This window comes from Sturnira hondurensis, unplaced genomic scaffold, assembly GCF_014824575.4.
Source record: "Sturnira hondurensis isolate 20B ecotype Veracruz unplaced genomic scaffold, ASM1482457v3 Scaffold0008640, whole genome shotgun sequence".
In the NCBI taxonomy this organism is placed as follows: Eukaryota; Metazoa; Chordata; class Mammalia; order Chiroptera; family Phyllostomidae; genus Sturnira; species Sturnira hondurensis.
Genome location: NW_028081271.1, coordinates 12,545,442 through 12,658,639, shown reverse-complemented (window position 1 = coordinate 12,658,639; position 113,198 = coordinate 12,545,442). Strand labels below are relative to the sequence as shown.

At 46.3% G+C, this 113,198-nt stretch overlaps 1 protein-coding gene across 2 annotated transcripts; it reads left to right on the top strand.

Moving 5' to 3' along the window:
* Positions 1 to 44,578: 44,578 nt before the first annotated feature.
* On the top strand, positions 44,579 to 111,785 carry MFHAS1 (multifunctional ROCO family signaling regulator 1). Of its 2 annotated transcripts, XR_005067777.1 has the most exons (4): positions 44,579 to 47,604; positions 98,004 to 98,130; positions 104,158 to 104,268; positions 109,087 to 111,785. XR_005067777.1 is itself a non-coding variant. In XM_037055288.1 (3 exons), the coding sequence occupies exons 1-3, from the start codon at positions 44,604 to 44,606 to the stop codon at positions 109,118 to 109,120; spliced, it is 3,162 nt and encodes a 1,053-aa protein (XP_036911183.1). In that variant the 5' UTR covers positions 44,579 to 44,603; the 3' UTR covers positions 109,121 to 111,785. The 2 variants fall into 2 exon arrangements, 1 of the variants encoding a protein (XP_036911183.1); XM_037055288.1 differs by lacking the exon at positions 104,158 to 104,268.
* Positions 111,786 to 113,198: the final 1,413 nt, after the last annotated feature.

The window sequence follows — 113,198 nt, the reverse complement described above, 5'->3', positions numbered from 1 at the left end:
TGACTGTTCCGCGGGACGGAACATCCACCAACAGGGGAAATACTCAGGCTTTGCAATGAGGGCTTAGGTAATTTAATTACCCAGGCTACCTCACTCGTGATTCAAGTCCTGTTGATAGAGAAAAGCTCCCTTTCCGCTAGCCTACGAATGCCCCGTAGGAGAGTCTAACTTCTGCATTCCATTTCTGTAACCTGCTTCTGCCGCGCAGCCAAAGAGAGCCACAACATCTCAGATATCCCCAAATAAGGAAATAGACTAACTTCCGCATTCCGCTTCTGTAACTCGCTTTGCCATGTAGACAGGAAGGTCCTGCCGGCTATATAAACCCCAAGAACCCTTTGTTCAGGGCTCAGAATTTGGAGATCACCCTCCTCTGGGCCCGTGCACGTAAATAAAGATCGTGCTCCTGAACCCTCGGTGTCTGGTCGCTTCATTTTTCTGTAACACTGTCAGTTATGTTTTGGTAAACCATTTCCAGTCCTAAAGGACTGAGGTCAATAGCAGATGCATGAAGCACCATGACTCTGGCAGTGGATTTCTTTATAACATCGATAGCTTTTTGCACTTAACCCATTGGAATGGACTTGGGGAAGGGCTTCACAGTAATGCATTATCGAGGTTGGCACTCTCTATTTTTTCATTAAAAATGTTTACTCCATATTTTTCATAATCATCATTAGCTGTGATAGCACCGACCCAGCCCCAACCAAAGTGTTGGATACACTTCACCATGGCCTCTGACTGGACCTTCCCACTGGCTACTGTGTGAAGATAAGGCAGAAACCCAGTATTTGTCATTAAAAATTGAGCAGGTAGAGGCATAGGCCACCTACAATTGAAAATATCCATGCAGTTATTAGAAATCAACAGTGCAATCACAAATTACACAATCTCTGAATATTTTATTGGTGAGAGGAGGAACTTAACAGTGCCTCTCCCTTTATTGTCACGTCCTTCCCTAGACAAAAGAACACTTGCTCCTCTCCCTGTTCAGGAGGCAGGGACTGATGAGGGAACACCTTGGGCCTCCTAATCCACCCTTTTCCCACCCTACCCCAAGGGCGTTGGAGGAGCTAATTAATGATGATTAATAATGACTAACAATGATGACATTCAATGCACCATTTTCACAGTGGGTCTCAGCATTGAAAAGGAGTTTGTCTGCCCTTCCGCCTACGTTCTTTTGAGACCAGGTGTGCGCGTCAAGCCATCCAGATTTCTCAGATCTCACTTCTTACCTGCACAGACAGTGGAATGAATGGACTTGGCAGGACTGGTTCCCTCCCCTCCCCTCCCTTGGTAGTGGGAAAGAACTGCAGTGATTAGGAATCTGGCTCTCCCAGTGTGTGTGTGTGTGTGTGTGTGTGTGTGTGTGTGTGTGTTTTAATGTATTTTTCTTTTTATTTTCAATATCATTTTCTCAACTTGTCTTTTCAACCTCAATAGCACAGCTCATCTTACCCCTCACGCCAACCCTGTGGACTGTGCATTATGGATGAAGGTCCTAGTGCATCCTGCAGAGCCCTTAGGGGCAGGAACGTGCTGGCTACACAAGTCTGCATTTAGTATCCATGGAGCACGCAGGGAAAGAAATTATAGACATGAGATATCCTGAAAGAAAATAAATACAGCCTAATATGGGATTTGTGGAGGATTAACAGGATAGATGTTTAAGGATGAGAATGACAAAAAGAGAATGGAAACAAATTTACAACTGAATATTGAAAATCCATTAATTTGCTCCCCCCATCCATTAGAATGTGTACTTCTTTATGGAGGCAAATTTGCTATGAATCTTAAATCCAATTTTTTATTCCCCTTAATATGATGATGAAGATGAAACAGCAGTTATTTGGTGAGCACTTTCTATCAAGCACACAGTAAGTGATTTACAATATTATCTCATTTAAACCTCATACCTGCACTATGCAAGTGCTATAACTAACCTCATTCAACAGATGGCATTGGGTCTTGAAGAGATAAATTAACCAGCCCAAGCTAATTAATATTTCAGGATGAACACAGCATAGTGTAGTCAAACCTCCTTTGTGGAAGTGTCTGTATGTGTGTAAGTTCTTTGTGAAAGCTCTGGACTGGCAAAAGAGACAAATGCTCACTCTTTTTTATCCAGTTGCCCGATTGGTGTTCTCTGTTCTCACTGCAGGTTAGAATAATTCAATGAGTTTGTAAAATTGAGGCTCAGGCCTTCCTGCCAGCCAGTGTAGTCAGAATGCCATGAGCTGATATCAAAATAGAACAAGTTAAGCTATTAAGTTCAGCAATGGATTAAAATGGAAAAGGGGTAGGGGACTATCATTGCACTGAAAATGTCAAGGTAAATTCATGGCTAGGGGAATGTGAATTAGAGAAGGGGGTAGGACTGCAGTCAGCTCTTAGCTTCAATGAGTGGGAGGTTAAGTGGAGGGGGTAATGGAGAATGAAACAAACGTTGAGTCACTGGTTTTCTGTTTCCAAAGAAGATGTGATATAAAATCCTGAGCCCTGAATTCAGGAGAAAAATACTGAGATGCACAGAAAATTCTCAAATATAATCCCACTGGGGACAGACAGTATACAAAAATAAGAATATAAAATGAATAAAATTAGCTAACACATACTGGGGGCAGAAAAGAATACCATAAGGATGGACCCTGACGTCAATATTTTTTAAAGGCTTCCCAGGAGATCCCAATGTATGTACAGTGTTGAGATTTATGGCCTTCCCTCTTCCCTCTTGATCCAGTCTCACATCCCTGCACATCACCACTTCACTACCTGGCATGCGGCATGTAGGATCTCTTGTGATTCATACTGTTTCCCGAGGAGCAAATGACACTTAGCCCCGCTGAAGGGATGCTGTGATTAAGCCAGCCTGACATCGTTTCTGCAGAAGGCAGCTGTTTGGAGATGCAGACGCTAAGAATACTGCCTCTAATCCCTGCCTTTCATTTAGTTCAACTTGGTCATGTCTTTGCTGCACTGTTATTCCCCACGGCTGAACTCCCAGGGTGTCACCTGGCCTTGGGGCCAGAGGCACTAAAAAATACTCAGAAAAGCTTTTGGAGACTTAGCTCTTTTTGCTCGTACATAAACTAGTCATCTCAGTCCCCTCCTGAAAGTGGCAAACACTAGAAATAGATGCCTTTCATTGTGATCAACTCATCACCCTTTGATTCCAAGACAGTTTGGTTTTCAGCAACTTTGCATTTTGCTCTTTGCTTCAGGTCTCAAGTCAATGACTAAAATACGTTAACACCATGTTCCTGTCAGAGCCAGAGTCTTATCTTTCCACAAGAGTGGTTTCAAAGGTAGGCTTTTTGGGAATTGCCCCCAGGGAATATTTTGGAAATCTCTGTAGGAAAGAGAATTAGCTGTCACCATATTTGGCTGCATGAAATATTTGGTACCATTGGCATGAAACTTTTGACTATCCCATCAAATATTTGTGTAAGAAAATTAAATAAATCAAACACCCTATTTATGATTACCTGAGTCTAGAGCCAACTCCATTTTACACATAAACACAAAATATCTTTTGTGCAGTTTTAACGTATATGGAAGTCTATGAATGCAACTACAAAGTAAAAAGTGAAGATAATTTGTTTCACTTGTTTGCCATTTCATAAAATCTCATCACTGATTTGGGACATTTTATTTACCAATATGAAATACCTGTATTAGCCTTTATTTGTAGTTCTCATTTCATATGTGATGCTACAAATAAGGGCAAGCATATGTCCACTTCATTATTTTTTTCTATCATGCCCCTGTACTGTAGTAGTACCCTTACTTCTCCTTTATATTTTATGAGAGCATTGTATTGATTTTTAATGAAGTACATTATAGGGGAATAATGTTACCTATGAAATGCATTTTAGAATAGTTAAGGAGGTACTAAAAATATTTGTTATGAAAAGTAAATACTGGGGCCTAGTAGGATTGAAAATTTTTCCTTTAGAAGAAAACAAAGCCTTACTTTCTAGGCCAGATCCAGAGGAATGTTGAAGCTCAACTCCCTATTTATATAAGAACAAAAGATAAACTTCAAAGGTATAAAGTGTGCAACGGTTTTCCAAATAGTATCAGATTGGAAGTACAAAGATTCAAAGTAAATGGACTGTTATATAATTATATCATATGTAACATATTATATATAATTACATATGCACTATGTATTATATGCAGTCAGAATATCAGATGAATATCAAACGAAGACCAGCCTTGAAAATTCCCAGAGCAGACAAAACCAGTTCAGTCACACAAAACAGCTTATTTTAGCTTATTTTGCAATGCTAGCTTGATCTGGGTCATTTCTTGCTTATGCCTCTGAAAATCACATGCAAAACCGGAACTGTTTTGCAGGGTTGATATGAAGTAACCACTGAAAATTCTAGTTCCACAACCAGTCACTATGAAGAATAAACTGCTTTTTCACTATGGAAAAGCTGCTTTATAACAATGTAGCCCTGTGTTTCATTCCATGGTTTTGCACTCTTTTTGGTGTGATATGTAATATATAATTTGTAATATATATGTAATATATATAACATGTAATAATGTTTTTTGAGTATATGTAATACATACCAATAACAGCAAGAATAATGTTTGCAGTTATATGAATATGAACTAAGATGGAATACTTTCCCTTCATGTGACTGTTTGAAACATGCATTAACACGGAATTTCTGTAATTCCTTTTAACACAAAATATAGGACATGCTTTCGAAAAATTTCGGCTGAGTTAGCACAATGCAGAATTTATCACGAAATCATCGTCGTCATACTGGCTTTTCTGCAAGGCCTGCTAATCGGGTTCTCCCTCCACAACCAGGACCTGAAAGGGAGGTGCACGCCCCTCCCTGGCTGTGGCGCTAGACTTTCTTGGGAGGTTTCCTTTCCCACCCTGGTGGGAGCTGGATCTTGTTTTGTTGCAGTTGCCATAGGAGCAGCCCTCGTTGCAGGGTTGAGTCCATCGCTAAAACAAATACAAGCGAAGAGCAGAGAAGCAGATTTCAGCCTTCAATACTTGAGACACCGAGGAATGAAAACAATCTGTGCAATTCAAATAGAATAAATCCCAATGCCCCCAAAGGGAAGTGGGGGGGCGGGTATTTTTAGGCTGTGAGCACCACTGCTCAGGCTACGAGTGACAGACTGAATGCTCACAGCGTTGTGTACGTGCGTCTGTTGCACTGCGGGTTTAGGCCCTGAAGCCGGGCCTGGGCAGCCGGAAAAGCAAACCAGCCCCGCCTCGCGCCGCCCAGAGCGCTCTCCGTGACCCCGGCCGCGGGCTCCTGCACCCAGTAGGCAGAGTCACCATTCGCTGCTGAGAATGGCTCATAGCCGACCACGTCCCTCAGTGCCTTTGCCAGCCTCGTGACCCATCGTAGGGCACGGGGTGCTGGTGATACGTGGGGTTGGGTCGGAATGTGCAGCCGGAGCTGTGCCGTGAGCGGGTGGGGCGGGGTGTCCCCGGAGAAAACCTGGTACGAGAGGCGCGCTCTGGGACGCTGGAAGTGCCGGCGGCGCCCAGCATCCTAGTGGGAACCAGAGGGATCCCGCCGGTCGGTGGAGGGCGCGCTAGGAGAGCGCTCGCCAGCTGCGCGCCAGCTCCGCCCCAGGGAGGACCTGAAAGGGGTCCCTGACAGCTGTTCACACCAGATAACGAAGAAGAGCATTCTCGCGCCTTACCTAGTGAAAACATGGCCTGGAGCGTCATAGTCCAAATTTGGTTTTGAAATGCTAGTTTGTAATAGCATCATGTTATTACTGGCCTTTTATTACATATAAATATTTTAAAGGCATTTAAATGCCTTAAAAGGCATTAAGCTATTTCAAAAATTCATAGACTTTCAGGGGCAGAAAAAATTCCCGTGTACCTCCTTCTCCCCTCTCCGCAGTTTCTCAATGAACATTTGCTTTGGTGTGGTTCACTTGTTACAATTGACCAGTCAACCCAGATACATTATTTTTAACTGAGCCCACGGTTTTTCTTAGGGTTTACTCTTTGTACTGTACTGTTCTATGGGTTTTGACAAATGCATATCATGCATTAATCAGTAAAGTATCATACAGAATCCCACCACTTCGCTAAAAATGCCCTGTGCTCCACGAATTCTTCCCTCGCTCCTCACTCCTTCCCCAACCCCGGCAACCGCTGACCTTTCCACTGTCGGCGGTTTTGCCTTTTCCAGAGCGTCACACAGTTGGAATCACACACTGCATAGCCTTTTCACATTGGCTCTTTCACTTACACATTTAAGGTTCCTCCGTGTCTTTTCATAGCTTGGTAGGTCCTATTTTTTTTTAAATCACCAAATAATATCCCACTGTACAGATGTTCTATCATAGGTTTATCCATTCACTTTACTGAAGGGTATCTTGCTTGCTTCCAATCTTTGACAATTAGTTACTGGCTCTTTCGCTGAATCTGTAATTAAGAGATTACGCATCAGAAGTAAATTTGATACCAGCATTTATGAACCAGACATGGTTATTAACGACGTACTGCGGGCAGACGCATTTGGGCTCTCTGCTGCCGCCCCACATTGCCTCCACATTTCTTCTGCATTCTCTCCTTATGCCAAGTGGGCGCAGAGAATAATATGCTTTAAATTTAATTACTCTAAAAATGTGGGACACAAGTAGATTCTCAGTTATAAGTATGTAAAACACAGTTTATTCTTGTATTATTATTTATTAATTATTGTATTATTTTCCAGATGAACAACTGTAAACCTACTTTTGCCCCACCTTGTATATATTTTGGAATATGCGTGTAAATGATTTATTTTCAAAAAGGTGTTCTGCTTTGGCTTATAAAAAATGATTTTGGAAATAAAGTCAAATGGAACACTTATTTAAATCCTTCCTTTGGCATCTTCAATGAGAGAGTCTTTTGGTTACTTTTCTCCCAAATGATACCCAGTTCCATGGTCCCTAGAACACACTAATGTCACTCCGGAGCAGGAGAGCATTTGGAAGCTGGCTTAACTAATTTCACCTCCAAGTGCAAATTTTTACATCAGCCCCTTTGTATACTCTCATTTTCACTGCGTTCTTGGTGATGTCATCTCTTACCCAGGAAGCAACCTTTCTCTTCCCTGGTAGCCAAAGTTACCAGATTCCTGTCCTGCCAAGCACATCTGCAGGTTTTCTGAAAATGGGAATAGGGAATAATATAAGTTCTAAACTCCGTTAGGGGAAATCATAGCAATAGTAGGGGTTCTAGAAGACCCAGCTGCAAAAAGCACGCCTTCGTGCAAACCATTGCTTCTGCGGTGACCGTTCACAATTGAAAGTCTGTTTATAGAATGAAATACTGGTGTTTTTACATTGGTTCTTTGGACCTCTAGGAGAATTTTTTCTTTTAAAAGCCATCTTGAGCCCTGGCTAGTGTAGCTCAGTGGATTGAGCGCAGGCTTGGGAACCAAAGCATGGCCGGTTTGATTCCCAGTCAGGGCACGTGCCTGGGTTGCAGGCCATATCCCCAGTGTGGGGTGTGCTAGAGGCAACCATACATTGATGTTTCACTCCCTCTCTTTCTCCCTCCCTTCCCCATCTCTCTAAAATGAATAAATACAATCTTTTTTAAAAAAGGCATCTTGATGACTCAAGTTTGAACATCACTGTATTATTAGACCATTTTGGGAGGACATCTAACCCCTTGGATTCTATCTTCAAATTCGTCCACAGAGGGCACACCATAGCCAACAACGAGAGTGCCCTGGACCACTGCCCACACCATTCAAGGTTTTGTAGGACTCCCTGCCTACTGGAGGGCAGTCACAGCATCATGTGCCCTCACTCACCAAAGAACCTGAAATTCAAGATCTGCCCCTTGGTCTCCACCTCGGACGTTGTGCTCCATAGAGCGTTGCTGCTGAACTGACAAGTCACAGCACCATGTGACTGCTAGCAACTTCAAAACCAAGTTCTACCCTCTAGGTTTCAGCTTCAGCTGACTTCCCAATCCACAGAGGATAGACACTGGCCAACCACAAGGGTACCTTGGGCCCCTGTCTACCACCATAGGAGCTCTTGGTGGACTCCCTGCTGACTGGAAGGCAACCTCAGAATAGTAGCCACAGCATCGTGTGTCCTCATTCACCTACTAACCTTAAAACCAAGGTCTGCCCCTTGGACTCCACCTTGAACTTCCTGCTTCATAGAGGGCAGCCACTGATCAACAGGAAGAATGCCTTGGACCCCTGCCCACTTCCATGCATGCTGCCACGCCCTCCCTGCTGACTTGAGGGCAATTACATGATAACAGTCATAGTACTGTGTGACCTGGTTCACCTAGGAAACCTAAGACCAATATCAGCCCGTGGGTCTCTACCTTGGACTTTGGGCTCCACAGAGGGCAGCTGCTGAGGAACAGTGAGAGTGCCTGGCTCCCTGGCCATCGCCATTCGAGATCTCAATGGACTCTCTACTGACCGGAGGGCAACCTCAGAACAGCAGTCCCAGCATCATGCTCCTAGTTTACCTATGAACCTTAATACTAAGATCTGCCCCTTGGACTCCACTGTGGACTTCCTGTTCCATGGAGGGCAGTCGATGACCAACAAGAGCACTCTTGTCTCCCGCCCACCTCCATACAAGTTCTAAATGGACTTACTTCCTAACCTAGGGCAACCCCAAACAGTGTGCGCTGCTTCACTTAGGAACCTTTAGACCAAGATCTTCGCCTTGGACTTCCCCCTCCACCAAGGACAGTTGGTGTCTCCCTCTCCCTGACTTCCAGGACCCCACTCACATGCACACCCAAACCGAGCCCCAAGGTGTCCCTCGATGTACCCCAAGTGATCATCTGCGTGTGGCTGTCAGGTGAGCTGCATTTGAGATAGTGGTACCTGTTCGAGGAAAAGTTCCTGACACCAACCCTCATTCATCCAATCACTGAAGTGTTCATCAAAATTACAAGCCCAGAAGTTGCAAGCAGTGAGAAGAGCACCCTTAAAAACGTCTGATGGCCACCTATCCCTTGGTCCCAGTCATGTGCTTGGCCCCCAGGAGGTGCTCTAGCCTGAAGACCTTTGGCCTGGGACCAACTTCAGCCTGATGTCCTGGTGGCATAGCACCTGGAGGGCCCTTTTCATCTGGGGGGGGGTTCTGTGGTTTAGTGAGGCCTTTGATAAGGACCAAGCCTCCTTGAACATGCCACCAGTTTGAGGCTGGGGACTGAGTCCAAGATCCGGAGGAGGACCACACCCTGAGAGCAGAGGCATCCCTGTCTCCTCCAGGCTGGAGACAGGTGCTGCACCCGTCGCGGGAGGTGGAGGCATTACAACAGCAGGCTCCCCCGTGGTGCAGGAGGCAGGCCGAGGTCATGCTCTGGAGAGTTTTTGTGTGCAGGTGCAGGGGCTCCTAGAAGCTTTTGCTTTCCACGAAATAAGCTAAAAATGGGCAGGTGTGATGTCCCCACACAAGCCCACCCCAGGATGGCACAGAAGGGGAGCTGGGCTGGAATGTGGGTGACCTCCTGGGGCAAAGGTAGTGTGAACCAGCTAGGTGTGGTCTTCACTCCATCTCTTGCCCATATTTAAATCTCATGATTTTGATTATTTCTACGATGGGAAATTATTACACCATAAATTAAATTCTCATTTGACTTTTTGCAGATACGTTATTATGGGTTGAGCTACATTTTCTGTTATATATACAGAATCGGAAGTGTTTTAATGTAGAATATCTGTATTTGCACAATAAAAAAATCTATAAAATAATCTGATAATTTCCATTTCAATTTGGCTGATAAAAACCCGGGAAGGGATTAGATATTTACAGAAACTACTACAAATAATTGGGAACAATTGGTGCATTCACATTTTCACACTTTCCCTTAGCAGAAAGGGTAATAAAACCCTAAGTAATTACAGCCAAATGGCCTTCCAGCTGTGTTATTCCACACATATAAATCACACGCTGTCAATATTTCATCAGTCATACGGGCTGAATAGCAATAATATATTTATACAGTGTGTATAACTGTTGATACAATAGCAGCAAGTAAATCTGAAAGGGCTCTCCCTAGAACAGGATGTATTTTTAGAAAAGGCAGAACGAATTCCAACAAAGGTCAAAGAGTTCATTTCTTGCCATCCACCCTGTTGCAGTCAGCAGAAAGGAGAGGTTCACCTGTGTTCTTCACACTGGGCAGTGTGACCCCCCAGAAGCTCCTGGGAACCATATTTCTTTATGGTTTGGAGCCTGGTAGATTCAGACCTGTGTCTACTCATTGGGGAACAGGCAAGACCAGGGACATAGCACTCACTACTGAATTAGGTGGTTTTAGGCAAGCTGGGTTTCATTTTCTCAGCTGTAGAGATTTATTTTCGAAATGAGCATGTACCTTTTCTCACTAAAAACACCAAAACTCTATTCACAATTCTGGGATGACAGGTATTGAAACTTTTTCTTTTTTTGCTGGTCCTTTCAGTCTGCTTACTATTTCTAGAGAATGTCTCTAATGACAAATGAATTGTTATGCCTTGTGGTCCAGCTTAAGTGGATATATTCACCGCTCTTTTTATTACATGAGAATATGGAAATAAGTTTATTTCTAGAGTCCCACACTCCTTGATCTTGGGCAATTTTTGTTCATTTCTAATGTTCTTTGTTTTTTAGGTTCACAACAGCTACATATACTCAAGACCCTCCGATTGCCAGTATTTTGCAAGTTTTAATGTTGGGGCTTGGCTATCATTGATCAGGGGAAAGAATGTTCAGGATACTTTCCCTCTAAAGCCAAAAGTGCGTTGACATCTAGAGCATACACCTGAAATCCCGTCTTCTGTTGTGGCCAAACCCGTTTGGTGAGGTTTCCTTCCTCTCACTAAGATCCAGGCTGGGGGAGGATGTGGGGGAGGAGGATGGAGGTCAAGGGGAAGGGTGGGCTCCCAGGAGCAACGGAGTGTGGTGTTTTTCTCTTTCTTAGCGCTCTAGCCAGGGGCAGCTTCGAAGTACAGATCATCATCTTTCAAATTCGTCAAAGCTGAAGACTCTACAACTCAGAACACTAGACCCAATCTTATGCCTGTTTATTTAGGACTTAATCATATTCCAGGTACTATTGTTAAGTAAAGCATCCTCCAGTGAGAAAGTCAAAATGTGGAAATAAGACTTAAGTATCCTTCAACGAGGGTATAATGAATACTGGGACAACCACAGAATTATTTTAAAAGGTGAGCTAGAATCATCTGTATCGACAGGGGAGGGTACCCAAGATGTGTATTTGGGCAGAAGAGTCTACATAAGAGTTTGTGTACTACGATCCCTGTTCTGATTGTTTTTTAACGTGTAAATAAGGACCAGCGTTGGATCTGCGGTGGCACCAAAGAGCCAGCAACTCTCACTTGCATGGCTCTCTTTCAAGACCCTGAACTTAATTTCGTGTGTTTCGTGACGAGTCTCTCCAAAACAGCATACGGGTGAGAAGCCACACCTGAATCATTCCCTGCTGGTCATAAATATGACCGAACACGGTGACCAACACTGGTTACACAGGCCAGTTGGAATGTGCGGATTTTATACTTTTCTGTCATCCAAAATCACTGCCTCCTGCCATTCCTTCATTGTCTTCCGTTCCCTTGCCCCTAAGCCCCGACAGCCCTCCCTGTGTTTCTGTACCTTGTCTCTGAGCGAGTTAATGAACTGGCTTTGTAGACAGAAATCCATTACTCAGACGCGGTCGGGAGCCATTCCGAGAAATGCATCATCAGGCGGTCTCACTGGGTGCAGACGGCACAGAGGGCATTTGCACAGACCCAGGAGGTACAGCCTACTGCTGTGACTGTATGTGCTCCGCTTTCACACAACTGGCCACACAGTAGGTTTGTTTACACCACATCACCACAAAGGCAGGAGCAATGCACTGAACTAGGACGTTATGATGGCTATGATGGCACTAGGCAACAGGAATTTTCAGCTTCATTTTAATCTTATGAGACCACACTTGCACATCCGGCTTGTCATTGACTGAAACGTCGGTTTGTGGTGAGCGACTGAGGTAGATGGCATCACTACCCTGTCTCCCAGCCAGCACATGGGACACCTTCCGTCATCATCTTCCTCCAAGTCCTGCTTTTCCCAGTTTTCCTACTGACTAGAATTCTGATCTTCCACTTTATGGCCTCTCCCTCAGTCTCCAGCCTGTCTCTGTTTCTCTCCCACTCTGCTTATTTTTTTAAAAATTACATATATGTGTTTTTAGAAGAAAGACTTTCCTTTTTGCTATATTGTAGCACAATAAATGTGCTAAAATCTACTTAAAACTTTTAAAAAAGTAGCTAGTAAAATCTACAGAACCAATGGCAAAATGCTTCTACATTAACTAGATTACGGTGTTTCTTTGTATGTTTTCCTTAAGGGGAAATCTTTGGTGTCCAGAGAAGCTTAGGGCTATTTATTGCTGTCTAAAATTAGCCTTTTGGATCAGCTACACTTTCCGAACTATCCTAACATTTTTTATTTTGCATTATAAATCAAAATGTTTCATTCAGTCAGCAGTTTGGTACAATTAACAGACTACAAACTATTTTATAATCATGGAATCAACACATTCATTTTCTGTGATTAAACCTCATTTGTATAAATTTTATAAGAAAGAAACATGATTTAACTATACCCTGTATCAGTCCAGGTCAGCTGCATGTAACAGTTGGCCAATTTCTCTTGCAGAGGGAGTTTATAAGCAGGCAATCTGGGATTGGTGTGGCCAGGTGCCCAAGATCCATTAGGGACTCAATCTCCCTCTGGTTGTAACTCTGGGATCTCCAAAGGTATGACCTTTGTGCTCATCCCCTAACCAGGTAACTAACTGGTGCTCCTGCCCTCTCAGCCATGGTTCAGGCAGTCACAGAAGAGGAAGAGGGAACACAATGCTTTCTTCGCGAGGACACACACTACGGAAGTACTACACGATGCTCTCACTCACCAGCACCGAGTCCTCTGACCAAGTCCACTGCAAAGGATCCTGGGTGATGTCCTCTGCTAACTGGACCACAATGCGCCAACCAAAACTTGGGGATCTGTTACTAAAGAAGCCGGGGAGATGAGACAGGCGAAGAGATGTGGATGTCCTGCCTGTGTATTGACATGAAGAATATCATGAGAATTTAAAGACATTATATCTCTTTTCTTAATACTTTGAATTCTGTGAAAAGGGAAAGCACATACAAATATGATTCAATCAGTATAGTATATGATCAGAATATAAATAGGTCCATGGTGCCAGCAATGCATGGATGGACTGCGTTTGAACAGAGGTTGCTTGGAGGAATGCTCTCAGGGAGCATCACTGCCCCCCCGCCCCCCCCATCTGAATGATTGCCTTTATCGGCAGGATGTGGGTTTGATTGCCTTGCAGGTCTTGCGATACCACATCCGTCAGCAGATCAAACCTCAGGCTTCCACAGCGTGCCACATTCTCCAGCCTCCTGTCCTGCGACCAAACCACACCCCGCCCCACCCCATCTCCAGCTGGGGGCACAATAACCCACTAGCCCAAACCCCCTCCTGTGAGGTGTAGGGGCCCCAGAGTCATGCAAAAATATGACAGTTCCCACTTACCTGCACCTGATGCATGACACAACCTCAGTCTATCATCTCATTTACTCCTTTCAACAACCCATGAGGCGTTGGCTGTTACGACCACAATTGTACAAAGTGGGGAGGCAGAGGACCTACCCACTTAGGTAACTTACCCCGAGTCACAGAGCTGGTAGGTGACAGAGGCAGGGTTTGAAACGAGCTTTTTCTGGCAAGGGTGCCCGGGCTTTTTCTGGACACTGGTTTTTCAGGGGCCGGGGGTTTGGGCTCAACATGGATTGCGGCTCAGGAGCACCAACGAGTAGCAGAGCTGGACCCTCCGTCCAGGGCTCACTGTCCCAAGTGTGGATCTGTCCTGCTTCTCTCATAAACCCCAGTTTCTCATGATCTCCTAGGAGGATTTCTATTTAAAGTAACTCCCACCAATGGGTCAGTATGGCCTTCCTAGCAAATAAGAAAGATGTTAAAAGAGTAACTTGTTAAGCTAAATGAGCCCATAGTTGATAGAAAATATACCAGAAATTCACGGTGGAAATTTTTGGGGGCATGTTGAAGGACTTTTCTCTTAGGTAAGACCTTTGAAACTAAAAGGGACTCCAGGTCATCTGGTCCCATCTTTCAGCTTTGAAGATGAGTTTCTATACAGTCAATTGAAATATAAACATGGTTTAATATATATTCCCTCATGTCAGTTTACAGGGTTTTTTTTTTTCCATTTAAATCCCTTCACCTTGTTCTAAACAGGAACTGAAGATGACATTATTAGAATGTAGGTCTAATTCAGTACCCAGCATTTATTGAGCACTTAATATTTGTCAGAATCTGTGCTAGAAATACAAACATCAGAGTAAAATGCATGGCCCCAAGAAACTCATAGCGTCCTGAGTGTATCATTGTCTTGGGGCTGAGACAGCTCGGAAGAGGGAGTCACAGGATGCCTGGAAGAGACATCTGAGCTAAGCCTTGAAGGTTGGCAGGTGTATGAGTTTACTCAGCCAACAAACAGTTTAGAAGAGTTAACTAGAGCCTTCCCAGGCAGAGAGTCAGGGAAGGGCACTTGAAAGCCCACAGCAAATGATCTTCCACAGAGCTAAGGGTGTGTGAAGGCGTAACCACGGGTGGAGCTGGACAAGTGGGCAGGCCAGAGAGGTTTTAGGGATGCAAGAAAGAGGTGTTAGCAAAGGTGTGCAGACCGCGGAAGCCAGGGGCCTGGGACTGCGAGGGTCCCAACGGGAAGGTGGCCCTCGGGTGGAAGGGTGAACTCGGGAGACGCAAGGAATCGCTTCCCCTCCGCTCTCCTATAACAGTACTTCGAAGCCACTCTTCCTCCCACGTGGGACCTCAGGTCGACAGCAGTGCTAGAAAAATACCGAAGGAAGATATAAATAAACAGCTACCAGAATTTGAATCTGAAAGGAATATTAGTAGTATTACAGTTTAATATAGTTTTAAAGATTTTATTTATTTACTTTTTTTAGAGAGGGGAAGGGAAAGAAACATCAATGTGTGGTTGCCTCTCGTTCGCCCCCTACTGGGGACCTGGCCCACAACCCAGGCATGTGCCCTGACTGGAACCCAATTGAGTGAGACCTTTTGGTTCCCAGGCTGGCGCTCAATCACAGAGGCACACTAGCCAGGGCGACAGTTTATTTTTTAAAAGGTTAATGCACCTGAAGTGAAGTTTGAATAAGTTGAAGTTATTTTCCCCCTCCCCAGATGACTCTACTGGCTATTTCTGAAAGTGCTAATAACGGCAGTAAGGCAGGTGTTAATTCAACACTTTGCACCTGCCTCACCCTGGCCAAGCGCCGTGTTCACCCATTTACAGACATTAACTCTGCGCAGCCCCTTCCGACCTCCTCTCGGCTCTGAGGAGGTCGGCTCTGGCCAAACGCGCCATTTCTCTGGGTCGTATGGACTCCGCAGGCTTCCTTGATTTCTGTTAGCCCAAATGGGGGGTGCAGTGCTTTTTTCAACCGTTTTTTTTTAAAGATTTTATTTATCTTTAGAGGGGAAGGGAAGGAGAGAGGGAGAGAAACATCAATGTATGGTTGCCTTTCGGGTGTCCCCTGCTGGGAGTTGGCCTGCAGGGAACTGGCCTGCAACCCAGGCATGTGCCCTGACTGAGAATCGAACCGCAATCGTCTGAGTCGCAGGCCTGCGCTCAATCCACTGAGCTACACCAGCCAGGGCTTCAACCGGTTTTTAAACTGCTTGTATGTAGAGAGTTGAAATTTCTCCTCCCACTCACCCCTCCACCAACACACACACACACACACACACACACACACACACACACACACACAATGCAACAGCAACAACACAACATTCCGAAAAGACTTTTCTAAGTTGTTTGGCTCTTAGAGGATTACTATTTCATGGGGAATGGCCTTTGCTCCATACAGAACCACAAAGTATTTTTATCTGGAACCGATCTTAGACTCAGGATATTTTTCTTCCCACATGGTGTATGTAAAAATACAATGGAATATTATTAAGCAATAAAAAAGAATGAAGTATTGCTGTTTTCAACAACATGAATGGACCTAGGAGGTATCATGCTAAATGAAATAAGTCAGGCAAAGAATAACAAATACCATATGATTTCACTTATATGTGGGGTCTAAAAACAAAACAAAACAAACAAGCAAAACAGAAACTCACGCATAAAGAGAATAAGCAAAATGAAACAGAAACAGACGCACCGATACAGAGAACAAACTGACGATTGTCGGAGGGGACAAGGCTGAGAAGACGGGTGGAAAAGGCGAGGAGGAAAGGCGAGAGGTACAAACTTCCAGTTATAAAATAAAGAAGTCACGGGGACATAGTCAATACATCACAATAACTTCAAACAGCGACAAATGGTTAACAGACTTATGGTGATCATATGGTAAGGTCTATATATGTTGAATGACTGTTTTATAACTGAAACTCATATAATATTGTATGTCAACTATAATGTTGAAGAAACTGAAGCCCAAACAGGTTATGTCACGTGGGTCTGGTCATATAGCTAGTTAGAGGCAATGCTGGAATCATAAATCAAATCTCTTAGCCAGTGCTTTCCCTTTATACCCCTTCTTAACTCCCCCTCAAGCCATTAAAAAAAAGTACCTAGAGAAATGAAACAAGCCAAGCAGAGCTTACCATTTAATAGTATAAGTAAAATTCCCCTGAAACATCTGACAGGGAAAGTTTCCACATAACTGCCACGGCTTGGTCAGCTGTTTCTTCTTTGATTCCTGTAGCCGACCCTGGAGAAATGGCCCAGAGGAATGCAAAATGCCAACCCAATGGGGAATCTTTTGGGCAGAGAGAACTCTTGCCAATCTGAGCATTTAAATCTCCAGAAAACGATATCAGACAACAGATGTGAAAAACATTGAACAGTTCAGGAGTCTAAGAATCTGCATATGCTTGGTACATATCACAATAATATTTTCAGAAAATTGGAACCAAATTGTGACAAATACATTTTTGTATTTTTATGCACACAACACGGAATTCACTTTCCTGAATTTAACCTAAAATCTGTGTAACAAGCTGTCCTTTACCAAAACTATTTTGCTCTAAATCTATACCAGTTGAAAAAAAAAAAGATGCCTTGGAGCCTCAAATAGGAAGAAATTCACCCTCTGGAAAGCCGGTCTCCGGTAAATAGAAGATGCTATACCAAAGGAAAAGAGGGCCGCTGAGTCAGGGCTTTGTATTTCTTTACTCTCTGTGGCCCCATTCAAAAAAGAGGATTTTTAACCATTAAGAGACATGTTCAGCATCAGAGAAAATTGAATCTACTTGCCTTTCAACAATTCTGACCATACAGTTTTATATGTGTTGACTTGCTACCACCACCAGAATTAGATGTAGTTTTTTTAATCCATCTGAACTATGATGCACCATAATCAAAGTTTTTGCTTTAGGGGGAGAAGGTTGGACTAAGAAGATGTACTGCATCTAAAGAAGGATGTCTGTCTGTCTCAGCTACTATTTGGACCCAGTTCCAGGAATTAATCCTAAGGAGATATTTCACCAGGGGGAAATGCCAATCACAGAGATAATTATAATCATCTTTGTAATAGCAAAAAGGCAAGAATGAGTAACAATTAGAGGTTAGGTAAACTATGATAGCAATTCAGTTAGAACAATATGTAACCATTAAAAATGACCCACAGAAAAGTATATAAGAAGCAATCACGTGTATTACACCTCCTAATTATACACTTTAGAGTTCACAAATTATTTTTATATTACATTATTTCACTGCTCTCCATAACCACCCTGTGAAACAGAAGTTGTTCTCTCCGTTGGCTGATAAGCAAACCGACAAGTACAGCCAGAGTGGATTGTCTCGGGTCACTCATGAAATATTCAGCTCATTGACCACAACGATTTAAAAACCTTAGGTACATAGATCTAGATTGGAAAGACCTTAACAGGTTGCAGATAGTTGTTCTGTTAAAACAAAGTGTTTTTCTCTAGGGTTACATGCTTGTGTGTGTGTGTGTGTGTGTGTGTGTTTGTAAAACTCTTTTAAACACTGGAGATTTTTTAAGATTATGCATGTATCCTAGTGATTGAAGCTATGTTCTTCAGCTTCCTTAACAGACATCAAATCTTGAGATTACCTGTAATGTAGGTCTCCTTTGCTTTTCGCAGATACACACAAATCATATGTATGGTCTGCATTCCTATTCTGATAGGAAGGTTCTCTGGGGTGACCAAATAGGTGGCTTTCACAGCTGGCTACTGTGTCCCCATTTTCCAACACCAGCAAGGGAGCCCAGCCCCCTTGAGGCCCACACTTATATACCCACGAAAGTGATTTGTCTCTGAAAAGTGCATCCCTGAGTAGTTCGTGGTTGGAAGTCTCCAGACCCGCTTTCAGGAAAGGTGCCCTGGAGCAGCCAAGGCGATCGAACAGCTGGAAGAGCTTCAGCTTTCGTCCTGTGCTCCTGTTTAACTGGACCAAGCTCTTGTCCTGTAGTTTGTTCCCCCCGTTTCCCTGTGCTCTCTCTCTGAGTCTCATTGTCTTTTCTAGGACATAGGCAGTGTCTGCTGGGAATGTCTCATCAAATTCAAACACCTCTAAAGTGGGGGCAGCAGAGCGTAAGGCAAGGTCCAGATTTTCCTTGTCAAAGAAACAGGCCCTCACGCTCTTGGAGACCATCCCTTCTCTGGTACAGCATGAGCAAGTTATGCTCAAAACCCAACTTTAAAAGCCTGGCGGTAACTTGATTGCAAACACAAATATAACTGAAGAAACTGAAATCCCAAAACAGTGTTCAGTTATAAGTGGGCATTCCATGGATATGGGGTGTGTGTGTGTGTGTGTGTGTGTGTGTTAAAATTCGCAGGCTTTATGGACCAAGAATACTTTTAAAGGTCCCAGTTTGAAAAGCATTGCTCTCACCCCATAGCCTTTTAGCTGCAGCCCTCTTACTCTCTTCTCTTTCAGAATCAAGTTTCTTGAAAGAATGGTCCACACACATGACCTCCACTTCCCCCTCTGAGACATCCTCGCTTTAACTCCTGCCACTCCACTGAGACTGGGCGTCCAGCAACTCCTTTGGAGGAACCGATGGGTACAGTTCAGCATCGTCACGCAGCTTTTTGATGCTTGATCTCTCCCTGCTCTTCTCTTGTCCTCACGACCCAATAGGCAGTGTCCTCCTGTTACTGAACAAGGGTCTGAGGGGAGGGGGCAATACTTGGCTCACCGAGGGATGCCAAAAACTGCTTCAGAAAACAGAGGCCCCTCCCAAGGATGATACACTAATATCTATAGGGCTCTTCTGTCCGCCGCCAATTGGAAAGACATCTCTCAATGCCAGAGATTTGTGAAAAGGAAACAAAATGTTTATTTAATGCTATTCAGACCTAATGCCTTCCTTAAAATATTAAAGTCTTTAAGGGTATACACCTACACACACACACACACAGCGCTCCCTTCTCCCACTGTCCCAACTCCGGGTACCGTAAATCAGGAAAAGAGCACACGTCCGTTTTTCAGGTTGCTGGCACTGTGGGCTGTGTTGCCTGTCCAGGCAAGATATCCAATTAATCCAAGGTCATGTGGCACCTTTCACTGGCAAGAGTTCTTTGTACCAAGTTCCAGTCAAAGTCTGTCCTGCTTTCCAGGCCACTCAGCCGAAGGGAGCACCCCAAAGCTGGGTGGGCCTCTTCTACCAAAGCTGCAGGGGTCCGCACTCCACCAAAAGCATGTGTCTTTCTTCTTCACCTGGCCACAGGGATCTGCATTCTGGCAAAGCTGCGTGGTTTTCCCTTTCACCTGGCCAAGAGGAGGTCTTAACTCTGTTAAAGCCATGTGGCTCTCTCTCCTAATGGCTACAGGGGTCTACATCTTTCCAAAACAGCGTGGCTCTCCCCATCACCTGGCCAAGAGGGGTCCTCACTCTGCTAAAGCCACATGGCCCTCTCACAGGCAATGTCCCAGAGCATCAGTCCCCAGTTACAACCTGGGTACCAGCCACTCACTTCTCTGGCCCAAAACTTGGCCACAGCCATTTAACATATCTATGAAACCAGTTAAAGGTTATAGATATGTTAAATGACCATTCCAGAGGTTAGCTGCAAAACTGTTGTATGCAAAACAACACTCAATGACCCTGCTCCATTCGTCCCTGCCCCCAACTGATACCTGGGCAGGGGGGAGGACATCTTAATATTTCCTCCAATATTCCTATACACTTTGAGTTTTGGACACCATTCCAAATCTTTTCTGCCCCTCCCCCCCCTTGGCTGCACCCTGTATCACTCCCAGAGCCCCTCTGTCAACAACAGCTAAATATCCCAAATCCCAGGCAGCTCTGTTAGGGTGGGTGGGGATAGGAGGAAGCTCTGGCTGGACTTTGCCAAGACGGACATCCTCACAGTAACCTGAGTTGGAGGAAGAGACCACCAATGATGTATTGCTGCTTTGTTCAGAGGGCACCAATACTCCCATGGGGAGTCAATGAAAATAAAACCCCACGACATTCCCTGCTTGGGTGGGACTTCCCCCGGCCTCAGTCTGCAGACCGGGGAACCTCGCCCAGGCACGCAAACCCCAATAAAGCTCCTTATTGCCTGATTTTATGGCTGATTGGCATTTCTTTCTTGGCGGAGCCTGAGAAAAACCTTTCCAGCTCTAAACTGCAGATTCTTTACTGTTTCCAAGATCTCCCTCAAGAGGTTAAGCATCAGTTGCTCATAAGGGTGATTTGCACAATAATACTCCCTTTTATTTGTTGTCTTCTCTTCGCTGTTTCACTTCCACATTTTCCCTTCCACTGTGCTTGGGATCACCTCCCAAATAAACTATTGCTATTCAAATTTCTGTTTCAAGATCTGCTTCTGGAGGAACCCCACCTAAGGTAACTGTATTTCTTCCGGGAAGTAGCTACTTCTTTGGGATGCTGGAGATCGGGGCTTCTAGTCCTTCTATTGGCTGAACCCAATGAACAAAAAGACAGGAGACCTGCCTAATACACTGTATGAGGCTTGGCCTCTGAGAGGATAGATCTGCACAGTGAAGGTTGGGGGGCTGCCGTTGGAGGAAATGGGGTGCAGAACATGGAACGTAATCAGCACAGCACTGTTAGAGGCAGCATGCCAGCCTCCTAGGCTTCTTTGATGGAATTCTGCATGGCCATTGTGCTAGGTGGGCCCCTAGGGTTTGTTATGTCTACCCATATTTCCTGACTTCTCTATAACAGATACACTTTACTTTGCAACAAGGAAACAAAGGAAATGCATATCAAAATGTAAAAATCATGCTTTTAAGTGAACTGAGTCACCTTTATCGAAACTATGCATTCTGAGTCTGTGACGCAGGACAGCCTAACATTTTGGTCTTCCTTTGGATTCGATTGTGATTAACCCATGGCACTAAAATTAAAATGGCAGGGTCTGTATGTGACAGTTCCTACAGCGTCCCAGTTTAGGGCCCGGATGAGAAAACTAGCAAATTAAGCATTGTAATTATACACTGAACAGGAATTATAAAAGTCGTGTATAATTTATGAAAGTTTTGCTTAAGGGAGGCAATAGCAAAGTCTCATTTCAAGCCTCGCTCACTTTTAAATAAAGTGTATTTAATCCTTTGGACTAGATAAATTTGAGAAATGCCTGGCCATTGAGGGAAAAAAGAGAATGAAAACCAACGCAGTGAATATTTGTTAGAGTACATTCTGACAGCCTCTTGTCCCTTCAAAAGAGTCAATCTTTCACTTTTTTTAAACTTTTGGTTTAACAGATGTCAGAATTTCTAGCAAGAATCAGGCAGGATCTGTTGCTCCCATAACGCAGTCATCCTTCAGGGCGTGGGTGCGCATCCCAGCAATGCTCGCGGCAGCTCTTTCTCTCCACATGAGCCTCTCCCATGAGGACACCGGGGCACCATTAACATTGGGTCTGGAACAAATACATGCATCTAATTTTTTTATTGTGGTAAAATATATCCCACAGAAGTGGACCATTTTAACCCTGCTTAGGGAAACAGTTGGTGGGTGTTAATTACGTGTGCAATGTTGTACAATCATCACCAGAAATACTGTCCATTTCCAGAAATTTTCATCTTCTGCTGCTGAAACTGTGCCCATTGAACAAGAACTCCCCATTCCCCACCTGCCAGCCCGGGGAATGGCCGATCTAATTTCTGCCTTTGGCAATTTCACTGTTCTCAATACTCCATACAAGCAAAACCATACAACATTTGTCCTTGTGTGCCTGTCTTATTTCACTTGGCACCAAGTCCTCGAGATTCATCCATGTTGGAGCATATGTTATAATGTCATTGTTTTTCAGGGCTGACTGCTATTCTATCTTACGTATATGGCCCACTTTCTGTATCCATTCACCTGTTGACGGACACTTGGGTCGTTCCCCCTTTTGGTTATTGTGGATAACGCTTCTATGAACATTGGCATACAAACATCAATGCTACTATGAACACCAGTGTGCAAATATCTGAGTCCCCGCCAATTTGATTTTTAATAGAAATCGCATGTCTTAACCCATACAGCACGTGGGATGTGTATTTAAACCTTCTTGAGAGATTTGCCTTTCAGCAGGTTCAATCTCCAAAGGCTCTACAAAGAAACCATACATATAAAATATTTTTACGATTTTGAAATACAGATAGGAAATAGGTTGAAACAAGCAGAGAGACTTAACACAAAGGAAATAAGGGCGCAGTGGCTTGAGGACAGGATATAGACACCAAAGGAATACAACTCCTGTAATACATGCTGCAATTCTTCTTTGATAGATATTTCTCTTAGCTTCCAGGAACTGAATATAAACAGATAAAACCTTGGGAGGCTGAGTTAGTTATAGTGCTCTGAGAATGCCACGTAACTTGAGTGAAAACTATTTTATTTAATACTGATCTAAAGTCTTCAAATTTATTCTGTGGGTTTAAATAAACTCTTACTTTTCTTACTTGCAAGTGGACTTGGCGTCTTTAAATCTATTTATAAATTCACATAGCTGCCAACCCTGGCATCTAGGAACTTTTAGAAAGAGCTTATTTTGTCTTCAAGTACTATCAGATGTTTTCCCCCACATCCTAAGTGGTTTTCTATCAACACAGAGAGCACCGTCCCTCTGAACCTGAGACAAGACAGGTAACAGATGGTCACTTGAGCATCCGCCCTCATGACACCAAAAAGTGATTCTAATTTTGAAAACCATGCAGTGAGATAGTTAGTGGAGCAAGCATGTAGCTCAAGCAAGCTTTTCAACTGTTAACTCCTGCCACTACTCCTGGTAGCTATGGGCTGGAACTGTTGCTAGGTAACCATTTTGAAATGGACACCTAGCAACTATTAACTCCCATCTTCCTCTCCTGTTCCATCATTCCATGAAGGGGCTTGTAATTTCTAAACCTAGTGTAACATCAAATGTCCCTCCGGGTGTGGGGGCACAGTGAGGAGAGAGAGAAAAGAGGGAGAGAGAGAGATTAGACTATTACTGCTTGTTTATGAAAATACTTGAAAGAAAAACAACATGCCTTCTAACATAACACTCATAACTATTTTCTTAATAGTTCCATTGTTGTAGGTCAGTGGCACTTCCCACTTCCCAAAACAACATGCTAGTGTTTTTATTTTATGTTGCTTTACATTTTTAAAGTGTATACTTCCTGGCATTTCTCCCCAAATTCAGTAAGTGTATACTTTTGCTATAAAGGAAATTAAAGCTAAATTTACATGGTTTAGTTCATTTAAATAATGCTTTTGTGAGAATACTAATTATGCTATTGAATAATTACTATTATCCCATGCAAAGGCATAATCTTTTTGTGAGCAAAGGTCCACTTTTTTGCACAACTGTCATTACTTAGAATTAGGTACTTAAGAAAGTTATGTAACCTCATTTCTTGAGGGATTGAAGAATTGGTGGAGGAAAATATTCAAGTAAAATCTATATTAGTTGGTATTAGAGTCACTTGTGACAGGAAAGTCCAAATAAGAGTGGATTAAGCCAGGCAGTGGTTTCTTTTTCTTTTCATGTAAATTCAGCCAGTAGGTGGCTTCACAATCCTAAGACAGGCTACTACCTTCCTGCTCTGTCACCCTCGATCGTTGTCTTTCACCCTGTGTCCAAGACGGGTGCTCCTCCCAGGCGGCAACCCAGGAGGAAGGAGGAGAAGTGAGAAGGTCCCACCCCTCCTCTAAGGACACTTACTGAGAGTTTCGCCTCTCACTTCCGACTAGAGCTCAGTGCTGCTGTGTGGTTCCTTTTGCCTGTAGTCTTCCAGGTTAGAAGGACACTTTCCCCGGTGATGTTTTTTCATACACTTGGGATACAGTTTTGTCGCCATCTGCATTCCGTCCTGGGGTCCCTCTAACCCCTAAAGGATTTGTCCATTTGTACGCATTAGGGCTCACTCTTTGGGCAACGGAATTTCATGGGTTTTGTCATGTATTTTAAACATGAATAAACTGTATCATTTTGATATTGTTTTAATACATTATATTTTATAATTCAGTAATTCAATCTCTAATGTAAAGAACAGCGAATCAGTTGCTTAGGTTTGTAAGCCGTTCAGCTGCAGAGCTGGACACCAAACCCAGATGAATGGGACTCCAAAGCCCCCTTCCATCTGCCTCGTCCTTTCCTTTTTTCAAGAATCTTAAACTCTGCATCTTCTCATTTGATAGGGAAAACTTTAGATTTCCTGGGAAGGGTTACTTGCTCTTTCCCATGTATTGGCACAGCACTTCCTAGATAGCAGGTCAAGTTCAGAGAGCAAGTATGAAAGGGTTTGCTTTTAGAATTGCCAACTGCCACTGGCTGAAAATAGCCCACTGACGCAGCTGTGCTGTTTGATAATAGATCAGTGAAAGGCACACAGGCCAGTCAAAGTGGCACATGGGGTGTCACTGATGGTCCATGGGAAAAGCCCATCCCACCAGCCACATTTCTTTCCCTTTGTTTTATTAAATAATATCTTGGATCAGTCGGCACCTATTTGCAATTTCTGCTACTTTAAGTTGCCCCACAACTGCCTGATCCTTCCACGCATCCCTCCCTCGCCACCTCATTAGCCTGCCCTCTCGCCCCGCAGTGTATGATGTACTCAGCGAGGTTTCTCCCCTACCTCTGTCGGTGATGGCTGCTGGCTGTGGGGGCTGAAGGAAGACAGAACTCATGCTGTGGCAAAGGAAGGAAATGAACTTTGCATCAAAAGGTTGATGTCTGAAGAAGAAAATAACTGACTTGTCATAGAAACTCAGCTAAAATTCAAGGTAACATCAATGTGTTTTTCCCTTCCCTGACCTGCCACTCCAACACTTTCTGTAGCAGAGACCGTTAATTGTCTTCCCTTATTGATTCTTCCCCTCTCCCTCGGTAACAGGATTGTTGGATGATGCGAAGCTCATGAGGATCCGGAATAACATCTCTCAGACTCTCTGGAAAACTACTCCAGTTGATAAAGTTGCCTCCTACTGGAGCACTGGTTAACAAGTCAGACACTGCTACGCATGTATACTGGGACTGAACAATTAAATAAATGAGTGGTGGACGGTAGGAGCCAGGTTTCTCATGGTCGGAGCAAGGGAAGGGGGCTAGAATGATCGATGTGATAATGGACTAGAGTTGGGGGCATCTGTATTAACTCATGATTTGCTTAATATAGATACCAATGGATACATATGAAAATGTTTGTTTATATGTAAATACATGGGTTAGTATATACACATGTAGTTCCTTTCTCTTTCAACTGAGAAGCAAAAACACCAAAGTAACTAGGCGCATATCTATCATCCTGATCTTGATTTCTAGTACCATTCTCCAGTGAAAGGAACAGGGCTTCTGAGAGAGATTACTGACTGTAGGTCTAGGGCAGGAAATATGCACAATAAGCCTAGAGGGTTTTATAAAGCCAGAAATTAAGGAAGTGCTAAAAAAAATTCACAATGAAGGAGTATGTCAAAGGGACAAGGAGCCAACAAAGAGAGTTTCCAGCGACCAGAGCTGGAAAAATTTGAGCAAGAAAATAAACAAAGAAGGGCTGATGGGATTATAAATCAAAGTATTTTTTCTAAATCCTTAAACTTGTACTAATTACTCTCCCCTCAAGAAGGCGGACCGTAATTCCCTACTCCTTCAGCGTGAGCAGTACAGAGTGATTCCTTCTGAAGAGCGCAGGTGGAAAGGGGAAAAGAGGCAAAGCCACTGTAAAATTACAGTAGAGAAATCTGACAGGTGTCACCTCGGCCATGTGACTAAGGCTGATGTCAACACTGATAAGTCACACTGACATAGATGCACACACCCTTTGAGACGATGTGATGGAAATGGCATTCTGCCTCTGTGGTCTTCCTCTCAAGAACACTCAACCCCCCAGTCTAATGAAAACCAACCAACCAAACAAAAAAAACCATTAGTCAAATCCCAGTTAAGGGACATTCTACAAAATACCTGACCAGTGCTCCTCAAAACTGTCAAGTTCATTGAGAAGAAAGTCTGGGCACCTGTCCTAGTCCAGTGGAGCCTAAGAAGACATGACAACTAAAAGTAATGTATCTAGGATGGGATGTTGGGACAGGAAAAGGACATTAGATAGAAACTAAGGAAACATGAATAATATAGATGTTGGTTAATGATAATGCATCAGCGCCAATACATTAGTGTATCATTATGTTATTGTAACAAATGTGCCTATTGTACTAATGTAAGATGCTAATAATAGTGGAGATGGAGTGTGGGATATAGGGGAACTCTGTTATCTTTGTAATTTTTCTGTAAATCCAGAACTGCTCTAAAGCAAAGTTTAGTTTTAAAGTGACACTATATGAAAAGTACTTGGCAGATTGTAAACACTCAGTAGGCATGTGTTGACCTGAACTAGTTGTATAATTAACACAATTTCCCAAACTGAGGGAACTCACATTCTGTATAGAAACTCACATCATGGGAATTTCTCCGAATTCGGGTGGAGTTACTTTCACTCTTGAGAGGGAGTACAGAACATGTCTTCAGAAAGAAAACAAACAGCCTTTTTTAAAATAGAAAACATCCAGAGTCTGGACAAAGAGACTTGAACATCAGAGAGGAGGGAGGGACACAGAAGCACGGGCTCCAGTTGAAAGTGACTCACTTCGCAGAAGATAACAGACGTGTGGGGAGCTGACTGATTAGTCACACCACCTGATCTAATTGTGGTTACAAAGCCAAACTGTTTTTAATGGGCAACACCCAGTGAGCCAGACTCAACAGGAGGAATTAAGGGAGTTTTTAATAGGAGTGCTAAATGATGACATTAGCCTCTTGCTTCAGAGAACCCACACCAAAAGCAAGCCCAACAGCCTGGAGCGGAGTCGGGAAAATAAGTCTCTTCAAGAGATTAAATCATCAAGCGACTGTACACCCGAGCCAGTGGTGGGAGGGAGGGGCTCTGGAAGGGCCCGGTGCTGGAAGCAACCAACAAGATAGATGCCAAGGATGAGACATGGAAAGGCATAGGGTTTCTAGTCCTTGCTTTCAGAGAGCTGAATTTCTGCATTTTTTCCCTTGCTGATTTTTAGAAAAGCATTTCTTTTTCAGGATTTCTTTCCTCACTTGTATCTATGCTTCTATGTTGCCTTTGTTACCATTCACAATTAAGCAAGCAAGCCAGCCAAAGCAGTACCAAGTGTGAGACCTTGACAGAAAATGAATGAAAACCGTATGTGGGTATAAATCTCATAATGGCTTTGTTGAGGAGGGATCTGAATTGTTCAATGTAATAGCTAGTGTGATACACAGCAAGGCTGTTTTACTTTCAGCTGTAGGTCTGAGAATGGGTAGAACTTTCAGGCACAAAAGACTAAATTCATTCCCCGGCAAGTGAGTAGCTGATGATGAAAAACATGCGTCCAAAATGAAAGGTGACACATTTTAAGTGAACTGTGTTTATTACTAAGAATCCTTTTGGAGGCAGTTCATGTCACACAAATGGCCACTTTGGTCCTGTATGGTTCTTGTGGCAAATGTGGAAATTTTGATTCATGTGATTGTAGCTCACATTTTTATGGATTGCTAGATTGTAAGGAGTGATCCATGCACTTATTCCCAGTTCTTGTCTCATTGCACCCTTTCCCCTCAGCTCAATTTAACTTAAATCTTAGACATGTAAAACTACATCCTTTTAAGAAATGACCCCAGGATGAAAAAAACCATACAATATTAACAATATTGAGATAGTTGAAAATGGCTGGAATTAAAGAGAAATCTAGAAACCATTATATCCATGGTCCTCTGGCTTGGCCTCCTTCCTGGATTCTGTCCTCAGGTCATGTTGGAAGGGATTCTTCCATCTTGGCTGTGCTTTAGAATCCTCCTTTAGGTCCCAGGGGGTGGAATCCAGCTATCAGTATTTGTAAAGCTTCCCGGTATTTTCAACAGGCAGACAAATTTGAGAATTACTGTCCCTACACATAAGAGTTTTTGATAAAAAATGGGGTTGTGTGATCCTCCTGGCATCCTAAGTTTTGGGATCATACCATTTCTAGTAACATTTGAAAATCAACAGTAAAACTGGACTTTGAGCCCTGACCGGTGTGGCTCAGTTGGTTGAGCATTGTCCCACAAACCAAAAGGTCATTGGTTCAATTCTCTGTCAGGGCACATACCTAAGTTGTAGGCTCAGTCCTTGTCTGGGGCATGTGCAAGAGGCGACTGAGCGATGTTTCTCTCACACCTCAATGTTTCTCTCCTTCTCATTCTTCCCCACCCTCTAAAAATAAACAAATAAAATCTTTCTAAAAAATTAGACTTCGAGAAAATATTTTATAGACACTACATAAAAGGTTTCCCCCACATTTGCAATAAATCTGGGGTGGCTTAATCCATCTTAAAATTAACTAAGGGACAACATTAATGAAAGTAATTAGTAAATTATTTACAGACCATGTATGTCTGCTAAGACAGGAACCTACTTTGTGAATCACTGGATACAGATTGAGGAACAAGTTCCTGACAGAACATTTACAGTCACGGAATTCCAACAATCTGATATCTTAACTGAGAGACTTTCAAATTCAGGAATGGTAAATGCTCGTAATGAGTACAAGATACAGATAAACAACTCTGGGGAGTCAGTTGCGCAAAACAAAATATTTAAAGTTCTTCTCTAAATCTCTCTCTGGTATCGACTCACTCTTTGTTCTTTAAGGATTTAGGTTTTTGGTGTGCTAGTTTTGCCATCTGGATAACGGACTATTAGCATCTGTTTCATGGAGGTATTAAGCGATTATTTATAATGCGCTTTGAAGATGAAAAATACATGTAATTGAATTTCATGCAGATTCTCGTGGTGCTTGCTGGCAATATGACTGAGTTCATTGTTCTAGCTAGAAGTTTGACTCTCTTTAGCCATATGTTCATTTTCAAGTCTTTGTCTGTTCATTGATTCAACAAACACTCAGTTGCAATCTGCCATGTGCCAGGGCCTAGCCTGTGCAGTGGTGAAAGAAATTCCCTGTCTTTATGAAGTATAATCTTGTGTGGGAAACACAACATGCAAACAAACAAATAAACATTTACCAGGTAGTGACGAGGGCTTGGGGAGGAGGTAGATGGGTGGGCAAAGGAATAGAGAGTTAAACAGGGTGGGAGTGGGAGTCCAGTTTAGTTGGGGTGGTTAGAGAGGGTCTCTAGGGGAGATTGCGGAAATAGTGGGGGAAAGAGGTTCCTGAGGTTCCTTCAAACATCTTAGGAGAGAGATTCCCAAACAAAGAGCCAAACGTGAAGTGTGCTCTTGAGCTTCAAGAATAATACCAAGGCTAGCCCTGGCCAGTGTGGCTCAGTGGATTGGGTGCTGGCCTGCGAACCAAGGGGTCGCCAGGTCCATTCCCAGTCAGGGCACATGCCTGGGTTGTGGGCCACAAGTCCCCATTGGGGTGTGTGTGAGGGGCAACCAACCACACAGTGACGTTTCTCTCCCTCTCTTTCTCCCTCCTTTCCCCTCTAAGATAAATAAGTAAAATCTTTAACAAAATAATAATACAAAGGCTTCTACAACTAAGACCAAGTGAGTTTTATTTTAAATTAATATCATTCCGTGCATATGAGTTAAAGTAACGTACCTAGACTCATTTTCCAAGTATATGACATTGGTTTACAGGTCAGCAAAGGAATTCCAAAAATGCAGCCCTGAATATTCTTTCCTCAGTCAAGTATTTTTTGGTACTCATTATTTTCTAGATTGAAAAATACACCACACACAGGTTCACTCTGAGCTTGGATGAGGAAAGTAAATACAGTTAGTATTAACTTTGTGTTGCTGTTTAGGCAGACTCTATGGTGATGCTACACAGCATTTTTTAATCTAGCAAGGTTGCAAAGTAAGAGATGTGACTCCTAAAAAATGACAACATTGCAATGACAGTTAAATGGGAATAATTCCTATTTTCTCTCTGATCTCAAACGAGTAACTAGATTAATTCAGCTGAGAGATCCTTCAAAAGAATGCAGTGAATTCTTTCTAGAAGTTTGCATGTTACAGACTAGTATACTGAACAAAGAAAGCATTAAATGTTTGTCATCAAAATAATAAGAAAAAGTTGTTAAAAATATTGAATACTTCAGATGAACATAAAAGAATAAATATGAATATAATGGATAATACATTTTGATTTTAAAAATCTACAATCTACAATTTGGTTTCATTTAACAGGTTAACGGCAATACATGTTTACAGCTTTGTTCTTTTATTCTTTCTCTTTCTAAATTTAATCAGCTCACAGCCAGAATTGTTCCCTCTATACCAGAATGACAAATACATCATTTTATCTGTAAATATTTCATGTCTCTCTAAAAAGATACTGTCTTTGAAAAAAAGAACAATACTTTCTTTATCTAGTCAGTGTTCAAATTTCTCTGTTGTCTCATAATTTTTACTTTCAAAAATTGTGGTAAAATATACATAACATAAAATGTACCATTTTAATCATTTTCAAGCATCCAGTTTAGTGGCATTAATATATTCACGTTGTTGTACAACCATCGCCATCATTTGTCTTGAGAAGTTTTTCATCTTCCCAAACTGAAGCTCCGTACCTGTTAACTCTCGATTCGTCCCCGCTTCCGCCCTGAGTAAGTATGACGACCACCATCTGAGTGTCAGCATGTCTGGATGTGGCTGCTCCAGGGACCTCGTGGAAGCTGACTCACGTAGTGTCTGTCCTTTTGGATGTCTGTCCCATCCCTGGGATGGGCTGGCTTTGCACAGCACGATGTCTTCAAGGTTTATCCACGTTGTAGTATCTATCTGCACTCTGTTTCTTTTCAAGGCCAAACAATATTTTGTTTATGTATACACCACGTTTTCTTTATCCAGTTGTTTTACAATTCTTTTTAACTTTTTTATTTCAGCCTTGATTCAAAAATCCACTTAATTGTTTGGAGGCAAAGCTGCACCTAAAACACGTGGTATTTTTCAAAACTGAAATAGTGGTATTTTTCAAAACCCAAAGAGATGAGAAATGTTAGAATCAAATGACAGGATTTAAACCCTTTTTGTAAGACCTTTATAGGAGCTCTAACAATTCAAAGTTAACCACTTTAAAAATAAAAAGAAACCGCTCTTCACAGTTACAGGGCCAGGCTGTGGTTTTGTTAGTAGAGCTGGTGTCTGTCAGAGGGAAGGACATCCTTGCCCAGGGCCTAGAACCAGTGAGGCTGGCTCCGGGTGCCCAGATTGATGGGTCAGGAGGAGGACAGCGCCCTGGCATGCTGATTCAGTGCCTCTGGCAAAGACGCTGCCGGGGCTGGTTCCCAGACAGAATTCCCCAAAGCACCTGAAGTCAGATTGCAGGCGAACAAGAGGCTGTGTGTCATTACCCAGTCACTTCAGTGCAGTCTCTGGAAAGAGTGAGCAAATTTCAGAAGGACTGATGTGAACAGACAATTTGATGATTGAGGTCAAGCAGGAAATGAAAATCTGAAGAATTGGAATTTATTATAGTTATTGTATCTTGTTTATTGATGGGGTTGGGGTCTTGGAATTATGGTTCTATGACTTTCCCCAACTTCTGTTCTACCTACTCTTTAAAAACATAAAGTCAGAATCAGGATCATATAATGGTAATACTGTGTACAGACATTCTTAACATACATTAACTTTTAAATATTTTAGTTAGATCAACTAAACTAGTACATCGTATCTAATTTCACATAATGTCATGATTTCCATCACTGCTGTGAAATATACCAGATGGTTGACTATTTTACTGTTTCCTGCATTTTGTGTGTGTATACATGTACAACCCTCTGCAAAGCTCCTTGTAAATGAGAAAGGAAATAATAATATTCATTGCCCTGGCCTTACCAATGGGAGTCTGGTTTTACCAATTTGAAGTCTGAGTAAACCTAACCTTACAAAGTCCTTTAATAAGGTAAAAACACTGTCCAAGATATACATAAATCAGAATATTAATGTTGAATGATATTTAAAGATTGTGCATTTCAGGAGGCCATAATTTCTGTGGATTCATGATTTAAGAACCTGATGTAAACTATGATCTTCCTTCCAGAAAAAACAATGCATATAAGTAATTTTGCCTATAATTTCATATGTTCATGGACTTTCTGAAGCCTGTTGTAGATTTCAAATTCAACATCACATGTAATTCAATTCCTTCCTTTTCTGGTTGATGGAATTGAGAATCATGAAGGCTATGTAACATGCCCATAGCCACAGAGTGTGGTATGGGAGAAAGTTCACTCTAGTTGCAAAATGATTTTTGTTATCCCTTTATGAAACTTCTAAAGAGGAGCTCACCTAAGTGAGATAATTAATGGGAGAGGCCCTATTGTCCTAAATGCATTTCCCTACCCAGCATCTCACAGTGCCTTAGATTCTCACAGGTGAGGTCTTCTGGTAGCGTATCTGTGTTAATGGGAACAGATCACTGTTCCATGCAAATGCCAGGTAAAGGCAAACTGGAGTATGATATAGGTCACTAGACCCAATTCTTTCTTCAGGAATTCTCCTTTGGGGCTCTTGGCCTCCTTACCTGCTGTTGACCTTGATGGCTTTATGCATTTGCCTACTTTTTTGAGAGGAACTCAGCAGAACAGTGAGGAGGGGGTAGAGAAATCTGGTGTTAAAAAAGGGGGATGGGGCAGAAAGCTCTCTCTAGCAAGATTAAAATTCAGCAGGGGCAGCATTTTCAGAAGTTCATCTGGTTCAGATACTATTGCAGCCTGAAGTGAGAGCTCTCGAAATGTTCTATATTGTAATGCTGGGCAACTATAACCTCAGCATTGTGGGAGTGTATTTAAAAGTCCTCAATCGTATGAGTCCCGCTCAGTTACCTTGGAGAAACTTGCATGTGCTGGATAAGGGTTGTGTTGAGGCCCAGAAGGAAGTTCGGACTGATATTCCAGAAAAGACAGGGATTTTCTTATGGGCATATTTACTCCCAAACAAATCAACAATTACAATACAGAAATATAGCATTAAATATAGCAAGTGCCTTTGTGATTGTTTGAACAAAATATATGTAATTTTATACATGAATTTCTTTTGAATTATAATGTATTATAATGATAAAGATAAAACTTATCATAGAAAATCTGGAAAACGGGGAAAATTGTAATTCCAGCAGAGAAAGGTGACAACCACTGACAATTTGAGGCATATATTTTTGTTTTTTTTATGAATATACATTTAAACACACGCACATATATACACACCCTTATGTATGTATCTATAATAAAAGAAGGTCGGGAATTAAATGAAAAAACTGTATCTTGATGTTTTCAACAAATGTTACTACATAGGTGTTTTTTACAGTTATTAGATTTTCTTGGCAAACAATTTCTAACAGTTACAGATTCTATAATATGTGCACTCCAACAGTTACTGACCATCACTCTGTTCTTGGGAATCCAGGGCGTTTTCAGTTGTCTGCCCTAAATACCCTCCTGTGTGGGTCTCTATTTCTCTATTATTAGAGCTGCGCCCCCCCCCCCCCCCCCCGGCCCAGAGGAGTAGCACATTTCTTTAGGATTTTGCTGCTTATCATTAAATGCCCTACACAGAGGCGTGCCAAGACATCCCTGCTTAATACCTGGGAGCACCCTCCCCCTTCTCCTGTTGACACTGTACATTGAAAATTTTTTTCCTTTTTCTTTTTATTGTAACTATGTTAGGTTACAGATGCTAACTAAACTTTTTGCAGTCATTCACAATATATGTAAGCCAAACCATTACGCTGGTCACCTTAAACTTAAATAGAGATATATGTCAGTTGTACCTGAATATAAATGGAAAAAATAAAATTTGGCAGTTATATAAAAATATCTATGCTGGTGTGATGCGCTAACGTAGTATCCTGTTTTAATGTGCATTGCTTTGATTCCTCTTGAGATTAGACTATTTTTATATATTTGTTGTCTATCTGTATTTCTTCTATTGTAAATTGTTTTCCTTGCTGTTTTTTTAAAATCGTGGTACTTATCATTTGCACACTGATTTGTAGGGATTCCTTGTATAACTTAAGTACACACCCTATGTTGTGTGCATTGAAAATATTTCCCCTGTCATTTTCTTTCACTTCTGATGGCACTTTCCCCCCTAATGTATCATGAAATGTCGCTTGTGCCATTTGCGCTGAATTGCTTCACAGTGGGGCGGGCCTCAGCACCCTCATCTGGTGGGATCGGCGGAGGGTTCTGGGTGTTACAGCTGAAGTTCTGGAGCTGAACACCTATGGCTTCAGCACCTCCGGTGTCTCCCAGATGGTCCCATTCTAATCGCTCAGACTGTACACACCAATGTGAGTTTCTACATGGTTATAATACAGATTCTGGTTGCTTTTGTTTGTGTCTTTTTAGATGCCTTTTAGACTGACTTTGAGCATTCTTAGGTGGCTGGCTACGATCAGAAAGGCCTCTGGTACACGATTGCATTCTAGCTGTGCTTCTCTATCTGCTTTTGGCTAGGCAGCCTTGGCCCGAAGCCTTTCTTCCTTGATCTCATTGCACTTCCGTGAAAGGCTGTAAAAACTGAACACACTTTAACACATTCTCCTTTGTTTCCAGGACCACCCACTTCTCACCCCATCTGCCTTGACATACCCAGTTTCTTTGAAGGTCCTTGTGAACTCACTTCCAGATAAAATTTCTATGCTAAGATTTTTTTTTTTTAATTTCAAAGAAGAGAAACCAACTCAAGAGTGCTCTAGCCAAGCAGAGGATTTATTATAAATCTTTGGGGCAGGGAACGTAGCTAAGACTCAAGAACACCAGGCAAGAAACCAAAATGTTCTTGGAAACCCAAGAAGCATGTTACCACTCTCATATCTGCTATCATTTCATATCTGCCCTCCCCCACCCCCCTCGGTGAACTGGGTTTTCTCTGCTCCCAAGTTCCTGTGGTAATCTGGAGATGGCTGCTCACGGTTTTGAATTTAACATATGAAGCCTGTAGAAAGACTGACGTTCTTAGTCTCGGTCCTAAAGGGTAACAGAATATGCCTCTCTGGCATAAGGATTATTTTGAGCCTAAGGGCAACTAAGAGGAAGCAGATATAAGAAAAACACACTACTTTCCCCTTATTTGCCTAAAAGCAAGACACAAATTTTTAAAGGTGTCTCTACTCTGTTCTCTACCAGAAAAGACAAAATTTAATCCCTGGAGAGATTTTCAGACCCTTGTCAATGAATGGAGAAGGTAGTAACTTAAATGTGCATAACGTGCCCCTCCAATACTGCATGACTGACCTCCCGTACACATTTCTTAGGTTGTCAGCTGAAATTGCTATGTAAGTCAGAGTTCTAATCATTCATTTTCCCCTGGTTATCTCCCATGTATACTTGAGGTGTGTGTATTAATAAACCTCTCTTCGTTTTTCTCTTGTGGATCTATCTTTTCTTTACAGGAATCTTAGCCAAGAGCTGAGAAGGTTAGAGGGCAATTTTTCTTTCCCTACCATCCCAAATCTAAAATTCGAAGATAGGAACTTTGGCCCAGTTTCATTAAGTGCCTGCGTTGGGTCTAATGAACTGAGAGTAAGAGTGTGGGGTTGCATTGTGCAAATGGCTGTCGGGAGCCCACTGCGGCGGCAGAGGCCAGGAGGCAGTTAAAGAGGCTGTTGTGAATTTGCATGGATACAAACAAATCAGGCATCGTAGTCACTGTATTTTTAAGAATCATGCCCTATAACTTCTATCACAGATTTAGTATTATAGATCAGGAAATTTAAAAATAAACTAAAAGTATAAATTTGAAGGATATCGTCTGCAAGAAAGGAAATACTGAAATTTAAGGACCCCCCGCCCCCACTGAGGGTTTAGGCCTAGTTAAATTCAGATGGTTTGCAGAGGCAAAGCCTTTGACATAATGATGACAAGCAGTAGGGGTAGATGATTGTGTCAGACTCAGCACGGGACCTGATAGCAGCAGAATGCTACCCACGGCATGACCGTAGGAGTTCAAGACCAGCCTCTTCAAAATATGCTGCTTTGGCATATTGATTGCTTTGAACTACAGGCATTTAAAAAACAGCAAATGTGGGGAGAGACTTTTCTCAGCTCTCCTTATCTGCCTGAAGATTCTGCAAAAGAAACACAATTGCCATAGGTCCCCTCCCCAGGAGTGTCATCAACCAGGGAGGACTGACTCATGTCAGGAGAAGGACTAGAAATTGATGCCACACCCAGACACACATTGTCACAAACTGTCACTGTCCCGCTGCCCAGGTATTCTTATCAGGGCCCATTCATCTCCTCAAAGATCATTCACTCTCCCAGAAGAGGCCCTCATGCTCTCTCCCCCTGCCGCTAGAGAGAGGGTATTTAACCTGGCTTCTAAGTCACCTTGGGGAACTAGTCAGTTTCCCTGGGTTATGTACATTAATAAACTTGTATTCGTTTTTCTCTTGCTGGTCTGTCTTTCATTAGAGAGGTCTTAGCCAAGAATTCAGAAGGGTAGAGGGACAATCATTTTTCCTCTCCTACAAACCTAAATTCCAAGTTGGAAGACTCATAATTTTTCCAGTTTACTTTGGGACATATTTTCATTTAATTTGTACATCATGTTGAACTTGTTTTTTTAAAATGTATTTAAAGAGCCAAAGGAATTGAGCATGGGCCTGCGAACCAGACGATTGCGGTTCGATTCCCGGTCAGGGCACATGCCTGGGTTGCAGGCCAGTTCCCGGCAGGGGAGAGTTCCCAGCAGGGGATGCATGAGAAGCAACCGTACATTGATGTTTCTCTTCCTGTCTCCTTCCCTTCCCCTCTAAAGATAAATAAATAAAATATTTTTTAAAAAATCACTAAAAAAAAAAAAGAGCCAAAGGAAAGGAAAAGAATAATAAATCTAATATCCTGTGCCAGAACAACACCCAAACTCCTAATATACAAACATGGCATTGTTCGTTTTAAACATGTAAATTAAGTGCTAAGGTAATTGAATGAAAGAACAACCACACCCATGGAACAGTGGTACCTTACAGAGGAAGGGAAGGGAAGGGCTTCCTCAAATTGTTTTGAACACCTGAGGAGCCGCTGTAGTTGGGGAACAAAGGAGCAAGCCCAGGAGCCTGCTGGCTACTTTATCTTGACATCTATTAAGTCCACCCTGAGAATTTCTTTTTTCATGTGTCAGAATTTTTTTTAAAGATTTTATTTATTTATTTACCTTTAGAGGGGAAGGAGAGAGGGAGAGAAATATCAATGTATGGTTGCCTCTCGTGAGTCCCCTGCAGGGAACTGACCTGCAACCCAGGCGTGTGCCCTGACTAGGAATCGAACTGCGATCGTGGTTCGCAGGCCTGTGCTCAATCCACGGAGCTACACCAGCCAGGGCCATGTGTCAGAATTTTGAAATAGAATTTTTCTAACTTACGAGAGGATCATAGCTTTTGAATACTGTCCTCATTAATATCAGACTACTGCCTTTTTTTTTTTTTTTTACATAAAGCCCTGATGATTAAAACAGAGTCAGAAGCTTTCTCAAGTAGTCTCGTCATCAGGCACCGAGCACAGGGCCTTTTGTAAACATTAGATGAATTTATCATGAAGTCAGGACCAACCGTGGCCCTTAAATAAGAGCACACCATAGCCCCTGACCATCTCAAGCTGTCTCACTATTTCACAGGATGGAGCAAGGTAGGTAGGGAGTCAGGTTTTATCGTTCCATTCTACAGAAAACTTAACAGAAACTTTTCTTTTTTGGCACAAGAGTAGTAAATACCAGGAAGAACATAAATGGTCACTTGGGCTTTCCTGTCTTTTAATAAATACATGGCTTTATTATAAGACCAATAATCAAAGTTATAGTTTCTTGGGAGGACTTCGCATTTTTTGATGCTATGCTGTGCTTTGTGATAAGTGTTATATGATGTCACTAAAGACTTTTTTTTATTTTAGAAATTATTCAAGATTTTGTTTTTAGGTTAGAAAAGATACAGTAACCCTGGATCACTTATTTAAAAGCTCATGGTTACCACTTTTTGACCCAGTGATCCCACTTCTGGGAATTTATCAAAAAAACACAAAAAACAGTAATCTGAAAGAAAATAAGCACCCTATGTTTATTGCAGTTTTGTTTACAATTGCCAAGATATGGAAGCAGCCCAAGTGTCTGTCAGTAGATGAGTGGATAAAACAACTATGGGAGATGTACACACTAGAATACTACTCAGTTGTGAGAAAGAAGAAAATTTTACCCATTGTGTGAGCATGGATAGACCTGGAGAGTATTATGCTAAGTGAAATAAGCCAGTCAGAGAAAGACAAATACCATATGATTTCACTCAAACGTGGTATCTAATGAACACACTGAACTAACAAGCACAACAGAGACAGACTCAGAGAGCAAGCTGACCCTTATGGGGGAGTGTTTACGGGGTGGAGGGATCTAGCAAAAAGGAAAAAGGACTCATGGACATGGACAACGGTATGGTGGTTGCTGGGGGTTAAATGGTAATGGAAAAATACAATAAAAATTAAAAACTTTTCCAAAAAGCTCACGGTTCCCTAAATTTGTTTTTTAAACAATGGGATATAATTTTCAAAACTGTGCAGACATAAGGAAGGTCTTAAACCATTTATCTGACCACCCCCAAATCTCATGAGCAAACACAACATTTCAGACGAGAGACGGAAACTCCACGGCCAGCATAGCGCAGTTTATACCGCACACGCCACCCTCAGAGGGCGCGACCTCCTGAACCACAGCACTGCGGTGCAGAGCGGCCTGGTCTGCTGGCTCAGTGCCTGCTCTGTCTTGCACAGAGACACACCACGGGGGTGGCGGCTCCCTGTCCATGGCTTATCTCCAGCATTAGGCGCAAAGTGGGAGGGGGGGGACCCTCTCTGGTCCATCCTCTCTAGTCCCTCCTGAACTTGCGTCATCTCAGAATGCCCAGTGTGCTATAGTTAGCTCCGTTTGTCATAACTATTTCCCAGATGTTTCTCATTTCTCTTTCACTGGAATGATTTTCCTTCTTTTTCTCAGGGGAAAAAAACATTTTTGCACCAGGATTAGGGTGGTGATTGGTCAGGGGTAAGGTGTATATGTGTGTGGGGGGCGGGGGGCAAGTTCTGGAATTCTAGGTGACATTGCAGCCAATCAGAGAAATAGGCTGGATCCTGTGTAGCTTCAGCTGAAAGTCCTTCTAACAGATGCTAAAAATACATTGCAGTTTATTTTCCTCAGTGGGGAGCATGTGCGTTCCCTCTTGACCTGGAAACACAAAGAGATCCAATGTTAAATTTCAACGCTGCCTATTCCAAGATAAATTTGCTTTCCGTGCAGCGAGAGAAAGAAAAAAAAAACAACAACAGACATATTGGTACAATTTTGCCTCTGCTCTCGGGGGAGGGGGTCAGCATCTCGAACACATTTTTTATACTCCCTGTTGTTAGTTAAGTGACCACTCTCAGGCTTCATAGCCAACGCTGATAGGAGCTGGCTCTCATTCAGATCAGACTGTGAATTCACGGCAGATTTATTCAACTTCAGGGAGGAAGGATGAAGAAAGCTTTCCCTCCCCGCCCCCTACACAAAAGATGTATTATTTGTACCTAATCTTAGCTGGATATTTTAGTCTTTTATCTACTCTTTTTAAAAATGTTCTTGTCAAAAGACAGGATCTGCAATGCCCTCTAATGGAAATACAGATTTTTATGGACACTTGTATTTAATCTTTTCTCTTTAAAAAAAGCACACGAAGAAACAAATCAAGCACAATTTATCTACAGACGGCAGAGAAATGCTGCTCCCTGCTGTAACATTTAGTAACAGATGTTAAACTCAGTTCTTGCAGTTTGGGGATACTATTTATTTAGAGCTTTGGGTTGTCCGATAAGACATTCTTCAACGCCTTTTGCAAGAGCAAAGTTCACTTGCTGCTGAAGGCACGCCATCATCCAGGCTCTCCAGCTGGTCCCACCTCTCTCGGGCTTCACATACACAATCAGCTGACCGTGAACTTAGACCCATTCCCCTCCACCCCCACCCACCCCCAACAAATAGCATGGTGATTAAAACCTGAGCTTTGGACTCTGCCTTGTTTTGAGTCTGGATTCTGCCACTCAGTAGCTCTGTCTTCACTTTTCTCCATCTGTGAAACCAGGACAATAATGGAAAGTGCTATTCAAGGCTGTCGTGGAGATGAAAAGCATATAGTACAATGCCTGAGTGCATAGGACACTTTTAGTAGATGTTAGCCATTATTACTGGTGATTATTCTTAGACACCTCAGCCGTTCCTAATGTCAAGAGTTTAGATGACATGACCTTGAAGATCCCCTGCCACCAAACTATGTCAACTCGGGTTTTATTTCTAACCCTTTTCTTTGGAACAAGCCTGAAACCTTTTAAAAAGCTGCACCTTCCTTCCCCTTGATTTCCTCCACTTTTATTTTCAACAAAGTCAAGCCAAAAAAGGGTGTGGCCTGCTTAGAATCATGGAGATGAGAAAGTTTCCAAGGGAAGTTGCTTAACATTTTCAATGATGGGAGGCCAAGGAAGGAAAAAGGGTGAGTGGACCCCCTTTTAGAGAGCAGTGTGCTGCCATGGTGGGGATGGAAACCGGATCACTGGGCCCAAGGAGGGAACCAGTGGAGACAAACCAGACTGGCCCCAGACCACTTATGTAAGATATTTGGCAGAGAAAGGAAGTAAGGCAATAAGATAGTAGCTAAAGAGTTAGCAAGGTCAAGAAAAAACATCCATCAGGATGGAGGAGAGTAGAGCAAAAGAAATCTGGGATGAAAGCTTCCTTGGAGCTTGTTGCTAGTCTACCAAGGGGTGAGAGCAGAGTAGCTCTGCCGCCTGACCCGTCTGGGCTGTTACCGACAGATGTTTAAATGGAAGGCTCCCACCCAGAATGCCCAGGAGCCTCCCCTCTAGCTTTCGACATCTTTAAAGACCTAGCTCAAGACCCAACCTCTTCACACGTGTTCTCCCGCCCCCCCTAGATGACTTGTGCCCTAGCAGAGGGTCTACACTTTGGGAGAGAGCCAGTGTGTGTGGAATATTACTAAAACGAAAATGGTCTCAGAGTCAGAAAAGCAGGATAAATGGAAAGATTTGGGAAAGAGTATAGATTAGGTCCATAGCACTGAATAAATATCCAAGGCAAGAAAATGTCAAATAATCAGAGTCCCTCTTCTCTAAACTGAGATGATTTGTGTGTGTGTGTGTGTGCGTGCGTGCACATGTGTGTATGCTTTTACAGAAACCCTGACGGGCGCAGGGCCACCCCTACATTTGCAGGGCCAGGGCCAGGCTACAAACGAAGGCCCATACACTGTATGCTTAAATGTTTAAATGTGCTACATTAGGCTAATGAATGTGGTTCACCCAGGCCCCTCTCGACCTAACCTGGGCTCCATCCAGCAAAGTAAGGTACCTGTGGGCACAGAGGGACAGTCAAACTCCATCCACACCCCAGAGGCCTGGAATGCTCACTTCACTCCTGAATGGCTATGAAAGACTGCCCCACCTTCCACAAGCAGGCTTGAAGCTGTTTGTACAGGGATTCCAGTGTCCTTAATATCAAGCATGTTCAACAAGGCTGAGGGGACTGGTCCATTGTGCCCTGGCCCATCAGAAACCTTAACACAAGGGGTGGGGTGAGGCAAGAGGAGGCCCAGGTTAAGTGCCCAGGGCAGGATCCTTCTTGTCTGGGTTGAAGAGCCATGCTGGACACATTTTTTTCTCCAGGAGGTTTATTTGTTATTTTGTGATTGCATTCTCCTGATCTGACTTTCAAAGGGCTTCGTACAACACTGTTACAACAAGGCTTCCCACAATGTTGGCTGCAACAGCACACAGCAAGCCAAGGGGCTTAAAAAGTGTTTCTGCTGAGCAAACTCATTCACACCAGGCTTTGGTGCTTCAGAGAGGGTTTTGTGTGGTCCTAGCCAGCTCTCCTCATCAGATAAAGCAAATTACCCACTATCTCCTGGCAAAGGAAGAGAGCAATTTCCAGACATTTCAAATGGAAGTGTAATTTTCTGATGGCTTCCAAAGGGAAACAGTTTAGTCCAGGTTATTTAGATCTAATCCAAACCACTTTGGGACTTCAATTCAGCCATTTAAGGTAGGAAGCTTATGCCTTCTCCAGTCTCCTTCCACAGGCTAGGTTCAGATTTGAGTTAGAAGGAGCTGAAGGGTGGAGACTCGGGGTCTGACGATAAAGGTGATGCGTTCAGGGGAATAACTCCACCTGAGGAATTGGCATACCTGACTCTACTCTTTACCTGGCCAGGAAGTTGCTTAATGTATTGTATTGGGCCTGTTTCCTCCTCTGAAACAAAAAGGGCCAGCATAGGTGACTTAGGATTTTTCTTGTGATGGAAGGCCAGGGGGCCCTAGGGCAATTTGATCTCCCACTAAGTCGTTTGGGTGAACACAGCTCAGCTTTCCTTGGGGTCACACCCACCTTTTGTCTCTAGGACCCACCTGTGGGAGGGAGCATGCTCTGGCTAAAGTAGGTAGAGCGGGACTTGATAACCATCATCACCGGGGTAGATTTCCAGCCAACACGTTCAGTTGCTCTCTTTGAAGAGACAAACTATTACTATAAAATACCTGCAGGATACGGGTTCTGTGTGGGGGCTAGCCATAATGTGTTAAGGGGTGGATTTAAGCAATTAGATACAGTTTTGTATCTCTGGAAAGTATCTGCTTCACTATTAAGTAATCTGGAGGCAGCGATGGAGGTGATACCTGGAGATTACATATGTTTTAAGGCTCTGGTAAATTCTGAAGAAATTATTTACTGAGCGTAGATGTGACCTCAAGGAGGAAAATAGCAACCTTGTAAGTGAGCGCTGGACTGTGAATTCTGCCTCAAACAGCTGCCATTTTCTTGAGCCTACAGCATAACAAATCCTGCAGTTTGGGGAGACGGTATTTGTTTCACAGAGTTGCAGTGAGGACAGAACAATGTCCCCACCCTGCGCCCCCATCCCTGTTCCACCCCCAATTAGGCCTGCTCAGAGCCTTCCCCGGGGGCGCTGAGACCGTGTCTCAGCTGGTGTGGCACAGAATAGGGCCCCAGTAAATATTTATCAAATGAATGAATGGTTGCCTGCATTTCTCCTTTTGTGTAGTTATTAGCTCCTACAATGAAACCCAGGCCCCCGAATTCTGTCAGCTTCACTGCGGCGTGGACGTAGGGTGAGTGGAAGGGGAAGGGGATACAGAAGATTAAGGGAAGACAGCGAAGCTGGCACCCCAGGAAAGAAAAGAAATCCCTAGAGGCGTAGGGTCAACAAAGAGGAGCCCAACCCAGAGGGCCCGGGGGCCTCCGGCCCACTCCCCGCGCGCCTCCCGCCGATCGCCGTCTACCTCCCGGGCCCGCACCCGGCCAGTCGCCCCAAGCCCGGCACCCGGCGTCCGCCCCCGGGGCGGCGCCCGCAACACGCGGGGCCTCCGCCGGTCACGTGGGGGCCGTTCCGCCGGGCGGCGCTGCAGCTTCCAGATCGCGACCTGCCAGAGCCGGGGACGCGGCGCTCGCGCTCCCTCCCGGGCCCCGGGACCCAGAGACAAGGAGGCGCCGCCGCCCCCTCCTCCCGACTGCACCCCGGCCCTGCGCTCGCAACATGCCCGCCGCCGCGCCGAGCGCCGCCGTCCTCCGGGAGCTGGCGGAGGCGACGCCGCCGCGGGCCGCGGAGCCGCGGCTGCAAGGGTAGCGGGCCGGAGTCGGCACGGAGGCGCCGCGAGGCGGGCGGAGCGGGAGGAGGAGCAGCGGGCACCCTCCGCGGCTCGGCGGGCGGCTGCCCTGCAGTCCCGGCGCGCCCATGGCCCGGGAGGAAGGAGAATGCGATCGGCACCCCGCGCCGGCCGCCGCCGCCACCCCCCGCGCCGCGGACTCGGCGCCCCCCGGAGCTGCTCACGTCGCCGCCGGTCCCCAGCTGCGGGCGCCGGGCCGCCGGCTGCGCTAGGACCCACAGCCGCCGGTCGCCGAGGCGTGCCGGAGAGGGAGGAGCGAGAGGGACTGGGAGACCGGCCCGCGCCCGGGCGCAGCTCGGCATGTAGCTGTGGGCTCCCGCGCCCGCGCGAGGGTGTCGGCCCGGGGCCCCGCCATGGCTGGGAAGGACGGTGGGAACCTGAAGACGGTGAGGCTTTGGCGGGACGCCGCCCTGCGTGCCAGGAAGCTGCGGGGCAACCTGCGCCAGCTCACCCTCAGCGCGGCCGGGAGCTGCCCTGGGGATGCGGCCGACCAGATCGACTCCCCCGATGCCCCCCAGCTCGTGCTGCCGGCTAACATTGGAGACATCGAGGTGCTGAATCTGGGGAACAACGGCCTGGAGGAGGTGCCCGACGGGTTGGGGTCGGCGCTGGGCAGCCTGCGCGTCCTGGTCCTGCGCAGGAACCGCTTTGCCCGGCTGCCCCCGGCGGTGGCCGAGTTGGGCCACCACCTCACGGAGCTGGACTTGAGCCACAACCGGCTGACCCTCCTGGGCGCCGAGGTGGTGAGCAGCCTGCGCGAGCTACGCAAACTCAACCTCAGCCACAACCAGCTGCCCGCCCTGCCCGACCAACTGGGCGCTCTGGCCCACCTGGAGGAGCTGGATGTCAGCTTTAACCGGCTGGCGCACCTGCCCGACTCTCTCTCCTGCCTCTGTCGCCTGCGCACGCTCGACGTGGACCACAACCAGCTCACTGCTTTTCCTCACCAGCTGCTGCAGTTGGCGGCGCTGGAGGAACTGGACGTGTCCAGCAACCGGCTGCGGGGCCTACCTGAGGATATCAGTGCCCTGCGTGCCCTGAAGATCCTCTGGCTGAGTGGGGCCGAGCTTGGCACCCTGCCCGACGGCTTCTGTGAGCTGGCCAGCCTGGAGAGCCTCATGCTGGACAACAACGGGCTGCAGGCTCTGCCCCCCCAGTTCAGCCGTCTGCAGCGGCTCAAAATGCTCAACCTCTCCTCCAACCTCTTTGAGGAGTTCCCTGCCGCTCTGTTGCCCCTGGCTGGTCTGGAAGAGCTCTACCTGAGTCGCAACCAGCTCACCGCAGTGCCCTCCCTGATCTCGGGCCTGGGACGGCTGCTCACCCTGTGGCTGGATAACAACCGGATCCGATACCTGCCGGACTCCATTGTAGAGCTGAGTGGCTTGGAGGAGCTCGTGCTGCAGGGGAACCAGATCGCTGTGCTGCCCGACAACTTTGGCCAGCTCTCCCGGGTGGGCCTGTGGAAGATCAAGGACAATCCACTGATCCAGCCCCCCTACGAGGTCTGTATGAAGGGGATCCCCTATATCGCAGCCTACCAGAAGGAGCTGGCCCATTCCCAGCCCGCGGTGCAGCCCCGCCTCAAGCTGCTCCTGATGGGCCACAAAGCTGCAGGGAAGACCTTGCTCCGGCACTGCCTCACCGAGGACAGAGTGGAGGCAGGTGAAGGAGGGGACCAGGACAAGAGCTACCCACCTTCACCTCCTCCTGTGAGCAAGGGCATAGAGGTGACCAGCTGGACAGCCGACGCTGCCCGGGGCCTGCGGTTCATCGTGTATGACTTAGCTGGAGATGAAAGTTACGAGGTGATCCAGCCCTTCTTCCTCTCTCCAGGGGCCCTTTATGTGTTGGTGGTGAACTTGGCCACCTATGAGCCCCTGCGATTTCCTACCACAGTGGGCTCCTTCTTGCACCGGGTCGGGGCCCGGGTGCCTCACGCTGTGGTGTGCATTGTGGGCACGCATGCAGACCTGTGTGGCGAGCGTGAGCTGGAGGAGAAGTGTCTGGACATCCACCGCCAGATCGCCCTGCAGGAGAAGCACGATGCTGAGGGGCTGAGCCGTCTGGCCCAGGTGGTGGACGAGGCGCTGGCCCGGGACTTCGAGCTGCGCGCGGCCAGCCCCCACGCAGCCTACTATGGTGTTTCAGACAAGAACCTTCGGCGGCGCAAGGCCCACTTCCAGTACCTGCTCAACCACAGGCTGCAGATCCTCTCCCCCGTGTTGCCTGTGAGCTGCCGGGACCCTCGCCAGTTACGCCGCCTGCGGGATAAGCTGCTGTCGGTGGCTGAGCACCGGGACATCTTCCCCAACTTGCACAGAGTACTGCCTCGCTCCTGGCAGGTGCTGGAGGAGCTGCATTTCCAGCCCCCTCAGGCGCAACGGCTGTGGCTGAGCTGGTGGGACTCGGCTCGCCTGGGCCTGCAGGCAGGGCTGACGGAGGACCGGCTGCAGAGCGCCCTGTCCTACCTGCACGAGAGCGGCAAGCTGCTCTACTTTGAGGACAGCCCGGCCCTCAAGGAACACGTCTTCCACAACCTCACCCGCCTCATCGACATCCTCAATGTCTTTTTCCAGAGGGATCCTTCCTTGTTGCTGCATAAGCTGCTCCTAGGGACCAACGGAGAGGGCGAGGGCGAGGGCGAGGGTGAAAACTCCCTCGTGATGGCGCTGCCCACGCCCAGCCGGGACCTGCTCCCTGCCACTCAGCTCCATCATTACGTGGAGGGCTTTCTGCTTCATGGGCTCTTGCCGGCCCACGTCATTCGGTTGCTGCTTAAGCCTCACGTCCAGGCCCAGCAGGATTTGCAGCTGTTGCTGGAGCTGCTGGAGAAGATGGGACTCTGCTACTGCCTCAATAAACCCAAGGGCAAGCCTTTGAACGGGTCCACGGCCTGGTACAAGTTCCCGTGCTATGTGCAGAACGAGGTGCCCCACGCAGAGGCCTGGATTAACGGGACCAACCTGGCGGGGCAGTCTTTTGTGGCTGAGCAATTGCAGATCGAGTACAGTTTTCCCTTCACCTTTCCACCTGGGCTGTTCGCACGCTACAGCGTCCAGATCAACAGCCATGTGGTGCACAGGTCAGACGGGAAACTTCAGATCTTTGCCTACAGAGGGAAGGTCCCTGTGGTGGTGAGTTACAGACCTGCCAAGGGGGTCCTGCAGCCAGACACGCTGTCCATCGCCAGCCACGCGTCATTACCAAATATATGGACGGCATGGCAAGCCATCACCCCCTTGGTGGAGGAACTGAATGTCCTCCTTCAGGAATGGCCTGGACTGCACTACACTGTGCACATCCTCTGTTCTAAGTGCCTTAAGAGAGGGTCCCCCAACCCGCATGCTTTCCCAGGTGAGTGCAGAGCAGGAAGCAGCTCTTCCGTGCTGTGATTTAAGAGGCATCTGTTTAAAAAAAAAGATTTTTGTTTCTCATTTGTAAGATCATTTGCTGAACCTCACAGGCTTCCCAGGAAGGCCTCTCCAGGTAAAAATACAGGGGATGTTTGGGGACTAGCAAAAGGCAGTAACCACGCAAGCAGTAGGAAATACAGGCCCCTGCCTCGTACTCTCCTGCAAGGAAGATTCAGACTTCCAGAGTGAGTTCTAGCCAAAAAAACATTTGGATCTCCTCCCCCCCCACCCCACCCAATTTTGCCCATCTTTCGTGGGAGGAAACTTCAGATGGTCGAACAGAAGATGGTGTGTGATGTTAGTCTCTTGCTGAGCTTGGGCTATGATGCTTATTAGACCCATCGCGAAGGGTTTGAGATGCTTTGAGTTTGACATGCCTATTGTAGTCTTTTTGTTTGTTTAAATTCAGAGTATGGTCATAAAGTAAAACTTCTTGCTCACTTTTCTTAAGAAACTTCAGAGAAGAATGTTTCATCACCGGGTTTGGATTAGTGAAGACAGTGCAGCTGGTGTTAGTAATGGATTAGTAAAGACAGAACTTTCAAGTCTCACTCATGACTAAGCTCTGGGGTCACTGTTTTACTCACCACACTTGTGGGCACGAAGGACGGGCAAGATCTCTGAGGGGACTTTCCTCGGGTATTTCCAGGCAATTTGGTGCCTCACAGATGCCTTAAGGTTTGCTTTCTTGGTGCTAGCGAGCTCCAGCACTCATTGTCTGGGACTTTTGAGCCTGGTTCACTGGAATCCTGAGTCCCTGTTCTGTGTCCGCGTCCCATGTGGAAAGGCATTCATTGGAGCAATTCTTTCCACAAGTCCGATATTTGTGGAGTTGGCTCAGGGAACAGCATTCCGAGTGTCCTGAGGACAAGCCTCATGATGCTATCGTTGCCAGTGTCTCCCCTCAGTCCCCCACCCACAGGTGGGAGTAAAGAAACGGAAGACGGGGCGCCACGGCGATCTTTGTCCCCGTCTGAATGCAGCTCGTCCCAGTATCAGCGAGGAATCAGACACCCATATTTCCGAAGGTAACATCTTCCCGTTGCCCTCGATCTAGGCCGAGTTTAATTCTTCAGCTTGAAAAAGGCCACCGTATTCAGTTACCAGCCAACTGGGCTGCCCATTCTGTACCACGATCTGGTGGTGCCTTGTCACAGTCTGAGACTTGGTAGGCGCTTCTGTTCGTGTTGTATTTGCCACTGTATTTTCTTCACGAAAGCAGACACGTTTTTATCGTGTTACTGCATTGAATAAAAGGGTTGAGAGTTGCATATTCAGAGTGGCTGGTTGAAGGAGCTACCTAAAGGCGATTCTTAATCCAGATGGAACATTGATGAAGCTGATATTATTAACAACAAAGAGGAAAACGTAGGTTATTAAGCAAGTAAAGATCTGTGCAGAGAAATGCCAAGAACTTTGAAGAATAAACAGTGAGGTTGGAATTATTTTTCCCTGACCTCAACTGTTTATTTTTTTTTAAGAGTCGTACATTCCACAAACAAGTCCATTCTTTTGTTCTCGTTGGACCTATTTGCCTGTCAGAGGAGGCGCACCTAGTTTGCAGTCTAGGCTCTGTCCAGGGAAGAGGTGACTTATTTTCAATGTAACAAATGCATACATGGTTGACAATGGTAAAATTATCTTATATATTGAGTTGGAATAAAGCATCAGGTGTTTTGATAACAGACGCTGTACAGTTCTGTTTTATTTGTGGTCGGAGAAAGAAGGTATCTTTTTGCTTTGTTTAGGATTTTCTTCTAAAAGTAGCAGCGAGTGCAAAAGCTATACAAAAAGATATGTGAATAGTTCCTTCTTCACACTGATACAAGGGGAAAAAACTGCATTTTTCTCGTTCATATTTTTCAGTGATAGCCCTCATTTGCTATTATTTGCACATTTCTGAAAGACTTGGGAACAGCTAAAATAATTTAAAAATTAGAAAGTGATGTAGGAATGTTGGGTGTTTAGTTAGTTAGGGCATACATTTTAAATATGTTCATCTAGTCCCTATATTATTAAAATACAGAGTCTGGCACAAATAATGCCCCATTTTTATTACAAAATCTTTTATTAAATCCTAAGCATGTAATTCTGTAATGTAACAATATCACACTCAAGCACACCATGTGACATTTTAGGTGACATGTTCAAATTGAAAGTATAAATTATGACACCCATATTATTACCCTACCAACCACACTTAAGCAGGTGTTACTTCTGCTGGACCCTGGATATTTTAAGTTGGCAGAAACCTTTGATCTGTCGGTAACTTTTTAAGAAGTTACAAAGACAAGTTACTTTTTAGAAACATCAAAAAATTGGATACTTAGTTCTACGTTTTATTAAAGTGTCAAGTTCCCCTGTTAGCTAACAATTTTGATACAATATGAAAAACTGGAATTTAACTTCTCTTTCACTTTTGAGACACGGAGAGTAAAAAGCAAATTACTGGCTCTCTTGATTTTGTGCAGAAGAAATGCAAAGTTGAACTCATACCTTTAAACCCTATTTGGTGGGAAGTCCATGGCGGCCCTGTCGCTGCCAACAGGACCTTGAGCCTAACCTGGGCCAAGGGAAGTGTAGTGCTAGAATGTTCCTTTTGGATTTTGATTAATGGAAGAAATGCCATGTTTTAGAAAATCCTCAGCTGATGACCACTTGGTTTTTAAAGTTCTTGTAAAAAAAAAGATCTGATTATATTGTCAGAGAGATTGTCGATTTGTTTCATCTCAGACAAATGGGTTGAGTGACGGGAGATGCGTTTGGAAATTCGGACAAGGCCTGTAATGAGCCTAAAGGTCAGGTGTGTGAGTCTTCTCCTGCTTTCTGCCCGAACTGACCATACTGCCGGCACCCAACAGCCAGGCTTCCCTCCACCGGCCTTGTTTGGGTGTTCTGGAGTAAGTCTTCTTGTGCGATATTTATTTATGCTTCTGTTCGTTTCCACCAGATTAGCATCAAAACCAGAAAGGCCAAAAGCTCCTGAGGTTGGATATGTGGGTTATTGAGTAAGCTGTGGCGGCTAGGCCAGAGGCCTGCAGTGAGGTTTTAGTACTTTGCTTGTCCACTGGAGCATTTGAATGAATGCTGTGTGCTTTTAAATTGGGGGAGTGCGTCTTAGAGAGTTGAACTTGGGTTCTGCCTAGTTTTTCCACTGATTATCCTACTGTCCAAATTATTAAATATTATTTGTTGTTGTTTTTATTGATTTTTTTGAGAGAGAGAGAGAAAGAGAGGAAGGTTGAGGGAGAGAGAGGAAACATCAACCTGAGAGAGAAACATTGATTGGTTGCCTCTCATGTGCTTTGACTCAGGATCAAACTTGCAACACAACCTAAGTATGTATCCTGACCGGGAATCAACCTTTTGGTGTACGGGATGATGCTCCAACCAACTGAGCCACCCAGCCAGGGCTGTTAAAAGTTCTTTTTAAGAATAACTAGGAAGCAACCCAAAGCATTAGACACAGAATTGGTGTGTGGTTTGTAGATGGTTTCTTCCATTCACTAATTAACTTGACATCTTTTGCCCAAGGTCAGGGTCTTGCACATTGTGCTCCGCTCTGAGGCACTGGGCACATTGTGCCTTATTCTGCTGGTGTCAGTGTTTGGCTGGTTTGTCTTTGATTAGGTCGTTCCCTTGCTTCCTCTGAGCGAGAGACACGCCTGAGGCTCTGTGGCTTCTCCAAGGTGTTCAGATGTTGGCTGAAGGACTGGGCTTCTGTGAGAAAGGTCTTTCTTCTCTTTTATTCACGTGTTCAGTCAAATTCTCAGGTGCCGCTGTAGCGATGGCCTTGCTTTGTCCTGTGTCCCAAATTCCCTCTCCCCTTCCCCCAAATGCCCAAGTGTTCCCATTGTCACTGCATTACTGCTCTTTCCCTGGAATAGGCCCTTTGGGGGAAGGGGAGAAGGAAGCAAAGCAAAATTCCTGCCTTATCGTAGCTCAGTCCTAGAGTTACTGAGCATGGTCTTGTTGTTTGGATGGAATTGGTCCTTGTTTTTAATTTCACAGAAATTATTAAATAATCTTTTTAGGTTAGTTTTATTAATATTGATGCCTCTTGGCATTTAGTTTTGTGAACAGTCCTCTCTGAACTCTCCTGGGTTTTGTTTCCTATAAAAATCAAAACCTTAATCATGTAGTAGGGGAAAGAAGTACTGTGTGCGATAGAATTCAAAGCTGAGAAAGGCCTTCGGAGGCTAAATTATGTTAAGTAGTACGTGCCCGTTGTTTAAACTGCAGAGCAGAATCACAGGTGCATCCCTGGGCAGGTAGCCGGGGCTGCCTGGAGGAGGCAGCTTTTGGTAACAGAGGTTTTATACCCTACTTGGCCGCTGGCTCTTCTTACTCCCCAGTCAACCTCACCCCACTCTTTTAGTTCTTACTCACTGACTTCATTTTAACACCTAAAACACTTACAGTGTGTGCTTCACAGGGTTGTTTCAGGGATGAGGTGAGAGGCTGTGTTGAGAAAAAACGGTTGCTCCCCATGGGTTTGTAAGGAAGGGAGGGCCGTCTGCTCCATCGTGTGGGGGGTGGGGAGTGGAGGTTGGTGTTGGAGCGACCATTTCTGGTTGCTGTCTCCATCCACCCATTGGCTTCCTTCTCTGTGGGGACCTGTTAGGATTAAGGACCTGAGCATTTCTTCATTAGTGTGCTTTATTTTTGAAAATCTATTTTTTATTTCACTACCAGGAGGCAGGTGCCATGCTCATTTCTTGCCCTCTGGTGTCTCTGGAGTCCTTGGTCCTCCCATGCCTGTGGTGGAGAGGAGAGTCACTCCGTGCGTGTTTCTAGGCTCTGTGGAAAGCACCCCCGGTGGGGTGTGCGTGGGGCAGGCCCAGCCAGGGCTCCATTCTCCCTCGTTCGGCTGCCAGGTGGTGGTCAGGATCGCTTTCCTTTGGGGGCCACCTTCCTCCACTTCATCCAGGAGTGAGGGACGAGGAGGCCCCATTTTGGTCTGCGCACTCCAGTCCTGTTCCTCCTCTGGTCTGTGACCTCAGAGTGGTTGACAGGCATCCCAGGCAGCCACAGAGCATGCATGATGACATGCACAGGAGGGGAGAAGCCCCCTCCCGTGTGAGGTGTGGTGCTGCCACTTTGCAGGTGCGTGCTGTCTTGTCTGAGTCTGTGCTGGATGGGCTGGCAGGACTCACGCCCCCCGGACAGGGCCTGGTACAGGGCACAACGGGTAGGAAGGAGCTCAAAGTAGAGTGGTTATTTTTTTTTTTTAAAGAACTCAAGACATTCTGGTGTTTTTTAATTGATTCCTTGGCAAAGTGCCATTTGCATTGCTTATGATTTTTGTCTTAAAGTGTGTACTTTAAGGTAGGCATATATAATTTTCCCACGTGATTTTTCTGCTACTTATAGTCCTGCCTTTGGTATCCAATTCTTAACCCTTCCAGAAATTGGGCGGTGGGTGCACGAGTGGGCGGGGACAACTCTCAAGGGGGACAAAGGGAAATGAGGAAATGTTTTCCAGCCTTCAGTGCCCCCAATGCAGAGAGCCTTCGCGCTCCCCTCCCCAAAGCCTGCTGCTCCGTAGCTCATTCTTCCTGACCCCACTCCATCCTTGACATTGGCCTCTCAAAGAGGGAAACTGTAGATGGTGGAGAGGATGAAGGTATGATGGTGCTGGTGCAGGAAAGATGTTTTCCATGGTCTGTGCCAGCTGTTTTCCCTTCTCCCACATGCCATTGCCTTCTAGAAACTCTTTACTGAGTGGAGGCTGCTGGGTTGACCTCATGGAAGCCCCGGGAAGAGTTGCCACCAGGACTGAACTGGGGATGGTTCCACGTGGGCTGTACTCTGTGGAGGACAACTCCCAGACACGGGACAGCTCATTTGTGGAGAGGGCAAGGGGAAAACTTTTTGTTACTTTTTATTTTTGGCACCAAATGCTTGAAAACTGCTCCTCATTTTCCTCCCTCAACATAATCTCTTAGCTTTGTTTCTTAAAGAGTAAGTTAGTAAAAACAAAAACAACCCCCCCCCCCCCCCCCCCCCCGCCATGCCACACGCAAATGCCATCACCGGTGTTTTTTTTTTCTTTAGCTGTTGATTTACAGAAGGCAAGGGCTACAAAAGCAGAAAGGAAGTTGGAGTGAGCAATTGGAGTAGGTCAGAGGCCCGGGGTGTGGTGGGAGTGGGGTGGGCTCCCAGGGCACAGGGAGCCTGGAGGCTCTGCCTCCGGAAGGAACAGTCAGCCCCAGACACTCAGGCTGTTCCATCTGCTTCCTTTGCTTTTGCAAACCTGTGCCCAAGAGCACTGGAAGGAAGGGCAAGAAGGAAGGGAACACTGGGCTTGTTGGGTCAAGACTGCTGTCTGGTCTGTGTGTGCCTTTCTGCTCCTGGGCAGGCGGCTTGCCGAGGAAGGGCTACTGCTCCTGCTGCTTCTTCCTCCTTTTATAGAGACTCACATACCGTCAGCTCACCCTTTTTGAAAGGAAACAGTTCCGCGGCTTTTGGTGCATTCACGGGGCTGTACAAGGGCACCTGTAAGTCAAGCCCCTGTGTGGCTAGGAACCAACGAGGTGGGTGGCTTCCTGCCTGGGGCAAATTGACTGGGAATTCTTCTGCAAAGGTTTTGTGACAACTTTCTAAGCAGGGGTGTCCAAGCTTTTGGTGTCTCTGGACCACACTGGAAGAAGCAGAGTTGCCTTGGGCCAGGCATTAATTGCACTAACACTAACGAAAGAAGGTTTTAAGTAAATTTCCAATTTTGTGTTGGGCACAGCCAACATATCCACATGCGGCCCCACGGGATGCAGGTTGGATAGCTCTGCTGGGCAAGGCTTAAGGAGAGGAGGGCTTTTTAGCCTAGGCCTTGAGATGCCACATCATTGACCATCTTTTTACCTGGCTGCAAGGGAAGTCCTCTTCCTTAGTGCTGGTGAGAGGGCAGAAGGTAGGACGTGGAGCCTCTGGTCTGTTCTGTGGCCTGTGTGGTTTTAATGGGGGTCTGACACCTACAGAGCCCACGGGAGAGAAGCACCCCCGAGGACTGTGCCTTCCCTGTCACCTGCAGGGTGCTTTTCTGCACCTAAGTGTTGAGTGCAGCTGTCGAGTGATTGGTGAGGCCATAGGCAGACATGAGAGATGAGGGGGTTGGAGGTTGCACTGACTCAGAACCAGGTCAGTACCAAATTAGACCACAGTGCACCATACATTTGTTAGCTGGATTCTGTCCTCACTCCCTGCTGAACACCTGCTGTGTGCAGAGGTCTGTTCTGAGCTGGGGGTTTAGAAAAATGAAACAAAACACCCAGCCTTGGCCACGGGGAGCTGAGTAGGGACTTCGGTTGATGTGACGGCTGATTCTTGTATATATGAAATCTGACCATGTACAGAGAAATTCATTTGCATGTTAGAGTAATTTCTGGGGGGGGGGGGAAGCTTTGAATCTCTCGGAAAAAACAAAACAAAACAAAACAACCCACGATCACACTGAGACAAACCGGCCACAGCTTTGAATTTGCTTGGCGTAGGTGAGTTAGGTGGAAAGTCATGCCCCGGTCATGCTTTTCAATCGATTTGCAGTTTGGATTGTTTGTTTGCTGGAAATCTCAGGCAGATCTTTAAAAGGCAGGATGCTGAAATAGAAAAATGCATCGCCTCTCCGGAGTCTATAAACTTCCAAAACGAATCAGCATGTTGATGGAAAAGATGCCTCCTCTTTCAGGGGGCTTTGCATTTACTTCTCAGAATTGTTTATGGATTTGCGTTTGTTTGGAGAGGGGTTTAGGTCATCGGTGACTCCCGAACCCCAGGACTGAGGGAGTGTTGACTCTGAAGACCATACAAATTAAATTGGACACTGTCATCGTGAAACTGTATGACTGCTACTTAGAGACTTCTTTGATGACCGATGCGTCGCCAAGGTGGTTTTCCCTTCTTAGAGTATTACATGCTGAGGGAATCAAAGGGTTAATTTACTCAGATCCTCCCCACTGCTAAAATGAAGCCCATAAATTAACATTGCATTAGTACATTGTTACTGTGCTAGTGAATTTGGGGGTAGAAGAACAAAGCTCCCTCCCTCCCTTTCTTTTGTTAAAGAGAGGGAGTTACAAAGGGAAGGAATGGAGGAGGGAGAGATAAGATCAGAAAAAGGCCATTCCTCCTAGGTCCTGTGGTTTGACTTATCAACTTCATTATTGTTTTAGTAAGACTCCCATTTTTCATGCCAGAAGGGCTATTAGTGCATTAATCATCACACCAGTCTTGCCGAGAGTCGACGGTTGGGGAAAAATATGAGCGTCGGTGCGAGCGTCGGTAACTGCTGAGTTCTCATCATGTACTAGAGACAGAGCTAAGTGCTTCTCATGGGTGACCTCACTTAGTCCTCCCGACCTCACTTAGTCCTCCCAAGAAACCTAGGTGCTAGGGATTAGCGTTGTCCTCATTTTTGGGTGGAGAAGTTGAGGTTTAGAAAGTGAATTCCCCAGAATTAGAGCCTCTTGGCATCTTGGGACCAGAGCCCAGACCCTCTGCTCCTACCCACTGTGCTGCCCTGCTTACTTCTTTCCAATGTACGCACCCCCCCCCCCCCCATTTTCCTAGATGTATCACTAAGGAAATTATCACCGTTCTGTATCACTAAGTGCTGGGCATTGTGGCCCCTGCTGGGCATGCTGGGTCTGGTAATGCATGGGAACTGCCCATGTGAAGGTCAGTGAAGGTCATGGTCAGGTGCAGGGGAGAGGTGGAGTCTCAGAGGGGTTTCTGAAAGGACCACCCAGCAGATGAGTGTCAAAGGGTGATCTCTAGGTAACTGCGTGGAGAAGAGGGGAAAGGCCATTCTAATTTCTAAATTAGAATGGCATTTTAAAAGGTAGGGAAAACAGGGTTACAGGTAGTTCAGCACACTCTGTCTGGGAGTGGGCATGTGTGCATAAAAGCATTTTCGCATTTAGCAATTGTAATAAGGAAGAGGCTTCTTTCTTTAAGTTACATGTATGGACTGTAAAAGTTTGCCAGCGGCCCCTGCCGGCTCCTACACCAGAGTTTTGGAAGCAGTGTCCTAGCCTGGTGCTGTCCCGTCAGGCAGGGCTCTGTTAGGACCATTGGAAGAGAATTACGGCTGGAAGAACGTAAGGATAGTGTCAGGTGGGCTGCTCAGACTCACACTCAAGTTATTGGTGGGCTGAGGGCCCACCTGCCTTGGAGCTCCATGTCCGCATGTGCCGCTGGAAACTGCCTCCGCTCCCGAGTCCGGGGAGAAGAGGAGGGTTGGTTATTCTAACAGCCAGGTGGCTGCAGGCCTCTGTAATCCCTGGGAATGTTTCCAAGAACCTTGATTTTCCTTCCTTTACGCTTTAACCATAACTGATCCTGCAATTAAGGCAAATTTGGCTACAAGACAATTAGCATTTAATTGTAGACTGAGTTTCCCTGTCTTTACCCCGTGCTTTTTTTTGTGATACCACAGACTGACTAAAATTACTGTTTTTTTGAATTAATTTTGCACTAGTGGAACACCATCTTTTATGTACTTCATTAGCATGGACCCTGCTCACCGCAGTACGAGAGTGTTTTCTTTTATCCCTTGCCTCAAGTTTATCAGAGTATACTTAGTTACAATGTAGTTGCAATTCCAGGAAGTGTAAGATACTTTACATTTTTACTTTATATTTTGTTTATATTTACCGTATATGATTACTTGAAACTTTTGGACTTTTGTGTTGCATTTTGAAATGGAAACATTATCATACAGTGGTTAGTTGCAAAAGCTCTTGAGGGAGACCTCTGGGTTCAAGTCCATGTCCCGCCACGTGTTAGCTGCGTGGCTTTGGGCATCCCAAGAGTTTCTAGCTCACGTGGGGTCCTGAAGACTGCGTTAACGCACGCGAATGGCTCAGAACAATGCTTGACACGTGGCAGGGGCCCAAGAGATGTTAGCTGCTGCTGTTCCTACAATTATGCCAGAAAGCTCAGGTTTAAACGTATACAAGGTGGGGCATAAGTAGGTTTACAGTCGTAAGTATGCGAAACACAGGGTTGATTCTTGTTATTTATTAATTACTGTATTATTTTCCAAACAACAGTAAACCTACTTTTGTCCCTCTCTGTATTTGGAAATCTGGTAAACTTATGGATAAAAATCTTGTTTTTTTCATAGCAGAATAGTACAGTGTGATTCCTATTTATAAATATCATTAAAATGCTTTTTTTCCTTGATCATTAAAACAAATACAAATTTTGAGGGTAAAGGTAAAAGAAGAAGGAAAAAAACACTTGTACCTGGTGTCTAACATAATTATATGTGTAGCTTTATTTCTTTTCAGTTTTTTACCCTTAAGATTAGGTTTAGTAAAATATATAATTAGCATGATATTGTTTAAATAATTTAAACATTGTTTTTTAAACCTAAGCTTCATGAACATGGTTTCTTGTTATTAGTAGCTACACAGTAATTATACATGCTTAAAAAATAGTACATCAAGGGATTTTTACCTTTGCTTATTCAACCACTGGACCCTTAGGTCATTGCAAGTTTTTATTGCTGTGAGTGATGCTGTGATGACTGTATTTCTCCATAAAAGTTCTTTCCTATTTGGGCAGGAGTCCCCGGAGTGGAGTCACTGAGTCAAAGGCAAAGCATGTGTAAGGTCCAGTCCACAGGGACATTGCCTTTCATGACAAGCCCACCTGTGAGGCACGCAGGATTGATTTCACTGCATTCCTCAGCACTGGGTACCAACTTAAAAAGTGCACTAACAGCCCTGGCTGATGTGGCTCAGTGGATTGAGCACAGGCCTATGAACCAGAGGGTCACCAGTTTGATTCCCAGTGAGGGCACATGCCTGGGTTGTGGGCAAGATCCCTACTGGGGGTCACACGAGAGGCAACCACATACTGATGTTTCTCTTCCTCTCCTTCTCCCTCCTTTCCGCTCTCTAAAAATAAATAAATAGAATTTTAAAAAATGCACTCACAGTGAATGGAAAACAGTATCTCACAGGTGGCTCAGATTTTAATTAGTCAGTGTGAATGTTTTCCTCTGTGAATGTCACCTCACTGTGTTGCTTCTTTTGTAAGCTGTGTGACCACGTCTTTTGACACGATCATCTTAGTGGCACTTTTTAAAATCACAGTGATTTCCTATAATCACAGAGTTCAGTTTATGTTAACATTTTATACATTAAAGATGATAACCTTTTGTCTATCACATTTAAGATGTTTTCCAGCTTATTTGCCTTTTTGATGTTTAAAAACATGTTTTAAAGTTTTAGATGTCATCAGTACAATTTATTAATAGCTTCCTTTGTGAGTGAATAAAATATTATTATTATCTTTCTAAATCCAAAGATGTAGCAAAAGGAATTGCACAGTGTACCATAATCTCTCTACCCATGTAAACTGGACTGGCAATAAAAAAATAATATTTATTGAGAAGCAAAAGGCCATCTTTCATTGTCCCCTCCCCAGGTTGTCTTCTCTGTGAAGTATTTCTTGTGAATTTCTTTTAAGAAAAAGAAAATATATTTGCATATATTTTAGCCAGGAAGAGATCATGCATGGTCATTGTTCTGTCTTGCTGTTGGTCACTTAAGATGCATTTTGAAGATGCTTCTGCGTGAACAGTTACAAACCTGTATGTGATTATACATCTACACACACACACACACACACACACACATTATAGCATTTTACCAATGGATGGACTGCTTTGTTAGTTCTATATTAACAGGCTTTTGATTCTTTCTAGATTCTTTTGCAGACATCACACCAAGTTCTCCACCTCATAGAATTTGGAGAAATACTCAGTCTTCTTTTCTTTGGGTTTGGCAATCCCTCTCTGTGCTCAGAACACTGATGAGACGCAATTAGAAAAAAGACACATGTCTGAGTCAGAATGGTGGGGCTTAAACAGGGGCTTGGGAATTATAAAGGCTTAACTTCGTGATTTAAAATAAGAGTAATCGTTTGTAATTGGCTCTTGTGATGCGTATTGAATACCATCCTTTTGAGCATAATTATGCACTTCACAGCTTAATTCATCCATTATAATGTGATGTAATGTTTAGACATAGCGATAATTACAAATCTTACATGTGTACCAATAAATTCACCGCTGGTTAAAATAAGACGGGAGCATAGAATAATGAATGCTGCGTCAATGTGAGAAATTAAGGAAAAAACAAGCATAATGAGCTGTGTTTCACTGACTCAAAACCTTACCTCTGCCTTTCTACCCCAGCTCTCTGGTAAGGGAAAACCCGCCTGGGCCCATGGGGTGGTTTTTATTTCTGCCCCATGACCGGTCTTCAGAGCCCCACCCCGCAGCTTGGTGAGCTGGGCTCAGGAAATGTGCCTTGGACGAATCCTGGTACCAGTCGGGGCTCAAAGTTTAAGAGATTATCTGCACCGTTTGCTCTTCTGTGAGTGTAATGAGTAAAGAGTGGGCACTAAAATGTGTTTGGCCTGTTAAAAGTAAACAATTAAATCCTGTTAGAGTAGCTTTTGTGTTTCAAAGATACTTAATGGCCTATGTTGTTTAAAGTGAACAATTTCACCCAAGAGGTTCTCAGAGAAAGAGATGTATCCCAGGGCTCGTGGAAGTGTTTGCCTTCAGAAGCTTCCGTCTCACACAACATGTCCAAATGTAGACAGGTGGTAGGGAGGAAAGAGCAAGCCGCGCTTCCAAACATGTTATTAAAAACAAGTATTTGCTGGGCTTCCCTTGGTTCGCCTTGGCCACACTTCTGCATGGGGAAGCTGCCGTGCCTTGGATCCAGGGGGCTTGTAGCTCATGACTTGCATGGGGAAGAGTGAGAGGGAAATGGGAGTTTTCCAGGAGAACACCGTGATGTCCAAAACAGCGCAGTGGTCTGCTGAGAGCGGAGCCATTCTGTGCCCAAAGTACAGTAACAAAACCTGGGATGCGAAGCCCCTGCAGGAGGCATCTGTCCGCTGGCCGATACTGCTCACCCCCAGGTGGGGGGCCCTCTAAGTTGGGACACGTGTTTCCTTTTGATTTTTTCTCTTGTGTTAAGCTTCTGTGACTGTATGCCTTTCCCTGTCCCCGAGAAATACACCCCTGCACACCCTCGGGTCCCTCTGATGCAGTGTGCGTCCTTTCTGGTTGCCGCAGTATTTCCATCTTCTTTTCTCTGCGTGGGCAGAGGGGCATTCACTTGTTTCTGTGTGGTCCTCTCAGGAATTTGCATTGGAGGCCCTTGGGCCAGGCTTCACTGCAGCCAGCCAGAGCTTCTTAGGGCTGTATGAACCGCTCCACCACTTCTTGAGAACGGTTTCTGCCTCCCTCTGAGCCTTCTGTGTGTGACAGGGGGCGGCAGGAAAAGCTTACCCGAGTAGCAGGGGGGAATGCATCTGGTTTCTTACCAGGGCTGTTAAAATTCTGTCGCTGAGCCAAAAAAACAGGTACTGCTTCCAGAAAGTGAGCTAGGGCTGCGCAGGTGGCCCCAGGTGTTCCCAGGAAGGTAGGAATACGCCTGCTGTCCCTTTTTACAGTTCATAAATCTCCTGATTTATTGTGCCATTTGTGACTCAGGGCACACCAGCTCTAACTCGTGGGGAGATTGCCATTAAAGTCGAAGCCCCCCGTAAAACCAGGGGGGAGAATTGGGAATGAAAACAGCGTGCATTGTTCTTTGTTAGGAAAGAATCCTGTGTCTTTAGTTGTAGACCAGTACTTGCCTTCGAAGAATCTGGCTTCCGGTTGGTGGCTTTGTTCAGGGCCGTGCACAGATGTACAGCCTGGCCATCTGAGGATACGAGTGCACAAATTACAGGAATTACACATATTAGTTGATAGTGCTTGGAATCTGGGTGTGTGCGCTACTTACCATATGAGTAGCTTCCTACTTCCTCCTCCTCCTCAAACACAGCTCATTTCTCTGATGGGACAGATCTGCACCCCAAGGAGTGTACATAGTTTTCTGTGGGGGTGGGAGGGGGACAGAGGACAGTTGTCCTCTAGATAGCTACAGATGAATACTGCCATGCAGCTTTCTTGCATGATGCTCAGTGATCCTCAGAGAAAGAGGTCTTGCATCTTTGATCTCTTAAATGCAATGGAATAGGGAGCGGAGAAGCCTGGGTCTCGGTTTCTTCATCTGTAAACAGAAGAGAAGGACTCCTGGCAGTTCCTGAGCACGTGCTCCTGCTGCCACAGCCTCCTCTGATGTTGTGAGGGTTCAATGAGGGAATGGATGGCGCATGTCCAGAGCGGTTCTTCCCGTACGCTTGATAAATGGGAGCTCTGAACACCACGATGCCGTCCACAGGGGAGGAGCACTGGGGCGCACAGGAGGGCTGAGTGACTCGACCCGGGGCCCACAGGGCCTGCACTCTGTGTATAATGCCTCTCAGGAAGACGAGATAGCATTCCACCCGTCAGAATTGGGTGGTCGGTTGAATAAAAAACAGAATAGTCTGTGAAAGGCATGTGTTTAACTCTGGGTAGACATTAACTGGAAATGAGGAGGCACAGAGCAGGTCACAGAGAGTCGGGGTGAATAGGGCCTGGCCCCGGGGGAAGCTGCAGTCTGGGGCAGGGAGCAAGCAGCAGCCTGCACTTGCTGGGCTGGGTGATAAACGCTGAGATAAAAAGATCTTCGGGGGCCAGGCAAGGCCTGAGGAAAGAGCCTTCTGGAGTGGATGAGGTAGGAGGGGTTGGATGGAGAGGAGCAGGCCTCCAGCAAAGCAGAGCGGATGCTAGCGGGCTTTCTGCAAACCACCAGGGTCACCGAACTGCAATGGAGGAGGGGTCGGGGGAAGAGGGTTGGACGAATTACTGGGAATCAGCCATTTTCCTCATAAGTGTACATTCCGTGTAAACATTTTTTAGCCTATCCACTCTGTCAGCTAACATTTTCCCTCCCACCAGAACAAAACTCTCGGCAGCTCTATATAAAGCTAAAATATTTTTATTTGCTTTTTTTTTTTCCTTGAGTGAGAAGGAACTATTGAAGAATTCAGTGGGGGAAAGTCCAGGTTCCATGTTGTAAGGTCAGTGAGGGCGGCAGTGTGGAAGGTGGGCTGAGAGGGGGTGTGAGTGTCATCAGGGCCCCTCTGAGATAACCCAGGCCCGGGATGGGTCCCGGGGGCGGAGGAGGCACTGCCTGATGCCGAGGAGGGGCACTCCCGGCCCCTGTGCGGGGCTGCGAGGTCGAGGACATGCCAAGGAACCTCTCCGGGCCTCAGAGTCCTCCTGCCTGTGCAAGGATGGGGTGGGGTGGATTTTAACCACAGTGGGAAGAAATCCGGGGCTTTTGTTTTTTGAAACAGAAAGCAGAAGTGATTGGATAAGACTCATCTCAACGGGGCTGACCTGTATGCTGCCTGCTGACTTAATTGGTTTGACGGGGTTGCTTAGCTGCCCTGCAGTAATGGGCTCCAAGTGCATTCCAGCAGATTTGTAGCCTCCCCTTTGCAAGTCATGTCATTTGCAGAATGATAAAGTCCCCCCATTCTTAAATTCGGAAGGGCCGCGTAGAAGAAATAAGAGACTGTACAAAATATCTGGTAACCTTTCACCACTTTAAAATATTGAGAGGTGCACGACGCTGATGGCGGCTTGCTCTGCCTCCTCAATTATTCACGCCCTGCGCCCTGGAGTTCTTTATGGCTGGGCTTATCGAGTCTTCTTTTGTTCTAGCTTATTTTCCGCGGAGGTCAAAGCAAATCCATTAAAGAAATCTGTTTGGTGTAGGAGGGTCCTTCTCTGCCATCCTATTCTGTTCCTTGCTTTTGTTTGCGCTTTGTTTGTTCATTCTCAGATTGGTCTGCCTCAGGGCAGGATGGGGGGCAGTGGGCGGAGCAGCCTCTAGGCTGGGCTAATGACCTGGCATGCAGCGGGCACACCTCCTCCTGGCCCCCAGCAGCTCTGAAGCAGTTCTCCTCTTGCCCCCTTCCACCTCCCCACTGCACCCAAGGAGGTATTTACACCATCTGTGTAGTAACAGTTGAAGCCTTAGCTACTTTTTAACCTAATCATGATAAAACAAAATAGATTGGAATGAGCGATTAAAAACAGGCTCACGGTGTTTGCTCCCACGAATTTTCTCTGGACTCTCGCAGCCGTTAGAGAGATTAAAAAACATGGGATGCAGTGGAAAATCAGTGTGTCCTTTCTGTCCCCTTTCCCCCTCCCCCGATGACTCCTTTAGGGTCTGCGTATGAGATCAAAGGTACTGTTTAAATTTCATATGTGACGTGATGATGTGGAATAAGCGACTCTCTGTGGAAGCCACTGGTGACATTGCTTTATTTTAGTCATTTATAACATTGCTCATTTCTGTAGGGACCACGACTACCTCCTTCAGGAGGGACGCGCCTCCCAGGCAGATGCCATGCCTGACCCATCTGGATTAATCAGGAAGGGCTTCCCACGGATCGCGCTGTGGGCTGGCAAGCTGTTTCATCTTCCCTAAGAGGATCATTTGGGAGATGATCAGTCGTCAGGATCCCAGCAGTTGGGACTGAGGGGCATCCAAGGCCTGGGCTCCCTCTGTTTGGAAGTCCAAGTCTGCCGAGAACTGCTTCTCCCATCAGAGTTCCCGTCTACAGTCAGCTGGGAAATGTTGGGGTGCTCTTTCTCAGGGGTTCATATGGTTTTAGCTCATACTAGCTGGACAGAAAGAATCTTTGCCAGAAAACCTGTTTAACTTAGTTTGTCCATATTATTAACTAAAAGACACCACGCAGTGTTCAAGCAATGTAGAGAGATGAGATAACGTTTAGAGTCAATGCACGGGAAGGCATGAGGGTGTTTATTTGCTGAGTCCTATCTTCGTTTGGCAGGAATTTACTGATATCTTCCAGCCAGATGTGGGTGCCACGGGAGGTTCAGCAGGAATCTCCCTCAGAGCCTGTCCTCAAGGTCCTTGGTCCAGAAAGCGTGGTGGGGCTCGTGTGCAGCCTCCATGTGTTGTCGGTGAATCTAGACACGGTGCCACAGGAGTTCAGAAGAGAGAGACCCCTTCCAACTGACTGGGTATCCGATAATCTAGAGTTGCATTTATCAGTGGTGAGAAAGGCCTGCCGTGAGTGCAGGAAGTTACAAACGGCCTTTTTCTTCTAGGGCCAACATCACAGCCCTGGGCTTTTAACCTGTTAGCTAAAAAAGTATAGTAATTGATAATTTTTAAATTACCGTTAACCTATTGGGTACCATAAGAGATGAACAACAACTAATAATAAAATGAAAGAATTACAATAGATATTGAAATAAAACTTACGTGAGTGCGATCTCCCTCTCTTAAAAATATCTTATTTTACATACTATACTCACTCTTTCATTTCAGCAGGTGTGTCCAACCCCGGCCCCTGGGCCACATGTGGCCCTGGACGGCTATGCCTTCCGCTCAACACAAAATCATAAATTTAGTTCACTTTGTTTTATTACTCAGATATGTACATCTTCTATGTTAGTGACCACATACTTGGGACCTGCTTGATCATTTTAAAAGATTATCAAAAGGGCTGCTGCCTAAGTAGGGCTATTATGGGAGGACTTTTTGCTTGCCTGTGGTGGTGGAGATCATGAACATTACGCACGGACCTGTTTTTGCTCATCAGTTTTCATCAGTGTTGGTGTGTTTGATGTGTGGCCCAAGACAGCTCTTCTTCTTCCAGTGTGGCCCTGATGTGCCAAAAGGTGGGGTACCCCTGACTCAGAGGAAGCCCTTTGCAGATTCCCTGTGGCATGTCCGAGTTGTCGGCATCACCACTGTTGCGCTTTGGGGCCAGTCCTAAGTAAAGTGGGGGCACCTGGGACACAAGATCTGTAATACCGAGACCACGGTTGAGTAGTGACCGGGTGGGGAGTGTACACTGTGGGGATACTTGGGACAAAGGGCTGATTCCTGTCCCACGTGGGGTACCGTGGGGTGCCCTGCAATTTCATCATGCCCCTCAGAAGGGTGTGCAATTTAAAACTGACAAATTACTCATTTCTAGAATTTTCCATGTAGTATCTTTGGACCACGATTGACTGTAGGTGACTGAAACTATGGAAAGCGAAACTGCAGGTGGGGGCGGGGGGCTACTGTACACACATGTATGTTTTTATGTGTACATTACTCGTGTATGCTCTTCAACGTGGTTGATATGGCCAGAGCATTTGTGGCTGGAAAGGAGGAGGAGGAAAGTTCACCTATTTATTTCAAGGCACAAATTGCTGGCATATTTTGGCTTGGAAGATCTCACTGTAAAGTCAGAGACGTGATAGAGATACTGAACTGGAAGTAAACCTGCCCTGTATTGGATTGACTGTTTCATAGTTAAACAGTGGGGCTGTGTCTGGAAGTTACTTGTTAATCTTTTATGAACTTTCTATCCAAACCTTTATTGCCTTGAATTGAAACAGGTTTTTTGTGTGTGTGTCTGTGTGTTTGTTAATGCTTTGTTTAATGAAGTAAATTTTTAGTTTTGGGCCTTTTACAATTTTTTAAAAAGAGTTTGGCAGGGCTTTCAAAATATTTTCTTATGTGCTGTTCTCAGAACAAAATTATAACCAGGTTAACCTTTTTGTTGTTGTTGATATAGTGTGGAAGTGTTTTTACTCTTCTGACTTGTCAAGGTGTCTTGTTTTAAGTAAGTTTTAATGTTGGGCTGTGAAAGATGAGAATTTGAGTATGCTTATTTCTTTGTATCCCCTGGACAGTCACCTGGGCTCTTAGGAAAATGTGTAAACAAAACCACACGGCTGCAAAGTTTCCCGTGTGCAGTAGGGAACCAATGAGTGCCCATGGTAGGAAATGAGGCTCATAGGATGGAAAGTTCATGGATACCATGCACTAACCTGTCAGTTGGCCAGACATCACGGGGGTGCCCTGATGGTGCTCAGTGCGGAGGGTGCAGACTTAAATAGGAGAGGAATGGAAGGCCAATTTTATTTTTGAAAGTGTTAGTATTTTCTGTTTAAAGATTTTATTTATTTATTTTTAGAGAGAGGGGAAGGGAGAGAAACATCAGTGTGTGGTTGTCTTTTGTGTGCCCCCAGTTGGGGACCTGGCCTGCATGTGCTCTGACTGGGAATCCAACCAGTGACCCTTTGGTTCTCAGGCCAGTGCTCACATCAGTGAGCCACACCAGCCAGACCCTGAAAGTGTTAGTGTTTTTAATACGGACACATTGAGACCTTGGAAGTAAAGTAATATTCAGTTAATTATCCAATTTTAAGTTTTTGAATTATTGTCTTTGATATGAACCGTGTCCTAGGTTTCTCACCACGGGCCCCAAAGCCTTACTGAATGCACTTGGCAGTGGTCATGCCCTCTTTTCTGTGGTCTCTGGCAATCCTAGCAGAGAACGAATGGGTCCATACCACCTATTCCTTAGCTTCCTTGCTTCCTTTTTTCCCTGCCTCCCTTTTGCTTTCTCTCCCGGGATCTTGAAATCATGGGAAAATGAGGCCGCTCTTCACGAGATGGTTTGGGTGCTTTTCAGGTGAGAGCTGTTCCTGTGCCAGCCCCGCACATCACGCCTCGCCGAGCCCCATGAAGGGAGCATAATGTGAGCCCGGGGCAGGTCGCTTGGGCCCTGTCCTTGCTGGACCTCACCTGACCAGTCAACTGTGTGCCTTGCCAGGCTCTCCCTTAGCTGCTGGCTCAAAAACAAGAACTCCAGATATAAAAGGAAAGTTAGTTTTCCAAATATGGGCCCAACAATCTTACTTTCAGAACTGTGCACATGAGTAGTATGTGGGGAATCCGTCATTGCAGCAGAAATGGTGAGGACTTCCTCTACATTGGATTCTGAACAGTCCAGCCCTGCAGCCACGTGGGCTCTCAAAGCGCGCCAGTGAGGAGGACCACAGGGCAGGGTACACAACTCTGTGTATTTTCTGACCTGTCTTTGCAGACCTGCCCTGTGGCTGGTGTTCTCTGACTCCTTTCAGATGACTGTGCAGTCAGCTGATTGAGATGGGCATAATGACAGAAAGCATGATGAATGGTCTTCACAGTTGTCCCGGTTACACGTGAAGATGCACAGTGTTAGTACAGTTCAGTTTTCTTACCCAGGTGACCCTTCCCCATTGCATGCAAACCCCATGGCTCTGTGCTGTCATGTGGGGTCACCAACACAGCTGTCGGGTAGGGAGAGAGCCCCCCAAGTTTCGGGAAATGCTTTTGCAGTGAGTATCACTCCCAAAGGGGGTGACGTCCTGCCAGGGAAGAGCATGTAGAACACTTTGTAAGTGCATGAATCGGGATTATAGAATCTGTAGGATATAGAGAGTTCTCGAATAAGAAATTCTGTAACGTTCATTTTCTGAGAATAGGGACTTCGGTGCTGAATTTGGATTTGATGGCTCCCTTGCCCGTGTCCCCAAAAGCACTTGGTAAGCACCTCTAATCCTCCGTCGGAACCCATGCTGTTCTTGTTCGGGTCTGGATCCCACCAGACAGAGGAGTCAGACAGCGCGTCTTTCTCAGTTTGTGCTGCAGTGGTGGGGGTGCAAGGTAAAATAGACGGAGCTCAGTTAAATCTGAACTTCAGGTAAACGTCAACTAAGGTTTATTCTAAATTTGTCCTGTATATACATATGTTCTTGAATTTGAATTTTACAAAAGATAAGCAGCTAGTAACTTTTTAATATAAATATATACATATCTCATGCAACATTCAGGTCTAATTGGTCATTCTGTAGCTTTGCAATACTTGCTAAATCGGGTATCCCTATATAAAGTCCACTACTTAGAAACTTTTGGGGGGAACTGTATGGTGTAATTGTATAACTTGATCACAACTAAAGCAAACCAAGGTGTTCCCCGGGCTTGGTTTCTTCCATGGAATGGAGAATGGGAATCGTAAATAAGAGTAATTACCTCCTTCCCCAATAGTATCAGTGAAGACGGACCGTTCCATCCACAATGACTGGGTAGCCTGGACAATAGAAATGTGCAGCGAGGACCCCTTCCGTGGGTTTGCTAGTGCGTCTGCCCTCCTCGGACCCGGGTGCTCCTCATCCGGCAGTGACCAGCCATCTTGGAATGCCGTGCATATGACCTGATAACAGGGTCATATGGGGTTATGGAACTCTGGTTTCTTATTCTCTGTGTACAGCCTTCCGGTGCTCCCTGTCCTTCCTAAAAGGTGAGCAGGGGCAAGCAGGACAGGGGTCTGTCATCTGCTGAGTTAGAGGGAGAGCCCTTCAGAGCAAGCTAGGGCAGCATGGGGTATTTTAAGTCTCTGGTTTTTTGTGGGGTGTGTGGGTGTGTATGCACAGGTCAGCACTTATATATAACATAACGGAATAAGCACGAGTGGGTGGTACTACCCCCATATTGACAGCGGGAGAAAGTGGAGCAGTAGGGGTGAGGTCAGGGGCTTGAGGCGGGTCCGAAGGCTGAGGCAGGCAGTCGCTGCTGCTGAGAGTGGTCTCTGGACCTCCCCTCCTGTGGGGTGCAGGGCGTTTTTAGGTCATCTTCCCATCCACAAAGTAAGTTTTGGGAAATGAGGACCTGTGCCCTTTTCCAGGATGTAATTTGTCTCATTAGGACTAAAAACAACAAGGGCCCAGTGTAAGAAACCAGTGAATAGATTTTGTTCTGATGTCAGTCACATTGGAGCTTTGCACGGCGGGTTGGGCGCTCTGTGGCCTGTTTCCTATTAGAGTAAACAGAAATAGAAAGTGTGTTCTCTAGACTCCAGGACCAAATCGATGTGTGGTGATTAAGAGCATTGGTGGCAAGTGGCCATGGAGGTTGGAATCCCAGCCTTAGTGGAGGGAGGACACGGGACTTAGAAGAAACAAAATGTTTCCATTGTTTTTGAAGCCTTTGAAACCAGCAGATGCCAGATACAAAACCTTGTGTGGTATGTTTTAAGGGGCCATGCTCATGGCAGGTGTAACGTGCCAGGTGGCCCTGAACCTCAGCTCCCGGGAGGAGAGGGCGACCAGTGGGGGGTGGTTCGCATAATGCGGGCACTGGTGCTGGCTGTCCTCAAGAGAAAGCTGAGGTTCGTCCCCCCTCCCCCCCGCCGCTCCCGGCGCCTCTGAAACTGGGCCCCGCAGGGGTTTTGGAGGAGCTTCCAGTGCTTTGTAGGGATTCTCTTGGTGACCTGGAATTTACACGTACATTTCAACTGTGCCCAGAGAAACTAACTGTATGCTGCCGAGTGGGCCCCCAGCCCTCATTCCTCTTACTAAGTGGCCCCAGGCCCAGCGCTAGCAGCAGCCAGCCTAGATTCCCAGCTTGGCTTCACCTGCACTTGACTCCAAGTTCGGCACAAGTAGCAACCATCTCAGGTTGCTTTATAGCCCAGGCAGGGTGGCCCTGGGCAAAACACAGGTGGGGGCTGACCTTGGCCTGCACCACTCGGGAAACCCCAAAGCCTGTGCACTCAGTGGACAGCTAGAGACCTTGTCAGAGCACCACCACCCTGCCCCTGCACAGCTGGTCCTCCACAGAGGGTGGAGGTTGGTGGTCGGTGGTCACAGCCAGTCTTTGCAGCTGACTGGCCTGGGTAAATCCCTCCCGCTGACCTGCCAACAGTGATCAAGGCTCAACTACAAGGGGAGGGTGACCTCAGTCCACACAAATGATTGTGCCACTGGACCCATTAGGACACCTGCTACATTAGGCCATGCTACCAAGGCAAGGAGTCATAGCAGCTCTACTTAATACATAGAAACAAACACAGAGAGGCGGCCAAAATGAGGAGACAAAGAAACATGGCCCAAATGAAAGAACAGATGAAAACTCTAGAAAAAGAACTGAACAAAATGGAGATAAGCTACCAATCAGATGAAGAGTTCAAAAGAAGGAAGTTAGTGAGGACCTCAAGAGCATATAAAAAAGATCCAGTCAGAAACAAAGGATTCACTAATTGCAATAAAGAACAATTTATAGGGAAACAACAGTAGAATGGATGAAGCCAAAAATCAAGTCAATGATTTGGAACATAAGGAAGTAAAAAACAACCAATCAGAACAAAAAGAAGAAAAAAAGAATCACCCCAAATGAGGATAGTTTAAGCAGCTTCTGGGACAACGTTAAGCATTCCAACATTTGTATCATGGGGTACCAGAAGGAGAAGAGAAAGGGCAAGAAATTAAAAGTCTATTTTAAAAAATAATGAAAGAAAACTTTCCTAATTTGGTGAAGGAAATAGACATTCAAGTCCGGGAAGCCCAAAAAGTCCCAAATAAGATGGATGCCAAGAGGCCCACTCCAATATACATCATAATTAAAATGCCAAAGTTTAAAGGTGAAGAGAGAATCTTAAAAGCAGCAAGAGAAAAGAAATTAGCTACTTGTAGGGGAGTTCCCAGAAGACTGTCAGCTGATTTCTCAAAAGAAACTTTGCAGGCTAGAAGGGGTTGGGAAGAAATATTCAAAGTCATTAAAAGCAGGGACCCACAGCCAAGATTGTTCTACCCAGCAAAGTAATCACTTAGAATTGAAAGGCAGATAAAGAGCTTCCCAGATGAGAAAAAACTAAAGGAGTACATCATCACCAAACTGTTATTATATGAAATGTTAAAGGGAGTTATTTAGGAAAAATATCAAAAATATGAATAATAAAATGCCAAACAATATATCAGCAATTGAATCTAAAGAACTAAGTGAAAAAGAAGAACAAAGACAGAATCATGGATACAGAGAGTGTTTTGATGGTTGCCAGATGGGACTGGGGACTAAGGGGAACAGGTGAAGAAATGAGGGGATTAAGAAGCACAAACAGGTAGTCATAGAACAGCCCTGGGGATGTGAAGTACAGCATAGGAATCGAAGTAGCCAAAGAACTTATACACGTGACCCACAGACATAGACAAAGGTGTGGGGATTGCCTGAGGGAGTGAGGGGGGCTGGGTGGAGGGGGGCACAGGGGAAAAATTGGGAGAATTGTAATAGCATAATTAATAAAATATAATTTTAAAAATGCATATAAAAATAAACAAATGAAACAACATAAAAAAAAAACTATTTGCCATCACTGAGGACTTACTGAGAAAGGGGGTCATGTAGAGTCCTGACGTCTCAGGCCAGAAAGCCTTTGTTGTATGGAAGGCATCAAAACTTCCTATTTTCCATTTACGTTAATTTAATATCCCTGCTCGGGTTTCTTCAGATTAATTTCCTGTATTTGTTTTTATTGAAGTGCACACTTTGGTTAAAGTGTTCCTTCGTGAGTGGAAAGGGAAAAATAGGGCAAGGGGAAGGGGCATAATATTAAAGAACAGTTTTGTTTCCATCTGTTTTGCAACAGTAGACAAGTCCTGTAAACTTTCTGTTTTCTGGGCCTTTAAGAGCACAGTAAAACCCCATTCTGTAGTACCACGTGACGCGATGGATTTGGCTACACTGCCGAGCAGATCAGGTGTCTCGTTTCTGTGGCAAAGCCCAGATGCGCAGTTTGCAGAGGCTGTTCCGTAGCCTCCAGACCTCACTCTCAGGAGGTTTCTCCGGCACCTGTTCACGTGCCCATGGAGCAGCTGTTGGCTGACGTCACGAGTCCCCACGAGACTCGGTGTCCTCCTCACTTGCCAGTGTCCTGCTCATTTAAGTGGCAGAAACTGTGCTGATATGAAGCACTGGAAGAATACTAAATACCAGCACGTGGGATGAGACGACACGTCTAGTTCCCGTTAATCAGACACTCAGGTCTAAATCCTAGCACAGGTGAAAGGGGTGGACTCCTTTTGGAAGAGTTTTATCTTGAAAACAGCCCAAGCGTCATAAAAGTAGGACAGTAGACTTTGTACTTTTCTTTTTCAGGAATGCATCTAGCTCTGGGATTTTCTTCTAATCCCTGGAGGGAAACATATATACATAATTTAAGGAAGACTTCTGCATTATGAAGAAGGGGCAGTTCACTTTAAGGCCGAGCTGATCAGCTGTAGGTGATTGGTTCCAAGGGTGGTGCCAGCCTTGATGGGGCTGTTGGGATGCGTACAGAACGCTCTGGAAGAGGGCATGGCAAGTTGGAGATGGACGAGAGAGAAAGAGTTCTGTTGCAATCGCCTGAGTAGTACAGGGTTGAGTAGATGGGTGTGGAATGCGATGGCCTCAAACTCCACGGTCTTTTGATATTTCTGCTAGTAAACTCTCTGGCCCTGTCTCCAGATCTTTAAAGTGAGGGGTTGGATTGAGTGATCTGTAGAGTGTCTTTCAATTCAACACCTCGGCTGCCATCTGGACGTACAGTAGGAAAGCGTCAGCACCGCAGCCTACCTCCCTAACGTGGGAAGCATTTCCAGGGTAGAGTTACTGTTGCTGTGAGCCCTTTATTAAAAAGTGGGAAATTATTAGTGGGTATTGTCACACCTATATTAAACTGTTTGCATTTCAGTAAATGAAAGAGAACTTTAAGTGACTGTGAACCTTTACCAATAGGTGTAACCAAGAGTTAACAGTTTATAAGTGCTAACGAGTTTAATAGCTGGTAGTTGCCACTAGATTTAAGAGTTTATGGCTGATTTTTAGTTTTTGTTGCCTGAAAGCTACTCAGGCATAGATGGTTCATATAAAACTATCTTCATTAGGGCAGGCATAGTTTTTTCGATATCAGGGTTTCTCAAGGTGAAGATTTCAAACTCTGTTGTTAGTAGGCTAATGACCTAATTTGCTTTGTTTTTCTAAACGTTTCTGCCATCCTGAGAAAGTCCACTGGCTCCTTCAGAGATCTGCTGCTTTGTGCCTCAGAGTGTTTAAGGGAAGTACTTTTTCCCAAAAGGCAATTCTCCTTGGGTGGGTCACTGCAGGCAGCGGGGACTTTGAGCTGCACAGGGCTTTGGTTCCCTTTGGGGGAAAGAGCAGGGATAACACCTGCTCTTGCTAGAATGTGAAGCTTCTCCATGCCTACCTGTTTGCAGTTTATGGAAAGGAAAAGTCTATAAAAAAGCACAGCTTCCCTAACCACAGTAAAACCGCCCCTTGCGGTGCGTCCGGGAGACGCGTTTGCAGCTCCTGGGAGCCCCTTCCAGTGCCAGACGTGGGCTGAATTCTGAGGGCACCGGGAAACTATACATGTGGGACTGGATATGCGTCTTTATAGTAAACCCACATTCTTCTTCTGACATAGAAAAAATGTATAATGTTACTATTTAGCAATCAGTACTACCAAATCTATTACTATATGTTGGTTTGCTGTATATCACTATGCCATCGTAGTCATCAATAGTACTGAGAGAATGTACACGCGCATTCACATGTGGGCCGGTGGAGAGAGAACTGCCACATGCCAGCGCAGTGCTGACTTTCAGAGTCGTTCCAGCATGCCTGTAGCTCTGAACCTTCACTGTGGCGTTGGGGGGAAGTGGTGAAATCAGTCAGCACTTAAAGAGGAAAGTCAGTATGACGGTGGTTTGAAATCAGAAGTAAATCTCCCTCCACCACTCACACGCATAAAGAAAATGATGGTTTGATTTAAGCACTTTTTCCCCAAAACTCCTTTTCTGGGTGGAAGCTGACATTGGGATGTATTTGATAAAAGTAGCGCTGTGGGTGTTTGTTTCTAAGTTAATACTGAATGTAGCCTGTGGGCTGGTGGCTTGCTGCCTTGGTCTGTGTTTTTCATTTGTCTACTTAAAAAAAAAAAAAATCCTGGTCTAAGGACAAAAAAGCTTCCTCAGTTCTCTGTTAAATATTTCACTATTGTTTCAAAATGATTATCCAGCTCTGTTACTAGTCAGAGGGCTTTTTCATCTCATGAATATTTTAATATTTCAATCTCACAGATTTAATGAGGACATTTTGAGTTCCATTTGCTGTTATATTTGTGTCTCTTTACATTAATGGCTTTCCCTTTTATTCCTTTGCTTGAGATGGCAAAGGGAAGGAGATTGGATGACTTCTCTTTCATTTTCAAGCCTGACTGGCTCTTTGTGAAATGAAAAGTATAGTCACTACCTCAATATGGCTAACGGGTTTGGCTGTGTGTAAATTGGGGTCATAATCCTTTCTTTGAAGCAGAGGAGGGGTGCTGTTATGATAAACCTGCTGGAAATTATTAAAGATAAGAGTTCAGCAGGACACGAGTGGCCATTTCAAGCCTTTTGGTGTCGTGTGGGACACCCTCTGCATCCAGCTCCGGGACACAGACAGGCAAAGGCGTCCGGCAGTGTGCCTGGCAGTGTGCACCCCAGGTGAATTTCTGAGCAGCCCACTCAAACCCGTGTCTGGGCTGTCCTTCTTCTTTTCTCACCTTTTGTCTCGATGGGGAAAAATAGCCCCAAATAGGAAGGGATATCTGAATAGGCTTTCTATACGTATCTTACCTGTTTGTGCCATGCCCGATATACACCCCTTCGATGTCTGCAGGTTTTTTTCTTATGCGTGAATGTGCTGGGCAGTTGAGGTTATTCAGCTACTCTGGCTACACCGAGTATGGCTATCCTTAGTATGCTTATTCTACCAAGCAGGACATACCCTCATTTGACTTTTGACACCTGCTATTTGAAGTGGTTGAGAATGGAAATATTCTCTTCACCATTTATGATGACAGAATTTCAGTCAAGGCACGTTTTCTGAAGGTCTAGAATGTGCAAGGAATTGACTGTGAAATTGGTTTACAATACCTATGCGGTGAGGACTCTTCATTCAGGGGGTTAATACCTGACAATTTTAAATACAGGTTGCTTTTATTTCTTACTGTATAATCCCTGCCTGTCGGATCCAAAATGAATTCCTGTTCTAGCCCACATGTTTTCTCTGCAATTTAAACAAGTTATCTACTCCCAAGAAACTTTCTCTCTCATGACATTTCTAAGGAGTTCATTGGAAACAAAAGTCGAAAACCCCGTGGCTCTTCCTTCTTGGGACAGTATCCTATATGTAACAGAACATAAAATCAGAAAGGAAATTGAGAGTTGCCTGTACTCTCACCAAGCCTCTGGGAGCTGGAAAGCCAGTAGGGGTTTCTGAGCTAAGAAAATTTTAAATGTTTTGTTTTATTGATTTTAAAGATATTTATTTATTTATTTTTAGAGAGAGGGGAAGAGAAGGAGAAAGAGAGGTTAAGAATCATCACTGTGTGGTTGCCTCTCATGTGCCCCCCACTGGGGATCTGGCCTGCAACCCAGGCATGTGCCCTGACTGGGAATCGAACTGGTGACCCTTTGGTTTGCAGCGCACACTCAATCCACTGAGCTACACCAGCCAGGGCAATTTTAAATATTTTTGCAAGGCCGTGGAGGGTGTGTGGTGGATAGGTGAGGGAAAGCAGGGAGGGGAGGTGGGGCAGGTGCTGCAGTCCAGGCGTGGAGTCCAGGTGTGGAGTCCAGGTGAGGACCCACGGCCCCGAGACTGACTGTGTATTAGCAGCAGAGTGGGTAAGATGTGGTCATATTCTGCATCTGTTCGGAAGACAGAGCTAAAGCGTTGGTTGGCAGGTCGGCTCTGAATTTTGAGAGAAAGCAGTGAAGGAAGATGTAAGGTCTTCGGCCTGAGCCACTGGAATGATGGACTTGCTATCTGTTGAGCTGGGAAAGACAGGGAGAGGGGACTTTGAGGGGAAAAAGCAAAAGTTGAGTGTAGGACCAGTCTAGTTTTTTTTATTATTATTATGGTAGTTCTTAAAAACTCTTATTGTCTCATTGAGTCTTCCCAGTGCTTTTCCAGAAGAAAGGGCTCAGTGTGCTTATATTAATAAATCTCAGGGCAAAACTAACTGTAGGTATGGAAACATGAGGAATGGAAAGAAAAACGCGTGGTAAAGCCCAGAAAGGGACAGTTAGGCGAAGCCCCCCACCCCAGGACCCTGATGTGGGCCCCAGCAGGAGGCTCTTTTACCAGGCAGTTTAATTAAACTCTCGGTTTCTAATGCAGAACCTTTTCCCTGACAGCCTCACAGGTGTCTTGGACAATCTCCGGTTCCTGTGTCTGGCTCGGGCTGCGTGTGCCCCCGGGTTTGGACGTGGCCACATGGCGTGCTGTGTGATGAAGCTCATGTTGCCACAGGGGAACACGGCTTTCGGATGTGTCATAGATCAGCTGTAGTCGTGCCAGGATTGGTATTCACTGTAAACGAAGCTTTTCTATTCTCTCTCTCTCTGTTTTTTAATGAAACTGTTTCTGACTTCCATACAAACTAGCCTAGAAAGCTTTATTTGTTCACCTGATTGCGCCTGAGAAGGAAAGGCAGTTGAAAAAATGTTAAAAAACAACAAACACCAGGTCATTTTTTTCTGTACATGGATGAAAGCAGCTGGCTTAAACCTCTGTCCCTAGCTTTAAGGGGAAATGAATGTATCCTCATTCACGATACTGAGGGAGAGTATAGCTTCGTCTCTGTTGGATGTCCTTATAGTCCTCCTCTTATTCCAAGTAAAATAAATTCTTTTCTCTTTTCATCTTTATTTTGGGGGTGGTTGTTATTCTTAATTCTACCCAAGAGGTGCTTTATTACGCTGACAGTATTTGGGCCTTCCTAGGTGACCAGTGTTGGAACTTAAATGTGTGTGTGGAGCGGTGTTTGTGGAGTTGCTGTGTGTGCCAGGCACGGAGAGAGACAGGCACACGCAGGAGAGAAGGGCGGCAGCCCCACGACCCAGGGTCTGGAAATCTAGTCGGGGTGCGGAGGGTGACGGGCACCGAGTGGGGTTATCTGCGCACCAGGCGCCGGAGGCTGAGATCTGACCTTGCACCAGCCTCCTGGGTTGTGGTGGAGAAGGCGGGTGGAAGCCAGCCTCATTGTGTCGTTTTCGATCTTTTTGGGTAGGAAGCTGGTGCAAGAGTCAGGCTAATTTCAATCAGCGATAGGAGTGAGGTACATGCCCATGCATATTTTATTTGTGTATTTTTATAAAGAAATCTGGTTCATAGAGTCCTGTTTTGAAGAGGGCTGTACTGTTTCCCAAACTGAACAAATGACACACTTGAAGCCTGCCTCTGGTGAAAACATCTGTGGCTTATTTTCCCCATTTTTAAGAGATGTAGTAATATTGAGACAAGGTGTGTATGACTTAGAGTCATGTAGTTATTAGGGCTGAGATGGAGAGACCTTTGGAAATTGTCAGATCTGGCTTCTCCATTTCTTTGAATGACAAAGCTGAGACTGATGGACGAGCTGAGCCCAAGGTTGCCCTGCTGGTGAGCAGGTGCTGGCAACGTAGCCCAGGCCTCCCTGACTCCAGGCTTCCTTTCCTCTCCATCCTCACACTTTTCCGGTTGCTCAGCATCTGCGCCTCCATGCCTTTCTGCATCCCATCCACGCAGGCAGAGTCCGGAGAAGAGCAGGGTTTGGTAGTAAGGTGATCCTATAATCATTTATAAAATAGATTTCTGCTATTTAATTTAATTCTGCCTCAGATAATGATAAAAAAGTGAGAGAATTTCCTTCCCGTTTTGGTTCATTAGCACTGATCTTAGTGTAAAAGCTAAATTCAAGCGGAATGCTAGTCTTTCATTTCAGGCTATGAAATATGGATGACTTTGCTAGTGTTTATGGGGAGGGTGCACAAGGTGAAGTCTTCAAGTTCAAGGGCTGGGGAATGACCACACCTCTACCCTCCCTTCTCTCTCCTCTTCCCCTTCTCTGCCTTGTCCCATCTACTCGGTACCTACCCACCTTTTGTTCCTTTTATTTCTCTTGCTCACATATACCCCCTTTCTCTCTCAAGTTCCTACATGCAAGCCATGTGCCTACTTTCTTGTTTTTATATTGGTTAAGACCGTCCTAATTTGTAAATCAGAATTTCCAAAATACCAGAGAGAGTTGAGAGATAACAGGGAATGTCCTGAGTGTCCCTATGTCCTGGAACATGAGTTGGGAATACGTACGAGGCGGCATCGGGGGATTTCTTTGCGAAAAGCAAGTGGTTACCAGAATTATGGCATTGCTCCCCAATCAGGTCTGTGCCCAGGAGTCCCCTGGGCACCTTGTTCCAATGCCTGCGGCTGCAGGGGGTCTGGGGCGAGGCCCCGGGTTCTGCATTCCTGACGAAGTCCCAGGGGCTGTGGTGCTGCTGGTGCAGACCACGCTGGTTAGCAGGTGTAGGAGACGGGCTTCTAGTAGGAATGACACGGGCCTCCCAAGTCGTTTTAAAGTTGAATGCTTTACTGTGTACCGAGGAAGCGCTAGTATCTCAAACTCCATCTCTGAGACTACAGTCTCAGAAGGTGGGGAGGGTGGGCAGTGCTTCCTCCCAGGCAGCCCTTTTAAACCGATGTCCATCTGTCCAGCTCCTTGCGTCAGCCATTGAAACAGAAGAGCCTGCTTACACCCCTCCTTCACATGGCCTTGCTCTTCACTGCCCTCTTTCATCGTACAATTAGGCTTGGATTATTTTTAACGGCACGCCTTGCTGCCACGGAGGAGGGGTTTTGTGTCCAGTGCGGACGCAGCACACACACCCCTCTTTCTTCAAATGCAGGAGGTCTTCTTACACAGGGTTGCCAAAGAAGGAGGGCGTGTTTCCCAGTACCGAGCAGCAGTGGAAGGGGTGACAGGTCTAGGATCGGAGGAGCAAGATCAAGGCTTCTGTCCTGTTCACAGGGGGGATGCAAGGTGCTGTGGAGTCACCGGGGTCAGGGAGACATGGTGGAGCCACAATAAACAGGGGACCAGAAGCCTCTTATTCCTGTTCAGTCCACGCAGCCTGGAGTGAGCTACCGAAAACCCTTTGGGCCTTTTCTCAGTAAGGGTTCTCAGCGTGGCTATCCGACAAGGTCCTTGCTGCTCCCACTGCCCCTGCATTGCTACTCGAGGGGTGTGAGTGAGTGTTTTGTCTGTGGTGAGTGCGTTCCCACGCACCGACACACAGGAGTACCTTTGTGCTGCCGCCATGGGTACTTGTGACAAGTGTCCTTAAGGAGATGTTACCTATTTGGTTTGATGAGCTTCGTTTGGGAGCTTTGCTTTGTAGGTGCCCTTTGTTTTATTAGTAGTAATAGTTATTTAGGGTTCGAGTAAGACATTTAAAACATTACATGCTGTTAAAATTGTTAATATCTAAGTTAACGTATAACAGTACAGTTTTTGTGCCTTACTTAAGACAAACCTTGTAGGAAAAATGCACGTCTCTAGAAGAAGTGGGTCGGGTGACACTCTCCTAGGTGCCGTGGGGGTGCAGCCCCTTGGCTCCAAGGTCCAGGTGGGGAGTCGGGGAAGTGGAGGAAGGGTGGCTGGGGACAGCCCAGAACATATTTGTTTGGCCTATTTAAGAGATAGCTCTATATCATGCTAAATTTGCAAAGAGTTTAACTTGAGAAGCTTAGAAAATTCAGTAGAAAATACATTTTCACAGTCTGTTAAGCCGGAACAGACTATTTTGAGCTGAAAAGACCTTGGAGATAAACCAGTTCAGCTTCTTCCTTTTGCAGCTGAAGGGCTGAGCCCCGGGGAAGTCGCGCTTCGTCTGGACCTTGCAGGGAGCTGGTGCAGCCTTGGACTTGGACTCATGCCTCCTCCTTGCCCTCCCCCACCCTGCCAACATGCTCACCCAGCCTTGGCAGGGCGTTTCCCTGGGTACCGAGAAATCTGCTGTTACTGTTAAAGCCAAGGTTTTAAGAGTTGTTTTTAATAATAATGTATTAGAGCTACATAATCAGTTGCAAATAATAATTTATAGTTAAAGGAAGAAGTAGATGGGCTTAATAAAAAGCCATTTATTAATGATTATGCTCTAGTCAGAGATTTAAAGGGGGAAAAGCAGGGTTATGTCAAGAATGGAGTGATCCCCAGGGTCCAGGGGAAGAAAGCAAAGTGCAGGTTTTCCGCGTGTGAACTGGAACTCGGGACTGGTCTGTGTCACTCGGCCCCTCTCTCCCGGGGTCTCTCTGCATCTCCTGCCCCAGATCTCCTGTCTCATGGTGCCTCGCCTTCCTGTCCAGTTTGTCATTCTCTTTGTCCCTCACCCTGACCCTCAGTTGCACCCTCTGACCTGGTCCCGGTCCTCTCTTTCTCTGTCCCCGGTACCTACCTCAGTCTCCTGTCTCCTAGTTGCTCTCCTTCCTATCTCTGTCCTTCCACCTCAGGTGTGGTCACCTCTCAGTGCCATTTCTGTGTCTCCCTAACGACTTGCTCCATTTTTCATCGTCCCTTCAGACCAGCCTCTCTGCTTCAGCCACTCCCACACACTAATTCTGTCTGTCACCCCATTTCCAATTCCTCAGGCAGCCTTCTGGTCCACCTACTTCACCTTTTCTCACCACGTGGTGTGTTCCTGCCACATTTCGGAATTGGCCGCCCACGCCCAGGTGGCCCGTCCTGGTCTCATGGGCAGCAGGGGCACGGGGGCTGTAGGAGTGCTGGGAGAGGCAGCCGGCCTTGTGCTAAATGTCCCTGTATAGGGTCTCATTCAGTCCTCACAATAACCTTGGGGATGTGGAAACTCGGGCCTCGCTCCCTTAGGGCCATTACCTCAAGGTCCCGCTGCCTGGAGGTGGTGGTTTCGGGGAGGTGGTGGTGCTGGGACCCAGCCCCTGGAGTGAGCACTGCACCCTTGTCCCAGCGCTGGGCTTCCAGGAGATGAGTCAGGTGTGCCTGACAAGCCCAGGTGCTCTGGTGCCGGGAGGCCCACCTGTCTTTGGCACATGTGTGGAAGTGACTGTTAAGGCACCTGAGCTATCAGTTTAGGTTTGAGATCAGTAGGACTTATGAAAACTTTGTTTGAAGCCCTGCATGGTAGCTACTAACAGCTTCCCACGTGTGGGGTCTGAGGAGGATTTCTTAGATGTAGGTCAAGTCCTTTAGAAACACTAGAGTAAGGTTTACACATCGAAACCTCACTAGCTGGTTTTGAAATATCCCCTCCACCCCTTTTAAAGAAAGTATGAAGCTCTGGCTCAATCAAACTTTGATTACTTTGTGGTAACTGGCCTGTGTCTGTCATAACCCAGGTGTCCGTCGCTGTACACTCTGTTCGGACATAAGAACCGGAAGTCTGTTTGGGAGGGAGGTCGTCATTTCTGCACCATCTTGCTTGCAAACAAAGATTTTAAGTACTTTTTTGCATTCCGTGAAATTTGCTGTGATGAAAGCTAAGAACCGAGAAATGCAGGGTGGAAATGGGCTTAGCAGCCAGTGAGCTCTCGTTTCCTCTCCTGGTCCCCCTCCTTTGACCTCCTGCCACAGGGGCCTCCTGTAAACTCTGCACAGAAGCTGCTAATCCCCTGGCAGTTCATTCTGGCTCCATGGCAGCTGCTCCCAGGGCAGCTGCTCCCAGTGATGGCCAAGGCCAGGCAGAGAGTGGCCTTTGACCCCAGTGAGTGGCCAGCGGGGAGGTCTGTGTAGCTGAACCCAGGCACGGTCCCTGATTGCACTCTCGTCTCTGTTGGCCTTTCGAGGAAGAGGGTCAGGCAGGATGCTGAGACTAGGAGGCTTTGCATGCCGAGGAACTTTTCTCTGTCTCTTGTGCTATTTTTTTCTTAATCAGATGTGTGATTTTGGTTTATGAAAAGCTTCCATGGCTTCTCCTTTTAGATCCTTTAATTCCACGATGCAAAGGGCTCCTGGCCTTGAGTCTGGAATCCCAGTTCCCATGTGGCCCGAGCCCAGTTTCCCTGATGGGTCAGCTGGCCACAGTTTGCCCCTGGGTGACCCTGGCCCTCAGCCACCCTCAGAGGAGGAAGCAGGCCCAGCAGAGGACCAACTGCTCAGGTGGGGCGTGGGCACCAGACTCACCCTCCCAGGGGATGCGAGGTCGTTTAGAAATGGGGGTGTTGCTAGTAAAAGCCAAACAGATGAAAGGGCCCTATTAAAAAATCAACATGTGGCGTGCGCCCATTTATATAAAATTGTTTGTGTGTATGTATGTGTGGGCAGAGGAGGCGCAGGGAAGAGGAAGAGGCTGAGATTCGAGGAGTGAAGGGCTTGGGAAGAAAGGTAGTTCTCGCTCTGAGATGGCTGTCAGAGGACACACTGTCTGATGAAAGAACAGACTGTGGCACTTACGCCTGCGGCACGAGTCGGCCAGCAGCAGAGGAAGCGGGGAAAACCTCACTGGGGCCCGAGCTTTCTCAGTGTGTCTGAGCAGGAGGAAGGTGGGGAGGGCCTCCCGCCAGCTCTGCCCTGCATCCTGGCCAAGGGGAGAGGGCGGAAGCGATTGTACCTCTGCTTGACACATTTTATATCAATTTACATTCAAATGTGCATATGCTGACTTTTATAGTTCAGAATGAATAAATTTTAGTGTAAGATTTAAAAAAAACAAGAAAGCCATTTTAGGGAGGGAAAACGGGAAAGATTGAAATACGCACTGGAGTAGATTAGTTTGTTTTCTGTGTAAGGGGTAGTCTGTGTCAACGGCGCAGAATTCCGAGTGCACAGAACGTCCGTGGGGAGAAGGAAGTCCTCTCTCCGCCCGCAACTGTCCGCTTGCCCTCCCGCGGCCAGTTCAGCCAGATTCGTGGGGCCGTCGCAGACAGGCTGTGTGTTTTTACAAATATGTATTTGTATGTATCCATGGGGAAGAGAGAGCCCTCCAAAATGGTGACATGATAGAAACATTGTTTTATATCCTTTTTTAAATTGAAACTATACCGGTCATAGTGATACATATAGCTGTCTGGTTCTTCAGTCAGTTGTGTAGCAGTCTGTTGCATGAGCTGGTTTTATTTAACCAGCTTCCTATTGATGAGCACTTGAGCTGTTTTTTGGTCTTTTGCTTTAGAAACAGGATCGAAGTAAATGCATATGACTGTATCCTTTTACATGTATGGTATATCCACAGGACAAAAGTGGAATCACCAAGTTTCTCTCCAGAGGGGAGGTAAAATGCGCACTTCCTTCCGAAGTGAGTGGAAGGACCAATGTTCTTGAAAGAAGTGCTGCCTTGGAGCGAGGGGGACTTTCGGAAGGTGTTAGGGATGTCAGGGCCTTCCCGTTGCTCTCCTGATAGGCACTTTTCTCTGGACCTTGGTGGTTCTGTTTCAGATGAATACTTTCTGAGGAAGAAATAAACATTTAGTGAGATGCTACTATGTGCCAGGCTTAGGCTTAGGTCAGCTTAGGTCATCACTGACTTCCTGGAGCACTCCTGTGAAGTGTGCGTGCGTGCGTGTGTAGACACACTTAGCCACAGTTCACGGGGGACAAGCAGGAGGCTCAGAGAGGGTAAGTAACTTTCCCTAGGTCACACAGTGGATATGCCGAGAGGAGAATCAGATTTCAGACTTTGTCGAAGAACTTGTGCTCTTTCTGATTCATTCTCTCTCTTTCCCCCTCTTTCTCAATTAGAAAGCTCTGTGTCTCTTGCATTGCAGAAAACCTGGGGCTTCACTGGGCAGAGAACTAGGCATATGGTTGACCTATCACACTGATATTGCTTGTGCCCCAGAAGTCCCTTTTAATACATTTGCCGGGTTTAAAGAAAAGGTTTGCTGTTGGATTATAAGGATTGTTCTTAGCCTACAGAGGGCCGTGTTTGAAAAGTTCTTTTTGGCCACCTGTAGGGAGAAGACAGTTCTGGAGCAGCGATGCTCTGAAGGCTCGTTTGCTTCTGGACCAAACCATGGGGGCACCTATAACCCATGACGCTCTGACAGGACAGTGGCCATAATTCTGGGTGCACTCGGTCCACAGGGTCAGGGCCGCAGTGGTGAGGAAAGCAGGAGCCGAGAGAGTGCTCACATTCTCTTGGGTAAACACCAGGGTGTGAATCGCTGTACTACATCGGCACGGCTACAGTGAGGCTGGCGGCTGGGACCAAGGACACAGGACAGAGGGTGACAGGGGGCTTGCCTAGGTGTGACAGACGTCTCTGTGTGAGGAATGGGCCACTTACTACTTTTTAAAGTTAGAAGTATGTCTGTTGGCAGCTGCCTCCCTTTTGGTTTCAAATGACTTTATTAAACTAATAATAACTCCTGATACACATGAGGTTCAGTGAAAGAGCTTGGATATAATTTGATGTCGTTTTTCAGCTCAAGACATAAGGAGATTATTTTTCCTCCCGTAAAAGCCAGGATAAATTTTTTCGTAGATGATAGGGATCATTATGGTCCTTTTTCATTTTTCTGTTTGTTTTCTCGAAAGTGGTATTGTTCCCAGGCTAAATGGAGAGAAGATGGTGCCCTTTTGAGCTAATCTTGTGAGCTGGCCACTAGGTTACTTTTTGCTCCCAGACTGAAGGGACCAGTGTCCTTATGTCTTCTCACCCTCCGCCTTGTCTTCGCCCAAATGTTCGGTGGGATGGGGTTGGATGAACTACAACTCACGTCTCACTGCCAACCTTGCAATCGGCAGAGCGTGATTTCCTAAAGTGGGAAAGGAGGAGGAGGAGGAAGAAGCCACGCTGGTACGTCTCTAGCTGATTAGAGCTGGTGGGAGTATGTTCACCTGGACCTGCCCTGCTGTCTGTGTTTGGTCTGACGTGATGCCCTTCAGCGGTGGTCACTGGGACAGTTCCGTGTTGTTGCTCCTCCCTGGAGGTTTATAACCACCACTTTTCTGTACCTACTCTGACCTACTAATCCAATAGCTGTTAGCAGGTAGCACCGCCTACCAATTATTACTAGGTACTAGGTAGTATCTGGTATTGTTAATATTGCAACTTCCTACATGATTGAGTATAGCTTCAGCTTGAATTTCATCTAATAGAATATACATTTTTTCCTTTTATGAATATCACAGGCACAAATGAAATAATCATGTTTAAAAAGTATCTCAGCAAACAATATATGCTTCTGCGGCGGTTCTGCCTTTTGTGGGTTGACCTATGAGATTCCCAGGTTTGTAGCCTGCAACTCATTGGATATAGTAATGGCATTTGTCCTCCTTGAGGTCTGTCAGGCCTCTGGTTTGCTTGGGAAGGGTGCTCATGCCGCGACACCAGCTGATGTTTCTTAGTGATGGTTTAGGTTCTTGGTTAACTGTAGGGCTCTGTCTGGTGTGAGTTGAGACATAGTCGAGATACAATGGCCTACGGTGAAATGCACAATGGGAAGGTATACAATTTGGTAAGCTTAGACATCTGTATGTACCTGTAACACTCACCGCAATCAGGATAATGAACCATTCCATCTCCCTCAGCAGTTTCCCTTGCTCATGCCTGTTCTTTCCTCTCCCTTGTCCCTTTCTGTCTCCCACTCCTGCCCCAGGCAACCCCTGGTCTGCCTTCTGTCACTGCAGATTACCTTGCATTTTCTAGAGTTTCATATAATGGAGTTGTACCTATGGACTCTTTTTCAGTCTGGCTTTATTCACTCACATAGTGATCTTCAGATGCACTGTGATCCACCACCCATCCACAGCCCATCCTTTTGTTGCTGAGCAGTACCTCTCTGCACCCTGCACCACGATTTGTTACCAGCCCACCTCAATGGACATTCAAGTTGCTGTTCACTTTTGGCCACTTCGTATGAAGCTGCTGTGAACGTTCATGTGTAAGTCTTAGGATGTATTTATGTTTTCTTTTCTTTGGGGTAGATATCCAGGAGTAAAGAGCTGTGTCACACAGTGGGTGTTTACTTCAACTTTTGAAGAAGTGCCACCAGCAGTGTGAGAGTCCCAGTCCCTCCACACACTCTCTGACACTGGGTGCCGGCAGCCTCTTCTGGTTTCCTGTCCTCATAGGTGTGAGCGGTGTCTTGTGGCGGGTTTGCTTGTGCCTCCCGAATACTTAACGAAGTTGAGTATCTGTTCCTGTGCTTATGTGTCATTGGTGTCTTTTCTTGGGTGAAATATCTGTTCACACCTTTGCCTAGTTTTCTTTAGTGGGTTGTTTATTTTTTCTTTATTTTTAATTTTTTAGAGAGGGAGGGAAACATCAGTGTGTGGTTGCCTCTCACATACCCGCTACTGGACAACCTGGCCTGCAACCCAGGCATGTGTCCTGACTGGGAATCGAACCAGTCACCCTTTGGTTTACAGGCCAGTACTCAATCCACTGAGCCATACCAGCCAGGGTGATTTTTTTCTTTTTTTTAAATGTTTTTGTTATAGTTATTCTATTACAGTTGTAATAGAATTTTTTCCCCTTTCCCCTCCTCCCCCTTCCACCTCACCATAGCCCATCCCCACACCATTGTCCATGTCCATGGGTCATTCATACATGTTTTTCGACTGATCCCTTTCCCTTGTTACCACTGTTACCCCTCTAACCCCTCCCCCCTGGCAGCAGTCAGTGTATTCAATGTTTCAATGTCTTTGGTTCTATTTTGTTCATTAGTTTATTTTGTTCATTGGATTCCTCTTCTAAGTGAGGTCATATCACATTTGTTTTTCACCAACTGGCTTGTTTCACTTAGCACAGTAATTTCTAGTTCCATCCATGCTATAGCAAATGGTAGGAGTTCTTCCTTTCTTTCTGCTGCACAGTATTCCATTGTGTAAACATACCACAGTTTTTCCATCCACTCATCTACCGATGGGCACTTAGGTTGTTTTGACATGAAATAGTTGGTTCCATTATCCCCTGTCTATCTAGGGCCTGCTGTGTGCCAGGCTCTGCTCCGGATGCTTGGGATATGACAGTGAACAAGAGACACCCCTGCGCTTGTGGAGCTTACATTCTAGAAGAGATACACTGTCCACCAATGTACGTCCGGTGGATGGATGGCGTGTGCACTCGGGAGCTGGTCAAGGGTCATGTGCTGTGTGGGTTCGAGGGCAGAGGAGCAGGATGTGCTGAGGCGTTCGGGGTGCGTGTGGGCGAAGGGCGGAGGGAAGCCTGAGTCTGCGTTTGTTGTCCAAAGTTACTGGAAGGACGGAGCGGACATTTTCGGGTATGGGGGATCCTGGGAAAGGACTGGCTTTGGGGGACAGGGCCCGTGGACGGGAAGAGTTTGACTTGGACCAAACACATCCACATCCAGGTGGTGATGTTTAGGGGACGTGTTTGATCACAGTCTACTATTCAGGCCAGAGTTCGGGACTGGAGGTAAACTGAGGCCTTGGCGAGGCCCGTGGCCCCCTGAGGTGCTGCTGGTTTCACTGTGTGCTGAGCCGCCCCCAGAAGCGGCCCCTCTGGCACTGCTCCTGCCTCCAGCGGAGCGGGTCTTATTTGGCCACCACGTACTTGGTAACGGCTGTAATGCTGCTGTGACTGTGCCCTTCCTTCTCCTTCTCCGTCTGGGTGTAGGCTCCAGTCTGGAAGCCAGGCTGCACCGGCTTGCAGGTGGTGTGCAACGGACATACAAAGAACTCTTTCTTATGCTTAATGACAACCTTTCAGAGGCTGGAGAGGCTAAGGAGAACTCAGTTTTGATTGTTTGTGCAATTTACTGCTTTCCAGGTCATCGTAGATGCTTTTTGCTTGTTGAAAGTGGCCTCCAGTCCTTGCTGGACCTTCTGGGAATGAAGCTTGGGTGGGGGAGTTGATGAAGAAAACCTCCTGTTGGGAGAGGACCCAGCTGGACCACGTCTCCTGTGCTGCTGGGCTATGCGTGTGGGAGATATTATTCACGTGCAAAACGGGAAGCCGAACCATCTCGAGATTCCCACCAGTCTTAAGGCTCTGCTGTCCTGTCTGGATCTCACTTCTGTGGAGTTTCTCTCATCTGCCTGGCCTCTCTGATCTCCCCCTGCCCAGCCTGATATTTACCCCTCTTCCTCCTCCTTCCCTTCCTCAGAGAAAATGACTTCGCAGAAACTCTTGTCCTCTTCCCTGGTAGGAGACCAGAAGAAAATAAATGGTTCCTGATCATTTCTGAGGACTTCCAATGGCTCCCTGAGTATTTCAGAATCAGGCAGATTTTGATAAGGCCTCTCGGGCAGTGTTTCGAATTTCAGTTGAGGTCACAAAAGTTCCTCCCACTTTCAGTTGAAAAGAAAACTAATGTTGGAGGGAGACAGTTTTCGTCTGGATGCTTTTATGCCGTCTTCACGAACATCTCGGGGCCTGGAACCCCTTCCAGCAAGAAGTAGGTGACAGGCCATCCGAATAAAGAGTGGCCTTCGGGGAAGCACTTCGTTCCAGCCGCTGGGCTTTTCGTAATCCTGACGCGCATTTCGAGAAAGGGAAGGCCGGGCTGGGCCTGGGCTCTGATCTCCCTCCCACCCCCTCTCCCAAACACACTTTGATCTGTGAGGCATGTCTAATCCTTGGCCAAGTCTGCTGGAACTTTATCCAGAGCAGGAAAAAGGGAAATATTTTTCCTTTCTTGGGTGGATTTGTATTTATATAAACCCTTAGCAGTGAAAATGGAGCCAAGTGGCAGGCGCACGCATCTGAGGGGAGGCGAGGAGGAGCAAAGGAGGAGCAGGAAGAGGCAGGGCCGTCTGTCCCTCTGCCCCGAGTCGGCTTGGCCTGGGGTCAGATGGTGTCTGACCTTTCAGGGGTCAGCGGGGAGGGGGTGGTGTAGGACTCCTTGCATTTTCTGAAGGACATGTCTATATGCAGGACCATTACAGCATAGCCGAGGCCGAGCCAGCAGCCTGTCCGTTAACTCCTGGTCTTGCCTCCAGTGAGCTATGTGGACCGGCTGGCACAAAAGTAGGTTGACAGTTGTGAAACACAGAGTTCACTCTTGTGTCATCAATTATTGTATCGTTTTTCGTACGCACAACTGTCAGCCTACCTTCGCCCCACCCTGTATGTACGTGAATGATTCATTCACTTCATTCCTCTGTTGTCACTAAGAGGAGAGTGTTGTAGGAGGCCTTAGATGTTGTCTCCGACTCAGCCTCGGAAGCAAGTGTTCCCTTCCCACCACGTGACCCACTCTTGGTTTACTTGCATGAATTTGTCTGTACCTTCTAGGGCTAACCTTTCCCACCTCTCTTGGGCAGTGAGTTTTGAAAGTGTGCTTGCCATTCATACAAAAGCTTTCTTGTCATAAAACCACCTCATTTAAGCTTCAAGTGGTGCCTCCTGGTTTTACATTTCTAGGACACAGGGTGGTTCATTTTTAGGCCTTCTAGAAAAACCTCATACAGAATCTGAAGAGAGGATCTCTTGTGTGGGGATTATTGCGGTTTGTATATTATCTGGTCTAACGTGAAGCTGATGAAGATGCCGAGAACAGGAAGTAGGAAGAACTTTGATACCCCACAATCTTTTATTTTGCTATTATTCCCTTATTTAGAACGAATAGCAAAGCCATTCCTGGTAAGGCGCCTTAGCTTCCTGTGACTTCCCTGGAGTAATTTCGTCTACATACTAATAAATGCCACATGAGCCAGGTTCCCCTGCTGTCCCGCATGTTTGTTCTGGTCCCAGGGATACTCATTTGTCAGAGTGGAATTTTCCTGAAGTTTCTCTTCATCCCAGTGCTGTGATTTGGGGAAGGAAACTTCTGGGGGACTCAAAAGATACAGAGATCCGAGGCTTTTTCAGGAGGTGAAGAGGGTCTAGACAGAGCAGCTTGGGGGAGGCTTTGGTTCCACTGCAGGTGTTGGAATGGGGGGGGGCGTCGGAGAGGGAATTTCAAATAGCCCAGCCCGAGGTAGCAGTCAGAAAGAAAGTTGGACGTGTGCAATAAAAGCAAAAAGAGACATAGGAAAGCGGCCTGTCAGCTTCTCATAGGAAGGATGTGACTGAGCTCAGACGGATTTCTTTTCCTGGGTCTGACATTAGTTGGATGCTGTGGCCTGAGGTCACAACTCTTTGGACCCAGAAGGGACCTGAGTCGTTGTCGATCAGGGAGGGGCCCCATGGACCAAACGCCACCCTTCTTGGCTTAGCGTACCCGAGACATCTGGTCATCTCCTGTCCCTCAGACCAGCAACAAGGAAGCTATATGTAATGACAAACAGATGTTGCTATTAGGACCGTCATCTCTGTCTGGAACTGGGCTGAACAATGGAAAGTTCAGCTTCTTCACTGCAGATGTCGTAAGAGGAAAAATTTAAGCTGTCATTTGTGCCACCTGGGGCCTGCGTGTGGCTCCAGTTGCGTTATCCGTCGGGAGAGTCCGAGGACGTCACAGGTGGGGATCATCGTAAGTCATAGAAGTAGTCGAAGGTGTGATCTTCGTCTTTCCTTCTGCCTGTGACTGTCACCACTACGTTTTGGAGGATGTTGGGAAGAAGTTGAAGCGAAGTGTTCCAATTTAGTTTGTTTAGTGTAGTGGATGACCAGGCTGTGCCAACTCACAGAAGATAGATGCTGAGTTCTGCCCCTAGTTCAAGGACATCTTTAAGAACCCCATTGGCCTGCTTCTGTTTGGCTTATAGATTATCCTCTCTTCCTGATAAGACTTTACAAGTTGTCCCCAAAGATCAAGGCGCACAAGAGCATTTCTGAGTGTTTTTAAAAAAGATGTCCCAGCATTCAGAATCAAAACTGGACTTGAGAATTCTGCCAATGGCCGGACACTGGTAAATTGCCTAGAACTCACTGGATTTTGACCTTTTGAAGAACTGCAGGGCTGTGTGGTGAAACTGAAAATGCAATTCTAGAAGAGGCTCACGGTTTCTGATGGTGCACATTTTTGCAGCTGCCTTTGGAATTCATCCCATAGGATGTGGCTAGCGAAGAGGTCCTATCAGCTGGACTCATTTCCAAGAGGAACTAATTGAGCCAACAGCGAACTCTGCTCACAGAGAGCAGGCAGCATCCCTGAAGTTTGGGGGACCACTCCCTGAATCCCAGAACTCCCTAAGGGTGCATGTGGCTGAGTTCTGGATGACATCTATGAGCACGCCAGCTGACTTCTGGGTGGCCCAGCTGGAAGATTCCTGTTGGATCTGAGGGTACCCCACCCAGCTTTCCTGGAACTTTGTCGACCCCCAGAGGACAGGTCCCTGCTAGCTTTGGTCAGCTGACTGTGGGCTAGTCTGGCCTGGGGCAACTCAGCTGACCTCTCCGCCATCTAGGGGGCTGTGCCGTGCCCTGTCCAGCCAGGTCTGGGAAGGGCTGCCCCACATCCAAGGGTTTCTTCCTTAAATAGTCCCCCTCAGCCTTAGGGTGTTCTTTAGAGTGCTCTTGATAATAAATTCCTGTGAAAAAGTCTCTAATTGTTTATATGAGGCCTCATTCTGCCTTCTGTCTCATGGCAAGACCCTGACTGACCCATGCAGCCAATAGACCTCGTCAGGAGCGGAACTGAGGCCGACTGTGCCCAGAGTCCACGAGTCCTGCTGTTTCTCGAGGACCAGCAGGTGCATCCACTTGATTAGTGTGATTAAAGGGTTTCCGTTTGCTTTTACGTTTATGATAAAAACCTGTTTTAAGTAGCAAGTAGTCGTTATTTCACTGTCACTGTTTTTAAAAACGGAGTTGCCTACCGTGCAAATGGCTTTCTTCTCATAAAGCCCATCACAGAAAAGGATCGGGCCGTCCAGTTATCTTCTCAAAACCGCGGTCCAGTCATCGCCCACCAGGGTCCCTCGTCTCCTTTGTCCCCTGAGCCTCGTGATCTTTCACTCGCCCTTCCCTTCGCTCATTCACTCGCACCGCCATCTCCCTGCCCATTCATTTTGGTAGTTGAGACACGGAGCCTTGGTGGAAACCCCAAGGAGCAAGTCTGAGCTCACAGCACAAGTGACAAGCACAACATAATTCACCATGTCTCTAAGCGGAATCTCTGGTGTCAGTCTCCATCCACTTCCCACTCCTCACTGACACAGAGACCCTTTAGTTACACCTTCACCGCCCCCCACCCCCCGCTGAGGCTGCTTCCATCAAAGCCCCCAGTGACCTCCCAGCCCGGCTCCCTTTTCTGCCGTTAGTTTGCTTGTCTGCTCAGCAGAATTTGGTGCAGCCGATTACTTTTTTCTTCCTTTTGTGAAGCCACATTCTTCTTTTCCTTCTGCTCCGTAGCAGCTCCTGGCCAGTCTCCATCCCTCTTCCCAAGCTCTAAATTTTCAGCGCCCCCAGGGCTGTGTCTGAGGTTCCTTTCTCTTGTTTGTCTACTCACTTTTCTAGGCAATGCCATCTACTCTTATGCCTTTAAATATCACCTAACTGGCCGATCCCTCCCAAATCTCTGAAACCTCCAGCTTGAACCTTCTCCTGGGGAGTCGGAATAGCACACGTGATGACCCATTCCCACATCTGTCTAATAGTCAGTCTCCGTGTCTCCCACAAACCACCGTTTCTCTCAGTCTTGAGAACAGTGCCACCGTCTGCCCGTTTCTCAAACCGAAGCTGTGGAGTCATCCTTGACCTTCTCTGCCTCTGATCCCCCCCCCACACACACACACATCCAATTCATTGGCAAGTCCTGTCGACTGTCCACAAAACACACGGGTCCCTCCCTCTCCCTGGCTCCTCTCCGGATCGGGTCCCCACCCTCTCCTGCCTGCACTCCTGCGTGAGCCTCCTAACGGTGTCCCTGCCCTCAGCTTGCCTCTCTGCACCGCAGCCAGAGGTCTCCTTGCAACAGGTTTCATGTCATTACGTCATTCCTGCTTCCTTTGCTCGTCCGCTTAAGTGGGCCCAGTGGCATGTTTTTAGATGTTCGGTGTTTACTTCTCCTGTGTGTATACATACTTTCTGGACTTTATTTTGTCTGAAGACAAAGCATCCTTTTATCTTGACCCTGCTTTCCTGTTCTGTGTAAAGATGACCAAGGAGTTCTGCTGTGCTTCCTGTCTCAGAAAACCTGCTGGGCTTGCAAGGGGGGTACCTTCCTGCCCCTGGTCCATGGGACGTGGCCTGCGCCCCAAGGAGGCCTGAGACATGTGCTTTCGGCATCTCATCTGAGCCACATCCAGAGTCACACTCGTTAACAGACAGCACTGCACTTTGGGGCCAGAGGGGTGTGAGTTTTAGAATATTAGAGCTGAAAGAAGCCTTAAAACACCTAGATACCATACTACCTTATTTAATAGAACCTATATACCTGGTTTAATTTCAAGATTACTGTTGCTGTTTGGAGGGATGGTCATAACCTAGATCATTATTTTGGAATAGGAAGTGGGGGGTGCACTGGAAAGAAAGTTTTGGGGCTTTTAATATTGTGGTTTGGGTCATCGGTGTGAGAAATCTTAGTACTTTCACATGTACCTAATATTTGAGAGCTCTGATGATAAACAGAGAAAGTTGGGGCTTGTTTTACTTATCTTTGCTTTTTTTAAAAAATCATAGGAAAACTTGGCGTTCTTTCACAGGTTGGGGCCAGACAGTTTGATGAGTTTGCTGGCATTTTCATGCTGGAAATCTGGAGCAAGAGTAATTAAGAATAGTTTTCCATAAGTTTAACGGGCACAGGAAAGCATGTAGAGACCTAACACAGCTTCAGTTAATGCAGTGGTCTGCTTCCCGGGCCACATTCCCACATGGTCAGGAAGATGGATGGCGTCGTAGCTGTGCACGAACAGAAAATCTCCAGCATAGGGGGAAGTGCCAGCAGTTAAAACTAGCGCACTTCAGCCTTTCTTAATTATTCACTCAAACATACAAATGAACAGACAGTCTCAGGACCTCTTCATCTGGAATGACCCATTTCACTCGATATTTGTTTGTGCTGCTCTGTCAATTTATGTTTCTAATTGGAATGTACTTCCAAGTTTACATTTCCACATTGAAATGTCAGTCTTATAATTTTTAACGATGACGGAGAATTCCATCTGATTAATGTGTCATAGTTTAATCATTTCCCCATTGTTACATCTGGGAGGGTTACCAAGTTTTCACTGTTTTATAAACAGTGTTGCTCTGAGTTGTCATTGTATAATTATTGTCAGAAAGCCAGGCCTACTTACTTCTCGAAGCAAGTTCCTGAAAACGGAAATATACCAGGTCACATGGCTATTCCCTCTTTTCTCTCTCTCTCTCTTTTTCATAAATGTAACTTAGACATTTATCTTTTTTTATTTGCTAGTACTGATGCATGTAAATAGCTCTAATTATTTTTCTTGTGAAGTTTTAAAATTTCTGGTGAGGTGGTGTTTTGCACCTAATTTATGGCCCAATCCTTGTGTATTGCTTTGCCATTAAGAATCTGGGTGCTGATCACATATTCATGGGAATTCTTTATATATTTGGAACAGTAAGCTTTTATAAAATCTGATCACTGTAATAACAGTAAACAGAATTTACTAGATGCTGGATATAATGTTGAGATTGCCATGTGTTATCTAATGTGTCATCATGCTGTCCCAGCTACAGGACAGTGACTCCTCAGAGGATGAGAGTGGAGTCACATAGTCCTGGGTTCAGATTCTGCCACTGCCACACCCTCCTTGTGACCGTCACCAATGAATACGTGACCCCTCGGAACCTCACTTTTCTCCTGTTTATAATGAGGATGATAGTTACACCTGCTTCAGAGGGTTGTGATGAGGACTGAGATAATACACTTACAGTAAATGGTAAAAGCACATAATAAATGTTCAATAAGTATGAGCTGCTGTTGGGATTATTTTTTTTTTCTTCTGAGGTTAATTAGTGTTTTCAAGTTGGTCTGTATGACGTCACGGTCCTAGTGCAAAGCACACGTATTATTTTCCGTTCTGATCGGAATGTTACTGGGTCTTCTGAGTCAGTATTCCTCAGTCTTCAAGGTCTTTTCCAATCCTGCGAGTTAGTGCCAGCCTATCCTTCTCATCACCTCTCTAGCATCTCATACGAGGTTCTTGGGGGGGCACCCATGGTGCAGGACTGGTAGTCTTGTTTCCCCTTACCCGACTTTGCAGGGCGGAGGCCCTCCACTCCTGCCCTGGACTCCTGTATCCCTCATCTTCTGCGGCCCCTCACACATGGAGAGGGCTCCCTACGCAGATACTCAATGCGTAGCGGTACTGTAGTTTAAAATCAAATTTTTGTTAAAGAAATGTGAGATGACGAGCTTCTATTTTATTTTACCTGCTATGAGCCACGCTTTGTATTCGTGATAAGATAGGTTTTGTGTGGAGAGGAAAAAGCTGTTTCTGTCATTTTCTTAATTGAGCGGTTGGGCATATTTCTTAAATCCCCAAATTACTGTCACCATGCAATAGTTTTTTGGCGTGCACAGTTGTACCAGAGATTGTGAACTGTTCTGCTTAGTTTTCCGTAGTGTCAAGTGAATTTCTCACGTCGAACTTCTTGGTGTCTTCGACGAGTGTTCTCTGTCTCCGTGGCTGGCCACGCTCCAAGGTACAGGACCTGGACCAAGCCAGCTGCCTGGTGCTGCGTGATACCGGCTGGGGGCCTGGGCAGTGCAGGGAGGGACAGTAAGGCTGCTGGTGTAATAGAAATGAATAACGAGTGCTTAATAGTTCACCGTAACTTATTTTAAATTCTCTGGCATCTGGCTCTCCAGCACCTACAACACACCCAGCAAGGAAGCCTGCTGAGCCAGCTGGTGCCCGGGAAGGTGCTTGGGGTCAGGTTTGACATCTGCATTTGTACCCTGGGCACACAGGCTGCACGCAAAGTTCGGGAGAAACCAGAGAGGTCCGGCCAGGCTGTGTTCAGGCCTCGTGGGCACTCGTGGGCCAGAAAGTACAAATCGAAAATATCAGGGGAGGCATCAGGAGAGGGCAGTCCAGGACCAGGGCTGTTAAGAGGCCCGGGGCGTCCAGACCGCCTTCCTGTGGCAGGCCGAGCTCTGGGGTTCATGGCGGGTTGGCTGGCGTAAAGACGCACCGCTCTCTCTGCGCCTCGGAGCAAGTCTGTTTAACCCAGAGAGCTTCCGACTCGTAAAGTGCTGTTTGGACTGGATGACTTCCAAGTGCCAGTCCAACTCTAACATGCTGTTACTGTGGCTTCTTTTTTTTTTTCACTTAGATAACACTCACTGTTTACATTTTTAACTTGCATTTCTACATTTTGGGATCTTAACTGGGATTGGAGTATACGTCTGATATAGTTCAGATATCTGTGATATGTGCTAGTCGTGGTAAATTAAATTTTGCAGGAAGTTTTGGTGCTTTCAGTAGTTTGGTGGAGGAACTCAAATTACATCTGATACCTATTGTGCAAAGCCGTGTAAAAAATATTCAAGTTGGGAAATCAATGTTTTTCATAAAAGACATGTCAGTGCTGAGTTCGTTATTTAAAAACAGTGCTGTTAGATTGTTCTTCCAGGAAAGATGTGCTCTGATAGAAAGAAGCAGCAGCCCCCACTTCGGGGAGGAATTAGAGGGAGGTAGCGAAGGGTGAGGGCCCGTGAGATGGGTCCCCAAGGTCACACACCAGGTCTGCCACTTGCTGGCTCGTGGCGTGGGAAATGCCAGGTAGCCTGCCTGTGCCTGAGCTTCGTGTCTGTAAAATGGGGGTGAACCCCACAGGGACATTGTCAAGATGAAAAGAAGACCTGGCTGGTGTAGCTCAGTGGATTGAGCTCGGGCCTGCAAACCACACGATCGCGGTTCGATTCCCAGTCAGGGCACATGCCCGGGTTGCAGGCCAGTTCCCAGCAGGGGACGCATGAGAGGCAACCATACATTGATATTTCTCTCCCTCTCTCCTTCCCTTCCCTTCTAAAAACAAATAAATAAAATCTTTTTAAAAAAAGATGAAAAGAGATGTACAGCTCAAGCTCTTGGTTCAGGGCTGGCGTGAAAGAACGTCCATCAGTGTGCGTTCTGCTGACTGAAGGTGAGACGTTCAGAGACACGGGGTTTTGAGGCAGAGGATTTTTCTGTCACCACGTGTTGGCATGAACTTTGGGGCCCCCAGAATTTTTAATCAGTGGCACAAGTAATGGCTACCATGGAGTTGGCTTTGATTTCAGCGGCGCCTCTTTCCCGTAGGCATTGCATTTTGTGTCCTTGGTTTGCTTTATTCACTTCCCGTGCTTAAGAAGGCAGATGTAGGCAATAATGGGCACCGGCATCAGCCAGAAGCTACTGCACTCTGTCGGAGCGAGAGCACCATGCTGGCCGTGGCCACCAAGGAAGGGCCGCTGGGCAAGGGGATGGACATGAAAAAATGGGAGTCATCGCTGCTCCTAGGGATTTAATGATCTAGTTGGAGAGAAATTCTATCTGGGTCATGCAGGGTACACAGATTTCCTTGCAGCGCTGTGGTAGTTAACCCGTTATGCTAGTTAACTGTTTTTACTTGACCCCATGACAATGGGATCGGATTGTCTGGTCTTTTCAAATCCACACACAGACCTCCCCAGGAAGTCCTCTTGCTGCACTGAAGCTGGGTGTTGACCTGGGCAACACCTTAGTGGCTGCATCTCCAGGTCCTGCAGGCGTGTATCCCACCTGCCCAGTCCTCATCAGGAACACCTTCTTGGTAGCCTTGTTCCTCGGGACCCTGGGGACCCTGGGGACCCTGGGGACCCTGGGGACCCTGGCTCCGTTTGCCTGACATATAGATAAAGGTGTCTGGAGTCAGTCTGTGAAAAGCAAAGTGAGGAGAATATTGGCAGGTATTGTCTTTGTCCGGAACGGGGGCCTTCCCGCCATGACCCCCAGGATTCTCCCCATGGTGATGCCGAGGAGCATGTCCGCAGTGCACGTGGGAGCCGAGCCAAGGCTGCTCTTCCGGTTGCCCATTTGTTTCTGGGCCTGTCGTCTATGGACCCTGTGCTTCCTCACTACCTGCCCTCCCCTTGCTTCTTCCTTCAACCCCAGCTCTGTGTTTCTCTGTCATCTGGTCCCACTGTGAAGGCAAATCTCATTAATGCATTTTTCTCTCTCCTCCTGCAGGGGAGCTGCTGAGTCAGCCCAGACCGGAGGGAGTGGCAGAGATCATTTGCCCCAAGAACGGCAGTGAGCGAGTGAATGTTGCCTTGGTTTACCCACCTACACCGACTGTGATCAGCCCCTGTTCCAAGTGAGTTCCCACCGTGGTGGCCCCTCACTCCTGATGCTGCCTCAGTAGTTGTGATAACAAAAAGCCAAGTTACAGTATATCTCAGCAGACCTTGAAAAGCACCCCCACCCCCACCCGGGGTGAACCTAGTTATCTGGATGAAGTCACTGCCGTGGTTTGTGTAGCAAACAAGGAGCTTTTATTTTTTTTCTTATTTGTGATTTTTTAACTTTTGCTGAAAAAAAGCCAGAGCACTTTTAACAGCTTTATTGAGATATCATTTATATGCCATATATCATTTAGTATACTGGCAGATATACACAGCCAAAAAGAAGAACATTTTTTGGATAGATAGTCTTAATTTGGTCATTGCAGAAGTAAGCGGGCCCCCACTTCAAGGCACAGTGAGGGCCCAGTAAATAAAACAAGCTCACAGAAAATCTGTGGTGGATTATTTTTTCTCTGGGTCTTTGATTCTGTTTCGGTCCTTGATAATCAGAGGTCACACTATTTGCTCTCATCTTCCCCCAAATGACCAAGGATGTTCGTGTGTGAACAAACTTTGGGATACATTGTTAGCTTAGTATTATAGATAAAACTCTTCCTGGTTTTTCTTTTTATACTATTACGAACCAAAGTCAAACCACGCTTAAACTGAGATGAAATACCTTACCGCTAATCTTGAAAAGTCGCAGCCACAGGTCTGCTTGGAGCAAGCGGATCTCGCATCTGGGTGCTGTCTTTTCTCAGCCAAACATTCATGCAGGAAACTTGCGTTTGTCCTCCTACATAGAACATTTTTTTCACATATAAGTTTTTACAGGGAGGCTGGGAAGTTTGCGTTTGAGGATGCCGACCTGCCCCCTCATCGGGAGGGGCTTGCCCTCAGGCTGTGTTCCAGAGAGCTGTGCGATAGGATGGATCCAAGCCTCTCCTGTCCCCAAAGTGCCAGCTTCTTGGCCCTCCACCACCTCTCTGCAGAGTGGGGGTGGGGGGAGGCCTTCCTCAGCAACTGCCAGAGCAGGCTGCTGCCCCTTTTCTCCAAACTGGGTGACTCACTAGACAAAACACCCCTAATCTCTCTTTTCTGGGAAATATCACTGAACACCCAAAGGAAACTCTTATCTCACGCAATTATGTCCAGAATACTATTTTAGCTAATGCGAATGTAGATAGCAGAATTCTTCACTCAGATGACCCAAAGACACTGTCAAATGTTGAAGTGCTTCTTAAATATTAAGCAGGATTGCATAGTAACTTCATGTTAACCAGAAAACTCGCTGTCCTGAGTATATCAAGTGACAGAAATCACACAGTTCTTTGAATTGGTCTCTTTCTTCCAGATACCTCAGGGTGAAAACAGGGAGGCGTTACAGAAACAGCAGTGTGTGGCATGGAGAGAAACAGTTGTTCAATACACTTGGCATTTGGTGTAGACTTTCCTGAGCCAGGAGAGACATTACCCTGTTTTGCCATAGACATGTGGCATGTACTGGGCAGGGCAGAGTTAGAACTTACCATATCCACTTGCACAGAAGTCGCAGTGGCTTGGCCCTGGGCCACAGTGTTATCGGTGTGTCCCCATGGGCTCCCTGTTGTACTGCCACAGAAGGACACCTGCACCCTACGCCAGCCTGAAAACGTGCTGTCAGCCCCTCTCTCTCACACACCAGTTATTCTACCTAAATGAACAAGTCTTTAGAGTCCCGAGTAATCAGGGCCACCCGGCCTCAGACCTCTAGGTGCTGGAGGGAATGCCTTCAGGACTGAACTGCTTTCGACCTAGCTGTGTGAATGGTTTTATTTTGAAATGGATTTTTTAAAAAAATGTCATACAATGAATGGCAGGTTTGGGGTGTAGGTCTCAAATCTAAATGAAGGAAGCCCCAGGGGAGGCCTAACTTACAAGTAGAGGACAGTGTGTCGGAAGCAGGAGATTTAGGAGACTGATGAGCAAAGCTGTTCCAGGAGGTGGTCTTACCTCCACACGTCTGAGCCTGAGAGTTAGACTCGGGGGCCCAGCAGGCACGAGAGAGTGGGAGACTTGCGACTGCAGCCACATTAACTCGAGCAGGTCACTGTAGAGTGATCGTTGGCTAATGTCATCCCATAATGTGCAGGTGGGTGGCTCTAAGGGTGGGCTCCCTGGCCAGTGGGCCTTGTAGAGCTTCTCTGGTCCACAAGCCATTGGCAGCACCGATCCACATTGTTGGGATCAGCACAGCCCGTCCCACCTGCGGTTCACCTTGAGAGCTGAACCTGTAATTGTTGTTCGAATCAGGGAAGGACTGAGAGGGACAGGCCGGCTGTTTGTAATTATTATGCCAGGACAACAGGCATCAGCCAGGACTGTCCCAGGTGCATAGATTAGTCACCCTGCTCCCAGGTCATTGATCTAGGTCTTAGGGTGGTTTTTAAACAACATTCCGAGCTCTTCTTTGACCAGTTTTTCCCTCTCCCCCATAGGCCAAGTTAGAGGTTTGCCATTCAGGTGCCTGCCTTTGACCGTGAACATAGTAATGGTGCTGTTATTCGATTGGATGTTCCTTATGGACTCTAAGCGTCTCTATTGCTCATTTAAAAATGTTCTAGGTGTCTTATTCCCCAGTTAGGGGTGACAGAATAGAGAGTAAGTAGTGGCTTTTTAGAGAATGTGATTTACTCTCATAACTTGTCTCAGTGGTTGGTGGCTGAGGTCTGTATAGACATTCCTCTGGGGAGAAGTTACATGTCCCGAATGAAAGGAAATGCCTCCCCTCCCGCTCCTTATCCTCCAGGGAGAAACCTAGGTCCTGAGTGGCTTCTCATCCCCTTGGCTGACTACCAGGTAGAGCTGTAAGTGATCTCCAGACTTTGGCCATCCTGGGCTGACTCTCGAGGGTATTTGCACTGGAGATGAGACGAAAATTCATCTAGCAGCAGATTTGCTGGGTTGCTCTAAAAAAAGTTGACTTCTTTAAGGATATACACTCCAGTACTTTAAAAAAAAATCCTTACCTGAGGATATGTTTATTGATTTGAGGGGGGTGGGAAGAAAGAGAGAGAAGGAAGAAGAGAGAGGCATTGATTGGTTGCCTCCTGTACATGCTCTCCCACACTGGACTGGGATTGTACGCACCTGGACCAGGGCTCGAACCTGCAACCTTTTGGTCTATGGGATGATGCTCCAACCCAGTGAGCCACTCAGGCAGACCTTGATATGTTTTTAAAAGCTCTATTGAGGTATACACTGGCCCACTCGATGATTATTAATATATTTGCAGTTGTCAACACAATCTAATTTTAGAACATTTTCATTGCTCCAAAGAGAAACACCCCGTCATTTGTAGTCACTTGCTCCCTGCAGTGAAGGCACATTTTAAGTATCACTTTCAGGAATGGTTTTGCTGCTGTTGTGTTGGTATTAAAAAGGGTTGTGGTTTTAAAGAAATTCTTAGGAACACTGTTAATCCTGGCCCAGTTTAGTCTAATGGCAGTGAAGTGACCCGCACCCCCCACTGGCAGCCACCTCTTTGCTAGACAATAGAGGGGAATTAGAACTGCATGGAGGGAGAGCAATTTCAAACATGGGCTTTGTTTTTAGGGTAGTTTAGGTTCACAGCAAAATCGAGCAGAAGGTCCAGGGAGATCCCATCGACCCTTTGCTTCTACACATGCACAGCCTCCCCCACCATCAACACCCCCACCAGAGTGGGACATTTATCACAGCTGATGAACCTGTGCTGACACATCACCACCAGACTCCATGGTTCACATTACGTCCCCTCTTCATGGTGTCCATTCCGAGAAGTTGGACACCCATGTGATGACGTATGTCACGCACATTACAGTGTCGTCCACGAGATTTTCATTGCCCTAAAAGTCCTCTGTGCTCCTGTGTTTATTCCCCCTCCTTTAACCCCGAGCAGCCACTGAGTTTGTTGTTTTTTTCCTTCCGGCTTGATGAGGCAAATAATTGACAGGCAACATTGTAAGATATTTGAAGTGTACGCCACGGTGATTTAACACATGGGTACATTGTGAAAGGATTTCTACCAGCTGGCGAATGAACACGTCCATCCCCCACTGTGTTTGTCCTTCAGGACTCCTGAATGGCAGCCTCACCAGTCCCCAGCCTTTAAAGGGAGGGATGCTGGGCCTTGGACATTAAAAGTCGTAAGGGGCAAACCTACACTTTCAGTGGGAAAAGTGAGGAGAAAGGAGAAGGATGATTTTAAAGTTTTATTGAAAAATGTTTATGTGTGAATTCCTGTCTCCCTCCTGTAGCTCCGAAGGTGGAGCCACTTAAAATTCCAACCCAGAAGGTGCGAGCTTCGGTGAAGTGCAGCTTACACATCTCGTTTTTAGTGCCCTGTAGAATGTTTCTCTCTCTCATTTCCAGAGAGGTTTAGAACAAGCTAGTCTCCTACCAATTGAAGTGTATATTCTGAAAAACTGCTGGATACTAAGGTATCTGCTGAATGCAGAATGCAACCACTGAGTTTGTTGTTTTTTTTCTTCCAGCTTGATGAGGCAAATAATTGACAGGCAACATTGTAAGATATTTGAAGTGTACGCCACGGTGATTTAACACATGGGTACATTGTGAAAGGATTTCTACCAGCTGGCGAATGAACACGTCCATCCCCCACTGTGTTTGTCCTTCAGGACTCCTGAATGGCAGCCTCACCAGTCCCCAGCCTTTAAAGGGAGGGATGCTGGGCCTTGGACATTAAAAGTCGTAAGGGGCAAACCTACACTTTCAGTGGGAAAAGTGAGGAGAAAGGAGAAGGATGATTTTAAAGTTTTATTGAAAAATGTTTATGTGTGAATTCCTGTCTCCCTCCTGTAGCTCCGAAGGTGGAGCCACTTAAAATTCCAACCCAGAAGGTGCGAGCTTCGGTGAAGTGCAGCTTACACATCTCGTTTTTAGTGCCCTGTAGAATGTTTCTCTCTCTCATTTCCAGAGAGGTTTAGAACAAGCTAGTCTCCTACCAATTGAAGTGTATATTCTGAAAAACTGCTGGATACTAAGGTATCTGCTGAATGCAGAATGCAACCACTGAGTTTGTTGTTTTTTTTCTTCCGGCTTGATGAGGCAAATAATTGACAGGCAACGTTGTAAGATATTTGAAGTGTACGCCACGGTGATTTAACACATGGGTACATTGTGAAAGGATTTCTACCAGCTGGCGAATGAAGGCAGAATGCAACAGGTGAGCATGTGAAAATGCTTTACCTGGAGGCACACTGGAGTGTAGCCCACGTTCTTCCATGTGGCTTCTCGATGGCCTGATTGTCAAACGCTCAGGGAATGGGAATATGTCACTTTCGTTTCCTGACAGTTGCCATTTCTCTTGTGCGGTTGGTACACGTCTGTCTGGGCTCCATCTTACGTGGATAAGTGGGGCTGAAAGAGGAACTTAGTTCTGATTTTGGCAGGTCATGTGTTACAGAATTAGGAAAAAATGGGGGGCTGGGTTGAACATCGTCGGTCTGTGTCAAAGCTGTGACCCCGCCTTTCAAAACTGCCCTTTCACCTGGGGTTCTTGTGTGTATGCTGTGGTGTTCCCCCTCAGGCCCAGTCCCCCAGAGTACCAGTTCTGCCTGCTCTCCGTATTCTCAGATATGTGGCGGTCACTTTGCATAGGAATGTTGGCAGTTATATTGTTGTGACATACGGATACTATTGAAATAGCCTTTTATAAAAAGTGGAATGACGGCTTGGTTGCCTTTATCTCCCCAAATAAACAGGCAAAGTATGTTTAACCACACTCAGATTAACATGAACTTGATAAAAGAAAATTTTAGAACAACGGAGTGAGGGAACTGTGGCTTTAGCACAGCAGAGGCTTTTACGCGGACCACAGAATGCTGGAAACGTGGAGGGCGGGGAAGGCTGCCCCCTGTGGGTGTGCGGCATGTCGACTTGCATTGATTGGCTCGTCCTTTGCAGAAAGCGAGGCAGCTCGTGGCCTTGCAGCTTTCACAGGCGAGGAGGAGGGTTTCTTTGACCGTTCAGTCCCCCATCAGCCACACTGATGCTGGACTTTGTTCCTCTCTGCTTAGGTATCTCCATCCTTTCTTGGAAAATTAAGTGGAAAAGATAGTGCTACTTTCCCTTATGCCGTCATTTTTACTGTGCCCGATCTGTGACTTTAGGAGCACCAGTTTTTAAGGGTAAGTCTCTGGGAAGCAGAGAGGGCTTCTTAAACAGAGAAGGGCTCCCTACGGACTGGGAGAGTTTAGGAAAAGGGGGCGGGGTAGGGCTTGGGGTGAAAAGATCCTATAGAGCAGGACAGATGACAAATCTTTTACTTACCCAGAATCAAGATGCACTTGGGAATTAAGGGTAAGGGACCTGCTTGATTCTTTTGCCCAAGTTACTATGATTGCATGTATCAGGAATCAGCTCTCTGTGGGAAAAAAGAAGTCATCTAAAAAATTACTCAGATATTATGCAAGAGTATGGTAACAGCAGGAAAGGCTCAAGTTGACCATCACAGCAAATAGCAGTGTTTGTGTTTATTTTCTCCAGGCAGTTTGATGGGTTCTGGAGTTAACTTCCCGAGCTGGGGTCTCCCGACTTGTTACGCTGAGGGGGAGACACCTGCCATGTGCAGGTCTCGTGGGGTCACTGTTGGCCATCAGAGAGACTCTTGCAGGGAGAGCACGTAGCGTGATTCCTTACGCTGAGTAAACAGCGCTCAGTAAATTCAGGCGCTTTCATTTCTACTCAGAATTATTAGTGGTGTCCACTGCGGACGACATACAAAGGTCATCACAACGAACAAAATTTCAAAATGCAAGTAGAGACACTTGCGTAAAAGCCATCCTCTGACCACTAGCAGTGGTTAGCGTATTAATGAGGTGCCAGCCCAAGGGAGGCGCACGTGAGTGATTGATGGGAAGGGGAAGGTGTTGGGGAACGTGCCCCTCCACGACCATGCAGGGGTCCAGGTAGAGCCCGTGCAGGGCTGTGGGTAAGGCCACCTGCTGTCACTCGGAGAACACCAGCTCCCAGCTCAGCCTTCACGAGCTAAGAGGAGATGAGTGGTAGCATTTCTGTCTGTTATAGTCACACATGGCTACTGCGTGCCTGGATACACTCAGGCAGGGCCCCCGACTCATTTGTTCCTCCCAGCAACCCCACATGTTCCAAGGGCAGGGAGCACTGAGTCCCAGACCGAGCCATGTGCCTGCAGCCCCAGCTCCTGAGCGCACAGCTGTGCCTGAGGTCCACACCGTGGCTCCCGGGTCGGTGCTGTCTGCCCAGCAGGTTCTTCCTTTCACCTTTGCTTCTCCACACAGTGCATTCCTAGAACGCTGGAGGTACAGTAAGGCCGACAGATCGGGAAGTGGCTGCTGTTGAAAGCTAGTTTATTACTCACGTGTCCTTAGAGGCCAATGTGCCATGTTTGGGGGGGGGTGGCTAATGGGTAACACTGGGCCCATCATGAGGCAGAGAGAGAAGGAGGAACTGTGGCCAAGAGCTTGCATTGTGGTTTCTGTGGGAAGGCAGGGACAAGGCAGGGGGAGCAGGCTTAGGACCAGCCAGTCTGGATAGTTTCAGTGGACTCTGGGGCATAGGGACTGTCCCTGGCTGCTGGTACCAGGTGCTTGGGGTGATTAGAGCAGGTGTTTGAGAGCTGATAAAGAAGGTGGCTGGCGTGTGGGCTNCCCCAGACCGAGCCATGTGCCCGCAGCCCCAGCTCCTGAGCGCACAGCTGGGCCTGAGGTCCACGCCGTGGCTCCCGGGTCGGTGCTGTCTGCCCAGCAGGTTCTTCCTTTCACCTTTGCTTCTCCACACAGCGCATTCCTAGAACGCTGGAGGTATAGTAAGGCCGACAGATCGGGAAGTGGCTGCTGTTGAAAGCTAGTTTATTACTCACGTGTCCTTAGAGGCCAATGTGCCATGTTTGGGGTGGGGGTGGCTAATGAGTAACACTGGGCCCATCATGAGGCAGAGAGAGAAGGAGGAACTGTGGCCAAGAGCTTGCATTGTGGTTTCTGTGGGAAGGCAGGGACAAGGCAGGGGGAGCAGGCTTAGGACCAGCCAGTCTGGATAGTTTCAGTGGACTCTGGGGCATAGGGACTGTCCCTGGCTGCTGGTACCAGGTGCTTGGGGTGATTAGAGCAGGTGTTTGAGAGCTGATAAAGAAGGTGGCTGGCGTGTGGGCTCCGGACCGGTTGGCTTGTACAATATTTTGAGAGGCGTGATCATGCTGGAAGTGTTGACTGTCTCTGGGAACCGGCCAACACTGGTAGGGCAGACCTTCCAGGGGCAGGAGGGCCAGGAATTAAAAGAACTGGTCAGTACATCAAGGTATGGCTTCAGTGTTAGCCTAAGCTTCGGAATATGTTGGATAATTCCTCTGCATCCCAGAAACACATGCTCAGTAGTAGCCTGAGAGGATCTGGGTCTGGGACCCCCACGCTGACCTCTGCCTTCGTCTCCAGGCCAGTCTTTCCAGCTTCCTACCTGACAGCCCCCTTGGATGCCGCGTAGGCTTCACAGGTGTGGACTGTTGTCTTCCTCCCCCCGAGCTCTTCCTCAGCCTGTGCTTTGCCCCCACCTTGGAAGCTAGGAACCTGTTTCCATACTTTCCCTCTTCCCACCTGTCTGCCAAGATTCCTGTGGTTGAGTCTCAACTGGCCTTCTGTTCTCTACTCTTTTTGTCCTTCAAACCCATATTATCTTTCAACTCAGACTCTATCCCTTTTCTCCCTATTTAAAAGCCTTGAATGGTGTCCTAGTGAGTATAGTTTGAGGTTTAGAATCATGGGCATGACTCATAATCAGACCCCGGCCACCTCGCTGGTGTGTGTAATACTCACTTACTGTGGGCAGGGTCAGCCACACTGCACCCCTGGCTGGGTCTCAGTCCCCAGCTGGCTGCCACCATTCTTGCCTACCCAGTGAAGGCCCATATTTCTAAGGCCAAGGTTGTGTGCTACCTTCTGAAAAGCCATCCCTGGCCCTTCTAACTGTAATTGGCCACTCTTCACATCTCTTCAATACTTCTTAGATATACGTTTCCATTATAGTAATGAGCTCATAGTAACTTGTCTTTTTTTTTACCTATGACTCTTCATGACATCTTATTAATCATTCATTCAGCAGATCGTTGCTGAGTGTTTGCCCTCTACTGGGAATCATGCCAGGTGTTGAGGATGCGGAAATAACTTGAGTAGACCCTGCCCTCAGGAATCAGATAACCTCCTTGGGGAGAATGAGAACAGAAGATGGAGCCAGACAACCCTGTGAGTGATTACAACGAAAACACGATACCTGCTCTGATAGGGGCATCACCAAACTCTTGTAGGCACAGGGAAGAGAGATCAAGAATGCTACCGGCCAGAACCGGGAAAAGGTCGAGGAACTTGAGTGAATCTTGACTGATGGACGAGGACAAGTGTGGACATGGGGACATGGCGGGGGGGCGATTTGATGGATCTTTCTTCTCTAAGAGCCCAAACGTGAAAAGTGGTGTCAATGTGGAAGAATGTTCACAACGATTTTCCTCTTACGCCCTTCAACACTGGAATATTCCCTGTACGTGCCCTCGATCGGGGTGTCCTGTGTTTCTCAGCCTTGCGTGCGGCTCGGGGGAGCGGCAGCCAGACAAGCTGTCTGCATTTCGGAAGGTTCCTAGAGTCAGTGAGAAAAGCATTGACACAGCGTGTCCCTCACACGAGCCCACATCTCCGTCCACCAGAGGTACCTGGTTGGCTGTACCGTGTGTTTTCACGCTGCCGTCCTCTTTACAGTGACTTGGATTGTGTTACTACCTGAATTTGAGGCAGTCTTCAAACCTTTCTCCACTGTGAAGTTACTGTATTAACAGGTCTTCAAAGAGCCCTCCTAGCTGAGTGCCATAGAAATGGGGCGCTGTCCTTGGGGCCCAGAATATTCCCACCTGTCGACAGGCTTTGGAGTCAGATCACCCCCCCTTGCAGGCCTGGCTCTGCCGCTTTCTGGTGTGCACCCTCTGGGGTTTGCACACTTCACATCTTGGAACCTTGGTTTGCTTCTTGGTAAAATGCAGAGGAAGGTGGTGCTTGTCTGGTGGGACTGAGGAGCTGATGACTCGGGAAATAATGCAGGACAGTGAAGGGCGCTATCCCCAGCAGGTAGTAAGTCAGTGGTAAGTGGGAGGTGCGTGTATTCAGTGCTATTGTTATTAATGTTATGTTCGGCAGATTCTTCTACTGGCTGGAGAGATGTCTTAGGTCCATACTAAATTATCAGTTCCCCCCTAAATCAAGGAGCCTTGAGAGATGGAGGGCAGAGAGTGAGGCAAGCAGATCATAACCCCTTTGTGTCTTGGTATGTTTTATTCAACGTTGCTAAAACAGTCATTACAGTGTCACTTTGCTTCTCATTATAGGAAAGCTGAAATAAGGGATGGGGACACTTGCCATTTGTTCCTGGAATCATTTTATCTGAATTGAATGTCACTTCATTTAATTAGCTGAAGACACAGCAGGCTCTTCATTTCTATTCGTTCAACTCCAGGGTTGAGTTTGACAGCCTTGCTCATAACGCTGGGAGCGAGATCATGCCGTTTGGTCCAGAGTGACACCCAGCCATTCTTTTCAGCGTCTGTACCCACCCCTGGAGGCTGATCTAGGGCATGTCCCTGGGTGTCGGCCTGCATCTCTGGAGGGGGCGCAGCTCTGTGTTTGACCTTGGGGGTCTCAATGAAAAATCTAGTTACGCTGTAAGATCACAGTGGAATGAGTGCTTATGTCTAGGTGGTGTCATCCGTATGTCCGAACCTCATGTCACAAACAGAAATGCTTGACAGGTCCCAGTGGAAGGACTCTTTCCTTTATAGGAACGTTAGTTGTCTAACATTTTCATCTTTAGAAGGAGTTCTAGAAATAGAAATGAAAAATATGTGCAAAAATAGGTGCAGCCCATCTCCCTGTTCTTGTAAGCGAGAGTCATTACCTGTGGTCACTCCTGGGCTTTCCTCTCCTCTGCCCACACAGGAAGAACGTTGGTGAGAAGCACAGACACCAGTGACCTTTCTGGCTGTGGAATTTCCGTGGAGAAAAGAGAGCACCAGAACTCACCTGGACCATCTTTCCTTCCTGGTACACCTGCCACGCTTCCGAGTGTGTTCCATGAACTCGAAAACACACAGTGTCCAGGTGCTCTCAGAGGAAGGAGCGCACCTGGTCTGCAAATGAGGTCACGAGGGGTGGGGGGAGGAAGGGAGAGAACATGGAGCAAATGTTTTACAACCCGAACCTCAGAACTGTGATCCTCCAAGGAGAGCGCTACTTGAAGAAAAGGAAAAAAAAAAAGTCAATGGCTTCTCAGGGATTTTGTTTTCTGTGCACATATAAGCCATAGTTCCAGTATAGGGGGCAGTGTCCAGAGCACGCAGATTTCAGTTCTGTTAAATGTGAAAGAGAGATCGACTGACCATTCATTGCTGTTCCATAATGAGTGTAAAATATGTATATGTTTATCTTTATTTTTATAATATGCAAATACATTTAAATTTATACAGTTTGAAGCTTCTAGCATTAGTTAACACTGGGTGCAATATTCCGCATGAGGACTGTGCCAAGATGGGGCTGATTTCTTATTTTAGTGTAAGACCTATTTGTTCACTCTTTATTTTTCAATCCTTTTCAGGTTAAACAAAAGATTTCTCTCTGCCCATGGATTGAGTGTTGGTTCCTAGAGGTTGCCAATAACATGCAAGAATCTTCAAGGTGCACCTCAGGCAATGCCTCCTCTCCTTTGAATGAAAGGACCCTGCCTGTAAACCGTTGGGCAGGTTGGGCAAGGTTGGGGGGTTATTCCTTTTCTCTTCCCGTCTCCGAGCAGAGTGTCCCTTGCTCCAGACTTCCCTGCTGCCTGTGCCTTGTCCCTGGGTGATTCTCAGATCGCGGGCTGGCGTTAGGATTCTTCAGCAGAGGAAGCCTAAGGGAGTCGCCAAGCCCATGGAAAACCTGAGTCTTTCAATAGCTTCAAATAATCAGGAGTCAGTTTTGAAACATGCAAAGAAAAGAACTCTGATAATGAGTACTTTTTTCTCCCCCCAAGAACAGAGTCTGTGAGATTTAGCCCAGCACTTGGAAAGCCCTCACATTGGGCTGTCAGACCTTAAAATGGTAAATGGCGTAATTGGAGAGCATAGTCCCCCACTGGTTATTTATACACACAGGACCTCTGATTGGTCAGTCTACTGCCAAGAACTGGTAAAAGTCTTGTTTTAAATTCTCCATGAAGCAAAACTCAAAAAGCAAACCAAACGTGCTGCTTTCTCTTGGAACCCTAAGGGGGCCACATGGCGTGCACTGCAGGAGTAACACACCTTGTGTCCGAGGAACGTGAAGGACTGTCTCCCCCGCCTCCTGTGCATGTCGGCCGAAAATGCGTGAGGCCGTTTCTCACCAGAGTAAGACAGGAGGAGTGAGTCAGCTGGCAGTGGAGTACCATGGCATACGAAGCCTCAAAAGATTTTTACAAGGAATAACAAACACGTGAGCGGCTGCACCGCACAACATCACAAAGCGATTTTTGTAGAATATTTTGTGCCATGGGAGGTAACTTTCCTGACTCCAGAATCTCCAGTTGGACAAGTACAAGGTCTTAGGATCAGAAAATCGAGGGGAATCAGATTATTTCTCCATCTTTAAATACTTGAAGGCAACACCTCCGATTTGCGATTTCATTGTCTTAGGAGCCACGGTCCCAGAATTAATCAGGCTAGGTCTTTTGTCGCAGTTCTCGTGTGCGCGTGTGAGTGCAGGTGTGTAAGTGTGAACCGAATGCTAGCATTTCATCACTTTACAGACCATTGGATCGTTGGGCATGGAATTTTTTCATCGACAGAGATAGGTCCTAAACTGTCAAATGAACTGATTTTGACCTGTCTTTGGAAAAGACGCTTACGTGTGTGACTCTGAGCTAGCTCTCCAAGAGACCCTATTAAATGAAAAGACGAGTGTCCTGTGGGTCACGTGCCCTGCGCAGCGTGTGCTGGCGTCATGATCTTAAGTGCCCACGCTCTTAGTGTCTGCCATTTTTTGACAAGTGATGTGCTGTCGTCGGAATCCTAGACAAGCAGAGTGAGGAGGAATCTCTGTGTCCCGTGTGGTTAAGTCATCGCGATAGAGGGTCATGTGACCGAAAGCAGCTCTGGAAAAGCTTGAGACCTTGGTTTAGGTTGAGGGGAGGGTTGAAGATAAGAAAACACTCTGCTCCACAAGGATTTTCACGTCTGGGCAGGAAAGTCCGCCCTCTTTCAGGCCCCGGGAAGACCCAGGCAGCGAGGCGGACAGGCGGTTCACTAAGCACAAGGGGGAATCCTCCAGGGAGTAGTCCCTGGCCTGCAGGAAAAAAAAAAGCCCTCCTAGTTTGTTATGGTTTCTATTCCTGCAACCTGTGGTATCAAAACCACTTTCTGGGATTATGAGAGGGCTGCCAGAAAAAATGTTTTTCCCCTTCCGTGAAAGGAGGACAGTGCTCACATTTGGCACTTGTGCGGTGGACTCTTTTGAATGAATAAAGTGAAAAGGGTTTGGTGTCATTCCCGATGGGACGGGGTGTGTGTTCTTTTTCATGCCACAGTTTGTGAATTGTAATCGCAGCTTCCTATTTAATTGTTATAACTGGGCAGAAATTTTAAAAAAATATCAAAACTTCAATAAAAACATAAATGTTTAAGTGATTACAGTTCCAGAATTTAGTTATTTCTGCTTTTTTTTCTTTCTTTTTTTTTTTAGTTTTAGTTTTATCAGTTAAAGAATAACCCTTTTATGTGTTTAGCCAAGGCACTTGTGAGCCATGGGAGGTGGATGGTAGCTGCTGCTAGGGGTTTGAGTCAGAAAGAGGAAAACTGTTTAAGACTCTGCCCTCTCTTTCCAGGCTGGAGATTCAACTCTTGAATATCAGCTCTGATCTCTTAAATGGGTCCTTTTTCAGTGATCTGCATGACTCCTAAATCAAACTTATGAATGTGTGATAAGCTTGCAAGTTCCATTTCCCTGGGCTCTTAGCAGAAATCCTCGCCACCTCCTTGAAACGACTGGGGAGGCTGAGAGAACTGACCTGCCTGTACCAGGTCAGAGGTCTATTCCTGTGTGTTTTATGAACTGTTGAGAAGATAAGGAAAGGAATGTGGCTGCTTCCTGCTGAAGCCACACCTTTAGGGAGGGACAAAGCAGAAAAGTCTCACCCTGGGGCACTGGGGCATGGGGGTGCACAGGGAAGAAGGGGCCCCCTTGGCCAGGAGGCTTCACCATGAGACCCCTAAGAAGGTAGGTGCAGCCATTGGGAGCCTTGAATCCAAATGTACCTGTGCCAGCAGAAATGCCTAATCCTTGCGGCCGGTAGAGGAGGCCCTCTCCTTACCCGCAGGTCCAGGTGAGTGGGGCCCGGTGCTCAGCCCTGTATTTCTTCCCATGAGCAGAGCCACCTCTGTGGGCTTGGCTCTCCTTTACCAGGAACCTGTGGAGTTCTCTAAATAGGGACGCCAAGTGTCTGCGGTGACAATCTGAAGTTCCCGATTTGCTCCCTCCCAAGTCTGTTTCTCCTACTTGATTGTGAGCTTGGTGGAGTGGACTCCAGGGTTGCTTGAGTACCCAGGTGGTTGCTCAGGTGCTGAGTTCAGAGGCCCAGGGTTGCTTTTGCCTGTGCCTGCCTGTGTCACCTCCTGGTCCCAGGAGCCAAGAGCAACCGACACCCCCTGCTAGAACCTGCTCCCCCGGCTGCCACCCTGAGCAGGGACAGGACCGGGAAGAGGTGTTAGCGAGTGGATGACCTTTGACCTCACGTGGTGTGAGGGCATGAGGAAATTCACCTGGTAACAGAAACCCTGCCTGAATATTTAGGCACAAGTAAAGAAAGGGTCTTCATCTTGATCTATGGGGAAGATTTTTGAATGACATGGACTTCACTCTAAACACTGAGCAGCGATTCCCCAACTGCTCCGTGAAATACCCGTGTCTCCTGAGACACCAGTCCTCATTCCTCTGCAGACGCGCTCTAAGATCAAGTAAGCCTGAGAAATGCTGCACTAAATAAAGTTTGTAAGCATTGTCGTTGCAGGCCTCGGAACCTTTTAGATGCTGATATAACTTGT

What these genes read in the sequence shown, in the direction of transcription:
- MFHAS1 (XM_037055288.1), top strand. Translation starts at nt 44,604, where the DNA reads ATGGCTGGGAAGGACGGTGGGAACCTGAAGACGGTGAGGCTTTGGCGG. An exon ending in CAACCCGCATGCTTTCCCAG is followed by an intron (nt 47,605 to 98,003) that starts GTGAGTGCAGAG and finishes CTCCTCCTGCAG; the next exon opens with GGGAGCTGCTGAGTCAGCCC. An exon ending in GTGATCAGCCCCTGTTCCAA is followed by an intron (nt 98,131 to 109,086) that starts GTGAGTTCCCAC and finishes CTGCCCACACAG; the next exon opens with GAAGAACGTTGGTGAGAAGC.